A 141,459-nucleotide genomic window follows, 5' to 3' on the forward strand; every position below is an offset into this window, starting at 1 on the left:
TTTTATATAATAAAACACTTTTATTTTCTAAATGTAGAAGTGTTGCTGCAGGTTTGCAAACTAATCTTAAAGAAATGTTGCCTCTTTATCTGTTTGTTAATGCAGAAATCACTCTTGCTTGATTTAAATTAGCACATGCAACTTAATTTATACAATTTATCTGTATTTTCTGCATGCACGCTGAGGATTATAGCTGTGCATGATTACTGGAAGCCAAGCATGGAGACTTGTGCACCTAGTCAGCAAATATCCAGCGTAAAATGTTTTAATAGCATCATGTTCTCATGTGATTTCAATTATATTGTGTTCAGTTTTGAATTTTTGAGTACATGTTTTGTGGCACAAAACATTTATAACATTTCCTGAACTAAGATAAAATGCACTGAAATTAAAATGCATGCAGAGCTCTTCCACTTTGCTGTACTTACTTACATACATGTGACTAAGATCTGCTTTCTTTATCCCCAAATTTCTGTTACAGCAGCCAAAAACACAACCAATATGAAAACAGATTAGATATAGTTGCCCAATAAAATCAAGTATAACATTTAAAAATAGATGGGTAAGGAAAACATTACTTAACAGAAACTAGCTCAGATACACGAAAAACACCAAAAAAAAAAAAAGCTCAAAAAGCAAATGCAGTGAATAAATAATAATAAATCTAAAAAAAATACTGTAAAATACTACTACTACACAATAAAGTAAAACAGCTAAAACTGAAAATATGACTGTTTTGGTTAATGTATGACTTTATAAAGATTCAAACGGTGCGTAAAAACGTCAAAAAATGAGCAAATATCCATAAAGCCTTAATCACTGATGGAAGTGAAGGTGAGAAAGGACCAAAACACGACTCAGAGAAGTGGGCGGGACTATTGGCACTCTCCACCAATCAGATGCGCTTAAGGCACAAGCTCGTTCAATCACAGCTCACGCGGTGGATATGTTTGGTTGTATCCCGCTGAGGAGACGTTTTTTTCCGCTGTTGAGTCACCGGGAGGACCGTTACTCGACCGAAACCGCGGCGCTCTCACCGGGAACCGAGCTCCGCGATACCTCCGCAAGGTCTTCCAGTAGCTGCACCGCACAGGTAGTCTCCTCCACGGGGTTGAAATGTTACACTTTCGATCTACGGCAGTGCTCAAGGAGTTATTCCAGAGCCAGCTGAAGCGCCCGTTCACAGGTAGAGTCGGCGTTAAAACAGCACCCGCTCCCGCCGCCTGCTTCAGCACCCTGGGTCCCGATGGACGGTCACCGGTCAGAGGAAGGGCGTTTGCCGGCTGGAGAGCCTCTCAGCACTTCGCCAGGAAGCACGCATCGAGAGGCTTTTGTGCCAACGACTCTGCCGGCAAAGAGTCTTCAGGAGATAAGTGAGTAACGTTAATGGTAGGACGAACTCAATAGAAAGAAGTAGGATTTTTATGATGGCGGTAAAGTGTCGTAACACCATGGTGCCATTTACTTTTAAGCTTCTTGTTGTGAAACATAATTCCGTTTTACTTACAGAAAGTACCCCGAATTGAAGAACTCCTTCTAACTTCGCATTGTGGTTAAAAATTAATCCGTTTATATGTAATAGTTTATACAAAAAAATAGAGGTTACTTTAATTGAAGATTTTTACTGCGTAGTTTGGTGCGGAGGGGCTACACGCACATTACGCAAAGCGGCTAGCTGCTAGCTCGAATGCTCGTTTAGCTCAGGCTGCCAAAGGCTGGCAAGCACGTTTGAGTTTGCCGGGTAACCGTGACTGTCAGGGGCTGTAGTTGAGGGGAAAGGTGGGTGCAAGTGACCGGTGACGGTGCGCTCACCTGTGGTATCAGGTCAGTGGGCAGCTCCGGTAGCTAGCAATGGAGGTAGATGCAAGATCTATTATCGGACAAGTTTGATATGCTTAACGTGACTTAGTAGTTTTAGTATTAATCAGTAGCGTTTTTTTGTGGCATTAGCTGTAAGAGAGGATCATTTGATCGAACCTTTCTCCAGGAGAAAAAGGTAATAAATTTAAGACATTTCCGGTGTTGTGCCAAAAAGTGATTGCCAGAAAATGATTGCCCATATTTAAACTGTTGTAAATGACTTGCTGACCTATAATCTGTGAAAAATATGTCAAACATTTGTCTCGTGAACGATAGCAAGTCATTTTGAGTGAGAAACAACATTTCTGTCACAAGGTAGACGATGCAATCAGTTTTTGGCAGCAACTTTTATATATTCTTTATTTATCAGGGTAAAAACTGTGATTGGTCAGATTTTAAAGAGAAATCTGGCCAAGAGGGCAGCAGAAATCAGAACAAATATAACATTACACTCTATAAAGATATTTTAAGTGACCAAAGAGGACTGGATTTATTATAATGTACGTGCAATAATGCAGAGTTATAAACATACTTGAAAAACAGGTCATTATTTCATTTTATATTTAAGCCCTTCATAAATCCTATTGACTACACTCTATTCACCAATATAAGCAAAGACATTACACATAAAAGCACGTAGAAACATCGAAAATCACTTAATGGCAACCGATCACTTTTTGGCACAACACCGGAAATGGAAACATGCCGTGCAGCAAGCTGCCAGAGGCTGCAGCCTTCATTCACACTCAGTGAGACATCAGCCTGCACCCGTTTGTCCAGCCGGTGAAAATGTGAGGTTAACCAAAAAAACAAATGAAAACTGAGCCTGGTTAATTTTTGGATCTCCACTCAGTGATTCACTGAGCATCACCTCAATTCAAGGCCAGTGTTATCGGCTCTTAATGAGAGAAATAAATGACTGGAAATCTGAAAAAACCCTCAATATTCTTAGAAATTAAACAGCACAAAAAGTAAGGAAATTTGTGTTTAGTTGATTATTTGTTTATTGCAGCAATACCTCTCAGCAATAAATCTTATACAGTTGGAAAGCCTGTTTATTCCCCCTTAAATGGTGCCACATTTGTAAGGAAAATGCATTTGTGGGTTGAGCAGCAGTTAAGTATGTGGAAGAACCATACACATCCACAATAGCCTGGCACCTTCTCCTCATGCTGGTCACCAGCTTGGTCATATGCTGCTGAGGGATGGCATCCCATTCTTCAACCAGTATTTGTCACAAGTCAGTCAGTGTATTTGTGTTGGTCACTCTGGCTCCAACAGCATACCCAAGCAGATCCCACAAGTGTTCAGTGGGGTTGAGGTCAGGACTGCAGGCAGACCATCCCATCCTCTCCACTCCCAAATTTTGCAGGTAGTCTCTGATAACCTCACTCTGTGGACGCTACTGCATCTCATTTCGGTCCCAGACTGTGGAGATATGGGATTGCCGCTGGTTGCAGAAGCTCGCCTTGATATTTCTCTGCATTGAGATGACAATGATGACAAGCCTGATTGTCAGCACCTGGAGTACCAGAAGCTCAAACCAAGAGTCAATAGCAGAATAAGCTGTTTGGCATTGGTGGACTTGGCAAGATTTTCAACTCTGCTGCTCAACCCACAAATACGTTTCCTTACAAATGTGGAACCGTTTAAGGAGAAATAAACAGGCTTTCCAACTGTATAAGATTTATCGCTGAGCAGCATTGTTACAACAAAGAAATAATTGACCACAATTTTCGGTTTGTTTTTTTTTTGTGCTCTTTTTAAAAAAAATAAATAAATAAATGAGAAGGCTAATAGAAATGCCAATTAATTTCATAAAAGATATAATTTATAAATTAGACACACTCACCCAATCATTTGAATAGTTGAGTGTCCAAACTTTTGACTGGTACTGTAAATTATGTTATTACTATCTTCTGTTGTTGTTTACTTATATATTTTGTCCTCCACTGACCTCCACTGTCAGAATCATTTTTCTTTAATGGCATTAAACTCTGGTACACTGAAATTTTTGCGGGCGTGTCTCAAATAAATAAATACAAAAGCATAAAGGAAAACATGGACAGACTGTAGAATAATCTAGGAGATGAAAAGCAGTACAGAGATGAGGTGCCGCAGCTTCATGGAGCTGCATGTTAATTTTATTTTGTGTAATTTTTATTTAGATTTTGGTAGCATTGGTCTTCCATACAAATACAGTCGCACTAAAAATGAAAACAGGAGTGTGAAAATTTAGAATAAGTTAGTTGAAGTGTCTTTATTAGAGCCACAGTGGAGGGCTTTTAAATTAACTAGTTTGCACTAAAAAATTATTAAGAAAATAAAGATGCAGATAATTGTTGAAGAGCCCGTGTGATAACCAGCCAGCCGATCATTTCTTCCTCCCCTCAGAGCAGCTGTGACACCAGCCTGTCTCCTTAGAGAGTTTCCATAGTCATAAAATGCCTCATTGCCCCTGCAGGACAGAGTTGCCCCACTTGTTTTTGTTCACGGACAATTTGGCTGAAGCTACCGGCGGTGTTTAGGCAGTCAGTGTGCTCAGCTGACTGGTTGTCAGCAACCATCGTGCCTTCCCTGGAGGTTAATCTGAGTCTGAGCGAAGCCTCATTCTGTGAAGATCACAGTGTGAGATTTATCTGCAGCGTGAATCGCAGTGAGTAAGCAGGTCCAGCCTCTTCCTTCTGACCGCTGTTGAGGAACTCACTTTTCTTTATTAGGCAGCTTTTTAAAGGGGTGCTGTTTGTGTGAGGGGCCATGCACAGAGAGCACATTTGTCTACCGGATCATTTCCATCTGCAGTCTGTGGGCAGGTACACACCATATGCCCTCTAAAATACAAAAACTTAGAAAAGAGTGTGGCGTAATCAAATATGCATAAAAAGCCTAACGACCCTCCTGCCACACTCATACCCACAAAATAGACGATAAAACCTTCGCACACACACACACACATCTAATCTACGAAAAACCTCGGGCAAGTTTGATTCTCGGCGACCTTGACCTAAAGGTAAAACTCAGAGGTCAAGTTTATTTATTTTTTTTTTTTTTATGTAAACCCTCTTAACGCTAACATTTGCCATAACTTAGTCCCATTGAACTTCAAACACCACTCTGATTATGAGGCTCGTTAGTCTGTGCCTCAGCTAGTAAGGCATTACAAGTGTTTGATTCAGGGGAGCTCGCCCCTGCCTACGTCATCTCTTCAGTTTTATTTATTTTTTTTAAGCACTGCGAGCTGGCCCGCTGCCCAACAGATGTCAGGGCCTCCAGGAGCAGATGAGTCAGTCGCACAGATCGATTTGTGCAGCGCCGCCTCTCTCTCTCTGTCTCTCTCAGCGCTCCCAGACTAATGTCTGCCTCCACCCTCTCCAACCCTCCCTCCCCAACAACAATTTGTCATGGTGCCCGTGAGGTGGTGAAACCAGCGCCATCGATCAGATTTAATAAATACAGCAGACACTGACGGCTCAATCTACACACAGACCTCCGCTTGTCAATACGAGCACCTCAGGCACCAACTTCAAGAGAGTCGCGTCATCCGAGGTGGGCTTAGAGGGAGATCTGTGGGAACTGTATAATAATAGCTTGGTAATGATTTTTTTTTTTTCCCTCATAGATTTGTGAGTTGTTTCTTGCATAAATTTGCCAATTTTTTCTTGTGAAACCTGCCAGTTTTTTCCTTCTAGGTTTATAAACGCATTTTTGGCCTTTTAGCCTTTATCAGGCAATGAAGTACAGAGAGAGGTGACAGTGAGGACAAATCCACCAGATTGCTGTCTCAGTTCGATTAGATGCAGTTTCGATGACTCCTCTGGAAGCTCGTCTCCTCGATGGTGACGCAGCAGGCCTGCAGAGCCGTCATCTACAGTACGGGAGGGAGTTTTGTGGAGTGGCTGCTGCTGTTTCCAGCGTCTGTGCGTGTTGAGTCAAAGCTGACCTTTAAAAACAAACGCAGCGAGAGGAGGGGCGGGGAAAACGTGAGTGAGAGCACTAATGAGACCAGCTGTGGTGGGTTAATGAGGCCATCCAGATGTTCCGGTGTCCACCTCTGACCTGCCCGTGGTAATGATGCTCCCAGAGGTGAAATCAAAACAAGGAACCTCTTACTTCAGTACTATTTTGCTGCAGTATAATATTTATTTCAAGTGTTAGCTGGAGTGGTTGGATTTATTTAATGGGAATAAATTAACTTTCAGCTTTTTTCCTGTCAGTTTTTATATATTTTAAAGTTATTGTAGCATCTGAGAGTAAAATAGGTAAATAAGAATTTCTAAAGAAAAGAGTATTGCAAGCTAAAAGCGGCCATGTGGAAGAGTTCTTTAAACTTTTAATTACATTTGTAGAATGAAATACAGCTTTAAGGCTGTGAGGATGCTAACTGCTGTTTTAGCAGCAATTTCTGCTGGACAAAAAGAAAAAAAACACTCCCTTATCAAATGAAATGCTCCCTCAAGTCATATTAGGAATACTCTTGTTTCTGGACTACATGCTGATGTTTGTTATGTAGAAATGGTCACAGGAGAAAGACGCCCAGCACTTCAGATTTTCAGCTAAAGTTTGGAAGGTGTTTTGTCATTGGTCTTTGTGAGTTGTGGTGAGTGCGCTGTAGAGTGATTTGTTTCAAAACAATGCATCCTATCACAGTAAGAGTAACAATTTTTTTTTTTAAATAATCTCCATGCTCAGAGCGGATGATATCATTCAGGAATGCAGAGTGAAGGAGGAAAAAGAGAAATTTAAACTGTGTGAAAACACTGTAGATGATGTCAGAGCAGTGATGCAGTCACAGAGAGTCCAAAGCCTCGCAGGCTTTTTAAGCTTGGAATGATGTTTCTGGGATAAAGTGCGCCAGAGAGCCGAGGGTCCAAAGTAGGCTGGGTTTTTCCACTCTTTCACAGGATTCCTCATTCATTTCAATGGTGGGAAAAAAGTGTCGTGTTTTAGGAATTTTGGCAAACCGTAGAACTCACTACTACCATAAGTCATAGCAGACTACTCTTGATTGAGACCAGCAAACAAGTAGTGTGCCCTCTCTTTATTCTTTGTTACTGTGATTGTGAAATACTGCATTTAATGTCTAACAATTTGTCACAAATTCCGTTTATTTGTTGTCTTGAAAGGAGGATAATCTGAAGTTATGTGGATATATGTGTGCTTCTTATTGCTGTTTCTGTTTATTTCCACTAACTCAGTGTTATCCTTCTCCACTCTCTCTCCTTGTTGTTGATCTTCTTGATTTGCATTTGTAAGTATGTTTCTATTTTTTCTTTTTAGTTTTAGTCTCTTTTTAATTCAGATCTGTTTTCCAGTAGAAGCAGAGGTTTTCTGCAGAAAGCCGACAACTGCTTTTACTTTGAAATGACCTCACTTCCTCCCAGTGGCTGTGCTTGAATCCTGCCTATCCCTCCTCCATCATCCCTCCTGCCCTCCTTCTCTTCCTCACTCACACACTCTCTGATGTGTATTCCTTCCTCACCAGCAGCCTGCATTAATGTGGTCAGAGGTGGAGCACGCCAGCAAACGCTGACGGGGACGCAGCAGCACCGACGTGCGAACTCAGACAGCGTGTGAACTGTTTGCAGTATCGATGCTCTGCTCCACTCATGTCGGAAAGTCAGGGCTTCCTTTGAGGGCACAATTTAAAAGTCAGAATTTCGAGTATGAGGCGGTATTCCTCTGAGAGGTGCAGTGTAATGTAATCGATCTAAACAGACAGATTTTTAAAACATCACCTCCTCGCTGAGACTTTCTGACTTTTGACACTGAGTGGATCTTGGCACAGAAACTATAAATCTGTCAGTTAAATCCATAATTGACTCTGTTTGATTCTGACTCACTCGCCAGTTTTTCCTCTCTTGGTTCCTGCAGCAGTGGGGCTCGGGGAAAGCCTCGTCTCAGTTTAATTTGTGAGTTTAGTCCACATCGATGACATTCAGTGTTTCCCACAGATTTAGAGGGTATGTGTACATGTTAGGGATGCTCCAATCCAACTTTTTCCACTTCCGATACCAGTGTAAATAATAAGCTATGTTCCTTGCCCAAAGATTTTAAACTCTAATATATCCAAGAATATAAATTATTTTGAGGAAATCCTCATTACAGCCAGAAAAACAAAGGACTTCAGTTTGGAAGTGCAGTCATCACAAGGATAAAAGTGATGGCAAAGGTATTATTACTTAAAGGATAAATGTGTCTTATATGAACACAATAAACAAAATATATCTGTGCAGCTGAAACCTATTAAATATGCCATATCTTAAGAAGTAGCACAGAAGCTATAAATAGGCACACACTTGGTTAAACGAGACTATATAAGAGTAGCTCAAAAGTTTAAAGTAAGCTCAAACTGCAGAAGAATTCATTGTATGATAGAAGTACTGAATTGGTTATTGGTGAATGGCAACAGGAACAAAAAGGTTGATATGAAATCTGAACTATAAACTGTGAAGTGATGCTCTTTCCCTGCTCTCAGCCTCACTGTGAGTGCACCCTGTCGCACACAGAGTGGAGCAGACAGAGGCAGTTGTAGAGAAATGATATTGATGGAGCTGAGGACAACACGTTGTTACCATAAGCATAATAAAAGCTTCCCAGCAAGTATAACGAGAGTGAGCGAGAAGCTGAGAGTGAAGGCATTTAGTGGTGCTGACTCATTTGATGGGAGCTCTGTGGCCACTACACCATGCCTCAGCAAAGGGCAATAAGTTTGTAGCAGCGTAAAAATGCCTCCATCAGTCCCTCTTCTTTCAGCGTTCGGAAAAGTCTTTCACCTCAGTTCAAACTGTGGTCAACGTGAGTCGGCACGCTTTTCCTGTCCAGCTCTCTCTCATTATGTTCGGGAAGCTTCTGTTTCAGCTAGTGTAGCATCACGACTTGTTGTCAGCTGGATGAATATTATTTTTGCTTCTGCTTCTCTCTGTGTGAGAGGAAGTGCACTTTCCCTGCTCTGAGCGTCACTGTAAGTAGAAACTCTGGTGTCTGTGTGCCACAAAATAAACATTCCTAAAATGATTACTGAATGATATAGTTCACATGGTTTGAGTCTGCTAACATTTTATTTGCCACGTACTTTGTGACACACAAATAACGCATCTGCAGATTAACTCCGCCATCTTTGACTCCAGGTGGGGGTGGTAGTCCAAGACCGGGAAGTTTGAGTCTGGCTAGGATAAGATATTTACAGAAACCTGTTTTTACTACTGGGGGATTTTAATTTTTTAACTAAAAATTTCAAGTTGGTTATTTTGAAATTTAAACTTACTCAGATGTCTGAGTCAGTTAATCAGAATTTTGAGGTAATAACCCAAAATTTTGACTTGGTTCTGCCTGTCAAATGATTTTTTTATTAATTACCAGTGGTGGACGCAAACTTCCATAGATACTCACCAAAGAAATGGCTGAATGATATTGAGAACTGCCACATTTACAACGAGTGAGCCAGCCAGTAGGGAAAACACGTGTTGGCAGCAACTGAGCTTTCAAAATAAGAATGAGGGTATGCTCTCTCAGAAAGAAAAGAAAATGCTAAAATTAATCATTTAATGGCTGATGTTTTGAGTCATTTGCATATGCGTACACCTCTAAATGACCCAGTTTATTTCTAACACAGTGGCTGTTTTGTCCAAATTATGGACAAAGATGGTTTGAAATTGACTTCCAGCAAATTTGGGCTTTGTTGTCCATTTTCTGTACCAGATGTTATTCCCTGATGGCCGCTGCTGCATAAATCCAGAGGAAACTCTGCTGATGCTGAAATTATAATCTGGTAGATATTTGCGCTCATGTCTCCAAGGGAGCCAAACTTAGCTTTTTTTTTTCTCTCTCTCTCTCTTTATTTCTGGTTGGCTGCTGAGAGGAGCCACCTGCCAACTTGTACTTGACTTTCAGGCATCCTCTCCTAGCACGCAGGCCCCCCTTCCCCCCCATGATGCATTGCAGATCATCGTCAGCACCCAGAGCTTTGCACAAATCCAATTTGGTGTTTATGAATCATAGCAGAGAACCTGCTGTGAGCTGGTCGCCCCTTCTGCCTCCTGACATGCTACTAACTTTACTCCCAGAGACAACTTGCTGTGGAATCTCTGCTCAAAATACCAGCCAGGAAACAGTACTAGATAATGACATCCAAGTTTCCCTAAAGTGGGCCTTTTCTGTCATGTGCGTGATGTTTCAATGGTGGATGTTCATATGCATGCTCCCTGAGACTTCAGACTACTCTAAACACTCAAATTCAGGTAGTGTTTTCTAGTCTTGGCTCTCTATGATGTCATAGAGGGAGGATATCCCTAATATAGTCATTTGAAGCACAGAAGCCCCGCCCACACGCTGTCAGGGGCAGTCAGTCAGAAGAAAGTTGTCTTAAAAAGGGAGGAGCTAAAAGCAGCTTGTTTCAGATGGAGGATGAACTGAGGGGCTGCAGTATAAGGTAAAGGATTAAACTGAATCATGCAAAGCTGCTGTGGTAGAATAAAAACATGGAGCTGGAAATGAGCAGAAATGGTCCACTTTGATCTTCATAGGAAAGAAGGATTAGAGATTAGAGAAAATGGTGTGGATGGCTGCTGCCCATTAAACATGTTGGTGCTCCAAGACCCCAGGATTTTTGTTATGGTTGGGTGTTTAGTCTCAAAGGGGTTTTAAGCACAGGGAACCATGCATGCATTCTTTTTCGTAATGCCAACTGAGTTTAGCCTGCTTTGTTAGATGGTCTTCTGGAAACTTGGAAATAATACTCAGATATTTATGCATTCCTTTAAGTGTCAGTTACAAATTCCCAGACACTGCAAGTGATAGTTGTGAGACATTTTTGCAAATCTACTCAGTGGTTTTCATCTCCAAGTGTGAAACCTGCAGTTACCACTTTATGGGGGGTGTCCTGAATGAAATCGGAGACAAAAACAAAGCATTAAAAACTGATCGGCTCTGCAGAGCTTTTTTTTTTGGCTGCTAACTCAGCTCTGGAGGACAAAAATGGACCTGTGGTGACGCTGCAAGTGTGACGCAGTGTTTCAGCTGCCATACAGAGTGCTAAACCATCACTCAGTTGGATGCTGGTTGTGGTTGTTTTTTTTTGTTTTTTTTTCCTCTCCCCCCAAGCTTTCTTCCAACCACTGAACACCATCAGCATGCCAGAGACCTTGGCAAGTCTCCATGTCCAAGCTGCAACAGTTAAGACCCAGTCATCACAATCCAGTCTGTGTTTTTATCCAGCTGATTGCACTGACACTGCGGCCTCACACACAGCATGAATGAAGATGCCTGTAAGGCAGCATCATCTATTCTTTCACAGTCTTATTTGTCGTGGAAGTTTTTCTGCTGCAGTCCCCAAACTAAAACTGTAAGAAAGTTGGTGCCAAATTTCTTCTTTGGTTTGAGGCATTTCAAGTTAAACTGTGTAAACTGGGGTAAATTGTTTTGTTTGTTTGTGCACTAAAGAGCTTTTCAGACACATTCCTGGCTGGTATTCAAGCGAGGTACAATTAACAATTATCATATAGCAGCATATTAACCTCTGGAAAAGTATGTTATTGAAAGTATACTTTTCCACAGGTTTTAATGCTGAGGTAAGGTCATGTTTTCCTTCCTGTTATTACTCAGTGCTTCTCCCTGCAGTGAAAATGCTTTTTCTTCTCCCTCTGCTGCAGTACCCCCCCCCCCCCTCCTCTCTCTGTCCACATTTCCACCAAAGCTCTCGCTGTGGAGTTATTTTTCTCACTTCTCTGTTTATTTTTGTTTCCCGCAGGAGAAGAAAGGCAGGCATCCTTCCCAGCCTGGAGGACCTGCTCTTCTACACCATCGCAGAGGGCCAAGAAAAAATCCCTGCACACAAATTCACCACAGTGAGTTTTCACAGTGATCTGTATGAGAGTTTGATAGCTGTAGTATAGTAAGGTTTGTGGAGTAGAAAAATTACTAGAAATGATAAATTCTGTAACACAAAAAGCCCAAATCAGGGAAATACATTCTGGAAACATCCTGCAGTACATCAGTGATTTGTGGCAGAAACTGGTCTAAAACCAGCTCCAAAATGGATACTTTAAAGTAACTTGATCTAAATTAATGCACTATGAGAACTACTAATTACATCTTTTGGTCAGCAATTATTTAAAAAAAACAACACAACCTTGACAAATAGTCAAATAATACTGAAATTACTTATTTAAAAAATAATGTGCTAACAGCATTTAGAGCAACCAAATAAAAATGTGTTGCACATAAATTACCGACTTGTTGGCAGTGAATCAGCCCTGTTGCTTTCTGAATCATGAGCTCCTCCTGCCAGGCTCTGGAGGAGTCTCGGATCACGGCTTTATTGATTAGTTGTCAGGCCGTCTTAATCCTCGTGTTTCTCTCTCTCTCTCTCCTCTCTGCACAGGCTCTTAAAGCCACAGGGCTTCGCACAGGAGACCCCCGGCTGAAAGAATGTATGGAGATGCTGAAGGTGACCTTGAAGACGACCTCAGATGGAGCGCTGGACCGACACCTCTTCAAAAAGTATGCCTTCCTTTTTACTTTATTAAGGACAAGTGGATTGTGTTTGGGCAAACATGAGTTTTCTACACTCTCATTTACCAAATTTCAGTCTAATTTTGCCTTAAAATGTAGTAAATAAAATATCCAGATGTGCAGCTTGATTTATAGAGGTTTGACAGGATCCTCCAGAGTGCAATACAAAGAAATGCATTGGACATTTGCAGATATTCTTTAGAGATATTTAGTGTTTGTGAGCTGCAGCCTGTGTTTTAATATCCTGCCTGCTGTTCCACCTTCATCACCAACATCAGTGTTTCATCACAGGAATTATTAAAGCTGGTCAGAGTCCTCTGCTCGTCCCTGCAGCAGAACAGGGTCACTGCATGCCATTATTTATTCATCACTCCTCGGTTTGCACGTCAATGTCTTCTTAAGGTTTCACCCTCAGAGAACATCTGCTCAGGGAAAAATAGGACACTTGAATAACTGTGAAATGTAAACAGTTTATCTTAAAAGATCACTTATTCCAAGAGATTCATTAGCAAAGTTGCTGGTTAACTAACTTACCTGTACCTACTGCCCCATGTGGAGGTGAAAAAAAAAGAGTGCATGTGAGAAGTCAACAAATTTATCTCCTACTTCATTTTCCAAATGACTTTACCTCGATCTAAGGACTGAGGAAAAGAAAACTGCTGTGCTCAGAGAATCTGACTGCACTCAAACAAGGCTGCTTTATTATGTGACGGTGGGTGTTGCTGATGTGGGTCTGCTGTGGTGAAACTGGAAAATCCAGAAGACCTTTAAATGACCTTTAAATTCATGTTTCTTTGGGAATCACAACATTTTAGCCACACAAACCTGCTGTAAAAACAGCTGGAGAGGAAACAAAGATAGCCCCTCACCACCCCCCACCCCACCCCCTTGTGTGGTTGCATCACTGCCACCCCCCCCCCCCCCCCGTGCCTCCCAAAAGAGGAAAACAACACTGAGACAGAACTGGGTGACAGCTTGGTGAGATCGGGCATATGACGGCTCACCGGGGAGCTAAAATCCTCGTTAAACACACCCCAGAGTCGGCGCCCCTGGCTGGCGCCCATCACTTCCGCTGCCCGGGCTTATTTATAGACCCTCTTTTAGAAGGAAGCACGTGAGCGGGAGGTGGAGTGCAGCGTGTGTTTTCTCTGCAGGGATTAGACAGTTTGATGCAGTGAGATAGCAGAGCTGCAAATCTCTCTGCTAATGGAGAGCTTCTACCTCACCACCTTATTAAGTGGAGTCGTGTTTACTACAGTGTCTGCATCCTTATTGGCTCATATAAAAAGGCTCAGGACAAAATCCGGAAGTAGTAGACGAGGAAGACACAGCTGCTTTAAGGTTGGCCCAAAGTGTTGGAAAAGGAGTGGGTATTTTCTGTGGCTCCTTTTCTTGTTTTCATTCCGTGCTACAAGGGGGCGGGGATCTTTTCCTAAAACTACAGCGGCTGCAGTGAAAGGTCAACACAGTCGGCCGAGTTGATCTGAGGATGCAGCTCGCCCAGAACAGTTACTGGAAAGTTTTAGCCTAGAAATAGAAGCTTTGAACCAGAAAAAGCAAATATAGTCCGGCCATCTGTACACCAGCACCACAGTGTCAGCTCTAATTCAAGGGGTTTGAGGCCTGTTCTTTAAGCAGATAGAAGGTCTGGAATTGAACTGAATGTGTTGAATTTACATTTGTTGTGTTTTCAATATGAAACAGCAAAAACTTTAGGAGTGTCCAAATGAAGTCTGGTTCATTCTTAAAAAGGATTGAATGCACTGACCAGCTCAGCAACACCAAAAAGGCTGAAAGACCACACAAGACGATTAAAGGGCATGATGACAGAATTATTTCCATGGTTACAAAAGGCAACTTCACAACATCTAACCAAGTCAGAAACTCTCTGGAGGATGTAAACGTGTCATTGAACTTCAGACGCCTCCATTAATGGAAATACAGAGTTTATGATAATCACTGGGTACACTCAAGAACAGGAATGCCAGATGAAATTTTGCCAGAGGACATCTAAAAGAGTCTGCACTGGTCTGCAAACAGTCTTTGGACAGATGAAACCAAGATGAGATTTCACCAGAAATATGGAGGAGGAGAGAAATGGCTCATGATCTGAAGTATACCACATCATTTGTTAAACATGGTGGAGGCAGCACTACGGTATGGGCATGTGTGGCTGCCAGTGGAACTGGGTCACTAGTGTTTATTGATGATGTGACTGCTGATAGAAGCATCAGGATGAACTGTGGGGTGTACAGGGCTGTACTCTCTGCTCAGATTCAGACAGCTGCTGAAAAACGTTTTCACTGGAGTTTAGGTCTCAGCCAAGCTGAGCCAGTGAGTGCAGGCTCTCAGTATTTAGTCTTATCTCATGCTCAAGAACCAGAACATACAGTAATTATATCTGTTATATTTAGTAATACGTGACCTTAAAATATTTTTTGGCCATTAACAAGTTGTCATTAGACTCTGAGGATTTGAAGCAGTCATACAGTTGAGTAAGGACGTCCTGTTCTCAGCCTAAATACTTGCACTCTTTCCTGTCTCAGATGTGTCCAGAGCAACATTGTTCTGCTCACCCAGGCCTTCAGGAAGAAGTTTGTCATTCCAGACTTCCAGTCCTTCTGTGCCCACATCGATGACCTGTATGAAAATGCCAAAAACATGTCTGGAGGGCAGGTAAGTTGGGGCAAAGCTGTCTAGAAACATGGAGCATGTCCGTTTAACCATTCTGTGATCAGTTTGTCTGTTTGTCAAATACTGAGGCAGCTCACTTGTGCGTTCATGCTGTAGGTGGCAGACTACATTCCTCAGCTGGCCCGCTTCAGCCCAGACCTGTGGGGCGTCGCCCTGTGCACAGTCGATGGACAAAGGTACTGCTGTGTGTATTTCATTATGTACAGAATAACCTACAGAGGATAGTTTCTTCTCCAGAAGCTCGATTGTAAATACACTGCTCAAACAAATGAAAGGAACACTTTGAAAACACATCAGATTTCAAGGGTGGTGGTGGTGGGGGGGGCTGGATATCTACACTGAGTAATGTGTTAGGAATGAAAAGGTGCCACATTGTTTGATGAAAATGATCAACCTACAGAGGGCTGAATTCAAAGACACACCAAAAAGTGAAAAAATGATGCAGCAGGCGAGTCCATTTTGCTGAAATTTCATTGCAGGAACTCAAAATGGTACTTAATAGTTTCTATTCTATTCTATTCTATTCTATAACTCTGATTTGAAAAGTGTTTAATTTTTCTGAGCAGTGTATGTATTTCTCAAGTAGCAGTCAAAGAGAATTGGGGGAGTCACAGAAATCAGAGCATGAGAGTACAGGAAACCGGTAAAATAAGCAGACCTGTGATCATACAAAACATAAGATTTTGAAGCCAGCTTTTATTTATTTATTTTTTTAAGGGGGAAAAAAACTCTCTCAAAAGCTTTTTAAGGTTTCTGTCGGTAGCTTTTCAGAGATTTCTTCATGGGATGGCAGTGCAGTAGGACCACGAATAACAAATCTGTCTTTCTCAGACACACTGTCGGCGACACCAAGGTTCCCTTCTGTCTTCAGTCCTGCGTGAAGCCGCTGAAGTACGCCATCGCCGTTCATGACCACGGCACTGAATACGTGCACCGCTTCATCGGCAAAGAGCCCAGCGGACTGCGCTTCAACAAGCTGTTCCTGAACGAGGACGGTGAGGAAACAGTCGCTTCACACTTTCACACGACACACAGGTGCACGTACTCTCTGTAAGAGGATCCATCACGTGGCCTGGTTTCCATGGTGCTGTGATAAAATGTTAAGGAGCGTGGCTGGATAAAACAACATGGGCAGTGTGTAACGGAGACATAAACCTGAAAAACAACAAGCTCTTGGTATGTGGTTCCTTAAAAAGCAGGCAGAGCTGAGCAGCAGAGACACAGAGACGCTCTTTTAGTATCAGTCCTGTAGTGCAGGGGAATCCGAGCTGGTTTCCCAGTGTGAGGCCTGAGCCTTTGGCCCACACTGATAACTTATATATACACTCATCCCATTATTTGAAACATTAGCTATGTTTAATGTAGCGTTCTCTGCTGGAAAAGAAGATATGACAGGAAATAAGGAAGAGCAGAATTAGGTCCACTTTAAAAGAAATCTAAAAATCAGCTTCGGTCTTATCGATATAAATCTAAAGACCTCTCAGTAGATGTTTGCAGCAAGTGAGCCGTTTTTTGCTTCTTAACATGGATCTAACCTCTTCTCCCAGATTTAAAGCTGTGGCAGGCAATAATATTTTTCCATAATTGGGCAAAATTTTATACCAAGCTTTTTGGCTTATTGTTAATTAAGTGGCATGAAACTGGACTCCTCCTCTTTTGGCTTTGTTTTCAGGCTCTGGAAATCTTTTTTTTTTTTTTTGTTTTAATTACTTATTGCATTAAAGTAGGCTCATTCTGCTTTAATGTACATAATCTCTCATATATTCCTACAGTATGAATGCTCATATTAAATCTCTGATGAAGAAGTCAGTTTATGTACAAATAATCCCTGTGAGCCAAAGCAGCTCTAAATGCTCAGATTATTTCTATGCTTGTTATCTGTATGATGTCATAGAGAGGCATATCCCTAATAGCGTCATCTCGGGCATAAAAATCCCACCCACCTATTGTTCAAACCTTCTGTATGTGAGGAGAAGCCAATCAGAAGAAAGTTGCCTCAAAAGGGGGAGTGGCTACAGCAGCTTTTTTTCAGACAGTGGATGAAATGAGGGGCTGCACCAAGTCTCAGTGTAAGAAAAAGGAGGATTATTTTGCACCGTGACTCGTGCAAAGCTACTCTAGTGGAGCTGAGATTAAAAATATGGAGCTGGAAATGACACAAAAACAATAGCATGTATCTGTACATGTGATGTGTTTAGATACTCAGCTGGGAAGTGTTTAGGGAAGCCGGCTGTTGATGGTTGTGTGTGGTTTTTAAAATGATTTCATAATACGAGAATGTTCATAGTTTGTTTTAATTGCATGTTTTAAATCAGCGGTCTCAAACTGCCGCCCTCCTACTTCAGGCCCCGCCCCCTACTTCCGCTCGCAATTTAATGTAAAAAAATATAAGACAATTTGGACCTTTAAGTTACTTTTTTGACATTTTGCTAACTCTTCTTAATTAGAGGGGAAAGCGAAATCTCAAAAATGTAACTTAAAGGGTCAAATTGTCTTATATTTTTGACATCAAATCACGGGCCTGAAGTAGGGGGGCGGGGCCGGATGCAGCCCGCAGGTCGGGAGTTTGAGATTCTGTTTTAAGTACTCCAGTTTCTTCTTTTCTATTTGAAAAAATGTTAGTAGTTAAATGGCTTTTATGGCCTTCCCCTAGCTGTATATCTGAGAGAGAATTTTGGTTCTGTTTGCTCAAAAGGGTTTATGATGAATGTGTAATATAAAATAGACACTACTTTTTTTTTTTGCATTTAAACAGAAGTTTTCTGTCTCTGCTGACTCTGTTTTCTGTTTAGAGCTCTCCACTATGGACAGAAAAAAATTTCAACCTCTTGAAAAACAAAAATAAATGAATGTTGGGCACAAATACAGTTAGTACTTCTGGTTGAATGAGAGTACAGTTGACTTTTAGTGTGTCTGTAGCTTGAATTGTTTCCTGTTGGCAGATGTTTTTTTCAGATTTGTAAAGTAGTTGTTGTGTTAGTGGAGACTGGTGTGAGAAAGTTTCCGGGTTTCCTCTCTTTGTTATCTAACAGAGCAGAGAAGTCACTGGTGACACAAATATTCCAGCTGTTTATTTTTACTTCTTTTTTTTTTTTTTTTTTTCCCCAAAAACATTCCTCTGCCTGTTTCATAAGAAGATTAAAACCCAGAGAGCGAGTGCTGTAACACTGCGCTGTATTTCCACTCAGTGGATTGACCTGTGGCACAAAAATGATTTTTTTTTTTTTTGTTTTGTTTTGTTTTGGTGAATACTTTTTTTTTAGAAAGTTATTTTAAAATTAGCTTCTGTTCCTAAGATGTCTTTACAAAGGCTTGTACTACAAATCGGGTTCAAGATATCCAGGATATCTTTACATCATCTTGACCTTCACATCATCACTTTTTACTTTCACAGCCCCGTCATTACGACCCGGCAGCATCTATGATTTCACTTGCATATTCTAAAATGATTGAATGTTGCTTAGATGGTGCTCTTACAGCGTGTGAGATCATTTTAATAACCCTGAAAGCTGAGATTTGTCCTTAAAGTTATCTTGGTAAAGCCTGACCTGAATCCTGCTTCAGGTCTGCTGTTAACCTCCATTTCCCCTCCTGCAGATAAACCCCACAACCCCATGGTTAATGCTGGTGCCATCGTCTGCACCTCGCTCATTAAGGTAAGCTGCAGATACACACCCCATTATTATGATTGATATACGTATATATAGAAACTAATGTTCAATCACAAACCCATAAACCTGGCTTCAGAGCCATGTGACTAGCCTTACCTTTTAGTCCCTTTAAATGTGATTTTAAACTGATTGCTGGATGTCTGACTGCAGCAGGGAGTAAAAAGAGTTGGAGAGAAATTGAATGGAATAAAATTATAATCGTCTGCAGAACATGTTTCCACCAGATTAGCGTATACAGGGAGATTATGGTTATAGATGAGCGCGCTGAAAGGGGATTTGGTTGAAAGCAGTATCGCTTAGAGATCCTGCACACACACACACACACACTGCACAGAGTGGGTGGAGCTGGAGAGCAGCTTCTTCCAGGCAGGTCAGCTCCACCACATTTAATCATGTTACCAGAGTGTTTCATTAAATATCCTCCTCTGACCTTCACACAGACACACACAGGGAGAGCTGGGGTGAACACAAGAGCACCACCTACTGATTGAATCAAAATGAAAAACTCCTTCCTCATGTGGGTAGTGAGGATGAGTCCAGGAGGGCCTCTCAGAGTGCAGTTTAATTACATTTAATGAGAGCGAGAGAACACAGGTCAGCTTTTAGTGTTCAGAATCAAACAAGTTGGAACTTCTTCAGGGAAATCCTGGACATGAAGGTGTTGGAGTGCTCGTAGGAAATCTGACATGGATATAAAAATTCAAGGGCCTGATTTACTAGGCAGGGTAATCTAATAAGATAAGATGCACCTTAATTTTCACAAAAGCTGGGAATTTCAGTATTCCAGCAGCCAGAAAATGCCTAGGTCAATAAAATCAATAATGAATAGCTCCATTACATAGAAAATGGAAATAGACCGTGTCAGGACACAGCCTTTTTCTGGAGTAGAAAGCTTTGATGGTGATCTGCTTACAGTCCACTGGTTTATAAACAAAGATGTAGGACAAAAAGTAAGGAAATTTGTGATTGGTCGATTATTACCTCGCCCACTGAAAGGTGGAGGGAGGTTATGTTTTCAGTCGCGTTGGTCTGTCTGTTGGCAGGATAACTTGGAAAATTTATCAATGGATTTTCATGAAAATCTCTGGAGTTGTTGGGGTGGTACAAAAAACAACTGATTACATTTTGGTGTTGATCCGGATCATGATCTGGATCCAGGATTTTGTAGAAGGATTCTTTACCATTATGAATGCCCTTCTAGTTTCTTTATTGTAACAATGCTCCTTGGCATTAAATAGTATACTGTTGGAAAAGCCTGCTTATTTCCCCATAAATGTTGCCACATTCGTAAGAATAATACATTTGTGGGGGGAGATGCCACCCCCACACCATTATACTGCCTCCACCAAAAGCTGTTGACCTATCTGCAGCAACTAGCATCTTCTCCACACTTTAACCTTGTAATCAAAGTCTTGACTCCTGGCTGAACATGTGGCCAACACCAGCGCAAACTGGCCTGATGGTGAAAGGCAGTTGTTGGTCTCCTGGCAGCCCTATGAGACCGGAGCTTGGCTGTGCGCAGTCTGTTCTTGATTGTTTGGGTAGAGAGCAGTCAGCCATATCGTCCTGCAGGCCTTGACTGCAAATCTGTTGAAGACCGCCTACGGTTTCTAAGTGCTGACAGGGTGAGGAAATGGGCTCTTTTTTTTTTTTTCTTTTGGTGTGGCATTCACTTTGTCTCTGACATCCTCTGTTATGGAACTTGGCCTTCAATTTGGAGATGTATGCTCAACTTGGTTTTTTGTGGAACACCAGATTGAAATTGCTTTATCCAGATCAGTGAAACGTGGCATGCTTGGAGCAGACGCCAACTGTGCAACCCACATACTCAACTCTGCTGCTCAACCCACATACTCAACTCTGCTGCTCAACCCACAAATGCATTTTCCTTGCAAATGTGCCTCCATTTAAATAAACAGACTTTCCAATGGTATAAGATTTATTGCCAAGAAGCATTGTTCCAAGAAAGAAACAAACATATGCTTCCTTACTTTTTGTGCTAAGTTTAGTTTATTTCATTTAAAAAAAAAAAAAGTAATTTACAAAGATCATCATAAATTAGCAGGTCAAAACTGAGCAGATTGGATGAGGGTGCAAATAAAATACTAAATAAAGAATACAGGGTAAGTTCAGGTTTTATTTTGTAGTTTTAAGTCTGAGAGAGGCCAGTTATTCTATTTCAGATTTCTTTGTCCACATTTTTATCCATTCAGTTTTCAAATCTCCACCCTGCGGTGTCACTTTGATAAATGGCGCAGCTTTTCAATTCTTTAGAAGAAGCTTTTATGTCTATTTATCTGGCTGAGCAGCGCAGCACTAAGTGTTGTATGGGGATGATTGTTGGATGTTAAAATCCAGCTGAGTATTATCGGTTTTTGGTAGTGGACATGTATGTCGATAACAGGGAAATTAAAAACATTTGAGGTTAACTTCAGATCACATTTTTCCGGTTCATCCCCATCAGATGCGAAAACAGTTTCCCAGCCAGTGACTGTTTAAACTACTTTAAACACTCTCATTTGTGATGTACCTTTTCAAGGCTCGTTGTGTGGTTTTATGTGTTGTTGCATATTTTACAGCATTAGGATCTTTGGGAAATTATGACCACACAGCCTCAGGTCAATGACGTTGGTAATTTTTCCTTTTTAATTATTTTTCTCCCCTCTTTGGTCTGGATTTGTGCCAAGCTTTAGCCTTCTCATGGCTGTCTATGAATGTTTTAATGTTGCTTTTATACTTTTTCACCTGCATTCCTCCCCCCCAAAAAATCCAAACTGTTTATACACCTGGATTATAAACAGTGCAGCTCTGGCACAAACACTGTTTTTATACCATACTGCATTTTATCTCGAGAGGGAACTCTGTTTTGTTCGTATGTTTTCTTTTAAAGCAGTTTGCTTGTCTTTAGTAGACAGTACAAAAAGATAACTTGTATTAGGAGTGATGCTCTTAACTTCATGGGGATATTTTACTGTCTTTGTTCAATAGTGTGGTTCTTCAGTTTGAGAAACTGAAGCTCCATAAACATAAACACTGATTGTTTTGCAGCTGTAATTAGCACAATGGCTTTCAGTGCCTGATATATTAATATTTAACCTTATATAGTCATATTTAATGTGATGTGCTGAGTAGTCTGCTCCCAGAAACAGGGGATCAGGACCCCCTGATCCCACCTGTAATTTCTACCCATGGCTGACATCATATTAAACCCTGTGGATTAAGAATGGGATGTCACTCCCACTAGTTCATATGCGTGTGAAGGCAGACGAGCGAATACTTTTGGCAGTATAGTGTGTATAAGCTGGGGACGAGACACCCAAAAAAATGGGAGTGCAGCATTTCTCCAAGTGAACTTGACGCAGTCGGGGTGAAGTTGGAGCGCTGAAAAACTGCAGACAGCAGTAATTATAAATATCTGAGCTGCAGTTTTAACCAAGAGCAGTAGCGTTTTTAGGGAGAGCATTACACCACCTGAAAGTGAGAATTCTTGCTCATGCTGCTGAATAAAGGCAGTAACATCCCCCATACTTCAGGCTTTGTTGTTTTTGTCTGATTCAGGACAGTGAGCTCACACTGCGAGCCACATGACTGCGTCTGTGTACTGTGAGTGATGGCGTCACTCGTGGTTCCATCTGCCTTCAGTGCAGTATGGTAGTAATGATGGAGTTCTGCAGAGTTTAATAAAGTTTGAAGCCCAGGTTTTGCTTATAGGTTTAAATGCATTAATATTATATTTATAATTTGTTCTGTATTAACTACGTCACTATTTTCGGAAAGGTTTATAATTTTACTGTATGGATACTAAAAATGGCAATATTAATAATAATAATGATAATGATAATAATGATAATGATAATGATGATGTAAAAAAAAATAGAAATGGCTTGAGTTGCAATATAAAATAAAATTTAGAACCTAAAGGTGTAGCGGGAAAATAATTTAAATAAAAGCCCTCAAAAGAATCAGAGTTAAAACAATTTAAATGTAAAATAAATATTTCATTTTATACAAGCATCAACATATGATTGCAGTTTTCAGATTATATCAATAAACTCAAAGACGAACTGAAGCAGCAGAGATGCTTTCCTAGTAAGTTTGGCTCCTACATTTCCCACAGTGCATCACAGGGTCTCTTTGACTTTGAGGGTTAAAGGCTCCAGTTTTACAGGGCAGTTGCTTATTTTACAGACTGGGGTGATTGTTTTATACAGCACTCCTCTCTTTAATGGCTCTGTTTGTGTTTCTTATACTTGTACTGTTTCCTTTATCAAGGACAAATTTTAAATGTAATCTTTGTTAATCTTTAATTATGGTTCTTGATTGTTGTATACAAAATTACATTTATCTAGACAATCCTGTTACTACTTACAAAACCATTTCTTTCTTCTTTCAGTAAAAAATTAAGTTTATGCTCACGTACTGTAATACATAATTCAATCAATAATAAACACCAATAACTAGATGAACTCCACCAGGATGGAGGAGCAAGCTTTTTTCCCCCCTTAAGTATCTTTTGTTACTTTCATGCTTCTGTTTCAGAGTAAATGTGAACAAACATCTGGTTTGTGGAAATTCATTGATTTTAAACTGGAGGAAAAATACAATAAAATCAAACATGCATGTATTTCACACAGCTTCCTGTTATCATTGCCACACCAGTGGATCAATGACTTCAATGCCTCTGAAAAGCTGGTGAAGAAGCAGATCAATAAATTCATTCTAGGAAGCATTTTTATAATTAAAATGTCACAACAGCACAAATAAACACAGGGGGGGGGTATGACCTTAATTATGTGGCTCGCAGTGTGATTGTACCTTAAAGTCCAGCCACATACTCATACAGCGCGCACACACACACACACACCTGTAGTAATCAGTAGCTACACTCTGAAGTCAATTTAAATGAAACTTTTATTTAATACTTCATTCCTTTTTTTTTTTCTTTATTTCTTTTTTTAATACAAAAGCAGAAACCCCCGAGTGGATAACTTGTTTTTTTTCACCTGCTCCATCTCCAGCTAGTCTCCCACCTCTAATCTTAATTCATCTGACGTCATGCCTGAATGGCCTTTTTTGACTGGTCACATGAGTAGTGATGTAAACCTGTTTTCCTGTCGTAGCTTAATATCATAGAGACGTAGATCATACATGATAGTGCTCATGGCATCACATGGGTGACTCTTTTTGATGCTTTTCAAGGGAAGATTTTGTTTTATTAATACTGTGACTGCTTCCGTTTGTGTTTCAGCAAGGGGCGAGCAACGCCGAGAAGTTTGATTACGTGAGTACCCCAGAATGCTTCATGCACAGAACTACGGGAGTTGATCTTATTCGCAAAATTGAGCTTTATTCTAGAAGTTTCAGCTCCATTGTAAAAATTTTAACTTTATCCTCAAAATTTGCTTTATTTTCCAAATTGCAACTTTATTATTAAAACTGAATGATCAATAATTCTCAAACTTTTCACTTTATTTTGGATATTTTGACTTTTGTCAAAAAAATAAAATAAAATTAGACTTTAATCTTGAAATTCTGACTTTATCTTTCGGGGGTAATTGGAAGGTTGGTGGTTCGATCCCTGGCTGCTCCAGTCTGCATGCCAAAGTATTCTTGGGCAAGATACTGAACCCCAAGTTGCTCAATGTGTGTGAATGTTGCATAGAAAGCACTTTGAAGTAGAAAACAATGCTTGTATGAATGTGTGTGAAACAGGGAAATGCAGACGTGTTGTAATAAAGCACTTTGAGAGTGGAAAAGCGCTTTAAATGAACTAGTCCATTTACCATATCATTTGACATTTAAACTTGAAATCTTAAAAATTTGATTTAATTCTCAAAAAACATAACTTTATTCTCTAAACTGTGACTTCAGTCAGTACTGTTTGTATTGTGTATTCAGAGGAAAGCCATTTTTTAAAATTAGCATTTTCCAGTCTTTTTCTCTAAACCTGCTCTTCTGCTCTGCAGGTCATGAACTTCATGAACAAACTGGCAGGAAACGAGTACGTGGGCTTCAGCAACGCCACGTGAGTGCGGCAGATTTTGATAAAATAAAGCCAATTTTATGGATTTAGACGAGATAAAAACACTTTGATGGCTGATTTATCGTTTTAAGGACAGTTCTGTATCACTGAGGTGAATCTGAGGTCATGCAGCAACTTTCTGGTTCAGTTTGTGTTTATGTAACACGATGTGAGGCACTTTGCTCTCTGTGTGTGTGTCCCAGTTTTCAGTCGGAGCGCGAGTCCGGAGACAGGAACTTTGCCATCGGCTACTACTTGAAGGAGAAGAAGGTGAAACCTCAAAGATTTTCTTCTTTTTAAGTTTTTTTAAATTTATTTTTACATCAAAGTTTTAAAAAAAAAAAAAATTGTTAAACTTTGTTATTTTTACATATTTTTGTTTGTAGTTTGCAGATACAGCTGTGAACACTATAATTTAATGCTTAATGTTTGCAGTGTTAGCTTTCTTTCCATCTTTTATTTGCTGCGTAAATATTAGGATTGCTGCTCCAATAACTAACCTAATTATGACATCATTATCTAGTTTATCCTTTAAAGTGTTTTTTTTTTCCTTCTTGTGTGAAGAAAAGCAGCAGTTCTGTCAATAGTGTGTATCTATCTATATATATATTTTTTTTTAATTTAAATTTATTATTATTTTTTAAAAGGCTTTTTATCTTTCTTAGTGTTTTCCAGAGGGAACAGACATGACAGCCATCCTGGACTTTTACTTCCAGGTGAGCAGAGCTTGTCCCGATGCAGTGGAATCACCATTCCGGCAGGATTTTTAGTCAATAAAGACACGTCACCTATTTAAATGCTCCAACTGGATATTTATTTGACAAGCGCTGTGAAGCAGCTTCACTAATCTTGGTTTCTCTTCCTCAGTTGTGCTCCATCGAGGTGACCTGTGAGAGTGCCAGCGTCATGGCGGCAACTCTGGCCAACGGTGGTTTCTGTCCAATCACGGGCGAGCGCGTGCTGAGCCCAGAGGCGGTGCGAAACACCCTGAGTCTGATGCACTCCTGCGGCATGTACGACTTCTCCGGACAGTTCGCTTTCCACGTCAGTATCTCCTCCTCCTGCTCTCATGTTTAACCTGCTACAGTCTCCTTGTTTTCACTGAATTTACACCCAAGTGGTGAAACTTCAAACAGAAGAACTGTAGGGACTTCGTTTGAATGCTAACATCTTAAAACACCACCTAAGCTAAGACAGATGTGAGGCATCATGAGTCCACGCTTTTAACAGATTATCTCCAAGAAATAGCACGCCGCTTTCTTTCTGTTTCAGGTGGGGCTGCCGGCTAAGTCGGGTGTGGCCGGGGGGATCCTGCTGGTTGTTCCCAATGTGATGGGCATCATGTGTTGGTCTCCGCCGCTCGACAAGCTAGGCAACAGTGTCAGAGGCATCCAGTTCTGCACGGTAAACCTCAGCTGTAACATCTGGATCGCGAGTTTGAGACCCCTGTTTTAAACCAACATCATGTTTAATAAGAACATGAAGGAAGCTGAAACAGTTCAAGCTTTGCATCTGGCATGAAGTCCTGGGCCCAAAGATACTTGTATTTTCAAACTTTCACTTTGTTTTTTTTTTATTTGTTTGTTTGATTTTAATATTTGGGGCCTGTCTTCTCCTCTTAGGATTTGGTTTCTCTCTGTAACTTCCACAACTATGACAACCTGAGGCACTTTGCAAAGAAGCTGGACCCTCGCAGGGAGGGAGGAGATCAGAGGGTGAGTCCCGGCAGCATCAGCCATCACCCTCCTCTCTTTTTTTTCAGAAAGGCTGAAAAATGAACCCCGACTATTTTAACCTTACGTGCTGTAAATGTCCTCCTGCTAAAGCATGCTGTTAAAGTCCTGAATGTTTAATGCATATTTTGAGCTCTGAAGGCTGCCATTAGAAGTAAAAGCAGCAGCAAACTAAGAGCCTGGAGTGGACAGGGATTTAAAAAAACAAACAGGTTTAAACTCCTGCTAATAGAATAAGCTCTACATGTCTTCATAGTCTGGCTTCCTTTTAACACCCCAACACCTTTAATGTAATCATGTTGATTATTTTCTGCTTTTAATGAAGCAGTTTGTATTCATTGTGACTCTAAAGCGTCACTTTATCAGGCAGTAAAACAGATTTCAGTCCTTGTTTGTAGGAGCTTAATCCACAGCGCCATCTGCTGGAAAATGTCAACTTTACACAACTTGATTGTTGGTGTAGTTTGCGGCATCAGCCTCTTTATTACTAATATTATGTGATTTAAAACCTGAGTTAGACTATATTAATACGAATGCGTGCACAGCCTGTAAATATCAGGCCTTCACCCTCACTGCGTCGTCTTCTCGTGTTTCAGGTGAAGTCTGTGATCAACCTGCTGTTTGCTGCTTACACGGGAGACGTCTCAGCCCTCAGGAGGTACGCCAGCTGTCTGCTTTTCTTTCTGTACAGCAGCAACATGGTCAGGTTTACAATCACTGACACTCAGGAGGCCCAGCGGTGGATTTTGGTGCAGCACTCTCTTTGTAACCAGTTTCAACCAGCAATGAGTCAGGGAATACACATTTTTCTATAGTGACTGGTCTCAAGGTCTGTTTAAGCTGTTTAAAATGTGATGCTTTTTAAATTGGTTGGCAACCACTGCTTGAGGATTTGCAATAATAATAACAACTAGGATAGGAGCAACTTTGATAGCACTCTTAAGCTACCTTAAAGCAGCACTGAGGAACCAGTCAGCTCACTGTTTATGCCAGCATTACTGAAGTGCATTAGTCAGACTTTCAAAATAAAAGTATTTAAATACATTTCCATTGTTGAGTACATCCTATTTCTGCTGTGATTTCTTTAAACTGAGGGAAACAAAAGAATAAAAATTTTATCTTGCAAAGGCAGGAGTTATGAGCTACACAAACACTTTTCTGGCAAACGGCAGACGCAGCTTCTCCTCCTCTGTGGAGGTTTGTTATTAAAAACTCTCAAAGCAAGAAAGTTGTCAGCCACTAGATTTTTTTTTTTTTTCTTTCTTTTGTTTCCAGTTCAGGAGTGCTGTTTGCTTCACTATCATCTCATGTAGAGTAACAGAAATTGTCCAGAATAGATATTTTCAAACTTGATGAAACATGTGATTTAATCGAGTGAGGATAAACTAAATGCACTCACTCCTGGTTGTTTCCACGACGCTTCGTTGCTCTCACTCCTTCCTTCCTGTTTGGCATGTCTTTGTGCAGATTCGCGCTGTCCTCCATGGACATGGAGCAGAGGGACTACGATTCCAGGACAGCGTTGCACGTGGCAGCTGCTGAAGGTGAAACATGTACAGGCAGGTTGTTGGCATGGTAACGACTCTGTTCAGTCAGCTGATGGGATGCTTCTTATGTTTCAGGACACGCTGAGGTGGTGCGCTTCCTGCTGGAGGCCTGCAAGGTCAACCCAGTTCCCAAAGACAGGTAACAGAGACTAAACTCTAATTTCTTCATTTCTTATTTCTTATTTCATTAATGAATTGGTGAATGGCTTTGGACAGACTGACCCGGGGTGGCTGCCTGAACTCTCTCACAGGCTTCATCTCATAAATTCACTTTCCAGCCACTGAATGTATATAACATGGAGATGCAGGGGACCTTTTTGGAGCCAGATGTTGTTACTAAATTAATGTGAGAGTGGTGCAGGACATGTATGAGGACAGTGAGACAGCGGTGAGGTATGAAGAAGGAGTGACAGATGGGTTCAAGGTAGGCCGAGCTGGAGGTGGGAGAGCTGAAGCTGTTAAGATCTTCACTGGGAGTAGCCAGAATGGACAAAGTTAGAGAGGCTGAGATGGTTTACACATGTGCAGAGGAGGGATCGAGGATATATTGGACAAAGGATGTTGAAGATGGAGCTGCCAGGAAGGAGGAAACGAGGGAGACCTCAGAAGATTCATGGATGTAGTGAAGGAGGTCATGCAGAAGGTTGTTGTAACAGAGCAGGATGCTGGGATAGGGTGAGATGGAGGCAGATGGGGAAAAAAAAGGGTGCAGCCAAAAGAAGAGGAAGAGATGAGTGAAATTTTGGGACTTTATTAACCAAAAATGAAGTATAAACTTCTTAAATGGTCTGTTAATAACTTGAGAATCATTCAGCCAACACTTACCAAACTTCATGGGTAGCTAGGTTTGTTTTTTTTATGCCCACTTCATATTAAAGAAATGATTTTGAAGGATTTTGATGAACCTTGCATGATTTTTCTCCATATCAACACATTATGCAGAGATCAACTCCTGGAGGTCAGGGTCAAAAGTCAAGGTCACATAATTATTAAATCTTTTGTTTTTCATGTGACAACAAACGGGGTTAATACAGTGCGAAGGACGTATTTTGCCTTGTTAGACGGTGCTCTTGTTTGTGTTGTCTGAAAAACCTCCAAAAAATTACGTAGGCCATTATTTTAAGAGGGTGTTTGTTTATAAGGCTGTAGAGTTCTTGCAGTGGTCTGAAATGAAGGGCACTAAGTGAATACATGTCTGGTGCAGGTGGGGGAACACGCCGATGGACGAGGCGGTGCACTTTGGCCACCATGATGTCGTCACCATCCTCCGCGATTACCACAATCAGTACACCCATCAGGAAGGCAGCACCCCCAAGCAGAATGCAGAGAACCTGGATGGGATGCTGTGATGGAGAAGGCGCTGCTCAGGCCTGAGGACAGATGGACAGTTGCCGCTGAGGGGAAGAAATCAGGCAGCACTTGAGACAAAAACCGGAAAGTGCAAGTACAAACAATGCTAAAATAGGCGAAAATAAACCTTTACAGTATCTGTTAGAGCAGCAGCCGCCTCCCTCCGAGTGTATAAGCTCCTCGTCATGTTCTCATTAGGTGTTGTCGGGTCTTTGTATCGCTCTGTGTACTCTGAGTGAGGAAGCACTTTTATTTTCTGTATTTTATCGTTAGTTTTCCTGGGACGGGCTCCATGTTTTACATTGAAGGTTGTTTTTATTCTGAAAATCAGCAACAGGAAGCAGCAGCTGTATAAAACTTACATGGTGGAATGTATCCCCCCCCCCCCTCCCAAACACTTTTTGATGTGTGTGTGTGATAATCGATGTAAGATAAACTGTACATTACTGTAGTGTTTGTTTATATTAACTGAGGACGGTGAGTCGGTGTAAATAGGTGTAAAAATGTGTAGTCGATCAGTCTCATGTGGTGGTGGATTCAGATTTGATCATGATGTGCGTTTCACTCAAACTTCTGGAAAGTATTTGAACCATAAAATTAATTTTTTTTTTTTTTTTTTTTGGTTGACCGCTTTTTAAATGTGGAGACAGATTAGTTCAAATCTTTGTTTTACTCTTCAAAGATTTTTTTTTTTTTTTTTCCCCCACTAAAACTGGAACTTACCCTTATTCTGTTTTATGTTTTTGTAACGTGGCAATAATGTAAAAGAAGGCAGCCAAAGTTGAGTTCGTAAGTCGTCTCCTGACCATTGAAAGAGTTTCTACATATCAGATGTGACACTGCCAATGCTCATGACTGTAAACGTGCAAGATTTAAAAAATTTTTGTTTTTTTATCTTAGTTTAAAGAAATTACGGCAGAAATAGGATGTACTCAACAATGGAAATGTATTTAAATACTTTTATTTTGAAAGTCTTACTAATATATTTCTGTAACAGTGAGCTGACTGGTCCCTCGGTGCTGCTTTAAGCTAGCTGAAGAGTGCTGTTAAAGTTGCTCCTATCCTAGTTATTATGATTATTGCGAGTCTTCTCAAGCAGTGGTTGCCAACCAAGTTAAAAAGCATCACATTTTAAGGCCTCAGTGACACAAACCCAGAGACCGGTCGCTTAGGAAAAATGTGTATTTCCTGCTGGTTGAATCTGGTTGTAAAGGGGGTGCTGCACCAAAATCCACCTTGCAGTTTCTTTGGTAGCCAGCAGATTGCCGCAGTCACCCATAGTTTACTTTGAAGATGTCGACTTGCCTGCAAACGTTCATCATTTACTGACTGAGCTGAAACTCGCAGGCAAACCCCCCCCCCCCATTTGCACTTTCCAGTTTCACTACTGCTCAGTGAGCAGTTGGCAAGTGTTTGCAGACAAGTTGGCATCTTCCAGATAAACTACAGGTGATCGCAGCAACCTGCTAGCCACCAAAGCAATGGGAAGGAGTTTTTTGGTGCGCTACCCTCTTTGTGACTGATTTCAACCATTCACCAACCAGTTGGGGAATACACAATTTTCCCTAGCAACCTGTAGTTGTAGTTGCAGTCTCTAGGCCTAAGACACCACAGCAGCAGCAGTGCCCGACAGTTTCTTATTTTTCTTTTGGCTTTTAATTTTTCTTTCACTGTAGCGAGTTGCTAAAGGCCAAATAATCATACTGTATAACCATTCTGTCATTCATTGTTTTGCTGATGTGGTATTTTCAAGCCTCAGCATTTGTGTTTTGGCTGTTGCATCATGGTGGCGTTTTTTCCAGTTCCGAAAAAAAGAAGAAAAAAAAGTTCAGCACTAAGTTAGTTGCTAACATTAGCTAGTGCAGTTAGCTAGCTAATTCCATAAGCTGCACCATAATGCATGTTCTTGCTAATTAGTGCTCTGTAACGGACTAATACAGTGCTGTTATTGTTATTGCTGTTATTAATTCAAACTGGTTGAGTTAAGCGGTTTTAATTGATGGAAGTCAGGCTTAGCATCCACATGTTGTTCAGAGGGGCCACAGCCCTCACTTTGGTAAAATCCAAACAGTTGAGTTAGAACAAAACTCTCCACCTGTACATTTTTTTTACAAAGAGGTAACCTAACCACTGACATCAAAACCTTTTCTGTAGCCGGCTGTAAGCATGCTTATTTCTGCTGTACAGTTGGGCATTTTAACATTTTTGGCATTTTGATTGGATGCAGCCTCAAGTGGCCACTAGAGGAACTGCAGCTTGTGGAAGTTGCCAGCCTCAGAAGTTGCTGCTTTGTGCAGCAACAGCTGCTGTAGAGAAATGAGAGTTGTGACATTTGTGTCCCCTGGCCAGTCTTAGTGGTTTCTTATGGTTTCTATCATGTTTAGGGGAGTTGAGGGTCCAACAAGCAAAATGCCTTCAAGCTACTAAACAAGGGTTGATTTTGAAGAGTTTTAAAAAAAGATAAATATAAACTTTTATATTGATGACATAATAAAAAATAGCAGTGAATAAATGTGCAGCTTCTCTGACGAAACTGGCTCCAATATGAATACACTACCACATTCACTTTTATTAAAGAACATGCGCTTTTTTTCCTCTAGGATATTTAAGCGCACTTGAATGCATCGTATGTAGCCAGAGGAGCCTAAACCAGCCAATCAGATCAGCATGAGGACAGACGTTTAGTTTTACTCTTGCAGACCTTGGATAATTCTTAGAATTACCAACAAAGTTTTAAAACTTAACAGTAATTCTTAGAGGCTGTAGTTTATGGAGAGATGTTGTATAATCACCCCCAAAAATGTGCTTCAAAACTGCAAGGTTATTTAAGTCAAGTCTTAAAATAAACTTTTGTTTCTTTCCTGCTGTAGCGGGAAAAATGTGGGGAAATGTAAATGCCGGTTATTGTTCCCACATTGGTTCAAAATCTTATTAGTCTTAAATTCAATTTGATAAGTGAAAATTCAGGTCTGTGAACTCCCCCAGTTCATATGTAAATCCTCAGATCTACAGTTTATTTAATTCTGAATTTTAAGTTGCTCTGTTTGAACTCCTGAGGTCTTCAGCTCACTTAAATTTAGAGTGAAAAACGTTCAGCAATCTTATATAATAAAAGTCTGAAATGCCTCCTTTGTTGAGCATCTAATTTCTGCTGTTTAAACTTAAAGGCTTTTATTTTGAAGGAGCTTTACAATGCAGATTGTTGAATCAGTCATACTTGAAAAGCAGATCTGAGTGTTTGTGGCGTGTTTGACTTTTATTTCTGCACAGACAAACTGAACCAGGCAATCTGTGATAATAATCCACAACTTAGAAAATCCACAGAAACTTTTTGGTTTGGTTTAAGTCCTCAGATTTGGATCAGTTCATCCAGTTCAGATGTTTAAAAAAAAAAAAAAGCTTAAAGAAGCACAAAATGTCAGTATTTTCAACACTGGTAACAATAGACATTACATGATTGTAGGGTGAGGTGAACTGGTCCAAATTAAAGTCTGAAGTATTCTGAATGTAATGTGTTTGGTGTTGTTCTGTTTCTTCTTCATGTGTATTTAAAGCTGCTGTAGCTCACGGAGCATCTGCAGCCCAGATATTTATTCACAGATTTAAAACATGGAATTAAACAGGTGGGAAAACCAGCTGGGTGTTTTGAGTTTTTCTTTGGATGGATTTTATGAATGATTCAGGTTATTTCATGACGTTGATAAATTAAAACCATGACCCTCTTGGAAAGCTCTGAACCATTGGCATCGTCACGTTTTACCAACTTCTTGTGTGTGTGTTTGAAAGGACCACTCAGGATACGAGAGCTTTAATGTAATGATATAAAAAAAAATTTTTAAAAGGTGAAAAAATTACATTCACATTAGTGTAGAATATTCAGTTGTACACTCTTCTAGTTTGAGCACTCAAAACTTTGTGCCCACAGACATCCTGCTGGGAGGCAACCGCACCAACGTCTGCACACACGGTCAGGATAAGCGGTCACACAAACCCAGATTACAGAAAGATACGCTGGGTATGTTGAAGTCACTTTGTAGTACAGGACCTAGTTAAGAACCAGCTTAAAACAATCAGTGTAAAAACCTGTAACCTCTCCAGTGTGTTAGTTCAGTTTAATTTTATACTTTAACTCATACAGGATCAGCTCAGTGTTAACAGCTGCCTCAGGGCTTTTCCAATGAGCAGCACTTTGGGACGGTGGGGAGGAAGAACGGCCTTTTAACAGGAACACGAGCAGGGAGGGGCAACCATCTCCTGTGAGTGGGAGTGGGGATCTGTCTGTTCCTTAAAAACAAAGCATCACTGGAGTAATTTTAATAAAAACATTTATTTTCTCCCATGAACATAAATCCATACAATTATGATGTGCATTTCCTAAGCAAGCAGAATCACATTTTAAATGTTACAGTTTAAAGCCATCAGTAACCTCTACTGTAAGAGTTCACATTTAATTCAAAAGAAATACTTTCTATGTACAAAAAAAAGGGGGGGGGGGGAGGGAGGAAACCTCTTCTCCATTTCTGAAAGGTGACCGTGCTGACTTAAAGTCATAAAACGAGCGAGTGCACAATTTGATGAAGGTCAAAAGAAGATTGTTTCTCTTCAGTTTCCATCTGGAAAGTCTGCGCTCATCTGAAAAGAAAAAACAAAAAATTATAATTTAGCATCTTTTATTTAAGTGGAAAGAGGACATCCAGACACACATGCTGCTTTTCCACTAGTACGTACTTCACTCGGCTCTGCTCGGTTTTAAGGCTTTTCCATTAGGTGGTAGCACCAGGTACTTTTTTAGTACCTACTCAGCCGCGCTGAGTCGAGGCGAAAATGTGACGTCAAACAGTGTGCCACTGATTGCCCGGGGAGTGACATCACTAGATGAGTCATGAGAGCGACTCTTGCACAAGAATCAAACTCGCTGTTTTTGAAACCCGGCAACGAGGGGAACGGCTACACGCTAAACACAGACATTTCTGTGCTCGGCGGCTGAGGACAGAATCCAGGGGGGAGCTAGACGCGAGTGTTTGTGTCGCATACAAATGACATCACAGGACTTTTAGGCCACCCTGCTGCAACGACCCCACCCACGTTGAGGTGGCACTCAGTTGTAATGGAAAACAACCAATCAAGTCGACTCACTGCTAGTGGAAAAGAGGCTGAAGTGTGCTGGGAGCTGCAGTTAAATAGCACAAAGAGGTGGTGTTTGTTAGCGAGGGAGAGGAAACATGCTTTCATTATCCAGCTCTCACTGTTGTAACTTTAACACCATGAGGACAATTTAGACCAAAACATAGCTGAGAGATACTCTCAGGAACAATGAGGACTAACTCATTAGGACTTCCTACTACTGGATTTAGAAAATAAGAGCGTGGAGGATTGTTCAGAAGGAAATCAATTGTAGATGGCGTTCTTTCCTATGGATTAAAAAATAAATAAAGTTTTTAAGTGGCCCACCCAAGTGAAGATGATGTGCTGGAAACAGTATATATACACACACTGTATAACAGTATATATACGCAATACAAAATATAACAGTCTTCTGCAGGGCTTTCAAATTATGCCGGCGGCAGGCGCATTTTCCACCTACTCCACCGCTCTGCGCCGTCTTTTTAATTTTCCTAAAAAAAAATTTTTTTTTCCAATCTCCATTTCCAGCACCACGTTCTGTCAATCTGAGCCATTTGATTGGTTCACGACTGCCATGTGACTATTCATATCGTCTGCTTCGGTCTGGGTCATAAAGCGCCTGCTACTTTGGCCCGGCCCCCCCTGCTATTCCAAAACAATTTGAAAGCCCTGCTTCTGTGGAGGTCCTGATCTGATGTTTTTTGGGACTGAACACATTAAAACTGAGTTTTAACGTTAGTGTGGCAGCATGCAGCAGGTGTGTCAAAGCTACTCCGACTAAACTGCGAAACACAGCAGATGAAGCTGCATCTACCTGAACTTCAAACTCTTCGAGTTCCAGCAGATTGTTGGCCTGAAACCAAAGCAAGAACACAGACATTACAGAATGACGGACAGCAGGAAAGGCCTTTACAGTAAAAAAAGAAAACAAAAAAAAAGACGCTGACATCCTTGGTGTCTCAGATGACCATATAAGGATGTCCCCTCTCACTGACATCATGCAGAGTTTATACCACCATATTTGAATGCGAGAGCAAAGCATTTACTCTGGTGGGGTCCACAGTTTCTTTCTCTCAAATGCCATCGATAAGCCCCTCCTCCACTTCTGATTGGTGGTGGAGTGAGGGGAGTCAGAGCTGATAGGCTCTGGTCTTGTGCTGACACCTATTCATCCCTATTAACAGCATCCAGTGCAAATTTCCATTCATTTGCAAATATTTGTGTAGATTCTGTATATCTGCTGTAAGCCAGAGGACCCTGAAGATGGCAGCAACACTTGTTTAGGACAAGATCCTCAGGTTGGTCGTCCTGGTTGTGCACGCTGGCACCGCCCTTTTCTCCATATAAGGAAACACACCTGTGGTGCCGAGCTGTAAAGGGTCGTCCACACAGGAAGCAGCAACAGGGTCTACCACCACCGCCCAGCTGCTCTCTGAGCTGTAGGGAAACTGTGAAAAGTGCAACACAAACCAGAAATGGAGAAAGTTTGCCTTCAAATTAAAAGCTGGCTTCAACGCTGAGGCACAGCTTTTACTTTGAAGGTGAACCGTCACCATTTCTGGTTTGCGTCGCCCTTTCTCTAGCTGTGCTGCTGCTCAGGTAGTAGCTGCTGTTTGCAGACAAACATGAAAAACTACAGGTGCCAGGCACCCACCGGCAGTCTGCCACAAAGCTGATGAATCGCTTCCTGTGTGGACGCCCCCTCAAGTGACAGGTCTGCACCGCTGAAGCGGGTTTAGATTTGAGGTGCAGGTCTCCAGCAGAGACGGCTCAGGCAGGAACTCACCATAGCGTCGATGTCTCTGGGGCTCACGTAATGCTCCAGAGCTTTGAAGTCATCCGGAGACATGGGCATCATGTTGTCCTGCAGCCTGGATGGATGTCTGAACCACACAGACAAACTCTGGTTACACATGAAACATTTCTCCTTATTCCCCATCTGTTTCTCTCTTTCTCTGCTTACACTTCTGAAACCGATATGAGCTCCGTTTTCATGTAGCCCGTTTTCTCCGTGTTCTCCACGTCCATCGGCTCAGGAGCTGGAAGGTAAATGAAGCTCGGATGAAGCTCTGCAGAGGAGCGTTCAGAATTTTTCTGGATGAAATAAAACGTGGCAGCAGGTCTTACTCTCTGACGGTTTGGGGTAGTACTTCCCAAAGGCCTTGTCTTTGGGGATGTTGGGGTAGAGGAAGCGAAGCGGGTTCTCCGGGATGTTTTCCGCCGCCATCACCTTGTAGGTGCGGATGATGTCAGGGAGGGAGACGGCGGACAGCTCCTTCTTCGTGTACGGCTCCACGGAGTGGAAGACCGGCTTGTCTGCGTGGACAGAAGATGTTAAATCTCCCAAAATACAAAATATCTCATCAGTTATCTGGAAACACTGATTACATTAGATAAAAGAAGCTGAGGTAGAGAGCAGAAGCACCTGCACATAAAACAATCCCAACATTTTAACGTCTGTGAATCATAATTTGGATTTTCATGAACAATTCGGTGACGATTTGTAAGCTTCTGAGACGCTTCTGAAGAGGAGCCCCCCCCCCCCCCCATTGTCTCTCAGCAACTAGAAGCTGCTTTCTAAAACATTTAAAAATACTTAAATTTCCTTTTACACTAAAACTTGTTTACTGAAAATCCTAATAATTATAAAAACCAGCCAAAAAAATTAAGGTCTCACAAGAGCTTCATTATTCACGCCCTCTGGTCTTTACCGTGGACGTCGTGTTCGATCCAGGTGAAGGTGATGGCTCCCTCTCGGCTGCTCTCGCTGAACCTGAGCAGGAAGGTACCCGGACACTTGTCGCTCAGCAGAGACTTCTCCCTCTCCTTACTGATGAAGCCCATGATGCAGCTGCAGAAAGAAGAAAACAAAAAGCACACGTTTATAGCTTAAATCCTCCCCCCAGCAGACTCTCGCAGCTCCTTCAGAGCAGCACTCACCCGTCGTTCCAGAGGGCCAGCAGGTGTCTTTTGATCAGATCCAGGATCCCTTCGATCCACAGCCAGAAAGGGAACGCCTTCTCGTTGGCGCTCTGCTGCTGGACGAATGACAGAGTCTGGTTCAGCGCAGAACAAATAAAAGCTGCCTGCGCATTTTAAAAGTGACTTATTGACCATTTTTAACCCTGAGCGGAAACGCAAAAGTGAGTCGGCTCGGATCACGAGGAGGCTGCTGATTCCAAAGCCTCAACTCAGTTAGACTGAAAACCTTTTAAGACTCTTTTCATGCCATTTGGAGTTAAATTTAGTAGCAATGTAGCAGAACCTGAAGGTAAGAATACCCATGTTAGATGGAGTCACTGATATCAGGAATTAACTAGTTGTCCTTATAGGTTTTTTTACTTAGAAAAAAGATGTTGATATTTATGTTTCACCCTTTTAATCAAATTTAATATTTGCAACTGTTATGTGGCCTTTTGAGTGTCCTGCTGTTTAATTTAAATTAAATCATTATTAGCTGCATCAGAGAGGCTCAGGCTGCAGTGTGGAGTGGTGGTGGCTCACCTTGCAGAACTTGATCCAGGGGATGAGACCCTCTGGGTTCCTCTGAGCTTTGGGTCCTGCACACAAACACATTCAGGTTTCACTTTTTTAACTTCACAACATTACAGAGTACAAACATCTGCAGTTCTTTATTAAGACACATTCAGGTATCAGTGTCTAATCTTCTTTTTATTTATCTCTGGCAAAGAAAGTGAATCAGTCCCCGGTGGATGTACTGGTACATGTCCAGATAATTCGATTTTAGAACATTATTCCAGAGGTCCCGGTTTTTGTCCACGTTCTCTCTGGCAAACTTCAGTTGCACGCCTCCCACGTAAGTTAAACTTGATTGCAGAGGCGTGCGCTTTCACGTCAACAGTAGCAGGAGCCCGCTGTGGGCCCCGTTATGACACTTTGGCAGTTGTTTTGAATGTCCTCCACTTATAAACTATTTTTCAGACACTTCAGTGGCTGATTTTAGATTCTTTTGAGATCTTTTTAAATCCCTTACTGGTCTCATGGGCTGCTACACTTTTCTTTCTGACAGACAGCTCTTCTAATCTCTCTGTGGTAACAGTAACAGTCAGGAGCACACCAAACCAAATGTGTGAGGTTTGAATAACTCAGGCCTCCTTCAAAATGCTGAGTAACGATGTTCCGATCACGAGCGCCTGATCCTGTGTGTGAGTTTAGCCATTTTAATTGGGAATAAATGTGGGGGTGTCCTAATTTAATTGCATTTTTTTTTTTTTTTTTTTTAAGAATTACGTTTTAAAGTCTCTTCTTCAGTTTTCATTGTTTGGTTATATTACCTGAATCTCCCAGTATTGTTAAAATTGATGTTAAATACTCATATGTCCAAATATCTCATCATTAGGATCTTTGATTACACGTTTTAAGCCTGTTATGATTCAAATCAAGACTTTAAAAGACTTTTAGTGCCTTTAAATTAAAAAAAAAAAAAAAAAAGTATCCAGCTGTGACAGGCGACCGCTTCTATTGTGGATTTATTTTTGTGTGTCTGACCGAGCAGTTTGTCGGCGAGCATGTTGAGCTGCTCCTGGTTCAGGCCTCGCTTGGTGACGGAGGAGAACTGCCAGCTGAGCACCTCAGAGAGCTGAGACCACTTTGCCGCAGGAGGGGACAGGAAGAACTTCAGGTTCTGGAAAACACGATCGTCCGTTAGAGACAAAACACGAGGAGGCGCTGGATTGAAATCAAATCGGTCCTCACCTTGGGCTCCGTGGTCAGCATGTTGTACCAGAGGATGGAGGCCCAGCCGCTGGGCAGCTGACACACGTTGGAGATGACGACCACGGGCAGTGAAATGGCCTAAACCAAACACAATAGGAGGAAATCTCAGGATTTCATCTCCTCCATTGACCCGAGTTTATTTCTGAGTGTGAGCTGAGGGCGGACGGCGAGTCTCACCTCGAGTTTGATGTCGAGCCCGGACTGGTTAAGCTGCAGCTCCGACTCGAAGCTGAGCGAGTGAAGCTCCTCGGTGACGATCAGAGGACCCTGCACACCCGGACACACACTCAGCTTACTCGAAACACAGAGCTGCATCAGCGCTAATTTCTTTTAAAGCCTTTGAATTAGGACAAGGAATTCTGTACTTTTGCTATTGTGCATTACAACTAAATTAAAAATCATCACGATTGGGTCATGAAGGTACTGCAGGTGGACAATGTGATAACATTTACATCTAATACATGAAACATTGTAAGTTAGGTACCATTATTTATGATCACACATTTAATGTTTGAAAGCAAAGATCAGTTTGTCTTTATTCACAATTTAACCACCAGGTGGCACCAAAGTCAAGCTCTATATTACAGAACTGGCTCTTTTTATATTGCACACACCGGCGTAAGCACCGTTTCTTTCAGGTGACTTTTACTTGTTTGAGTTTAAATGAGCAGTTTGAAACCCGTCGCTAACTTCTGTGCAGCCCTTTTATAGAATATTTTTTATTTTATTTTATTTATTGGGGGGGGGGGGGGGGGGTAGTGTTTTCTGTGAGAAAAGTTAAGTTCAGTCCCAATTCACTCGTCTGAGAGCCGATGAAAAAGTAAACAAAGCTGTCATATCGATCTTTGGAGTGTATTCATTTGTGCAACAAGCTTTCGCTCGTTTGTGTGTGAAAACATAAGAACAGCCTGTTACCTTTAGGAGCAATAACTTGAACTAATCATTTCCTGTTATGACTTTATCAGTTTCTCGCATCACTCTGGAGGAGTTTTGGCCCAATTTCCTTTACAGCGTTGCACCAGTTCACTGAGGTTTGCAGGCTTTCATTTATGCACTGCACATTTTAATCTTGTGTGCTGTGACATGTTAATGACATATTTTATTCTTATTTATATATTCTTACCACTTACTATCGGCTGCAGGCGCAAAATACTTTTCACTGTTCATTGTACTGTGCATAACTGCATGTGACAAATAAAACTTCACCTAACAATCAGGATTAGGTCTGTTACGCCCCTCCTCGCAGTGGCTGTACAACAGTCTTTAGGTGCTGCCGGAGGTGTAAAGGCAGGCCTGAGGTCAGCCTGGGGAGGAGACACCACTTTCTTGCCTTCGTGCTCTCTTGGCTGTCATTTTTAAATAAATTTAAAATAAAATCAATGTTTCTACAAACTCATAACGTTTAGAGACTGTTCCTACCTAACTTGCCTTTTCTTACTTCCTTCTGTTTAATGAGGCTTTTAATCTGAAGCATTTGCAGGAGCATGTTGCGACCTGTCCTGCCCACTGGATAATCGGAAGTGGACGGATGGCTGGATGGATGACATTCAGCCTGGCCGGTTAATAATCTGTACTCAAGTGAATCAGTGCAGAGAGAGAGAGAGACCCTCCCGCAGGTGACGAAGAGGAAGAAAACACCTGCAGGTAGAGGTGTGTGGTGTTTTTAAAGGCCTCTATGATCACTATAAAACACTATCTGAAGATTATATGAAATAAAGTTATAAAGACTCTTACCTCATTTGTTCTGTTCCCGGCTACTTTCTGCTCTTTGAGTTGCTGCATGGAGAACAGGATTAAATTAGAAAAAACACATTATTATTATTATTATTACTATTATTATTGCCCACATCTGATTCTAATTTCCGGCTCTGTTTGCTGAGGAAAATCAGCACCCTCTGTCTGTTCGGGACCCCTAAGAAATCTTTTTTTGTTCTTCAATCCAGCCGTGAAATTAATGACCCACTAAATGATAAAAAGAATAGATAACCAGTGGAGCCAAATGCCCAGGGTTTAATTAAAAAAATAAATAAATAAAAAGGCATTCTGATTTTACCAAATGTCTGAACTCTGCTGCCAGGCTGCCGTTGGACTCCTCCATGTTCATGACTTTGGTGTTCGTCCCCAAAATGTTGAACTTCCTGAACCTGATCAATAGAAAGCCGTTAATCACTTATGGCTCACTGAAGAAGCTGTGCTGCTTTTATTGAACACGTTACATTTAAATGTGATTGGATTTGAGACGTACCCTTTCTTCTCTGTAACGTCCCTGAGGAGGGAGGGGGAGGGGAAAGTATGTTATATGTTTGGAAACACGCAGGTATGAAGATCTAAAGTGGCGAAAACAAAGGTCGCATCAGCTTACTTATCAAACAGGGCCTTGACTTTGAGCTGGTAGTTAAACTCCTGCAGCTTCACCAGAAACCTGAACAGAAAGGAAACGAGACTGAAACAGGAAGCCGGCGCACAGCGGCAGAGAAACATCGCCTGACTCGGTCTCCGCACTTCGCTTTTATTTGGCTGAAAGCAAAACGGGAAAACGCAACATTTAACTGAAGTGAATTTCTCACCGGAGTTTCACAGTAAACTGGACGCCCGTTTTCAGCACCATGGGTCTCTGCGGGTGGGTGGGCATGCAGGGCTGCCTCTCTACAACCAGAGAGCTTCACACAGATCAGAAACCAGGTTAACAGCCAATAATAACATAACCAGCATTAATAATAATAAAAGCGTGAAGGGTTTCTTACTTGGAGAGCAGGTTTTTGAGGAGCTCCAGAGCTCGGGCCTCGAGGTAAGCTTTCTTCACCGTGATGGGATCGTTCTCGTACGTGAACTTCTGCTCCAACTCCTGCAGCTTCTTGAGGTGCTGACGGACCTGCTGCAGACTCTCCGCTACTGCTGTGAACCTGCAGGAGGGCGAAGGCAGACGGTCATCCAACACGCTGACAGGACGCCATATAACAGGAAGATAAAAGTAGAAAAAGAAGAGGAGAACACGAAGGGGGCTAAAGAGGAAGCCATGAGGCGGAGAGGGTGCGTCACCAGTTCTGCAGCTGGTCCACGCAGGCGTTGGGCGGGCCGCCGATGCAGGCGATCTGCTGCCGCTGCTTCCACTCGGGCAGCTCCTCAGAGATCAAGTCTGACAGCAACGCCTGAGAGACGTTCAGCAGGTCGGTCAGCTGGATCACCACGTCCTAAATAAAGAACACGCAAACTGAAATCCACCGTCACATCAAACTTCCTGTGTTTGCAACCTAAAATAACTTTATTCTTACATCCCAGAGACCTCAAAGGGATGATATTTTTATTCAGAGTTCAGATTTTTCTCTTTGTCTGTCGTCACCTGACGTTTGGCTTTCAGCTCAAAGCACATCCTCCCAACCGTCATCTTCTCCTTCTCCAGCTCCTTCGCCGTCATGCCGTTCATTTCATTCTCTACAGAAGAAAAGGGAAAAAAGATCCCACACAATTAAAACCAGGAAGCAACTTTTCTTAGATTACATTTTAATAAATCTTCCTCTAGAAACTATAAACCACTCCCACAGAGAATGAAATTTATGCCAGTTTTGGCCTCCCCCTCTGCAAGAGCTCTCATTAACCTGACTGTGTTTGCAGCTGTTTACTTAAATACTGTGCTCAACAGCCGAGTCCAAACTAAGCGTGTGCCTACCACACGGAAAGATGCGGCGGTATTCCCGTCCGTACATGCAGTTATCCCAAAACTCTACATGAGTTCAGTCTGGTTGTCCTTCCGTCAGTCGTGATGAAAATAATTGAGAAACTGGTGACGTCAGAGTTTTAAGGCAAACTGAGCATGTGCTTCACCCCATGCAGTTTGTTTAGAGAGGAGCAGAAGATGCCACAGTGACCTCAGGTCAACTCTTGGAGGGAAAAGCTTATCGTGCTCATCTGCTGCTGGAGTTTTTAATCTGAAGGCTTTTAGAACCGGATTCTGGACCTTTTCAAACTAACAGGACCCACAGAGTCTGGATAAAGGTACTGACAGCTGCTCAGATTGTGGGAAGTGTTCAGTCTTCCTGAGTCCAAACTGAACTTTGGAGCAAACTGTGCAGAAAACAGATCACCACCATCTGCCGTGTTTGAGGAAGACGATGATTTGATTGTGCTTTTCCTGAGTCTGTTTTGTCGCTGTCCTTGGTGTCCTGTGGATATTTGTGTGTAAGGACCAGAAACACCATCAGTCTAATTGTTTGGTGGACTAACAGGCTGAACCGGCATGCCTGCACAAAAGAAAGTTACTGTGGTTGGCTGCTTTGGCTTTACTATAATAAGTTTCAGTTTCTCGTGAAAGTTGGACAAAGGTTTCGTTTTTGTTGTTTTGGATGACAGCTCAGTATGAAAACACCTTTGCGGTGCATGAGGAAGGATGAGTGATTCACCGCAGACAGAAATCTACCTGCAGGTACAAAAAAATGAGCTGAACCTGAGCCAGCTTTCTTCTACAAACCCCTGATTTCCTCACCTCTGTTCTTCAGCGTGTTGATCTTGAAGTCGTACTCGTCCTGCAGGTCTTCAACGTTCTTAATGTTCTGATCCACCACCTGAGAAGTCACAGCAGCATTTAAACAAAACAGAAACAGGACCTCCGGTAAAGACGTCCCAGCAGAGCCGAATTCACGCTGGGACCTACGTGCTGTGTTTACCTGCGCTCTGTCTTTGATCTCCTTCACTTTGTTGTCCAGCTTCTGCTTCTCCACCACCATGGCCGACACCGTCCCCTCACCCTCCTGCTGCGGAAACAAAAGGTCGCGCGCTTTAGTGTCACCTCATAAAAACTGTTTAAGATTCTTCTGGTTCACTCCCTTGAAGAGAAACACTGAACCGAAGTCAAAGGGGAGGTAAAGAGATTCAATGTTCATTGAACTTTTGTTAAAAAAAAAAAAAAAAAAACTCCAAAGAGTCACAATCTGAAGACCAAAGCTTGTATCATAGTTTCAACATGATACAACGTCTGTGACACAGAGGAACAGAAACAAACGTTGGTAACTTGAAGTTTGATCTTCTTTCTGGAGAAAACTTGATAAAGTGTATTTTGGGTCAACTTTCAAGGCAAAAGTCTCCTTTGAACCTACATGCTGGTACCAGGCTCATCTTCTAGCTGTGATTCCCTCTGTGTCAAAATCCTTTTTTAATACTAATAAAAAATTTTTAAATGTTTACCCATTTTTCCTTCAAGAAGGAAACAAAGACACAAAGAAGGGGAAAGAACCATAAACACACACAGTAGTAACAGAGGGTACTTTCTGCAGTCTTAAGATAGAAATGAAGGCTTTCACACATGTTTTGACTTATAGACATAACATTTGGCTCCTAGTTTTCTCAAGGAATGAGTCAATTTTATCCCCGAGTGTGTTCCTTCAACTACGTCCAGCCACTGATCTGTTCTTTGAGGATCAAATTTCAGCCAGTTTCTTGTTACGGCTTTTATTCATGCAACAGTAAATTATCCTCGCGTCAAACAACACCGTTAGGTTTCAGTTCCAAAAACATTACACTGGAAGCTTTAAGGATACCACAGCCAAATATACCCTCTAAAATGAAACGAACTTATTCCCAGAATAATTGTAGTTTTATCCATGTCCAGATGATTCTGAGGTTGTTTTGGTTGATTTTTTTCCCCCTTGCAGACCAAAAGCACACGTGTACATTTCCAGGTGGGCTACGATTCATAAAGGAAGCCTGCATGCAGATATATGTCCGCACACTGGGTCAGGATGATTTTTGGATATTCAAACTGCCATTAAGTTGTAAAAAGAAAAAAAAAAAAAAACGTATTATTTGTGCAACTATTTTTATTTTAAATACTTTTCTTTCACTTTAAGAGGCATCTGCTAAAATGCAGAATGCCTACTAGCACCAGACGGTGTAAATAATCTACCTATAAGCCGTTTGTGGATCCCACACACTCATAGATGAAACCCCTGATGTGGGCGGCTACAAGTGGGAAAAAAAATTCAAACCTTGATGTGGATTTAAAGCAAAAACCTGAATAATTAAATGTAAACTAACAAGAAGGAACGCAAAGAAACGTCTCCGCTCGTGCGCCACGCTGCAGGTTTTTACCTCGGTGCTCTTTGCGATCGCCAATATCTTCTGCTCCTCCTTCAGGTTTCTGGAGATGATCATGGCCATGTGAACGGGATCCTCCTGGAAGCGATCCTGCAGAGACAACCGCTCAAATGCTTACAAGCTGCACGAAGAATCTGAATGTGGCTCAGACGGGCGCGTTTCACAGCCACGCTCTGACCTGCAGGTTCCTCTTGATCTTGCGGATGTTGTGCTGCAGCAGGAAGTTGTTCTCCAGAGCGAAGCGGCTGTGCTGGTCATCCAGCTGAGCGAGGAGGTCGTGGAAGCGGACGGTGGCCAGCGAGTCCTGCATGGCCACCGTGTCCCTGAGGAGACCACATTAAGTCTTTAAGCAAAGCGCTGGCTACCTAAGCATTAAAAGCTTCCTTTAAACCGCTTTTCAACAAAAACGTTATCCAGTTAACTGAACTCGATGCACTATTTTAAAGAGAAAGTCCATAATCATCAGTATCGTTAGCTAGAACACTTATGGTGCAATAAAAACACAATAGTTGAGGAGAAACCTTTAATGAACAGTAAATGATTTCCTGGATTGTGAGGATTTTAATTAACTTTGTGCAGCTAAAGCACAGATTTGGGAAACAAAGACGACAATATCAGTTTGCAATCAGCAAATTTCTGCAATCACTCCCACTGCTGAGTCATTTCCACCAGTGTTCGGACATTCGGCGGCATGAATCTGCTGCAGCGCTCGCCAAGCACACACTCGTGAGAGTGGTGGCTGCTTTGTGGTTGCTTGGAGTTATGTTTTATCTTGCACGGGACTTTTGGCATGAATATTCTATAGCAGCAAAGCAACTGGTTCACACTGACACAAGCCCAGTCTTGTTATTTAATAGCCACTCCTTGTATATACAACATTTGACACTTCTATTAGAGCTTTGCTTATCAGGAAAATGCTCAACAAATGAAGAATCCAGCCGTGTGCATTATGTAGAGTTTGAAGAAGAGTCAGCTCTCCATTGATTTTGGTCTTGTAAGGAAGCAGCATTATTTTGGGATTAAAGCAGAAAAGTGGACCTCTGTTTACAGTTAACTATAATGTTTTGGTGTTTTAAGAGATGTTAAACATCATCATCATTATGATGGGAAAGCAGACATATCTAATTCATGAGAATGTAACTGGAAACAAAGGGCTGGAACTGATTACTTAATCACATCAGCAGCTTCCTGCACATTTCAAAGAGTCACTCCATAATAAGCTGCCCTCCATTTAAGAAACTTCTTTGCAGCAGTGACGTAAAAAATAAAGTGCTACTCTGTAACCGGTGCACCGTCTGACTCCTTACCAGTCGATGCTCTCGATCCACCTGCTCAGGTACTGCCTGATGTCCATGGGGAACGAGTCATCGTAGAGCTGGTCCACCTGCTCCAGGTACTTGCTGTCCAGCATCTGAAGCTGGCACCACTGTGCCATCTTTTGGGGAACAAGAGCAGCACTGTGAGGATGTTTTTGTACTACGATACGATATATAAAAGATGTTTTCAGCATTATTAGAGTCAGAAATGAGGTTTAACCAGTTTCATGGTGTGTTCGGGTAAAATCTGGACATCACAGTCAAACAATAACTGTTTTTCAAGAATATATATAAGCATTTTAAAACCGACGTCTTGAATATAAAGTGTTGGACAGGGTTTCTGCACTGTAATGTCACACATAACAGATTTTAAAGCTACTTTATGTGAATAACATCCTGTTTCAGTGCTGGATGCTGTACTATCAGACTGCTCTAAACACTCAGTTTCAGCCAGTTATTTCTTTTTTTCCACTCTTGGATGCGTATGATGTCATAGAGACCGGATATCTCTAATACGGTCATCTCAGGCACAGAAGCTCCATCCACCTTCTGTGCAAAAGTCTTGTTTGCGTGGGGCAGCCAATCAGAGGAAAGTCAGCTTTAAAGGTGAAGGAGCTGAAACAGCTTAGACAGAGGATGAACTGGAGGCCTGGTGTGAGATAAATAAGGATGATTTTGATCTGTGAATCATGCGAAACTGCTCTAGTAGAGTCCAAGAGTAAAAATATGGAGCTGGAAATGAGCAGAAAAGGTTCGATTTAACACTCTTTTCACGAAGATTAAAGAAAAACCATCAGGGTTAAAACAGTGACAAACACAGATCATGTGCATTCATTTATTGACATGTTTATCACATTTTGTGTGCAATTAACATGGGGTCATCAAACAAAAGTGACAGAAAACAGATTTTTTAAAAGCCCTTTCAACTGATTTAATGTTTAAGACTTTCAGAGAAGGGTTTATAGACTGTAAATTTCATGCCATGCATGCTAATAACAGTACAGATGTCTGTAATAATACTGAATAAATAAAGGTTCTTGAAGCTTAAAACATAAAAGTAAGAATAACAATAATCTGAAGCTCTAAACAGAATTTTTTTCTATCCATCCATCCATTCTCTTCCGCTTATCCGGGGCCGGGTCGCGGGGGCAGGAGCCTAAGCAGAGAAGCCCAGGCTTCCCTCTCCCCAGCCACCTCCTCCAGCTCATCCGGAGGGACCCCAAGGCGTTCCCAGGCCAGCCGAGAGATATAATCCCTCCAGCGTGTCCTGGGTCTACCACGGGGCCTCTTCCCGGTGGGACATGCCCGGAACACCTCACCTAAGAGGCGGCCAGGAGGCATCCTAAGAATTTTTTTCACTTTGCATATTTTTGTTTCTGACTCTCCTTCCATCGCTGCAGACAGAAGACAGACAGAGCTGTAGTTTTCTTACCAGCCAAACCAGCTACATGGTTACAGCCTGAGAAATTATGAAATCATTAGTGCCGACTACACAATCTTTTGAGCTACTCCACTTCCTTCCTGGCTCAGTTCTGCTTTGAGACAATCGGACTTCAAATCAGAAACTAAAACAAAGACAGGTCTAAAATGTGAGGATGAAAAAACAAACAAACAAAAAAAAAAAACAACAAAAAAAACAGGATTCATTCAACTAGCTCCACAGATTCATTCCCACGTGGTAATACAGGATTGTTTTACACCTAAAGATGAAAAATTAAGGCTACTGTTGTTTTAAATGTTTCTCTTTTATTTATCTGTATTTTTCTCATTCATAGCTGCCAAAGCTGAAGGTAGGAGAGTGTGTAAGGTCAGCATCGGTCTCCATACAACCTTATAACTGCTTTAAACATCATCAAACAGCCTCTCTGTCTCTCCCCTAGTGCAGGACTGTTGCCCTTTCTCTTTAACCAAACTCAGATCAGAAATGAGTCTTTTTAAGGATTTCGAGCAGAGCCCCTTCTAATAATGTTTAACAGAACGAGACTCAACACCTCCTCTAAATGTCGGTGCCTCAGCCGAGAGCTCGGCCTGTAAAATAATTCATCTGGTGTTACGCATGGAGTAAGAGCCCCACTTTTATATCAGGTGGTCAGGTAGTTATTTACGTTTCAGACCTCTAATGGTGGGCGGAGAAGGACATAAAAGTGTGAAAAGTTAAAATCTGATTTATATAACAGCTACGAACAGATACACAACTACAAACACACACACAAAGGAAATGTTGCATCGCACAAACTACCATCAGCGTTTCCAGAAGTCGGTTTTTTTTTTTTGTTTACTTTACCAATTAGCAAAGACAAGTTTAGCTAGCACTGTTTGCTGTCAATAAGGGTTAAAGAGACGGTATGGACTAAACAATGCCACCATTTGAAGACGTAACTCATTGAACTTACCTTTAATGTAAAGTCAGTGTGTACAAGCCTAATAGGAACTGGGGTGTATTTCCTAAAACGTTTAAATTCCCAAATCTGCCAGAAACCAGACAAGCAGTCCCCAACAGTTTTTTCCTGCGAAAGCAGCACGACTAAGGGCACGGATATGACTTTACCAATCACCGCTGAGAATTTATGACAGACCCGCCCCTTTCCCCGAGCCAACCAATCACAAAGAGGAAAAAGTGGCTGTTCTTGACATTTAACAAGAAGGCCAAAATTAACAACAATATAGAGGGTGTTTTTGCTTTAAAGTTGCCCGTGTAAGCATAAACCTAAGAATCAACATGTGATTTTTAATTTTATATACTCTGAGGGCGTGAGACTGTATACAAAAGGTGTTTTATTTTGTTTAAAGCAAAATGAAATCGGCTTTTCGGAGGGAGAAAAGTAGGTAAACAGAAGAGCCCACAGTGACCACGTGTTTTCAGAGAAAGAGAAAGCAAGAGAGACGCCTACAACTCTGAAACTGAAACTTATCATGCTATTAAGTTAAAGTGGTCCAAACTAAATGATAGAAATAATTTACAAAATATCCTAGAATAAGAAAATAATAATTAATTACAAGAAGATTTATTTAAAAAAAAAAGAATATTTTCGTTTTTTATGATCATTATTGTGGCCTAAATATCAAAAATTATAATTTTGCATCTACAATAAAAGGGTGGTAATAAGCTGTTTTAAAACATCTTGTTTACTATTTTCCCCATTCGATAATGATAACCAAAGGGCTTTAAAAGAAAAAGAAATAAATATTTTATTTCTACAATATTTTTTTTTTTAATAGTCTCACCTGTAATTTATAGTCTGGATCCAGGACAGTGATTTATTTTGAAAGGTCAAAACCAGGAAAACTGGAAAACACTAATTTAGTAAAATAAAATTAAAAAAAAGCCATTAGTCTGTAAATGGCATCAGTGATACTTGAACCTCACTGACACATTAAACTATGATAACTTCCATGCTGTTGCTCAGTAACATGGATCTAAATAATGTAACTGTGCCATAATGGCATTTGAAAAGTAAGGTAAGTTCTCATATGTTCCAGTGTAGAAAACTACTACTTGGATGTCTTGATCCATCCCTAATTTCTTCATATTTTGCTTCCAATTAGCCAGAACAACTAGCTGAAAACTTGGCATAACTCAGCATGGTGTGCAGTGTGTGCTTAAAAGAATTTGAGGAAACTGGACAAGTGGAGGACAAAAGAAGAAGTGTCAGTCCTACTGCCTCATCAGAAATGGTCTCAGTGGAAGGGTGTCTGTCAAGAAGCCATTCTTAATGAAGGGAAACAGGGAGGAAAGGCTGAGGTATGCCACATTACACAAGAACTGGACTGAAAACCAGTGGGAACAGGTCAGATGGAGGGATGGATCCACATTTGGACTTTTTTGATTCAAAGAAGAGCTTTTAATGTACCTTGAAGAAGCCTGGAGATCAATTGCTAAAGACTACTTAAAGAAATTAAACGTTTCAATAAATCGCTGCACCTATTTCCCATTTTCCTCCCAACATATAAAGAAATGAGGCATGGCTTGAGACTTTTGCACAATACTGTACAACTACTGAGCAGTACACTAATCCCACCAGCAGTGATGCCACCAGTGACAGCAAAGTGAATCTTCGTCTTTAGGACTCTTCGTCAAACATTGACTTTGATCTGTGTTTTTCATTATTTCACGGGCAGTCCAGCTGCCTGCTGGCCTGAAATGTCAAAATAACTACCTCCTCCTTATTTTGGTAACACCAACAATCTGCATCTCCTCTTTCACTACATCCACGAACCTTATCTGTGTTCTCCTCCTCCATTTTCAGCATCTTTTTCCCAGTATATCCTCACCACATGCCCAAACTATCTAACCATCCGAACGTTGCCTCTTTTACTTTGAATGTCTCTCTGATATTCTCCATCTCTGACATCTCTGACACCTCCAGCGCTGCTTTGTGCTATGTTAGGACCTTCTGAAGGCTACCATTAAGTTGCTGATGAAAGCAATACCTCTGATTATGGTGTTAGGTTAGAGCCCACATCACTACATGTTAAAATGAGCATGCCTAAAAGGGGCAACACTAACTAACGGACCTGAGACTGACCATCTTTAGTCTGAAGACACCATCTGCAATGAATGAACAACCTATAGGAACTCTGTAACAGGAACAGACTGAAGCAGAAACTTCATTTTTCCTCCATGGAGTTAAAGTTTAATTTGACTTTGAAGCAAAGAAAAGTGTTGAAATAATGGCATGGCTGCTAATTCCCACATCCTGCTTCTTCTTCCTCTGCGTCTGTGATTTTCTGCTTTTTGTAAAAGTCCTGATTTCACAACTTCTCATACTCACACCCATCTTTTTGTCTTTCGCTTTTGCCGCTGACCTGATTTGGCAAAGGGGAATTCACAAATGGCTCCATGATCTTTACAGAGACACCGACTGCCAGATAAACACAATTCAAATCAATTTTATTTGTATGGCGCCAAATCCACACAGCAGTCGCATCAAGGCAAAGACCCTACAATCAGACAACCCCCTATGAGCAGGCACTTGGCGATAGTGGAAAGAAAAAACTCCCTTTTAACAGGAAGTAACCAGGCACATCATTAACACGCTGACTTCCTGCTGCTTTTCTGCTTTTTCCATTTGCACCCAAACACTAGACATCAGGGGCAAGATCTGGGTCTTAATGCTGATGAAGGTGGAGCAGATTATGCTTCCCCACCACCTGCTGACCAATCAGGCCCAGGATATCTTTCCCTTATTGGCTTCTCTGACCGTAACATCAGCCATCAGGCATAACAGTCACAAAGGTGGTTAAGCCCCAGTTTGGCTAGGGTCTGACCAATCACAGGGTGGCTGATTTTAACAAAGGAAGACAAAACTGTGGCACTAGAAATAAATGAAGAGCTTAAAGGCATCACACAGCTGCTGCAGCAGTGTGAGTGTGCGTGAGTGGAAAAGCATTAAAACGCCGTATGAATGTGTGCGAGCTTTGGTGGGTGAGACTGAAAAAAGTCATATTATATTAATAACAATAAAGTTTTTTCTCTTTGAACCCAGGAATCAAAACCTACACGGTGGGTTAAAAAAAAAAGCAGCAGGCCTCCAGCACATGTTACCATGGTGATGAGCCCGACTTCTGCTTCGTATCCCGAAGGATCCGACAGATCTCAGCAAGCAGGCAGCAAAAGAGTCTTAAGTTCTTAGAGATCTAACGCACCTATCTGACAGTGACTGTTCTAGCTGTGAGGCATCAGGCGCAGGTTCAGTCAATAAGATAATAATGCAGAAAAAAACTCAAGCATGATAAAGAACAGAGTTCACACGGCATCATGTCGGATATCAAAAACTGTCATTTGTTTATCTGAGTGATGGCTGCTGCACGCTGGGACCATGAGGCTGTGCTCAGACGGAAGAAAGTGAAATGTGCTCTACAGTGGATGTGAGTCATCAAGTAAAATCTCAAGGATCTGACTGAGGATCTTCAATTGACAGGGAGCCGACGAGGACGAGCTCCTACAGCAGCCTGTCACAAAACCCTCATTCGTTCCAATTTTTTTTAGTTGAAGCTTTGAAAAATGTCAAAGATAAAACGGTCTGACAGACATAAAATAGTATTTTTTGCACCAACAAAGTGATTCCCAAAGAGCTTTGAGATGAAATCTCAGCATGGTGTGCAGTGTGTCCTTAAAGAAATTTGAGGAAACTGAACAAATGGAGCACAAAAAAAAGATGTGTTGGACCTAAAAAAAAAAAAAAAAAAAAAACTATCTACAGCAGATGAACAGTATCTGAAAATCCAGCAAAATCCTGACACAAGACCTGAGAGATTCATCTGGACCTTCAGCTGATCCATCTACTGTTCACTGAAGCCTCATCAGAAATGGTCTCAGTGGAAGGGTGGATGTCAAGAAGCCGTACTTAAGGAAGGGGCTTCCTTAAAAATGGCTGGCAAGCTTGCTAGATCTGTATGAACTTTGTTTTTGCCTTTCTTTCTGTTTTGTTTAAATGCTTCGTTGACTTGGATCAGAACATTAAGAACGTTGAACACGCTGAAGAACAGAGGTGAGGAAATCAGGGGGGTTGTAGAAGAAAGCTGGCTCAGGTTCAGCTCATTTGTTTTTTTTTTTTGTACCTGCAGGTAGATTTCTGTCCGCGGTGGGTGAGTCATCCTTCCTCATGCACAACAAAGGTGTTTTCATACTGAGCTGTTCTCCAAAACAACAAAAACAACAAAAGCGAAACCTTTGTCCAACCTTCGCGAGAAATTGAAACTTATTATTCAAAGTAAAGCCAAAGCAGCCAACCACAGTAACTTTCTTTTGTGCAGGCATGCCGGTTCAGCCTGTTAGTCCACCAAACAATCAGACTGATGGTGTTTCTGGTCCTTACACACAAATATCCACAACAGGACACCAAGGAGAGTGACAAAACAGACTCAGGAAAAGCACAATCAAATCAAATCATCGTCTTCCTCAAACACGGTAGATGGTGGTGATCTGTTTTCTGCACACAGCTTCACAGTTTGCTCCAAAGTTCAGTTTGGAATCAGGAAGACTGAACACTTCCCACCATCTGACCTTTAATGGCTGTTGTATTTTCTAAAATCAGCGGTCATATCATTTGTGTTGACCTGAAAATGAGACTCATCACATCTTTTAACAAAATCATCAAGGAGCGTGCCGTGGCTGGCTGACAACACCTGAGTCATCCACTCACTCGTACAGCGTTCCTGTTTGCATACCTGCTCTGATGCACATTTGTGTGCAGGGTAAATAATAATGGAGAGAGCAAACATCCCTGTGGGGAGCCGGCTGAGGAGCATCTGTCAGTACATTTATCCGGACTCTCTGGATCCTCAAGAATCAAGAATCAAGAATCAAGAATGCCTTTATTAGTCCCACAAATGGGGAAATTGCAGTTAACAGAACATCCATCCAAAACAAAAACATAACACAGACAGGGGGGGGGACAGATGTCTGAGGTCATGCAACCCTTTCTCAACGGCGCTACCTTTAGCAGAGAGACAGAAAGAGATACATTGGGATAGTTAGGTTCAAAAAATCATCTCATACTGTGTTCATAAAGAACACCTTACGAGGTTCCAAAAAACACCTCAGCAAAAAGCATATTGCACATATAAAGCCGGGATAGCAGTATGGTGGGTAGGGTCAGGGTCAGGAGGGGATGCAGACGGAGACGAGAGGGTGGGGGCATTGTGGAGCCCAGATGCCAGCTCCCAGCCAAACAGTTCGCTGATAGTGATGGAAGTTCATCAGCGGCCTTGGTACACCAGATCCAGCTTCACAAATCACAGAGAGGGCTGAGGGGGATAGCGGCCTTCACACATAGCTCTGGAGAGATATGATTGCCAGCCAAGGCCGGCTAGGGAGCCGAATTCTGATAATGCAGATGTTGTTTTGGAACAGGCTGCTTGTTTTTTCAACAGCCTTCAGTCTCACTGGGAAACCATTCAATAAATCCAATAATCCAAATTCATTAGTTACCGTCCTCACTGAGCAGAACCGTACCTTATCTCCAGATCGAACCCCTCTCACCTGCTACTCCCCAAGTCTACGGCTCAGGTTCATGAGGCTTTGAGTCTGAGTCTGTACCATTCTGGTCAGCCCATCCACCTGGGTCGGCAGCCTCTGCAGATGTCGAACTGCCGTCCAGGTTTTCTTGATTTCACGGTAAATCAGGTATCCTCCAAGCCCAAACAGAAAAGATACCGCTACCAGATAGCCAAATATGTAAGCGTCTTCCACGTCTTCCACCTCTAGGGCCGAGAAGCACACAGGTCTCCACGAGCTCCAAGAGTCGATGACGTATCCAACCGGGTCTGTTCCACTCGGACACGCAGGCTCCCCTTTCCCAGATCTCATAGTGGAAAAAATTCGATCCATGGTCTTGAAGGCCCAGTTTGCCAAATCCATATTGCTCTCAATCTTATTCTTATTCGAACAGTGTGCAAGAGACGCTCTCACAGCAAGCAGCAAGCAGGAAAGACAGGGAGGGCAGGGAGAGAGATAGAACGCGACCGTCCCCGTCAGAGGCTGGAGCAAGTTTAATCAGATCAAACGGTTCTAAAAGCCTTCAGATTCAAATATGAAACTCCAGCAGTAGATGAGCATGAGAAGTGGCATCTTCTGCTGCTCTGTGTGCTCTGAAAGTAAACTGCTTGGGGTGAAGCACATGCTCAGTTTGCCTTAAAATCTCTGACTTCACCAGTTTCTCAATTATTTTCATCGCGACTGACGTAAACACAACCAGACTGCACTATCAGACTGAACATTTAGAGTTTTGGGATAACTGGATGAAGGAACATTTTGTTCCTCGGAGACTGAACACTGCCCGGGATGACGAGCTTGGGGGACTCCGGGTGAGCCGCTGTTTTCTCAGGCGTAGCTTGACACCAGCTCGTTTGGCCTGATTCCTCCTCCCGTCCCCTGTTCCAGCAGCACCTGTGGCGTGGTACCTGATAGCTGAATTTCAACAGTGCATCTATGATCAGTGTTGCTGAGTGAAATTAAAGTGGTTGCAAGATCCCGATGAAGACCAGAAGGAGACATCCCTCAGAGGGTTGTGTCAGGAAGGGCGTCTGGTGTAAAAATTGGTGCCAAATCAATTAGGTGGATTCATCCCCCCGTGGATTAGGCAGCAACTGAAAGAAGTGTTTACTGTATTTTGCTTCTCATTAAAAAAAAAAAAATTAAAAATGGTCATAGACTTGGCTTATTTTAGTTTTTAGATGTTTTCAACTCTCTTTGGAGCTTCTGCAGCTCAGACTGAGACGCTTCCAGGTGGTGACAGCTGATGAGGTAATGCAGTCTCATGACATCACACCAGGAACAAAGGTGTGTAGTTTGAAACCCCTGGCCCTGCTCAGTGAGGGTGGACAGCATATCAGCTGGATTTTAAAAGTAATAAAGTTTATTAGCAATGAACATGGAGTGTTAAATCTATAAAAATTAATGTCAAAGTACAACAAACAAAGCTCTGGCTCTTACCTCAAATCAGTGATACAAGTTGCTGTTACCACCACCCAAACAGTACCAAGAAAGCTTGTTGTGGTCAGCTTGCACAAAGTGTATGATACAACCTTCATTCCACCTTAAATCGACAGTCAACATCTTAATTAGTGTGTCGTGTGTTGGGCTATTTTTAAAATTTTTATAGATAAACTGTCCAAATGGTTCTGGACGTCCTGAGCGGCTTTTCAGAAAGCTTCACCCCTCTTCAGTTTTCTCCCACATATCATGATGTCACCGCGCCTCCTAGCGGCGACATGCTGCGTCGTCTGATATTTGATGCCTTCAGGTACTCCTGTAAAATTCACCATCTTCCTTTCTTTTTTCATCTTTCCATCGACTTCTCATTTATTTCGTCTCTTTTTCTTTTAACAAGTTTTATATATTTGTTTTTCCTAGGGCCTTCTCTTTTATGGTGAAACTGTTTAACAGGCAAAGCAAGATTTTAAATTAGTTTAAAACAACTGCACCTCAACGCAGCACAAACTCACCAGATTTTTCTTGTCTGTAAATCTTCGCTCCAAATTAAACCAGAATCTCTCCCGCAGCTGCTGTTTGGTTTCTGACTCACAGAGGAAGCCACATTTAAAGACACAAACACTTAAAATACACTTTAAAGCTTCCTGCTGTAGAAAATCAACCTTCAGTATGAGCTCTTCTGAATTTCATCCTGCAATTTAATACTTTTAACCTAGTATCATCTTTACCAGGTGACCTAAAGTTAGTCCTGAGCTCTGTGTGTCAGATTGTTTTTAGCTAAAGGTTTAAGTTCACTGTTACAGTTCTGGATTCACTGAATCTTTGTTCCACATTTACCCTCCATGTTTTCAGCTCTCTGCTGTGCTGTACCTGTGGACTATTTAACTCTAAAACATTTTAACCACGAATGCCTTGTATTTGTTTTATTTTTATCACATGAGTCATACTTGGTTATTTATGTGTTCATACAATCTGTCAGCAACCACAAACAATGAAGAGACTTTTTATGTTTCTTTCTGAGTTGCAGCAATTAGTTGATTAGACAACTGTGAGAAAATGAATGAACAACTATTTTCACAAGTCATATTTGGGCAATAAAAAAATAATTTTGCTGCATTTCTGAGTTTTCTATTCAGATGCATTAAACATTTTCAATATGTTCAATATACTGCAATTTGGAAGAATTTAGTAAATAGTTGTGGGTATTTAAAAAAAAGATTTTTCATGGATATATGAATAAATAAGAAAATATGGTGTAGATTTATTGACAATTAAAGATGAGCATTAGTTGCAGATCCCACTTCATGTCACCACCTGCCACCAAATAACTTCAGTGCATGTTTTAAAGAACTATATGGGTTCTTAAGGTTCACCTGATTTTACAACTGCCTTGTGCATGCATGTGTCTGTGTTTTCTTGTAATACAATATGATAATGTTAAGTCCATAAAGACATTTATGATCTGTACAAAATATTGTTTCAGTATAACAGGATCATAATGGCCAGACAAAAATAACTTCTACACAAACCCTGAAAAATCACACACACTCTGTCAGATACAAAGTAATTATCTACAGTAACTGTGTATAACAATAAAAACACTAATATTTTGCAGCTCAGTCTGATACATGTCCCAATGTAGCCTAAAGGATTTGTGTGTTTGTGTGTATACAGAATAAATTTGCTTGTTAGCAGCCGCCTGGGTCTATTTCTATGTAGCAGCTCAACTAGAATAAAAAGAGACAACATGCAGCTGGTCTGATTTGATCATTTATTGCTCAAAAAAAAAAAGTGACAAACTACAGAAACAAAGGGTGTTTCTAAATCAAAGAAGAGAACTAAAGGTGGACTGACATTTTCTAAATGGCTTAAAAAATTACAAAAAAGCTAAACAAAATGAAAACAACTAATATCTTTAAGCCCAAAATACAAAAGGCAACTTGAATTCCCACTGAGTCTGACGAAAATCCGTGCATTTACATGAGGGTGCCTCAAAAAGTGTGTTTGCACATGGCACCTGTACAGAACATAGATGCAGCTTGCTAACCAAGCTAGCCAGCCTTAGCTTATAGCTTAGCACTCCACCCTCCCATCCAAATATGGTCACATCTGGCTCCAAAAACAATCACGTCTGCAGCCAAAATGCCACACTGGAAGTTCACAACCAGTGGCTGATGGGCTATGTCTATCTTCTCTATATACACAGTCTGATCCACATGTGCAACTGTGGGGCACATGTGTGCACCACTGGCTGAAGCATTTCTTTTTTATAATCTACAAAGGTGCTGACTCTCTTTCCTGAAGCTCACATAAAGACACGGATGAAACCTGAGTCCCAAACCTAAATGCAGGGAACACAGGTTCTTTGAAGGAGCACTGGAAACTGTGGAGGTGAGTCAGAGTGTCACCAGAGATGCTGTAGAAGGACAGAGTACCAGCAGGCCAGTCCAGATATACTGCAACTTTGAAGGACCAAGTGTTTGAGGGTGCTGGCACATGTTGTACATTATTATCATGCCAGGCAAGCCAACCTTGATTAGTGTGTTCCAGAATCCATGACAGATCATTTCCCCCAAGCCAGCAGTAGGGCCTATCTCCTTTCCTTTCAATTCCTCTGTACGTCACTGCTATCCCAAATGTTCCCCGACATTCAACCTCCCAGTAACAGCGACCAGTTATGCCATTTTTACACATCAGCTGTTTCCAGCAGTAGAATCTTTCTGGATGGTCAAGATATGGGTGTTCCTCTCTGTCCGTGGTCACCTGCCTGTTGTTGTTTGATAGCTTCAAGTTTTTGTGAGCTGAGTTTGGTTCCAGTGTGAGGTCACAAACATCTGATGGGGGGAATAAGATGTAACAATGAATACCTGACTTTGCTTTTCTAATTTTTTGTATAAATATAACCTAAAACATTGCCAGATTATCTCACAGATATTAAAGAGAGGCCAAATAAACAAATGAAATGCAACTATTACACTTGGATTAATAATCATAGATAATTTTATCATATCATAATTTATCATCAACCAACTGAAATGAATAGACTAACATTGGTGATCACACAGGAACCCAGGATAACTTCTTCTGTGTCTGTGGCTACTTTATGGGGCTACTAAAGTATATCTACATATCACCTAAATCACTCTCAACATTCCTATGTTGCTGTGGCTTACTAAACTAAGGTAAAAATGCACTTACACTTTTTCACACCAGGTTTCATCCTCCAGGCTCCACAGTGGTCCGCTCTAGAGGAAGACATCCATAAAGTCATTATGATATCCTTTGGGGGGTTGCCTCATACACCAGCATACTATTTCCACTTTTCTTTAATGAAAAAGGCTGAGATATTTGACTGATTGGCCAGAAATTTGATACCACTAAATGAGAAACCTGTCATGATGAATACTGGAGGAAGCAGCTAGCTAACTTATTGTTAAACTGTGACTGATAAACAGAGGGTAAAAGTTATCCTCTGAAGTTCAGAATTCAAAATGTTGTATAGCATAGGTAACTGGTGTTACAGCTGTACATTTACCAAACAGGTTCTTTTGGAGCAATCAGTCCATGGACAGGAAGATCAAAAAGTAATTTTCCTGCAATTCTCCTGTCTGATTTTTGCCTTGAACAAGCCTCAGTACCTGAGTTTGAGGCTTGGAACCTCAGAGAGAAGCTTTATTCCTTTCTCTCCTGGATGATTGAAGCTTAGGTCTAGCTCTCTCAGACTGGTGGAGTTGGACTTTAGAGCTGAAGCCAGAGAAGCACAGCCTTTCTCTGATACCAGGCAGCCAGATAAACTACAAAGTCAAGCAACAACCTATTTACATTAGATATTTATATTATAACTGACTTGAATTGCTGAGTTCATAAAAAATGTCTTTGAGAGACTGAGAAATTCTGACCTTAGAGTTTTCAGTTTGCAATGCGGACTCTGCAGTCCTTCAGAAAGCAGCTTCACTCCTGAATCCTGCAGGTCGTTGCCACTCAGGTCCAGCTCTCTCAGACTAGATGATGGAGAGCTAAGAACTGAGGCCAGAGCTTTACAGCTTCTGTGTGACAGATTACAGCCACTCAACCTGAAGAAAACAACAAGCAAGAGAAGGTTCATCTTTTCCCCCATTTGATGGCATATATATCAAAGGCTATTAACTTCTTTGAGAGCCCTAGAGACTTACACTGATTTCTTTGAAGCTTTGACCACTGGGAGCAGCTTCAGAAGAACATCCTCTGAAGCTGAGTATTTCTTCAGGTCAAACGCATCCATCTCTTTTCCTGATGACAGCAAGATGAAGACCACAGCTGACCACTGATCAGAAGAGAGTTTATCTGGAGAGAAGGTTGTGGAACTAACGTACTGTTGGATCTCTTCTACTACAGAGCTGTCCATCATTTCATTCAAGCAGTGAAGCAGATTAATGCTTCTGTCTGAAAAAGGATTCTCTCTGATCTTCTCCTTTAGGTACTGTACAGTATTTTCACTGGACTGTCCGCTGCTCTCTGTTTTTGTCAACAGATCCTTCAGGAGGCTCTGGTTGATTGGCAGTGAAAGACCCAGGAGAAACCGGAGGAACAGGTCCAGGTGTCCGTTTGGACTCTGTAAAGCCTTTTCCACAGCACTCTGGTAGAAGTTTACTTCAGAATAATATTTTCCTGTTTCATACTTCTTGGAGCTTCTTTGTCGTGCTTCCAGCAGATTGACTCGAGAGCTGATGAATGTCTCATGGACATGAAGAGCAGCCAGAAACTCCTGAACACTCAGATGGATGAAGCAGAACACCTTGTCCTGGTACAGCCCTCTCTCCTCTTTAAAGATCTGTGTGAACACTCCTGAGTACACCGAGGCTTCTTTGATATTGATGCCACACTCTGTCAGGTCTGATTCATAGAAGATCAGGTTGCCTTTCTGCATCTGCTCAAAAGCCAGTTTTCCCAGAGACTCAATCATCTTCCGGCTCTCTGGACTCCAGTGCTGATCTGCCTCAGCTCCTCCATCATACTTGACGTTCTTCACTTTGGCCTGAACCACAAGGAAATGGATGTACAACTCAGTTAGGCTTTTGGGAAGCTGTTCTCTCATTCCAGTTTGCATAACTTTAGCAGTGATCCAGCAGAAGACTGGGATGTGGCACATCATGTGGAGGCTTCGTGAAGTCTTGATGTGGGAGATGATCCTGTTGGCCTTCTCCTCATCTTCAAATCTCTTCCTGAAGTACTCCTCCTTCTGTGGGTCAGTGAACCCTCTGACCTCTGTCACCATGTCAACACATCGAGGAGGGATCTGATTGGCTGCTGCAGGCCGTGTGGTTATCCAGAGTCGAGCAGAGGGAAGCAGTTTCCCCCTGATGAGGTTTGTTAGCAACACATCCACTGAGGTGGACTCTGTAACATCAGTCAGGATCTCAGTGTTGTGGAAGTCCAGAGGAAGTCGACACTCATCCAGACCATCAAAGATGAACACAACCTGGAAGTCTTCAAAGCTGCAGATTCCTGCTTCTTTGGTTTCAGTGAAGAAGTGATGAACAAGTTCCACCAAATTGAACTTTTTCTCCTTCAGCACATTCAGCTCTCTGAAAGTGAATGGAAACATGAACTGGATGTCCTGGTTGGCTTTGCCTTCAGCCCAGTCCAGAGCGAACTTCTGTGTTAAGACTGTTTTCCCAATGCCAGCCACTCCCTTTGTCAGCACTGTTCTGATTGGTTCATCTCTTCCAGGTGAGGCTTTAAAGATGTCTTCTTGTCTGATTGTTGTTTCTGGTCTGTCTGGTTTTCGGGCTGCTATTTCAATCTGTTTGACCTCATGTTTATCATTGACTTCTGCAGTCCCTCCCTCTGTGAGGTAGAGTTCTGTGTAGATCTGATTCAGAAGGGTCGGCTTTCCTGGTTTAGCGATCCCCTCAAACACACACTGGAATTTCCTCTTCAACTTTGATTTGAATTTGGCAGCAAGTGATTCTAGTTGGGCAAATAAGAGTTGAAATTGGTGAGTGCATCTTTTTGTGTCATTGTATCACCTACTGATTTAACAACACACTTCTTTCTACACTCACTATTTTTACATTTACAACAGCTTAACATTTTACACATGCACACAGTTTTTCCCATTTGTCTTTGGATCTTTCCATCATATGCAATGATAAAATCTTACTGCACTGGAGAGAGTCAGCCAGTTTATTCTGCTTCATTCTCCTTAGAAAGTACACAGTGATCTTCATAACTGCCTCTCTGTTGCTCCTCCTTTCCTCTTCATTATCACCGCAAACTACCTCCTCGTGTTTTCTCTGATCCTTTTGGCCCATCACAATCTTCTTGAATGAGTTTAGTTCATTTGTCACCAAAGTGTGGATGTTCTCTTCAACTTGCTGGAACAAAGAGCAGGTCTATTAATAACAGAAGATACAATGGACCCAAAAACACAGGTCATTTTTTGTGTATTGTTTTTGTGCTGTGCTGGTATAAACTGTTAGTGCGCTGGTTAATGCAGGTTCTATTGACAACAAGTCAAGGGAAAGACTCCGCTGATGATTTAGAAAGGAGAAATGATGTGACATTTGGATTTATTGATCATTATTGTTTTTGTGTTGGTTTTTGCTTCAACCTAATTGAGTAGTTTCATTGTCTAGTGCTTACCAAGAATTTCTATTGCCTTACAGAGTCCTTTTGATTCAATTCAATTCAATTTTATTTATATAGCACCAAATCACAACAAAGAGTCACCTCAAGGCGCTTTATATTGTAAAGTAAAGACCCTACAATAATTATAGAGAAAACCCAACAGCCGAAACAACCCCCTATGAGCACTTGGCGACAGTGGAAAGGTAAAACTCCCTTTCAACAGGAAGAAACCTCCAGCAGAACCAGGCTCAGGTAGGGGGAGCCATCTGCTGCGACTGGTTCAGGGTGAGGGGACAGAGACAGGACAAAAGACATGCTTTTGACTGGTACTTTATATAAGCTAATCTTAATGTAAAATGTCATGAAGTTGAAGAAAAGACATGAAAGAGAACTCGTAAGAACTTAGATAACGAGGTGCTCAGAGCACAAAACATCAGTTACACAAAAGTACTTAATAACCAGACAGTGGACGCTGTTCATTTGGAACTGCGGTGTTAAAACTACACGGTCCTAAAGATGGACTACAAGCAAACTGTTCATGTCTTGTTGTTTTATGCTCTAGAAACTTGGTGAAAATTATCACTTCAGTACCAGGTTTTTTAAAAAAAAGATAGTTTACCATTCATAATGGCAGTATAAATGGAAGTATTAGTAAATATAAAAGTGATAATAAAGGAAGTATTTAGTATTTAGAGCTTTCCAACATTTAATTGTTCATTTAATTGGCATGAACTGAACCAGCAGCACTTTCATAGATACACATATAGATAATAATACAGTACAGCTGTTTTATGTGTCAGAGAAAATGCAACACTTGCTACTAGAACGTGCTACTAAATAACAAAATTTACATACAGACCTTAAATATGGAGTCCAGAGTTTGTTGTTGCAGTTGGGTTGACTGAACACTGTTGACCTCAAGACTCTTAGCAGTGGGAAAACTGTGCAGGAAGAATGAAGTCAGATACCAAACTAATTTTTCCCCCAGCTCCCATTTTGTCAAATTGTCATGGGATTTGTGATTTACCTACCTTAAACTGTAAAAACTAAAAATGTGGAGCTAAACCTTAGAAAAAATTTGCACTTTAATTCCTTTGTTTAGCAAAACACTGGTATTTCTTTTTTTTAAAAATATTGGATCTATAATGCAGTACTGTGCAAAAGTCTTAAGTTTCCCTTCCTCAAGAACCTTCCACTGAGACCATTTCAGATGAGGCTTCAGTGAACAGTAGATGGATCAGCTGATGATCCTGTGTCCTGAGAGGTGGTTGTTTACTATTAAGGACGTGACTTTCAGATGCTGCTCATCTGCTGTAGATAGTTTTTAGTTCTGAAGCTTCTTCTTTTGTCCTCCACTTGTCCAGTTTTCCTTTTTAAGGACACACACCATGCTGAGATATGCCAAGCTTTAAGCTAACAGCTCTTTGGGAATCACCTTGTTGGTGCAAAAATATTATTTTATGTCTGTCAGACTGTGTTATCTTTTTTTCATAGATTCAACTAAAGAAATAGGAACAAATTATGTGTTTTGTGACAGACTGCTAGTAAGAAAGTGCCTAAAGATACAGTTTAAAATTGGTTCTTTGCTAAGTTATCTGTTATTTTTAGGCACAACACTGCATCATCACTTGAGTTAGATGCCTTTTTTATGCTTGAATGATTCATAGGTCAGTGTTATGTGCCTTAAAAACATTTCTCTGAAAATGGTCAGGTACAAGAACTGGACTGAAAATAAGTGGAAAAAGCAGCCAATGCCCAAAGAAGAAGACCACTTTGAAAATTACAAGCAAGTCTGGCTGCTTGGAAAGAAAATATAAAGAAAAGGGAGGGTGGCTCAATATTTTTGCACAGTACTCTATAATGACAGCATATCAAAAATTAAATGTGGACTATACTATATATGCTTATCTTGATTCCATGCGTGACATCTACGCCATCTTACGGCCCACTTCTAGTACCTTCACAGCCCACCTGGGGCCACATAAAACACTTTGGGTATGATTGGTCTATAGCAGTAGATGTGTCACCTGACGTAAGAGATTTAGTATTTATCTATAACCTACTTCACAGTGACATAGTTTAATGTAAATGTATTTACTGCATAATACGCTCAAGATTCATACTGACTCTTTCCCACCTACAACCTGAATTTCCAAGATTAGTGTGTGAGCATTAAACTATGTACAGTAATGTTGGAATAAGCTTACTTTGGTTCAGTGGTAGAGTGACCTGTGTGGAAGTTTAGAAGGCCTTGTTTTGAGCTGTCACTCTTCATGGACACACAGCTGGGCTCAGGGCAACCTGACCTCTTGTGGTGGAGCCTAACGAGACACACATACACACTAAATGTGAAATCTTAACATACAGTTATGACTGCAGGAAGATGAGATGCTGAGTTAAATCAAGTTGTCAGAAAATGATAATCCCCAAATCAATATAGAGAAAACATCAACGTGTTAGCGCTCGTTAGTGTTAGTGCTCTAGAGTCCAGTGGTGGTGTGCTTTACACCACTGCATTCAGTGCTTTGCATTGTGCTTGGTGACGTAAGGCTTGGATGCAGCTGCTCGGCCATAGAAACCCATTCCATGAAGCTCTCTGTGCACTTTTCTTGAGCTAATCTGAAGGCCACATGAAGTTTGGAGGTCTGCAGAAGGCTGTCTGATTTTACACTGCCTACCACTTTGTGGCTGAGTTGCTGTTGTTGGCATCCTATCATGTTACCACACTGGAATTCTCTGAGCTCCTGAGAGCGACCCATTCTTTCACAAATGTTTGGAGAAACAGTCTGCATGCCTAGGTGTTTGGTTTATACACCTGTGGCATGAATTCAGTGATTTGGATGGGCGAGTGAATACTTTTGACAATACAGTGTACCTTGACCACCATAAAGATAAAGGAAAATGATGCACAGATTAAAATAGGGCTACCATAAATACAACAGGAGTTGCACAAAATTAAATAAAAACAGTCTGTCATAATATAGTGTTAGGTCTGGATCCAGACAACACGGTATACTCCGTGTACACTGAGCCACTTTAATGTCATCAACATTTGCTGTGCTGTTTTTTTGTTTTTTTTTTAAATTACATGTGCATTTCATTGTTTTATATGGTTTCCACAATTACTGTGTGAGCATTAAACTATATACAGTAATGTTGGAATAAGCTTACTTTGGTTCAGTGGTAGAGTGACCTGTGTGGAAGTTTAGAAGGCCTTCTCTGGAGCTTGAAAAAGGCGACTGGACTTCTTTTTGTTTCTTGAAGACGTTTCACCTCTCATCCGAAAGGCTTCTTCAGTTCTCAACCAAATGGTGGAGAGACCCAGGTATTTAAACCCCTGTGGGCGTAGTCCCCTGGAGGTGGTTATGACCCTCTATTGATCATGTGCATGAACACATGTGCCCAGGTGTGAAGAGGGCGTGGGTCATATTTAATCAGTGGTTTCAGTTGAAACCAATTTAGGACTCCGCTCCATTGTTTCCTGTGGCCTATTGAGGTCACTGGAACAAAGGTGTGAATGGGGGTTGAGACGTCTGGGAAGGGAGCTCAGGACAGCACTGTAAGCGGGGGAAAGTTGGTGACGTTTAGAAGGCCTTGTTTTGAGCTGTCACTCTTCATGGACACACAGCTGGGCTCAGGGCAACCTGACCTCTTGTGGTGGAGCCTAAAGAGACACACATACACACTAAATGTGAAATCTTAACATACAGTTATGACTGCAGGAAGATGAAATGATGAGTTAAATCAAGTTAAAAGAGGTCAGAAAACAATCAGCCCTAAATCCATTATAGAGAAAACATGAAAATATTACTGAAAGTGTCATACTGTCATATCACTATGACTTTATGACTTTACCACTTCAAGACTGTGTCTTAGTAAAAAAATTGGTATCAAAGTTCAGTCAGTAACATGCACAGTGTGGCATTTTATGATGATACTGGTTAAAGTTTAAAAATATATCAGCACTAAGGATCAGTCTAGCAGAAAATCATCTATGTTCTCATCTCAGTAGTTTCAGTTTTATTTGAACCCAACACAGTTCACAGCACTGTATACACCGCACACTGAGACACTTTAATGTCATTCACATTTGTTGTACTTTTTTGTGTTTTTGTTATTTTTTAAAATACTTTTCAGTGTGTTTTATGATTTTATTTACTTGATTAAGCTTTTTTACTTCACTGAGCCACATCTTGGTATTCAGATTGTTACATATTCACATTTTTAATAGTGGCATTGTTGGGTGGGGGTGGGATGCCACCCCTGGTACTCCCCTCTGGACATGCACCTATAAATAGTTTAGTAATTATTAAACCTAAAATGCACAAATGAAATATTTAGCTAAATATTCATAAACACTCTGTGGCTGTTTGGTTAAATGTTAAATATTGAGGTGAAATACAGCTTACGATTTTTCAGAGGGAAGCTGATCTTCCTTGATGTCAGTGTGCTCTCTGCTGGGCTCAGCGACCTCTGATCCCTCATTGTGTTTGCTATGCAGAGATTCACAGACACGGAGATGCATGAGAGATAATGTAAGAAATGCTAAAAGCGAGCGGGCTCAAGACAGTCGGACGTTTTAATTGCACTTTAGTCATTATAACTCACAACACATACACACTTACACCCTGATACACATAGGACCTTTGGGGCAGGCATGTTACTCAGAGGTTGATGAGATGGGCCGCTGAGGTGGCCCCACTCGGATCCTCGTCACTGTCTGTCTCCAAATTTTATTTGCACTTTAGACATGGAGGGTTTTGGGGGGGCAGTGTGGGCAAGCGCTGACGACCAACAGTTGGCGCTTGTGGCATAACTGTCCCCTCAATTTTAACTGCACCCTATACACCTCATTCACTCACAAACATTAACACATAGACCTACAAGTTGGGGAGGAGGAGGGGTGGATGGGTCATCTTACACCCCGATTTCTTGCGTCTCGCCCGGGGTGGGGGTCGGGTGGTTCCTTGGGGACCGGGCTGGTGGCGTCCTGGGGTCGCTGTTGGCCCTGGGGTGGTTTCCACTTGCCCCGCCTTCAGAGGGTGGGTAGCTATGGATGAATGTGTGTCTTTGTGTATTTGTCACCGTCTCCGTGAGTATGGGTGGGTGAGTGAATGTGTATGTATGGCATATCTGTGTGTGGGTAAGTATGTATGGGCATGTATGAGTATCTGTGTATAAATGTGTACACGGGTGTCTGGGTGTGTTTGTATGTATGGCTGGACCTGGGTCTGGGCCTTGTGCCTTGCCTCCTGGCCGCTCCTTGCTGGTTGCCTCCTCCCCCCTACCCCCCTGGGATGGGGGTGCCTCGGGGTTCCTGGGTGGGGCTGGGTGTTCTGGCGTGGGTACTGGCCTGCCCCCCTTGGGGGTGCGGTGCGGGGCTGCGTTGGCTTCTTCGGCGTGGGGGGGGGCTCTGTGGAGGGTCGGGCGGTCCTTGGGTGCCGTGGGCCCGGGAGCCCTGCCGCCGGCCAGTGCAGGGGGCTGGCCGCTGGGGGGGGGCTGGCTTCTCATCGCCTTGGGTTCCCTGGAGCCCTCGCTCCTCGACTGGGGGGGCTCCGTCTGAGACCACCCGCTCCCGTCTGCTGGGGTAGGTGTGCGGTTGTCTTTGGACTGAGTGGCCGGGGGTCTTCCTGGCCCTTGGTGGGCTGCTGGTGGCCTGGGGTTCTGGGGGCTTTCCGTACCTGCCTCTGGCTTCTGATGGGTGGAGCTGCAGCGTTTTGCCCTCATTGGTAAGTACGTTCCATGACACAGACACAAACATGACACAGACACAAACGCCCACTCAATCACAACTCAACAAAATTGTTGGTGTGCGTAACATGCTTTGTTAGTTTTGTTTTTCACACACAAATTTATTTTTGCAAGTATTGATAGTATTTTTTTTATATGTTAAAGTGATGAACTATCTGATTAATAGACTTGTGCTCTTTCCCCTTTTTTTTTTGCTCCCTTTCTCTCTCCCTTTTTCTTCTCTTTATTTTCCTCTTCTTCAGCCTGTCAGCTCTGGCTGTTACATAGTATGTGGAAAAATAACTCAGATAAATAAAATAAAGGGTTAAAACAACAACAAGAAGAGCCTATTGAGAACCTATAGAGCTCATCTTGAAATAGCAAATATGTTTGGCACAACAACGCATTCAGATCACAGTTCTGCTTGCAAGATCTACCAGACATGACAGGCTAAAAAAAAAAAAAAAAAAAAAAAAAAAAAAAAAAAAAAAAAAAAAAAAAAGACAGTCGGATGTTCTTGTGGAGACAATGTTTAAGAAAATGTTAAATAGTGGCACTGTAGCAATGACCAGGGTCATTAAAACATCATTTAAAAAAATAAATCTAGCAGTAAGTTAAGGTTGATAATGAGTTGTTGCAAAAAACTTTGATTACTGTACCTTTCCATTTTGTCGATATCTGACAGCCACTGTAATCAGAGACAACTAGAGAGAGAAGATGGTGGCATTAATGTAGCCATTATCACACATTTAAAAAATGGATACAATAAAAAAATCCAAAGATCAACAGATGGTAAAATCGTTCCCTAGACTGAAAAAGAATTATCTGTATTATCTGGAAATGTTACAATTATTCAGATCAGATCAAATCAGTAAAAACGTGATGAAGCTGTAATTGTGCTGCACGGATACAGAAACATTTTGCTTTTGATAAAGTGGAAATATTAAAATCTGATTAGGATTCAAACAGGATAATACTTACTCAAGTCATTCCATGTGTCTTTGCAGGTTTATCTCCAAATACTACAGGAAGCTTATTTACATGAAGCTGCTTAAAAAAAAAAAAAGATTATCATATAGGTAAAAATGTATGCTGCTTGTTCTCCTTCATCAGTTCTGTTAGTCTGAAGACTGATCTCACTTCCTTATAATTTCTGTATCACAAAAGGATAAAGGTGCAAACCAGATCTGAGGACAAAGGTCTAACAAAGTTATCAGGAGAACTTTGTACCCAACAAGAAGCATTCTGGGAGTGCAAACCTCCACCAAAGTGGCTCCCCCTGCTTTGAGGAGTTTGTAGTGCAGCACAAACAGGACAGCATGACAGGTACACAAACATTATGTAGGAGTAGGTGATGGATAATGGCTTTAGATTTGTATACAGCTGGTCGTGAATAACTTGAGCTTGTTATATAATATTATTCGAGTATATTTCTAACTAACTCCAAATAACTCAGCTCATTCTCTTTCTCTTGGCAATACTTTATTTAAAGGTCTAAAACACTTTGGGGTCAACTTGAAAAAAAATGCAGATGTGGAATGTTTAAGTGAGGTCAGAGGTCAAACGTGACATGATATTTGAAATCTTTATGCAGTACTTTCTGTCTTGTAAGAATTCAAACTGAGCATCAAAATTGGGAAAAAAGGTGATTTTAGTGACTTTGAACACGGCGTGGTTGTTGGTAGTAAGTATTTCAGAAACTGCTGATCTGCTGGGACACAACCCACACAATCACCTCCGGGGTTTACAGAGAACGGTCTAAAAAAAAAAAAGAGAGAAAATATCCAGTGAGCATCAGTTCTCTGAAAAAAAATGTGCCTTGTTGATGATGAAAAGGCAGCAGTAACTCAATTAACTACTTGTTACAAGGAAGACAAGAGAATCTCTGAAAGCACAATGTGTAGCAGATGAGCTGCAGCAGCAGAAGACCACACCGTGTGCCACTCCCGTCAGCTAAGAACTGGAAACTGGGGCTACAGTTTATCACCAAAACTGGACAATTGGAAAAATGTTGGCTGGTCTGATGAGTCTTGATTTATGCTGCAAGATTGATATGGTAGGGTCTGAATTTGGTGTAAACAAAATGAAACCATGGATCCATCCTGCCTTGTGTCAACTGTTCAGGATGCTGCTGGTGTAATGGTGTGACATTTTCTTGGCACACTTTTGGCCCCTTAGGAGCATAATTTAAAGAGTACAGCCTACCTGAGTATTGATGCTGACCATGTTCATCCTTTATGACCAACAGTGTACCCATCTTCTAATGGCTGCTTCCAGCAGGATAACACAGAACGTCGTAAAGCTCAGATCATCTCAAACTGGTTTCTTGAACATGACAATGAGTTCTCTGTGCTCAGATGACCGCCACAGTCAGCAGATCTCAATCCAACAGAGCGCCTTTGGGATGTGGTGGAACGGGAGATTCACATCATGGATGTGTTGCTGACAAATCTGCAGCAACTGTGTGATGCTGTCATGTCAACATGGACCAAAATCTCTGAGGAATGTTTGCAGAACCTTGTTGAATCTGTGCCATGAAGAATTAAAGCAGCTCTGAGGGCAAAAGGGGGTCCAACCCAGTACTAGCAAATATAGCAGCTGGTATGTTTACCCTCATGTGTAAAGGCTGCAGACAGTTGATAACGGGTCAAATGTACAAAAATAAACATGCTCTTTTTTTTTAAGTCTGTCAAATAACTCTTTATTGAATGAAATTATATGCAATGTTGAGAATAAAATGCCAGGCTAGAGTTATGGCCCAATAAAAAAGTAAATTTTATTAAATGTTACTCAGTTGTCTCAAAAACCTTTTGTTTTTATCAGTTTTACAATCATCAATGGATCATTTGCATTTCAGGAAAACAGTTTCATTCTGTACATGGGGGGGGGGGGGGGGGGGGGGGTGTTCACAGAGGGGGTACCGTAATCTTTGATGAACAAAGTAAACTCATAAAATTATTATTAGGCTTAATCTCCTAAGACGCTGCATCCAGAAATAGGGACGCTGTGCTGCACCTTATACTTCATTCTGCTCAATAATGTTTTAGGTCAGGTTGACTTTGATGTGTTATACTGTAAAATAAACCCATTGTTCCCATCTGAGGACATTTTTTCCGTAAACATATGTACATCTGAGCACTGAACAGGAGTGGCCCTCCAATATCGTTGTACATTCTGTATAATGACAATAAAGGCATTCTAATCTATTCTGTCAAAAAGAATGCTAATGATACAGCTCTCCTTTCATTGGATGCAGGGTCAAATGGCCCCATTTACCGCAAAGGTTGAGTTGTGGAAGTAACTTTATTAAATGGGTAAAAATATTATACAATAATCCAACAGCAGAAATTGTATTAAACAAAATACTTTTAAAGCCAATTAAAATCAAAAAGGGCTGTCGCCAATCTCTGTTTTGCTGATGATGTCATTTTATTTTTGACAGATCTAAAGAAGTCGATTCCGGCTGTAATGGAAGTGATCCATGAGTTTGGGAGAGTCTCAGGCTACAAAGTAAATAATGCTAAATCCTCTATTTTGTTATTAAACATAGATGAAAGGACTAATGCCATCAGGGAGGTTATGCAACTTAAAGTAGTGGGAAATTTTCACTATCTCAGTGTTCAGATTTTCCCAGAACTGGAACAGGTTGTCAAATCTAACTATGAACACCTAATGAAAACAATAACTGCTCCAATTAACAATTGGACAACCCTGCCTATATCCATATTGGGTAGAGCTAATGTCCTGAAAATGAGTATGCTATCAATACCTCTCTAAAAGTATTCCCCTATTGCCTCTTCCTGAACCATTTATTTGGCTTAAAAAAAGCATTTTAAGCTTTATGTGGAACAATGGAACGCTGAGGCTATGCCTCTCCTTATTTTATTTTCCTTTCTATAGGGGGGGGGTTAAAGTGTCCCAGCTTTAAATTATATTACTGGGCCACACAGTTAAGGACTATCATGTTCTATTTTGCAGACAAAGATAATCCACACTGGATAGAAATGGAGTCCCACAACTTAAAATTAGCCCTTCCTTTATTCATATACTGTGACACAGAAAAAAAAACAAAAAACATAAACAAGCCACAAATACTATCCTGAAAAACACGATTAAAGTCTGGCATGATGTTCGAAATTACCTCATGGAGCCAAACAGTTTGTCACAATTTAGTTTACAGTTTGCTGATCCTAAATTGTTCCTATTAGCTTTATACCCTGAGAAGCATAATTCTGATAAAAACAGAATGTTCTTTTATAGATATAAGCCTGTTATCTGCAAAAAAGTGTACAGCTTTGGCTTGGAAGAAAGTCAACAGACCTAGCGCCACCCAGTGGTTAAAGCAGACATCATCTAGTTTGTCACCGGAAAGAATAGTATATATTAGAAATCCAAACAATATCTTTTTTTGTTTTCTTTATTTTATCTTTTTGTTTCAAACAATATCTGTTTGAGAAGATTTGAGGTCCCTTCATAAACTTTATTAAGAACTTAGACTTAGGGCTTGTTGGACTCTTGATTTGCTGGAACGTGCAGTGCGTCATGCTGAAAAGACATCTACAATTGTATCCAATCTGTTTTATAATGGCAAATTACCCCTGTTGCTTTGAGAAAATGTGTTTTTTGTTCTCATTTTGGTTTATTAAACTTTTTACTTTGTTTTTCATTTCTCCGACTTAGTTTTAGCCCCAAAATGGGGCTTAAAGTTATATGTTAATGTCATGTAGTAATGATAAAAGAAGCCTGTTCAGACTGGTACATGATTGTGTTGTCAAAGTGAAAAATCACAATAAAATATTTTGGTAAAAAAAAAAAATAATGCATTGCAAACAGGAACTCAGGTTTCAGGAGGTTAAAGAGTTTTAATCTTACATAGCAATGTGCACAAAGATGTTATTCACAGATATATTTTTTCTCAAAATGGCATCAAAAAGAGACAAAAAAATCTTAGTGGCTTCTTAGTGAAATTTGTCAGATAAAAGACAACGCCTCTTAGTTCATGTGCCGCCTACAGTGACGCAAAAAGAAAGAAAAAAGAAAAGGAATATGCAGCCAAACCAGACCGTGCCCATAAGCTCCAGAGCATCTGCCGCACACAGACAGAAAGTGTAGCTGCTGCCTGCCCTTCATGTGAGTACACTACTTTATCTGCTTTTATTAGAATTATAGTTTAATTTAAGTTTATTTTAAGGAATGTTTTGGAAGTTTCTAAATTTTGCAGGGTTGGAGAGCCATGTTAAATTTTCTCTGGAATCAACTTTAAGTTTTAATTAAACCAACATTCAACAGCTGCCGCTAGGAGCAATCGCAAACACAGCAGTTTGTCATAATGTAGCTTAAAGTTTATACTTTTTCTTAGATGAGCAAACTTAAAACAACCACAAGAGAAACTAAATGATTATGCATGATCGTGTGTACATATATACAGGCTCCTATAAAGGTTAACATTGTTTAGAGGCGATGTGCTGCAAAGCCAATAATTACACAGGTATTCAGCCAAACCGGTTTACCTGAGGAGTGAATAAGCTCCACCCTGTTTTCTTTCATTTAGCACCATAAAAATCTGATCATCCTTCATAAAGACTGACGGTGACAAAGATGTTCAACAACAATTCAGGTAAGACACGCAGCTCATCTCTGGTTCACTGACTCTGTGCAGTGGGGCACAAATTAAATGTCTCATTGTTCATTCAAATGAGGTCAAAATATAACTAGCTGAAATCTACTGTCTTGTTTTGTGCAAAAAATTTGCTGACACAGCAGATTTAAAAAACAACAACATCAACAATTTTATCTTCTGATGCCAGGTGACCAGGGGTTTAATTTGGGCCCACAGCCAGGTCAACAGGGGTCTCAGTGGGGCCCACAGCCAGGTGGCCCACACCCAGGTGGGCAGGGGTCTCAGTGGGGCCCACAGCCAGGTGGCCCACAGCCATGTGGCCCACTGCCAGGTGGCCCGGGATGTAATTTGGGCCCACAGCCATGTGGCCCACTGCCAGGTGGCCCGGGATGTAATTTGGGCCCACTGCCAGGTGGCCCGGGATGTAATTTGGGCCCACAGCCATGTGGCCCACTGCCAGGTGGCCCGGGATGTAATTTGGGCCCACTGCCAGGTGGCCCGGGATATAATTTGGGCCCACAGCCAGGTGGCCCACTGCCAGGTGGCCAGGGGTCTCAGTGGGGTCCAGGGCCTGAGGGAGGCCAAGGAAAGGAGGGGCACTGCAAGGGAGATGGTCACCATGGAGGTTCTGACAGTCACAGGAGATGTGGCCCCGATCGCCACGGCAGCCCCGGTAGGAACAGCGGCAGCAGCGGCAGTGACAGCGATGGTGAGGGCGGTCATGGAAAACATGGGCACAAACACAGGCATCGTCGAGGGAGCGGTGGTGGAAGCCCCGGTCGTGGTCGCGGTCATGGCCGTGGTCGCGGTCACGGTCATGGTCATGGACACTGAACACAGGTGAGATACAAATACAACAGGACTCTGAAAAATGATTTCCTTCAGTTTCAGATTGTTTCAGTTCAGAACTTCCTGTTTTGGTGATTTCCTGTAGACTGCACATGAAAAGTCTTAACTGGTGTTGAATGATGTACAATCAAATATTAGCATTTCCTTCACTGAAAGTTAAGTTTGCAAAGTCATTTTATTTGACAGATAATTGCATTAAAATGTCATGGTGCTGGCTTTGTGGCCCAGTAAGCCTTTCAGATCAGAGGTTAAATGTCTTCAAGAAGCAAAAAGAGGTCCACTCGCACTTTTTTTAAGCTCCAGAGACTACTATGACCTGGATGACTGAGAATCTATAGAGACATGTTTTTGCTTGGTTCTTCCCACCTGTTTGAAGTGTGCAGGGTAAAAAACCTTCTAGAAGCAGATGTAAAACTCATTTGAGTACCCATTATAAAGAAATGTCTGAATTAACTTTCATTTAAATTTCAAATCTGTTTAAAAACAGCTCAAACGTTTGCTGTCGTTGCTTCAACATAATTGTTTTTTCCCCCTGAAAGTTACACTTCTACCACCATCTTCCTCCAGGAGATTTCTATTTAAGTTTCTCCGAATGCAGCACCTCTCTTATGAAACCTCTAGTGCTGCTCAGTATGAATATAATGTCAGGTTTCTGTGAACCAATCAGCATTTAGCAGCATTTGAACCTGAGGGCAACTGGCGGGTTGTTTAACTGTCAATCAAATCTGGACAAACATGTTTTTTTTTTTTGGAAACTAAACCTTCAACAAATAACTGCAAAAGATGTTTGTAACTCTTCATGACCCAATAATAAAGATCTGAAGCTTTAGAGCCGCTGAAGCTGGACTTTAAAAAGCCTCCTCAGATTTACTGCTGATATAAGGTGAAATATGGTGATGTGGGAAAGTTTATTTTCATTCTCAGACAGCAAAGAAACCTTAATAAGAGCTGGATGAAGAGGCTGAAAGGAGGTTATTCTTAAATTTTCTTGTAAATTTCGAGCTCTTTTTCTTTGTTGGATCTCCTTCCAATGAAACAGTCCAAGAAACAAAGAGTTGCTTCCATGATCACGAGCAAGCTGAGTCATTTTAATGCAACAGAGGCCAGAAAAACTCTTGCAAAAAAAGTTTTGAGAGGCGCCTTTTGACTCATTGTGTCCTGTTTAAACCTGTGCGCTTTGCTTAATCTTTATATTGTTGTTTTTTCTTTGTCACTCAGGCAGCACACCCAGTGATCAGCAGAGGGCTCTCATCTTTGAAAGAAGCCTAAATAGAGAAAGTATTTTGCTCTGTACTGACTCTGAGCTCCCACAGCCTCTGAAATCCAGCCGAACAAGCTGAGTGAGCGAAGGGCTGCAGGAATTTAACTGCCTCAAATCTTATTATGGTGATCTCTGCATTTACATGGAAAAGGGTTCTGAAAATAAAAGGGCTGATATATTAACATTTGAATGGCTTCTCCTTGTTTTGTTTTAAGTAAGATTGTAAGTTAAATGAAGTTTCCATCCAGGTTCTTTCCAGCTGTCTGGTAATTGTTGAATTTACTAAATATTCTTGTACAAAGTAAGAAAAAATGAATCATTTACGGTATTTCCATAAGTCCGTGGTGGATATTTTGAGGTACATTGGCACAAATGTTGATGCGTGCATGTGCAACTGAGCAGCTTGAGTGTAGTCCATGCATTAAATATAAGATAGGACTATGAATATATATATATATATAAACTTTTAAAATGTTTGAGAACCAGTTCTCATTTACAAACATGACCATATGTGTGAATGAAATAAACGATAGCAAATTTGAAAATTTAAACTAGTTTGTAAGTACACTGAGAGAAAACAAATAAATGAGCTAAATATTTATAAATACATATGTATGTGTATAATTTTTGCATATTCTTACATAAAAAAAAATTCCAAAAATAAAAGTACATCAAGAGTATGTTGATAAAATTGGGAGAAATAAAAAATAAAATAAAAATAATTCTGCATAAAAAAAAACAATGAAAAGACAAACCACCACAGAAATAACATTTTATTTTAAAAATTAGAATAAAATAAATGAAATTAAAATGTGACACTTTTCATATTAATAATGCTAAAAAAAAAGAAGCACAGATCCTTTCTTTATTAGTTCAGTTCATAAAGAAAAAAAAAAACACTAAAATGAAACACAGCATGAGGTCAACTCCATTTCAAATGTTCAATTAATTCCAATCATGTAAACAATACACAGAGAGACAAGAAATATTACACCAAATACAGCAAAAAAGACGCTCCAGTACTGCTCAGCTGTTCTCAATCAGGTTACAGATGGAAAAGGAGTGGCAAGAAATACACACCTATTTAATCCCATCCCTTTTCTGTATGAGTCAGTGAGTGGACTCACACTCACTCTCATGTCTTCAGCAGCAGGGAGCTCTTTGTGCCCTGGATGCCATCTCTCAGGCAGAAACAATTATTCTTCAGCACCTCTGGGTGGAGTCACCTTTGGGTGGAGTCACAATGTCAGTTAAGGTCACGGTTTAGCTCCTGGTAACAAGGTAAATAACAGTATATTTTCACTGTTATTTGTATCATTTGCAGTGACCTCTGTTTACACCTGGTGGAAAGGTGAGCACTAATTTATCAGTACCAGCAAATACTGAGAAATATCATCACATCTCTTTAACAATAAATTTAATAATGTGTTTATGATTAGAAGAAAAAAGAAGAACAGATCTGAGATATTTGTTTTGGGCCTGTAAATGTCCTCCATTTAAAGGTAGTTCTCTGTGTGTGTGTCCACAGTCCAGGCTGCTGATATGGAACAGTAACCTAACCTGCACTCAGGTTTCATGTCTACAAACACTCTGCAAAGCTGCACTGTAAACATGTCCAACGACAAGGTCGACCCCTGACACGAGTGCACAGAAATCAGCTTTTTGCAATCATGGGTGCATCACACGCTGTTTGTGGCTTCTTAGGTGAAATTTTTATCCCACATTTTACATGAAAGAGAACAAGAAAGAGGCAAGTTTTTCTCAAGCGATCAGAAAGATAAGTAAAAAGAGCATTAAAGTGTTAAAACTTTATAATTTCCTGGTTGTCTGCGTGTGTACACTCACACGAAGACAGAGTGTAAATGTAGCTTACTGCATCCCATATAAAACATAAGAAAATCATCACACCCCCCCGACTTGTAGTCCTCCTGCCCTTCATCAGGACATCAACATGCTCCTGGCCCCCAGCCTTCAAATCATCATTAATACCTGTCTGACCCCTGGGACTGCCCCTGCGTGTTTAAAGCGTGCTGCACTGCAGCCTTTGCTCAGAAAAAAACAAAACAAACAAACCTTGATGCAAAGTGTCCAGAAAAATCATCGTCCCATCTATAAATTACCTTTCATTTCTAAAATTATGGGGAAAAAGTCTGAAATGAGGGGTGGCCATAGTACCATATATGAGGTCAAAGCAAACGGATTACAGAGTTTTTATAAATACAGAAATACTCCACAGCTGCACAGCTGTGGTTAGCATGCTCCTGTCCCAGCCTAGTGTGAAATTATTAAAGAATAATGCATTTACTCGAGTACTGCACTGAGGTACGATGCTGATACACTCGTACTGTTTTTAGTTCCACACCACTGTAAACTGGAGGCAAACGCTTACAGCACCTTGCTGCATCGATCTCACAGCTTTTACCAAATATCTGGCAGATTCACGCTTTATATAAAATGATGTTTATGCACTTTTACTGAAGCAGGATTTAGACTATTAGACTATTTAGACTTAATATATTTATTATTTATATTTCTGTAATGGTTAATCCATCAGCATGTGCAAGCTCTTTAATCAAAATGATATTTTAAATGCTAAAATATAATTATTGTCATTATCCATGAAATTTTCAAATTTGCCTTTTTTTAATTATTAATATCCCAATTATTAGATACCAAATTTCTATCAATTATTTGCATTCCTGAACAGAAAAAAACACTTTCAGTGGCTGAATGTCACACTTTGACTATAAAAATGTGAATTCAGGTTCTTATTTACCTAATAAACAATATGATTTAAAACAAGTTTCTGATATATTTCTATAACATTTGTTTTCTTGTTTTTTATGATGTTTAAATGTAAGTTTGTAAATGTAGGTTTTCAATGCAAAATAACTTGAAGGCTTCTGCAGTGCCAGCAGAGCCTGAAGTTGTTTCCAGTGTTTTCAAAGCTCATTTGTTCCATCCTGTGTTCATTCCTGGCTGAATTCTCTGATTTTGATTGAGCTGGTTCTCCGGTTCTCCTGTGCCACCATGTTTCTCAATCCTGGGATTGACCCTGCCGTTTGTTGTCAAAACATACGGAGATTCTGAGGCAAGATTTGGTCCATCTGATCTTGAAATAACAAAACTTTTATAATAAAGAAAAAGGGAAAACAGAAAAGTTTGAATAATGAATAATATGCCTTTATTTTACTGCATGAATTATCTGTTAACATAAACACTTTTCATCACCAGCTTGAGCACCTGGATTGTAGTGGTCATAATCTAGTTTCCTTTTTTAGTCTTTGGTCATAACTTTCAAGATTTTATAAATGCCATTTCTTGTTCTGCACCACAAAGTTTTTACAATAAAATATGCCTCAGATTTCCGCTGTAGAAACTCTAAGAAATGAGCTTCACCCTTTTCACACAGTCCGGGCGGAGGTTCGAGTTCAAGCAGAAAAACGTCTGGGTTCATAAACATAATCCACGTCGCTGTCAATGAAAGGCAGCTCATCGTATCGGATCTCCACCTCCCAGCAGAGCTGCAGAGCCTGAGCGACGATGCCCTCTGACATCCTTTGAGCAAAGTCCAGCAGGGCTCTGCTGGCTGGAGGGGGATCCCGCGAGCTGCTGAAACATTTTGAGTCGTTTACATGCTTCAGAAACTCCTCAGCCTCCTCGGTGACCGCCCCCTTTGGTTTGTCAGAGTGGGCTTCAATCCGGCATCTCGACCCACCGCATCCCATCTCACAGCGGTCGACCCTTCAGCAGCGCGAGCGTCTAATGATGACTCTGATGTCTGCAGAAAGGATACAAAAAACGGAGACACTTCCAGAAGGTGTTTACTCTCAACAGGAACTGTCTATCCCCTCTGCAGGAAGATACCATCACCTGTTTATCCAAAAACAGCAAAATCAGAGACACCAGGCTCAACAAAACACTGGAGAAAACAAGCTAGAGGAACTGTAATACGCAGTGGCATTTAAAGCGCTTCATTTCGTCAGACTTTCCACTAAATAAGTCATTTACAGGGGGCCATAAAATTAAAAAAATGCACACAAACACACAGCTGATAAATCTTTTTTTTTTAAATGTCCCCCACACACGATTATAAATCTGAATCTTTTTTCATGTTACCCTGTGCTCTGTGCTGCAGTCCCTCTCCAGCCTCCATAGCTGCTGATAACCAGGCTGCTGAACCAGTTTCCATCTGCTGCTGGTTGATGGGAGGAGCGGCTCGCTGGACACCACCCAAAACAAACTTTTGTTTTGGGTGGTGTCCAGTGAAAGCCCTTAAAGTGGACCTATTCTGAACATTTCCAACTCCATTTTTTTTTGTACTCTGCTAGAATAGCTTTGCATGAATCACAGTTCAAAAATAATCCTTCTTTATCTTATCTTTATCTCCTCACTTCATCCTCTAACTGAAACCAGCCATTGGTTTTCTCCTTGAACTCTCCCGGTCTCTGTCTTACTGCTGAATCACGAACTTTGACCTTAACTGAAGCAAGTGAGGCCTGCAGTTCTTTAGATGTTGTTCTGGGTTCTTTTTTGACCTCCTGGATGAGTCGTTGTTGAGCTCTTGGAGTAATTTTGGTTGGCCAGCCACTCCTGGGAAGGTTCAGCACTGCTCCAAGTTTTCTCTATTTGTGGATAAAAGCTCTAACTGTGGAGTCCAAAAGCCTTAGAAACACTTTGTCACCTTTTCCAGATTGATAGAACAAGTGGTGAATTGGGCAGGTTGGAATAGCATTTTTCTCCTTAATCATAATTTTAAAATTTATCTCTGTCTAATATTAACATTTATTTGATGATCTGAAACATGTAAGTGTGACAATTATGCAAAAAACTAAGTAATCAGAAAGGGATCAAAGACTTTTCACAGCACTGTAGATCAGCTAATAAACAAACTATGCAAACCAACAGTTTTTTTCCAGTGAGTTTCTGTATCTGTGAGTCTGTCACTTACAGCTGCGTCACATACTTTTTCTAACATTTGGCTCACCTTTGCACCTGCAAACCTGTGTTTGGAAACTAAAGTGGGTCACCAGCAGGTGATGGTGCCTTCAGAGTCCTTCCGCAGAATAGGATTTTATGCGGCTCACAATGTGGACACAGAGTCAGCGGCGCCATCTGGTGGAGACAAATAGGAAACCGCCGGAGCTACCTTTCATTTCACTTTTTATGCCAGGTGTTGGTGTTCAGATGGTATGTGAAGGAGGAAAAGCGCTCATTTTGAGAGATCCAACTAGGTGACTGAGATGTTCAAAGGTGTTTGTATCTGGAAATGTGTCTGTCCGTTTAAGGTGTATCACACTGCAGCGTGGCATTGATTTGCCCTGCTTCGTCTATTCTAAAATTCACTATGAACCACTTTAACTCAAACATATCTGATTATTTAACATCTTAAAAGTCCTCCTACCTCTTTAAATGTCACTTCTAAAAAAATGCAGCCAATCATAAAGTCCTGGGGGGACAGTCTCATATCAGACAGCGTCACTGCGCTGACTTCTCTCCAGCATGCTCCTCTCGCTCTCTCTGACCGTCTTCTTCTTCCTCTCCTCTTCGGGTTTTGGCATGGAGATGAACCAGACTTCCAAGCTGCTGGGGGAGAGCGGAGAGCAGTGCTCGGCCTGCGACTTCCGGGAGCACAGCAAGCAGATGAGGCTCCACAGCATTAAATCTCAAATCCTCAGCATCTTGCGTCTGGAGCAGGCGCCCAACATCAGCCGCGACATGATCCGCCAGCTGCTCCCCAAAGCGCCTCCTCTGACGCAGCTCCTGGACCAGTACGACCCGCGGGTGGAAGACGAGGAGCACGCAACCACGGAGACCATCATCACAATGGCCACCAAGCGTAACTAAACAAACCAAAAAATGTTTTATACTTAAAAAAAAAAAAAAAAAAAATTCGCGCGTAAATCCTGTGCGTAAAGCAGGCGCGCATGAAACAAGAAACAGCTGAGCAACTTGAAACGGCGCTAATGTTTATATGAGCGCACGATTTTGGAGCTGCATCTGAGAGCTAGTGTACATTCGGATGTTGGGGTTAATATTTAAAGCTGAGCACGATCAGTGCAGTTAAAGAGTGCAGTGAACATCTGGATGTGCGGTGTATTCAGGTTGAGTTTTTGAGGGTGCATCCACAGCCTTCACATGGTCACATAGGCTGGTTAGTACCAAGTGTCTGTATTTGTAATTTGGACAACTTTCATTTTGTGCTAAAGACCATTACTGAAGGTAAAATGAATAATCATGTTAATACCACTCATATCTTGAATCAAAGTTTGACTGTTCTTTCTTTACAGCTTTTTTTTTTTTTTTTTACAGTTATTGTTACAGATTTCTTCAATTCTCTTCACTTAATTTGCAAACAAAGTAGACAAAGCAGAAAACTGACTGATAGCACTATTTCTGTTTTAAATTTCCATTGTGATAATATCATAAAGTGCTCAACAGCATTAATCTATAAAATCAGCAGTCTGCTGAAACTGAGTCGTGCTTATAACATTTTAATTTAGAGTCCAGAAGTGCATCCAGCCTTAATTTGGTGCTCACAGACCAAAAGGCATCGCATCAGTGATGTAAAAGAGGGTCAAATTTATCCTTGTCATAGCTCTACAGGAAAGGTCAGAGGGTCACCCAAATAATGCGCGGTTATGAATATCTGCATGCATATGTGACAGCCAAATGTTTATTTGTTTATTTAAATGTTTATTTCAAAGTGTTTTCAGTGCAATGACATAACTTTGTTTTATGTGATTCACGTCTTTCCAGACAATCCGATCGCCCAGGACGAGTTGTCGTGTTGTCTGTTCAGCCTCAGTCCAAAGATCCAGCCCAAAAACATCCTGAGCGCTCAGCTGTGGGTTCACCTGCGGCCCGCCGACGTGGTCACCACCGTCTTCCTGCAGGTCTCCCGGCTCAAACCTGGCAAAGAGGGAAACAACACCCGCGTCCGGGTTCGCTCCCTGAAGATCGACGCCGGCGCCGGCTCCTGGCAGAGCATCGACATCAAGTCTCTGCTGCAGGCTTGGCTGCGTCAGCCAGAAACCAACTACGGCATAGAAATCAACGCCTACGACTCCAGAGGAGAAGATCTGGCCGTCACCTCAACAGAACCTGGAGAGGAAGGACTGGTGAGTCTGATATTTACTCATCACACTGTTGAACCTTTATTATTTGGTTCATGCACTGCAAAAATAAGACAGGAGCTAAGAGCAATTATTGTTTCTTGGTTCAGTAATCAAGCTCACTGTCTCTGAATACTTTTTATAATGAAACAAACTGATTGACTTAAAATAGTGAGAAGAAAGCCAAATCAGATGCTGCTGCTTCCTTGTACTGACTTTATGCAACGTAATCTCACAGCAGCTGGTCAAATAGTTAGGACTTGTAATCATGTAATTGATTAGTTTGCGTTTCTGGACACGAACATTAAAGTGAATATTTTCCACTTTTAAAGAGCACAAAAGGCGAATGTTTGGAGGAAGACGAGGGCAGCTGGCCAAGTGGATCATTTTGCTGCTCACACAAGTGACCACAGTTTGAGAGCCACATGAGATAGATGAATGTTTTCTACACTTTCTTAGCTACTCTGTTAGATTTAGGCACCAAAACTACTTGGGTAGGTTTATAAGCTAATACACTGCTCAAAAAAAAAATAAAATAAACACAAATCAGATCTCAACGGGAAAAAAAATCATGCTGGATATCTGTACTGATATGGAATGAACATTATCAACCTACAGAGGGCTGAATTCAAAGACACCTCAAAAATCAAAGTGAAAAATGATGCAGTAGACTATCCCATTTTACTGAAATTTCATTGCAGCAACTCAAAATGGTACTCAGTAGTTTGTGTGGCCCCGTGTGCTTATATGCATGTGTAACGGGTACCGGTTCACAGCGCCCGTGAGCAGCTTTACCGATAGCTGGAATAATGGAAAACAATAAGATGACACAGGAGAAGCGGTTTGTCGTCTCTGATTCCTCCTCAGCTATATTTATTAACACATCACATATCATTAACTGTTAACACTGTCCATTTTAAATCAGCATCATCTTGCTGTACACACATATGTATAATGTCTCCTTAGACATGTTTCAGTGTCCATAAATCACACATATTCATCAGACATTAACTCTGTTACAATATCTCCTTTATGTCTCTTTCTCATATTACAGATTAACACTGGTTAGTACTGTATTTTAAATGTACCTTTAGAAAAATACCATGAGGTATTAATGGACTCCATATTAAACAGTAGTAAGTAAATAAACACAAACTTTTAAACATATTGATTAATTTATACATTTTACTCTTCTCAGTTTTAATCTACCTTTTAACTAGCACAAAGATATAAACATCAAATACATAGAGAAACTTGCCACTTAATACATGAAACAATGAGAATGAAAGTGCATCAGCTCACACAGGCTTTCAGTAGTTAGCTGCCTGCTAGCAAAATGGCCGCACTGCTGTCACTTTCACTCTCGGTGACGATCGATCTCATAAACAAAGGATAACGCATCTTACCGCTCATTAACACCATCGTTCTGAATTCGACTTTGTCTACAAACATTAACTAGCAGTTACACCCATTTTCCTTACAGTTTCAAACACAACATACCTGGAATAATGGAAAACAATAAGATGACACAGGAGAAGCGGTTTGTCGTCTCTGATTCCTCCTCAGCTATGAGGGGAATCCACGAGCGGCAGGCACACCACCATCTCACAGTGCCTCCTACTGGTGGGAGCGGAGTAACTGCATACACACTCAATATTTAACACAGTGTGTGAACCAAAAATTGACCCATATAAATACAAACAAAATATATCTGAAACACAGCATTATACACCTTATTCAAATGCTTATTTCTAATTACATCCACATGTGAACACACACTTGTGGGCTTCACACGCTCCCTGACAAAAATAAAAATGTCTCCTGACATTTACCAAATCATTTACCAACTTTTCAACTTAAAGGTTGCACCTATTATCGTTTATTACGAACAGATCTCTCTTCAAACGCACACCAGGGTGGGTGGCATGTATGGAGTTGGTGTATGTGGCATGTATGGTGTTTGGGTGTACAAAATGGGGTGTGTGCATGGTGTCCAAATGGTTGGAATGTATGGCAAAAGAGGCAGTGGTGGAGGTGTGTGAGATGCAACTATGACAGGTGAGTATGGTGCTGTGTGTGCAGAAACTGTATTTGCGCTAGTCTGTGATCGGACTGATGGTTCACCCAATGTGTTGTATGTGAGAAATTGTGTTGGTTTTGTTTCACGAGCAGACCTTCTAATCTCTGGCTGATCATGCTCAACAGGTGGGGTCTGGGATCGGATCTGGGATCGCTCTTGAACTCCATTGTCTGTCTCAGGTTCAATAAGAGCACGCTGGTCTTCATCCTGGTTTTGTTCAGCTCCACTTTCTGTAGGAGACAGGTTGTGCTCGGGCACCGTATGACCACTGCTGATCACAGGTTCGGGAGCAACTGAGTCTCTTACAGGGTTTTGACAAGGATCTCTCAGAGAAAAGGTAAGTTCCTCATGGTTGATGAGAGATCTTTCTTCAGTTCTTTCCGCAGGTACTCTGAGCCAGTAATGAGAGACACAGTCATCATCTGAGTCTGAGTTGTCGTTCTCATCCATTTCTTGTGCGTCTGTCTGTCTTTCTTTGTGTTTTGGTCTCTTGTCAGGGACATGTCTGGCACGGGGTGAAACAACTTCCACAGGCAAGTCATTTACTAGCAATAGGAGATTGCGGTGTAGTGTTCTGGTTTTCTTGTGGTCACCGCTCTCAGGACTGACAATGTACACTGGACTCTCAGCAAGCTGACTTTTGACGATATAGATAGTCTTCTCCCAATATGATCTTAACTTGCCTGGCCCTCCACGTTCACTGAGATTCCTTACCAGAACCCGGTCTCCAGGTTGCAACATGACTCCTTTTGTTTTCCTGTCATAGATTACTTTCCCTCTGTCACTGGACTTTTTGCTGTTCTCACTTGCAATCCGATAGGCTTCTGCCATTCTCTCAGCCCATTTTTCCGCATAACCCCTTGGCGAGTATGACTCCTTATCTCGAGTCAACCCAAACAGCAAGTCAATTGGGAGATGTGGATGACGGCCATAGAGGAGGAAAAAGGGTGAGTAGCCAGTGGATTCATGTCGAGTACAATTGTATGCGTGGATAATGTGTGGGAGGTGGTCCTTCCACCGCAGTTTCTCACTTTCTGTCAGTGTTCTCAACATCTGGAGTATGGTGCGGTTCAATCGCTCAGCTGGATTGCCCTGCGGATGGTATGGCGTTGTCCTTGAGTGACCTACTCCAGCCAGTTTCTGCAGCGTTTCGAACAGTTTGTTTTCAAATTCACGGCCTTGGTCGTGATGCAATTTGGCCGGATATCCAAATCGGGGTATGAAGTCACTGAAAATCCGCTCAGCAGCTGTTTTTCCACTCTTGTTCTTTGTGGGATAGGCCTGAGCAAATCGAGTGAAATGATCAAGCACCACCAGAATGTATTCGTAGCCTCCACAACTTGCTTCCAAATGCAAGTAATCAATACACACAAGTTCCAAAGGGAAGCTTGATGTGATGCTACCCATAGGAGCACGATCATGAGTGACAGGCTTCTTGGCTTTGACACATGGACATCTCCGAGTGACATAGTCCTCAATTTCTTTTGCCATAAACGGCCAGTAGAACCTTTCTCTAGCAAGGTGGGTCACTCTTTCTGTGCCGACATGGCCCATCTCATTGTGCAGATACTTAAGGGCTAATGTTCTGTATTTGGTAGGGAGGACCAACTGTTTCCGCCCATTTGTTTGTCGGTACAGGAGGTCATTTTCCAGGTATAACCTGCTCCATTCTTGCAGCATCCTCCGAGCAGCTCCACTTAGAGTTTTGCGTGTCTCATCTGTCACTTTGGTAGTTGATGCTTTCAGCTCTATTATCTGACTTATAGCTTGATCTTCTCTCTGTGCTTTCACCAGATTATCATGGCTTATGGTTGGCAGGTTAGGGTAAGGCTTTTGGTGTAGATCTGGGGAGGAGGTATTGAGTGCTGCAACCCAGGCCACATCTTTGCGCTCAGCTGCCTGGCTACCATGCCATGTTGCACAAACAACTTCATCAGAGAGCTTCTCTGTGCAAGTCATTTCATATTTCTCCATGTCCAAAGGAAGGCGAGACAGAGTGTCTGCATCCGCGTTTGACTTTCCAGGCCTGTACTTGATGTCAAACCGGAAATCAGAGAGTTCACCCACCCACCTATGGCCGACCGCATTTAACTTTGCTGTACTCATGATGTAAGTCAATGGGTTGTTGTCAGTATAGATGGTGAAGTGTGGAGAGTAGTACAAGTAATCATGAAATTTCTCACACACAGCCCATTTCAAAGCGAGAAACTCTAGTTTCCCACTGTGCAGGTGGTAATTGCGTTCGGACGGAGTGAGGGTCCTTGAGCCATATCCAATGACTCTCAGTTTTCCATTCTGGCGTTGATATAGGACAGCTCCTAAACCCTGGTCTGATGCATCAGTATGGAGGGTGAAAGGGAGGTTAAAGTCTGGATAGGCCAAAACAGGTGGGCTTGTCAGGAGAGTAACCAGTTGTTCAAGAGCTTGCTGATGTTCAGTGGTCCAGTTAACAAGCTCTCGGGAGGGCAACTGTGGATGTTTAGTGGTTTTGTTTTGTACTCTGGTCTGGGCTTTCCCTGACTTACTTTGAAGCAGCTCATAGATGGGTTTGGCGATTCGGGAGAAATCTTGAATGTATGAGCGGTAATAGCCCAGGAACCCAGTCAGTTTCCTTACATCTCCAACTGTTTGTGGCCTTTTGTTTGTTAGAGTTCGTACAGCTTCCAGATCACGTGGGTCAATTTTGACCCCTTCAGATGACACAAGGCGGCCCACATATCTGACTTCTTGCTTAAAAAGCTCACATTTCTCGGGCCTTAGTTTCACTCCATGATGCTGGAGAGCCTGGAGAACCTTTCGGAGTGCCTCAACATGCCCATCAAACGTTTTTGCATAGCAAAGCACATCATCGAGATATGGAATGCAGCATTCATCTCTGAGGGGACCTAGCATCTCCTCCATGCTCCGCTGGAAGGCTGCAGGGGCGTTCGAGAGTCCAAATGGGATCCGGATCCATTCATAGAGGCCCCATGGAGTGATGAAGGCGGTGAACTGCCGTGAACTCTCAGAGATAAAGCCCTGATGGTAGGCTTTGCCTTGGTCCAGGATGCTAAACCAGGTATTGCCACCAAGGGTGTCTGTCAGGTCCTGTATTCTGGGCAGTGGGTGACGGTCAGGAACGGTCTTTTTATTCAGGAGACGATAATCAATGCATAACCTCAGGCTGCCATCTTTCTTTCTCACACAGACCACCGGAGCAGCATACGGGGATTTGGATTTGACTATCCAGCCTCTCATCAGAAGTTCTTGTATGTATTCTTTTACCTCTTTGAAAAGTGGTTTAGGGACTGACGAATAAGTCCTCTGGACAGGGATCTCATCACGGAGGGTGATTGACATTTGTAAGCTTGGTATGCACCCAATATCATTGCTGTCACGTGCAAAAGCTCCAGCCTCTTCACAAAGCATTTTGTTAACCACAGCTCGTTTCTCCTCATCAAGATGACTGAGGTCAATATTAGGTTGCCATGAGGGTGAACTGGGGCTAGCAGGAGCTGGAGTGACACTGTTGACTGTCACTGTGGGCTCAGACATGTCAGATTGCTCTGGTAAGATGACTTTTTCAACACTGTGTATACTGCCCAGAGCAGTCTTTCTCGGTAATTTGATTGCGTGTTTTGTGTTGTTCCCAACAGGTACAGCAACATATGGCTTCCTTGGATTTTGCACCTCTAACAGGCCTTCTCCAAAATCCAACTCTGTCAGCTGCACATTGTTGATGTCTGGTTCAAACAGGAAGACTGAATCAGAACAATCCATGTTGGGTGGGACTTGGCACTTAACCCAGGTTACCTGTCCTGCTGGAATGACAGTGTCTTGTCTGCCAGTCCGTAGACGACCACTTTGCACAGGGGGTTTGCCAGCCTGGATGACATTTACAAGGAGCTCTGCATTCTCTGTAGATATTGACAGGGCATTACAGAGCAAAGTGGTAAGCATGGGAATTAACTTTTCAGGTTGTTCCTGCATCATCTCCTCCAGCACATTAAAGCCTAGCAGTGGTCTCTCAAGGGGCAGACTACTAACAAGAAAAGGCACAGTGATTGACAAATCTGGGTTTTCATTACCCATCAAATTCACAGTAAGTGGAACCCAGCCATCAAAGGGGATGACATCACCATTAACTGCAAAAACCTGTAGTTCTTCATCATCATGGATAATCTCCCTTAGTGATTTAACTGTATTGTCAGGTAAGTATTTGTTCTTCCAGTCTCTGTCTATCATGCTTACTTGAGCTCCTGTATCTAGCAAAGCAGCGACAGCTAGGCCATTCAGGTTACAGCGAACCAGGGCTTTGCTCCCAATAAGCTTTGCCAGACGTTCACTTTTACTGCTGGACAGGACATGGGAGGTGACACTTGATTTCTTTAGCACTCCCTGTCCTGTATTCTCTGTTACACTGTTTTGGTCTTTGATACTGACGGTTGCCAAGTTTTGCTTGTCAGGCTCATTGGTATGGCGTATGGCAGGTTGGGACTGTAGGGACCCGGTCACTGTCTGTCCCCTGGCAGGGACCGGCTCCAGTTTCCCTGACGTGTTGGCTTTCTCAGGCAACCCACTGCTCTGTGACCTTCTTCACCGCAGTAGAAGCAGTGTGTACAGTCAGAGCGATGCTGCTCAACACATTTGTCACAGCCAAACGGTCTCTCTCTTTTGTCATCTGTCCTTCCTTTCTTTAGGTTACTGACGTGCTCTGGTTTCTGTGTGTGCATTGACTGTTGCATGAGTTCAACAAGACTGGTCAGCTTTTCAACCTTCTCTGTTAGTTGCTGGATAATATCTGTCTTTTGTTTCTTCCCCACGTTCTCCTCCTTGGTACTGGGATACTGAGCAGCATTAGCTTCCACCTGGGCACTGTGTACATTTGTGGGTCTTTGACGGGTGACAGGACCTAAGCGCCTCTGTCTCTCATTTTCATCACTTAGTATCCTTTTCATGCGTTTCAGGATTGCCTCATCAGTCACACCAGCGTCCGCAAGCAGTGGTTTGAGCTCTCGGCGAACATCATCGTGTTTGTGCCCAAGGCCCTGGTATACAGTGTGGAGGAAAACATCTTGAACTGTGCTTGCACTGTATTTCACATCTGTGTCAGCATGCTTTGAGGCCAATAAAATCTTTTGCTTTAGCCCCATGACTCTGTACAGAAATTGTTGAGGAGTCTCACTGTCTTTTTGTTTGGTGCACATGAGCTCCTGGAAAAGCTCCATGTTGCTTCGCTCACCCAGGTGAGAGTGGAGGAAGCCTTTAAGCTCTTCAACAGTTAACTCATCCTTATTCATTAACATGTCCTTGAAAGGTCCAGGTTTTATAGTTCTGAGGACAGCTCTCACAATTTCTGCATCACTGAACTGCTCCTTTAATCCTTCTTCAATCTGACGGCAAACATTATTGTAGCTGATGTCTGACCCCTGGTCTGCAATCTGACCCCCATGTATCTTAAACTCCCGGCGATGGAGATAAGAAAGGTCCCTTAAGGAGACCACTTTGTCAGGTGTTGTCCCAGCTACAGGTTTGGTGTGTGCAAAGTCTCTATATTGTGGGATGGACTGCGGTCTTACTGGTAAGTGAGATGTAGAATGCAGAGTGGATGTGGGTATGTTCTGCATGATCTTCTTACCAAGTTCCTCATAAGTGGTTAGCATTTTGTGTATTTCTGTCTCATGTGTGCATGTCACTGTGGTGGCTGAATGGTGATTAGCACTGTCAACTTCTCTTGCATCATTAACAATGATATCAATAGCATCACCATTAGTTTGAGTCTCTTCACCACTTACATTAGCAACTTGTGAGTTTATGTCATCACCTTTTGCATGCATTTTGACATTTTCCTCAGACACACAACCCCTCATGGTCACATCAACTACATCTCTCAAATCTAACAAATGAGCCATACCTTCATCCTCTGACTCTAGTAGAGTATTACTGCACATGAAACTGTTGATGTACTCAAAACAATCATCCTCACGCCCCGACTCAAGTTGAGATTGGTTCATCTCAGGTACTGCCCTCAGCGACTTGGCAATCTGGAACAGCTGATCTGCAGAAAGAGTGAACAGGTCTTTCTTGATGGCCCACACCAAGCGGTTCCTCTCACTGTCTGCCATGGCTGCTTCCCTATTCCTCGTCCTTGGTCACGCAGTCCGATAACCGTACTCTGTCTTTGTTGTTGATGGGCTGTTATTTTCCTGAGGCACAGTCTTGACGCTTCATCAGATGTAGAGGCAGGTAGGGTTGATTGGCCACATCAGGTCCACGGTGTCAATATCACTGGATCAGCTTCCATTTTGGCAGAGGAAGTGATCCCGGACGAGCCCCCAGAAAAACTGTAACGGGTACCGGTTCACAGCGCCCGTGAGCAGCTTTACCGATAGCTGGAATAATGGAAAACAATAAGATGACACAGGAGAAGCGGTTTGTCGTCTCTGATTCCTCCTCAGCTATATTTATTAACACATCACATATCATTAACTGTTAACACTGTCCATTTTAAATCAGCATCATCTTGCTGTACACACATATGTATAATGTCTCCTTAGACATGTTTCAGTGTCCATAAATCACACATATTCATCAGACATTAACTCTGTTACAATATCTCCTTTATGTCTCTTTCTCATATTACAGATTAACACTGGTTAGTACTGTATTTTAAATGTACCTTTAGAAAAATACCATGAGGTATTAATGGACTCCATATTAAACAGTAGTAAGTAAATAAACACAAACTTTTAAACATATTGATTAATTTATACATTTTACTCTTCTCAGTTTTAATCTACCTTTTAACTAGCACAAAGATATAAACATCAAATACATAGAGAAACTTGCCACTTAATACATGAAACAATGAGAATGAAAGTGCATCAGCTCACACAGGCTTTCAGTAGTTAGCTGCCTGCTAGCAAAATGGCCGCACTGCTGTCACTTTCACTCTCGGTGACGATCGATCTCATAAACAAAGGATAACGCATCTTACCGCTCATTAACACCATCGTTCTGAATTCGACTTTGTCTACAAACATTAACTAGCAGTTACACCCATTTTCCTTACAGTTTCAAACACAACATACCTGGAATAATGGAAAACAATAAGATGACACAGGAGAAGCGGTTTGTCGTCTCTGATTCCTCCTCAGCTATGAGGGGAATCCACGAGCGGCAGGCACACCACCATCTCACAGTGCCTCCTACTGGTGGGAGCGGAGTAACTGCATACACACTCAATATTTAACACAGTGTGTGAACCAAAAATTGACCCATATAAATACAAACAAAATATATCTGAAACACAGCATTATACACCTTATTCAAATGCTTATTTCTAATTACATCCACATGTGAACACACACTTGTGGGCTTCACACATGCCTGACAACGTCAGGGCTCTTAATAAGACAACAGATCGTGTCCTGGGCATCACTGAGCTACTGGGCAGTCTTTGGTGCAACCTGATGGCGTTGGATGGACTGAAATATAAGTAATGTCTCAGAGGTGTTCTGTTGGCTTTAGGTCAGGTCAACATGGGGGCCAGTCAGTGGTATCACTTTCTTCATCCTCCAGGTACTACCTGACCTGCATACTCTTCCCACATGAAGCCGGGCACCAGTGCACCAGTGCAGGGTCTGACAGTGGGTCCAAGGATTTCATCCTGATACCTGATGACAGTCAGGGTGCCGTTGCCTAGCCTGTAGAGGTCTGTGCATCCCTCCATGGATATGCCTCCCCAGACCATCACTGACCCACCACCAAACTGGTCATGCTAAACGATGCTACAGGCAGGATGACGTTCTCCACGGCTTCTCCAGACCCTTTCACATCTGTCACATGTGCTCATGTTGAACCTGCTCTCATCTGTGAAAAGTACAGATCTACCAGTTCTGGTACACTGTAGCAAGGGAAAAATATGAGTGGCCTCCACCTGTAAAACCATTCCTGTTTTGGGGGTTGTATCATTGTTGCCCCTCTAGTGCACCTGTTGTTAATTTCATTAACACCAAAGCAGCTGAAACTGATCAACAACCCCCTCTGCTACTTAACTGACCAGATCAATATCCCAGACGTTTAATTGGCTTGATGCTACTGCAAGAGCGGTATCTGCTTTATTTATTTTCTGAGCAGTGTATTTTAGGCTCTATAAAGTACTTGGTCAGGTTTAGACATGGTTCCATCTTTGGTTCCATTGATCATCTAAATCTCGACGGCACTTGCAGAAACTTAAATTGCAAGTTTATGACACTCTTGAATAATTTTTTTTCTTATCTGAATATGATGACATTAATTATTATATATGTCAAAATATATTAAAGGAACTAATTTATTTTTTCTACTTAACATTAAAGTGCTGCTCTGTGTTAGACACACTAATAGTTGTTAAAATGTAAAGTTGGCTTTAGAAAGTTTTGGTATTGGTGTTTGAATTTTTATTCCTTTCCTTTCCAGCAACCATTCATTGAGGTAAAGATCCTCGACAATCTCAAGAGATCCCGTCGGGACTCAGGCCTCAACTGCGACGAGGAGTCTGCGGAGACACGCTGCTGTAGATACCCGCTCACCGTCGACTTCGAGGAGTTCGGCTGGGACTGGATTATCGCTCCCAAACGCTACCGGGCAAACTACTGCTCGGGGGAGTGTGAGTTCCTGCACCTGCAGCAGTATCCACACGCACACCTGGTGAACAAGGCCAACCCACGGGGCACTGCCGGGCCCTGCTGCACACCCACCAAGATGTCTCCCATAAACATGCTGTACTTCAACCGCAAGGAGCAGATCATCTACGGGAAGATCCCCTCCATGGTGGTCGACCACTGTGGCTGCTCCTGAGGGGACCAGGAATCCTGCAGGATGAAATTTCCAACAAAAGTGATGCAAAAATGTTGAATATTGCACAAATCTTTAATTTGACTTAGTAGTTTAAGAAAAAACAGCCAATAAACAGGTTCTGAAGATGTTAAAAAAAAAGTCATCCACAAAAAAAAGTTCTTGCAACAAATTCAAAGTTTACTCTTTAGTTTGGACATTATGTTTTGATTCAAACAGAAACTGTGAGACGTAAAACCAAACATGATCCAAAAAGGCATCAAAAACTGACCAAAATATCTTAAAACTCAACAGTGAGCCCAGAAATGCTAAAAGTCATACACATTATTGGAAATAACATTAGCTTACTTTTTGTATATGTAGCTGCTCAGCACTAAACCTGTAAATTTCAACAGCAAAACAAGCAAACAAAAAGCAATTAACACATCTTGTAGATGCAGAAAAAATATAATTTAATTTTAAGTTGAGTTTGAATGTAAAATAAGACAATACAAGAAAGGTTATTTGCAAAGTACATTTTAGCAGCAAGGCAATTAAGAGTGCTTTGCATAAATGGTCGCATTTAGACAGAAATCAAAAAATGAAAGCATTAAAAAAGCATTTAGACAGTAAAAGTTACAGTGTAGTGTTTGAAATGACTAATAGGCCCAGTATTTCCTCTCCTTTAGCTCTGTTTTTGGTCTCCTCCAGCTCACCAGAGGGGAGCTGTATTCTTAGCTGCTAAATGCTGCACTATGTTCTCTGACTATGCTCTCTGTGTGTGAGTCTGCTGTTTGCTGCTGGGCAGATGGCTTTTTAGAGCTTTTTTTTCCCTCTTAAAACTACTCCACAAAGTGCTAATTAAGCAATAAAGTTTTAAACCACAGCAGTTTTTGAGCAACCTTTACAAAATAGTAATTTAATCTTTTGTTATAACAGCCTTTTTGACTGTAAGTTATTGTTTTTAGTCTCCTTTTTAAGGCCTGGGATGTAATTGTTTTTATATTCATTTCCTCAGAAAAGTCCAAGAGATGCAGTTCTGCAGATGAACAGCAGGTGTCAATGTGTTTTGGTCGTGGAAAGTGCTTAAAGTGGATCGATTCTGCTCATTTCCAGCTCCATGTTTTCATTCTTGCGCTCTCCTAGACTAGCTTTACATGATTCACAGTTCAAAATAATCCTTCTTTATCTAATATGTGAGCCAATTGTGTCTGAAATGAGCAGTCTTAGCTCCTCCCTCTTTACTCCAACTTTCTTCTGATTGACTGACCCTCGTAGACAAGCTTCGAACAGTAAGTGGGAGGGGCTTATGTGCCTGAGTTGTCCAAACTTGAGAAAATGGTTAGATTTTTTTGATTCTGGTTCCTTTTGAATGTGCCCCTGTTCAGGCTTAAATATCAAACATCACCAAGTTAGAGTCTTAAAATAATTAAACTGCCTTTATTACCCTGTCATGATCGTGTATAACCTAAAAAAAACTCACAAAGAGTCAGAGACTTAAGAAAGATGTCATGAAGACAATGAATCTTTTCAAGTGGTGTTCAGCTTATAGAACTCACACTTGGACAAGGTGTAGGAATCTGAAGGGCATTAACAGAAAATAGTGTCTTTTTGTCGCTTGTGGCATTTTGATGTAATTGTTATTTACAGGAGAGAGAAGAGAGAGCTAGAAAAGACTATCTGAAAGTGGAGAGTTTGGCTCACGGGCATTATCTATCTACTAACTGCATTAATTAAAATGCTGGTCATGTGTAACATGAGCATTGACCGTTGGAACAGGACGTGTGTAACAGAAAATAAGGAAAAGGAGAACAGGTCGCCTTTGGAGAAAAGAAAAACTTGTTCTGCTGTTCAGTTGCACTGTTGTGCACAATAAGAAGTGTGCTTGATGTTAGCCTACATGTTTATAATCTTTATTAAATGCTCTTTATGCACATAAAAAATATTTTTAACTTAATTAGCACTTTTTACTTTTATGGAATCAATATGGGGGGTATAATGAATATCTGGAATTTTCTTCCATCCTAACTCAACCTTCACAGAAAACAAGACTTTGAGACTCAATAGATGGACTCCTGCTGCTTCCTGTCCCAGTTTATGAAATTGTGTCCTGATTTGAGCCTTGACAAGAGCAAACCCTACAGCAGGGTGTCTTCCATGTGCGCCTTTATTTTGAAAAACATGAACTGAATGACTCTGATTTGACACACTGATGCCCCCCGCCCAATCCCAGCGCTTGTTTGAGAGAGATAGAGATGCTTTTTTTTTTTGGACGTTTTTGCAGGTGGGTTGTTCACTGTTGTGGAATTTTATGCTGCGGTTGTATTTTTGTTGTGGTAGATTGTGTGCAGAGACAATCACTTTGTCATGTGTAAACTGGAGGCAGAAGAAAAAAGTCCATATGGGTGAATTTGGGGTAAAGTTTTATTATAAACAAATACAGTTCCTTTTATTCTGTTCTTGGGGCCTAAAGGTTGAATCACTGCCTCATAAAGCAATGTCACATTTTGTAAAATAATTTCCTTGTCCTGTCCTCTTTTCTGAGCAGCTCTACAACTTTCATGTTTACAGGATTGTGTTTTTAACAGCAGAATTAGCTTTAAGGAGAAACACAGAGAAGTCACAGTGTACTAATATAGTGCAGTGCTGTGCAAGAGTCTGAAATCACTCCTCATTTCTTTATATTTTGCTAGGAAATAGGTGCAGAGATTTATTGAAATGTACAAACATACATGGAAATACAGGATATAAGGCAAAAACAGAGTTTGTACAATTCTAACAAGTTTGAAAGTCAATATTTGGTGTGACCACCTTTATTCTTCAGCACAGTCTGAACTCTCTGAGGCAGCTTTCTCTCATGTCTTTAAGTAGTCTTCAGGAATAGTTCTCCAGGCTTCTTGAAGGACATTCAAAGCTCTTCTTTGGATGTTTCTGCCTTTTGTTCTGTTCTCTGTCAGGATGATCCCACACTGCTTCAGTAATGTTGAGGTCCGGGCTCTGGGGAGGCCGATCCATGACTGATAGTGTTCCACTGTGTGTCTTTCTGTCCAGGTTTGCTTTTACTGCATTGACAGTGTGTAATGTGGCATACCTCAGCCTTTCCTCCCTGTTTCCCTTCCTTAAGAATGGCGTCTTGACAGCCACCCTTCCACTGAGACCATTTCTGATGAAGCTTCTGTGAACAGTAGACGGATCAGCTCAAGGTGCAGATGCATCTCTCAGGTCCTGTGTCAGGTCTCTGGTGGAATTTTTCCTATTTCTGAAGGACATGACTTTCAGATACTGTTCATCTGCTGTAAATTGTTTTTTTAAGGCCTCACACTTCTTTTGTCTTCCACTTGTCCAGTTTCTTCTGTTTCTTTAAGGACACACTGCACACCATGCTGAGATATGCCAAGCTTTCAGAAAACAGCTCTTTGGGAATCGCGTTGGTGCAGAAATACTATTTTGGGCCTGTTGAACTGTGGTATCTTTGACATTTTTAATAGATTCAACAAAAGAAATGGAAACAAATGTGTTTTGTGACAGGCTGCTAGCAACAAAGTGCCTAAAGATACAATTTAAAATAGTTTCTTTGCTAAGTTGCCTGATATGTGTAGACACAACACGGGTTCATCCCTTGAGTTAGGAACCTTTTTTATGCTTTTAAGAAAAAACATTCCTCTGAAAATGATCAGATACAAGAACTGGACTGAAAATGAGTGAAAAAGCAGCCAGTGTCCAAAGAAGAGCTTTGAAAGATCTTCAGAAAGCCTGGAGAACTATTGCTCAAGACCACTTTTAAAATTAAGAAGAAAGTCTGGCTGCTTGGAAACTATATAAGAAATGGGGGTGGCTCAAGACTTTTGCACAGCACTGTACACCTCTACATCACTGCAGCAAGGTGAGAAGTGACCACACTCATGGTCAACAAAATAATGAATTTAAGGGTGTAAAGTATCCTGAAATGTGTAAAATATCCTGAGTTATGATGTTGTATCCCTCACATACAATCTATTCTGCTTATTGCCAACTCCATATATGCAGATATTACATTATTAGAAACAGAGTAGCTTTGCATGATTCACAGGTCAAAATAAACCTTGTCCTAAACGGAACCTCTTCAGTTCATCCTCTGTCCGAAACAAGCAGTTTTAGCTCCTCCCCCTGGGATGACCATATTAGGGATACCGCCTCTGTGACGTCACACAGAGCTAGTGTAGAAAAGGTAGTCTGAAACTGAGTGTTTTGAGAAGTCTGAAGTCTGACTTTTGGCTCACAGGGGTTACTTGTACATAGACTGACCTCATTATTTTAAACTTTGGCCATGCTTAGTATGAACATGCACCTTTGGAACAGTTTATATTTTACAATAAGCAGAAGAATAACCTTAAGCCTCCTTCCATGAAGGAAAATCACTGACTGGTCCAATAGTGTGTATACAATCAGAAAAGTTTGGCTCCACCAGCCAAAAATTACAGCGTGAGAGCCTCAGAGGGAGGTCTCAGCTCGATTTGAAGCCGAGTGCAGATGTCCTGACTGTTGTTGTGCTTCATGGGGGTTTCTGACCCAAACGTCTTTGTCCTGTTGTTAGAACAGAGCGTCCACGGGTAACCCGGCAGTGAACTGGAGTTAACTTATTGCATTTATTTAATCTTTTGCTGAAATTTTAGAGCTTTTTTTCCCCCTCTGTCCCACTCTGAGCTCTAAACATCAGGCTGTGGTGCTGCATTTGTGGGGCTGATAGAAAGGAAGCACAGCCCCAACATGAGAGCTGTCGGGTGATGCTAATTTCAAGAAGGAAATCCAACACAGAGTTAGGAGGTGACCTAGACTTTTTTTTAGGGTGGCATGGAGATCAGATGGAAGCTATTTCTTTACACATTTCCAGGTGTGGCAAGTCACTAATATGTCACATATATGGTTAAAATAAATTACGGTTCATATAAACACAGCCTATAACTTGTCAAAACTGATAGATTTATGAGCACGGAAAAGTGCCATCAGATTTTGATCCACTGTGAAATACTATCTGGAAAGAGTCTGACTGGCAGTGGCTTCATTTTTCAGCATGACAATGATCCCAAACACACTGCCAATGCAACACACACAGTGGAAGCAGTGTGGGATCATCCTGACAGAGAACAGAACAAAAGGCAGAAACATCCAAAGAAGAGCTTTGAATGTCCTTCAAGAAGCCTGGAGAACTATTCCTGAAGACTACTTAAAGAAATGAGAGAAAGCTGCCTCAGAGAGTTCAGACTGTGCTGAAGAATAAAGGTGGTCACACCAAATATTGACTTTCAAGCTTCCATATATGTTTGTACATGTTACAATAAATCTCTGCACCTATTTCCCATTTTCCTACCAATATATAAAGAAATGAGGGGTGGCCCAAGAGTTTTGGACAGTACTCACTGAGTCAGAAACCACATGTGGTGGTCAAACAGCAGCTTCACCTGCTAAAAAAGAGGAAACACTTCAGTCTGGGTTAAGTTGGCAATGTATATAAATATTTGTGGTGCATTTAGGTTCAATCAGATTGTTAAGGAAATGCCTGTTGCAATTTAATATTTCTAAAGCATATTTACAGCAGAAAGCAGAAGCTAAACCAAAACTATCTCATATTTCTTGTTTAATTTTTTCCCTCCTGAAGGTGAACACTTTAACTGGTCCTGCAGGCATTTCTTGTAGTGCAGTGATCACAAATAAACTGAACTGCATCAACCCTAGCTGAGTTTATTTTATGGATTTAGTGTTATTTTATTGTTTTGTCTTCAGCCTACAACTAAAAGGGATTCACAGCAGCTTTGAAGAAGAAGAGCTTTGATTAAAGCAAAAATAAAGAGCCTACTTTAAACCTTCACCGCCTTAATATTACACAATCTTTCTCATAATAAACAGGAAGGAAATCTAAAAAAAAAAAAAAAAAATACATAAACCAAAGAAAACTCGAAAGGAAGATTACGGAGCGAATGAATGCATCAAACGTGGCAGACGACGCAGCACGTCGCCACTAGGGGGCGCGGTGACATCATGAACAGGTGTAAGCCACAGGCGCAGACTCGAGGAGAGATGATGGAGGTCAGAGAGCCTCTGAAGAGGAGTGAAATTTTCTGAAAAGCCGCTCAGGTCGAGCAGAGGTTCGAGGCTTTTCTTATTAAATGTAGAAGGAGCGGCGCCATCACCTGTTGGAGAAACAGCAGTGCAGAGAAGCGCGTTTAAGGTGAGTCAAAGGTGGTGAAATGACAAAAGGAGGATTAAATTTTGAGTTTTCTTGGAGGAGGCAGCCTGTTTGCGTTTTGTACTACTACATAGTAGTAAAAATATATAATATTTTGCAGGGTTTTCAAGAGTTTTCAGAGTACACCTTTGTTAGGGTTGCCATATCATGAGTCTACACCACCACACCAGCTGTAACCACCTGGAAGAAGCAGGAGTTTGGGTTTAGTGGATGTGGTCTTCCAAAGAGGGTTAAAAAACAAATTCAGCCAGTCCATGAATATTTCTGTGGTTGGTTAAAATTATGCATACACAAAGAGTTTGGAGACAGCTGATCTGGAGCATAGAGATCATACACTTCTGTGTGTGTGTGTGTGTGTGTGTGTGTGTGTGTGTGTGTGTGTGTGTGTGTGTGTGTGTGTGTGTGTGTGTGTGTTTAGTGTTGTCCCATTCACCCAGACACTAAAAACAGCCAAAAACAGAAACTTCATTCATATCAACACTTTTTTGTTACTGGTTTTATTGCAGTAATACCACATTGTCAGATTAAAAATATCCTTGAGAGGTTTCATGCAACATGTAAGCTCTGACAATTTTATGACCTTACTGTAAAACTATAGACTGTATATAAAAGATGGCATCACCAATTGGGTTTGGATTCTGCATGTCTCAATGTTAGCGTTTAGATCACTGCTATGTATGTTTGTGTTTTTTAAGCCAGACGTGAGCATATTTGGATGAGAAGGTGAAGTGCTAAGTTATCAGCTAATGCTGCTAGCTAGATGGCTGCTAGCTAGCTTGGTTAGCAAGTTGCACCTGCAAACTGTACAAGTGCAACAAGTTTCATTTTTCAGAAGCTGAGACAATGACATTTGACATAATAAATCACTAATCATTATATTTTTGTGGTACCTATGAATGCATCTGACATAAATTTAAAGAATAAAGTGAATGCTCCATCTTTCTTCAGAGAGAGCTGGCGCTGATGGAGCTCGCTGAATCTGAGGTGTAATGCATGCCGTGGACGACAGAGATGACCTGAAGGTCTCAGCAGGGAGGATGAAGTGGTGGAGGGAAGTGGACAACTGGAGAGAGGAAGGGAAGGACAAGAAGGAAGACGAGGAGGAGGATGAAGAGCTGGTGGAGGTGCTGCTTCAAGGCAGAGCTCCCTGGGGCTTCACCCTAAGGGGAGGCACTGAACACAGAGAACCCCTGGTCATCACAAAGGTAACATACAGAACTTTGTGTTTATTGTACAGTGATATAAAAGAACATATTACCATTACTATAAAGGGCAGATTTAATTGCCCGTCTCTTGGTGTTAAAAGACTGCTGTCAGGATTTACTGAAGAGGCACCTGAAAGGCGTGGACACAGGTGCAAAACAGGCTGTCCTTAGTGCCAGTGTATTTGTTAGAAAATAGTGCTGGGAGGGTTGATTTTAATCAAATGATGGGAAGATGATGTTATCAGAGTGATTTGGTATTATAGGCAGTAAAGTTGATTCTTACAGTGGGTTTGGGGGTTTTTAATCACATTTCTACCCAGAAATCTGTCCATAAGGCAAACTGCAGAGAGAGGCTATTCGGCATCCAATATACTAGTTAGTTAAACTAATTATTCTTATTTTGTGGATGTGCAATGCCAATTAGTTGTTTATTCTGAGGGCAAAGGCAGCACGGGGGGTGCAGTGGTTCCCTGTTTGAACCCCCAGCTGGTTCCTTTCTGTGGGGCGTTTGCATGCTCTCTGTGGCCACTCTGACTTCATCCCACAGTCCAAAGTCATGTGTGTTACATTAATTGGAGATTATATTGGTTGTAGATGAAAGGGGCCTAAAGTGTGTAGAATGAAGTACTGAATGCATTCTTTGGACATTGGCTGCTTTTTCACTCATTTTCAGTCCAGTCCTCGTATTTGACCATTTTCACGGGAATGTGTTTGCTGGTTGAGCCACTTCACACTGACCTATGAATCATTCAAGCATAAAAAAGGCTCCTAACTCAAGGGATGAACCAGTGTAACAGGCAACTTAGCAAAGAATCAATTTTAAATTGTATCTTTTGGCACTTTGTTACTAGCAACCTGTCAGAAAAACACATCATTTGTTCCCATTTCTTTAGTTGAATTTATGAAAATGCCAAAGATAACACAGTTTGACAGACATAAATTGTGTTTTTGCACCAACAAGGTGATTCCCAAAGAGCTGTTAGCTGAAAAAGGTGGTTACACCCCAAATACTGAATTTCAAGCTCATTAGTATTGTGCAAACTCTGTTTTTGTCTTATTTACTGTATTTCCATGTACGTTTGCACGTTTCAATAAATCTCTGCGCCTATTTCCCATTTTTCTAGCAACATGTAAAGAAATGAGGGGCACTTTTTAAATCGGGCCTTTAGTTTTTAAATGTTGTTTTATCTGGCTGTAGATATTAAGCACATTAGAAAATCTGTGGAATTCTTAAACAGGCATCAGAGGATCTTTTTTTTGTAGTTTCCTTAGACTGCACTGAAATGTTAGATAAATATATATAAGAAGAATAGGTAATATCTATATAACATATAGGAAATCTAGGCAAGAGATATGGACTGGAAAGGATGGACAGATGAACAGGAAGCGCCTTCGTCTGTTTTGTTTCAGTTAGACCCCTGGTGCAGAATTTGAAGCCTCTCGATTTCTGAATCATTGGACTTTAATTAGAGCAGCTGAAAGCAGTGTGAGATGTTACACCTGAGGTTAAAATGTGCCTTCGCTGGTTGCAGAGTAACAACTTTGAATCACTTGGAAATTTAGGCAATTTGGACTTATATTCCTGAAAGTATTGAAGCTTTTGCAGCAGCCTGTTCCATCTGCGGTTGCACGGAGAGGCGCACCTCGAGCTATCTCAGATTACAGGTGGTGCAGGATTTAAATATTAATCAGACCACTCGGGTTGCAGCCAACACAGGTTCTCTTGGATAATGGAACAGTTTCCTGAGTGAAGCATCCACCTGAAAAATATGAATATAAGTTGTTGTTGCGCCTTATGTTTCTGGGATTTCTTTGGTGGCTTGATCAGCTGGTTTAATCATATGTGTCTTTCTGTTATTGCCTATGAAATATGAAGTCTGAAAGTGTGTAACAGTGCTGGCTCTCATTACACTGGAAACTGGCAACAAAGGTACACTTTATCCAGGGGATGGTGCCAAAGGTGCAGCAACCTTCAACCAAACCATAGATTGTATGTAAAAGATGGATGTAATCATGACATTTTAAAACCTCAGCCTGAGGCTGAGTGACGGAGCAGGTGAAGCTCTTATTTTTCTAATCTGGATAGCGTTCAGGTCTCGTTAAGTTGGCTGACAAATTTCACTGCTAGGGTCTCAGTCACATAGACCTGGAGACCTCTCAGTGACCCCTAACAGGTGCTTCCTGTCAGGAAATAAATGCTGGACCAGCTGGCGAGTGGCTGCTGGAGGTTGCTGGTTGTCACCAAGTGAACTCGGTCACAAAGAGGGTTCTGCACCAAAAACCTAGCAAATGCTTTGGTTGCTAGCAGGTTGTTGCCCATAGTTTTCATGGAAGATGCCAAACAGAGACTGTTCCCCTTCAAAATAAAAGTTGTGCATATTCGAAATCTTAGAAAAGCTGGAACTTTTACTTTGAAGGTAAACAGATTCCAGTTTGGGTCACACATTTCACAATTTTACTAACGGCGAATAGCTTGTGAGTGTTTGCAGACAAGTCGCTGTCTTCCATGTAAACTACTGGCGACTACAGCAACCCACTAGCAACCAAGGCAACTGCAAGGTGCCATGTCCTGGGTTGGTTACCCAGTGTTTTTTTAGTTCTGTAGACTTTTTGTGGTTTTGTTTACTTTACTGAGATCCCTGGTTTTGGTTTCTCGTCCTTGTTTCCATTTAAGTATTTAATTTAATCCCTCACGCTCTGTGTTCAGTTTTACTTCCTTGTCTCGTCTTGTGTGATTACATCCAGTAGTGCTCTCCACCTGTTGCCTGTTCCCTTGTTATCCCTTTGTGTATTTATTGCCTCAGTCTCCCCTTGTCTGTTGTCAGAGTCTTGCTGTATGTGGCAGTGTTTGTCCCCCGTGTGTCCAGTGTTGCCTAGCTCATCACTTCCCAGTTCAGGTTTAGTTTTAGTTACCTGCATTGTTTTGTTTGTTCATGTACTAAGCTGCAATAAAGGTTTACCTTTTGTTATTCCCCGTCTCCCTGCCTCTGAGTCCTGCGCTTGGGTCCTCACTCCTCACTTTATATACCTCTTTGTGTTTCACCCAAGCAACCTCCAGCAACCACTTACCAACTGCAACCAGGGGTTGCCAGATGGTAACTGATTGGACGCTAGACCTCTGTGACTGGGCTCTTAGATTGTCACTGTACTGAAAAAAATTAAACACAACTATAATATGTATGTTAGTAACAAACATATTGCTATACCATAATAATTTAAATATGCAAAATAACGAGTTACTATCCACCCATCCTTCCATTTTCTATTATATTATGCTGTCAGGTTAAGAACTTAATTTGAACTGTGTTTTTTAAGATTGCTGCTACGGGGTCCTGGTCTTATGTTTTTATGTAATGTAATCTAATAAAGACCATTAGAGGACGCTGCTGCTGCGCTGCACCAACCAAATTTTGTCTGTGACCTCAGACTCATTCTTTAAAGAGAAAACAGGCTACTGTTAGGAAACCATTTGTTAGTGAGGGTCCCCTTTAGGTGTCTTTTAAACTTGAACTCATGACTTGAATTGGTGGAAACACTGCCAGCCAACATTTTTTCTTTTTTTTTACCTGGTCTGGGCCACCAAGCCCTGAGTTGTTTAAATTTTGTTTTTGTACAGCTTTCACCATCTTCACCTCATATTTTGAGTGTAAAAAAAGAGACAAAACACACAAAAAAAGAGAGATAAAGGTTAATATAATTTACTCAGTTTCACGGTAATGTCATCAAAGTGAACTCTTCAGGCCACCAAAACCGTGCAGTGATATTGTGATGTTGTGGCAGCCCTAAAACACACACAGGGCGTTGGTTTGGTTCACAGAGTGGCCTGGAGCGCACTAACTCCAATGTGTGTTATACTCGTGTTGCCCAGGTGGAGGAGGGCAGCGTGGCAGCGGCGGTCCGTCTTCGGGCCGGTGATGAGATGGTGAGCGTGAACGCGGTTCCCCTCAGCGGCTCTCGGCAGGAGGCCATACGCCTGGTGAAGAACTCCCACAAGACCCTGACCATGGTGGTCCGAAGGTACCACACCAGCAAAAACACCATCACAGATACTTCTTTACATCCCAAGAGCGGAAGTTTTTGGGATTTTTTTTTTTTTTTTTTTTTTTGGTTTGATGCCAGCTTTTGTAATTTTATTGGGCTGAGTAGCAGCCAGCCGGTCAGCAGGAGGTTAAAGCCACAGCACCCTGACAATAGATGAACCTGAGTCTGAGAGGAAGTGAAAAAACAAAATGCAGACAGAGGTAGCATGTTGTCTCCTGAAAAATGCTAAAACCCTGCAATGTTTCTTCTACAAACATGAGCTTCTGTGATCCAGAGGAAGGTCGGCTGGAGCAGACCCAGCCTGACAGCCTCTTACGTTGGCCTCTCGCTGCTTGTTTGCTCCTGAGGCTTAAACAAAAGCCGGCATTGTGGAGACGGTAGAGCTCCGGCCAGTGCTGTTATTTCAGAGCACAGATAACGACTTGTAAATTAGACAGAGAGGACTTACCCCCCCTCCCCCGTCAAACTGGCGTGATGGGGAGATGGTAAGATAGCAGAGCAACCTGCAGGTCAGCACCTCGTGCAGATCAATGACAGCTTTCATCTTGAAGCAAGATTTATTTTGTCTGGCCTCTAAATGCAAATGTGATATAAGTTTCTCTTTTTCTGTCTCCTTAGCATAAACGGATCACTGTGTGGGCAAAAATGTGTTAATTATGTCAACAGATTTTGAACATTTAATGTAACAGAGATCAGTGTGGTGGTCAGTAAGCAGCCTGTGAAAAGGTGAAAAAGTGCTAATTAACTGACTAATAAAATACTGGCATTTTCCTTCATTAAAACAGTTTGTATCACACTGTGGGTCACACTATTAGTCAGATTATTTTAGTCCATAAAAATGTCCAAAAGACTCCAACTGTCACAGCACAGTGTGGTGTGTACAATTGTTGTTCGGACCCAAAGTGCAGTATGCAGGGGACAGAGCTGCCTAACACAGGGCAAAACCACAAAGACCAAATGGATTTCTTCTTCTTTCAGCTGTTTCTTTCAGGGGTCACCACAGCGTATCATCTGCCTCCATCTGCTGCTTTCTTTCCCATATCTTCATGGTATGGCTCATCAACTTTGTCCCTCTGTCATTGCTACAGTAATCATCACCTTTGTTCTTGAAAATCAGCACCAGTACAGTTCTTCTCTATTTTTCAGCCATGCTCTCACTCTCCAACATTTTAAACAATCCAGAAACATGAGAAACCAAGAGAACACAAAGAGCCAGGGGATACATCTAAAGACTGTAAACATTTTTGATGTAAAGTTGGAAATTTAAAACAGGAGTCTATGGGGACTAACTCACTGCTAGAGCCAGGCTTAAGTGGACATTAGAGGAACTGCAGGTTTTGCCCTGGAGGTTACTACTTGTTTTTTGTTTTTTTACCTGCAAATATGATCAAATAAGGAATTGTCAGCATCCATATTTAAAGATTGGATGTGCCCTGAAGCTCAAGTTTACTTATGCAGCAGGACAGTGATTCAAAACACACCAGCAAGTCCACCTGTGAATGACTAAAATAAACCAAAATGAAGGTTTTGGAGTGGCCGAGTCAAAGTCTGGACTTAAATCCGGTTGAGATGCTTTCATCTTAAATAGGTCGTTCAAGCTGGAAAACCCTCCAATGTGTCTGAATTAACAATTCGGTTTGGATAACTTTGTTCCCTTAATACATGAAATCATCATTTTTAAAAAATGCATTTTGTGTTTACTCAGATTATATTCGTCTAATATTTAAATCTGTTTCATGATCTGAAACATGCAAGGGTGGCAAATATGCCAAAAAATAAATAAATTAAGAAGTGGGCAAATACTTTTTCACAGCACTATAAAAGTTTTATTATCTGTCCACATTAGAAGAACCTCTGAAATTGCTTCTTAAACCCTTTTTTAATACATGTGTCACCATGTCCCGTCCTGTCAGAAGTACATGCTTGTCTCCTTTCTTGCAAATGGCAACAGAGTCTTAGAGCTTGAATCCAATTACTCCCTGCAAAGCCACAGCGTGGGCCCAGCTTTGCAGGGTGGGTTGAGTCAACAGGAGGGAAAGGTGGGCTGGTGGTGTTTCAACAAGCAGCTGACGGGACGACTTTTCATCTGAGTGGGTTTAGAGCGCAAACGGTGGGCTCAGAACAACAAGGGGACTTCTAAAGCTCGCTCTGAGACGTTGTCGCGTCACCATGGGAGCTCCTTCGGTGCAGGTTTCCTCCCCTGTTTGCAGGAAGAGTGGTACAGTCCGTGTTGCCTAGGTGAGTTGACACTGCTTAGTGGGATAGGCCGTATCAGCAGAGCCCATTGTTTTCAGGGGCTTTGGCTACTCGGGCAGAGTGGGCGCCCCTGTCTGTGTATGTTTCCACTCTCTGGACATGTTTGTCTTTTAGAAGATAAAGAGAAGATTTCCACTCCCAGGTACTTCCTCTTTTCCTCCCTCTGTGCCTGTCTTTTTACTTCATCATCTCCTCTGATTCAATCAGTTGGTTTCCTCTCAACTGGGATTAAATCAGGAAGCGATGAATAAGTTTGAGATAACGGCAGCTTTTCGCTGCCTAGGTGATATATATAAAGGTTGAGAAGCAGTGGCACATTTTCCCAAAGTCTGCCAAACTGCTTGAAGGGAGTTTTATTTGTTTCTATTTTCCTTTATTTTCTGAAGATTCCCACTGAGATGGAAAGGAGGTGGATGGCATTAATGCAGGTAAAACACGTCTGTGTGTAACTGAGTCTCGGCTTTAGCAGACACGCCTGGTGTGGATTTAAAAGGCAGGTTATGTGTGTGGAGTCTTAAACCTGTTGCTCTCTGACTGTTGTCATGTTCACAAAAGAAAGACGCACACGTTAGCCTCAGTTTACAGCAGCAGTAAGGAGGTGTGGTAGTCATCTCCATCCTCTGACATTTATGCAGTTCAAAGTTTAACTAACGTGTGTTTTAAAGGGTAATGTTTAGCTTTAAATGTTGGCTGTCCTCAGATTTGTGTCTGTTACACATTTCCAGGATTTTTGAAGCTGCACTTTTACTAAATGCCCCAAAATAGAGAGAGAAAAATCAAGTAAGTTACCAGCGCTTGTTTCCTTTGCTACTGGAAACAAGTTGTACATAAATTGTTAGGAGGCTGCTTTGCAGCTTTACAGCTGGAGTAATCACAGTCTGATGAAAGCCTCTGAAAGGTGTAACGCTGGGAAAATTAACCTGTGTGGATGCAAATGGATCTTTGTTCATGCCGTGGTGCAAGTTTTTCTTAAAAGATCTTTTTGCAGTTGCCAGTAATTACTGCACCACCTTTTACTTCATCTGTATTTATATCAGGCTTTTCAAAACAAAGTGCAGAGCGATAATAAAAGCAACAAATGTGAAAAATTCGAAATCGTAGAAAACCTCATTCTAAACTGCTAGAACTGACGAAGGCTTTTATAAAAGAGGCGAAACCTTTCTAAGAAACTGTTTGTTTTTTTTTCTTCAAGCTACAGAGATTTTCCAGATGTTGGTCATCCTTAAACAGAGTTTTTGTACGTTTCTCATTGCTGCATTGGATTCTTCTTCTCTCTTCTTTTTGTTTTTTATTTCTTTGTTTTCCGGGTTGGGGGGGGGGTCACCGATAAGCCCAGCTGTGATGACACCGGCACTTTCTTTTGTGTGGGTGGCGCTCAGAGCTCAGTGGAGGCCAGATCAGCCCCCACAGACGGCCGCTTGTTTGGGTTCCATCGCCAGCGAGCTGGTGAATCAGCAACATGTGTCACCACTGAGCTGGAGGTGAAAGGGCGAGGGAGCGATAGAGGAACTGCCCAGAGAGGGAGGCTGGTGATGTAATACAGTGGATAAATAATTTCTTGTATATGTCATTATCCTACTGTGGGCCAGCTAATTAGTTACAAGGACAAAAAACTGACACTTCTGGCTATGAAACAGTTCAGAAGTTTGAATTTATTTTGGATTTTCTCCACACAGGAACAAAAGTATACACACAGGCTCAAATATAAACATACACTCACTTAAATCTTTTAATAAGTGGTGCTGAAGATTCCCCAGTGTCTTTTTAACTTGACAAGGCCGAAGCCTGTTAAGTTCTCCTCAGTGATCATGATTGACTACAACTGGCAGCGTGTCTTTGCAGGAGGAACATGTTTGATATATGCAACCTTTCAAGCTGCGCCGCACTAAAACCACCGAATGAAGGCCAGCTGTGAAGTTACAGTGCAGTGCAAACTGTGCGTCACATGGATTTGCATGCATTCAGACGTCGATGCAGAACATGTGTAAATGTTTTCATACTTGATTCTAATCTGCAGCCAAGTGTGTTTTACACTTGCTGGGATTGCAGCTTGATCAGGCTATCAATACTCGTTCAATCAATAAAATGAATTTCACTTTGATCTGCCAACAAACTAAAGCAATTTCCACATCTCCTTTGTTAGACCGTGGGATGGTTGGATTTAATGTGAATATGGATCCAATTTAAAGTTTCACACACTCTCAGCGATAAAATAATTCACTTAAATTAAAATCTTTATTTTAACTGTGCTAAATCCCAAAATGAGTGATTTCTGCAGCTTTAATCTCATATTATTTGCAATTTTACTGTTATGTTTTTATGCTCTTTATAAATTTTTTAAAACAATTTTATCATCATCATCCTGTAACATCTCTGATCGGAGTAGGCGGCACTCGCGTGGATCATTTTGTGCAGAAGAGTCGTGTGATGCGTGAAATGTGAGCGCGCACAGAAACCGCCGTCGTGATGCTCGTCACCTCTGACCGGGGGTTTCAGGTTTTGCTGAGTCAGCTAAAGCAGAGGAAGCCTGGCTGTGCTGAACTTTGTTTACTTTTGTCTCATTATAATAATTGTCCCCAGTGTTGGTAATGTGGGCTGTGACAGTGAAGTGTCCTCATTGTTTACAGGGTTACAGCAACGTTACTGTAAAGAAGTTTGGTTGTCTCATTTTAAAGCACCCAGATAAAAGTTTCATTTACAGTTTTGGGTGAATTTGATAAAGATGGGTGAGTCGAACTGTAACGTCCCTTCACGTGATTTGTATTAAGCTGCTGCAGAGCTCGCAGCCTGTCCTCCCGCACAGTGGAGGAGTTATCTCAGGGTGAAGTAGTCCACTCGGCGTCTGCCCCCTCAGTCTGACATTTGCTGGTATCTCTCAAAACAGACCTGGACCTGGGCCAAACATTCCTGTGTGTAGTGTTTGCTGAGAAGGACGCTGAAGTAAACGGTCAGCAAGGGGGGGAAAAAAAATGGCCGTGGGGAAAATGGAAGTGTGATGGAATGAAGCGCCAACTGAGTGCGACGTATCAGGCTGATAACAGGACAAATAAAAAGGCAAATATTTAACCACTTTTATTTTTCAAGTCTTTCACAGAAAATGTGGAAGTTTGGAGGTTAAAATCAGAGAATGTTTATAAAAGATAACAGTCACCCGCAGGTTTCTGGACTCCACCTCAACTTTAGCTTTATGACCACCATGTTTTGTTTTGTTACTTGTTTGTTTTGAGCCAAAAGTGATCAGATTTTAATGACAATGCTATGAACAAATTAATTTCTGCTGTAAAGTCAGACATTTCAGCGTTTTAGAGTCAGCCTCAAGTGGCCACTAGAGGAACTGGAGTTTCTGGCACTTCTGCTCTGAAGTTTGCCTCTTGGTTAAAATGTAGATTAGATGAGGTTTAGTGGCATGTTTTCAAAGCACAAATATATCTATAACAAACTCGTTGTCCAGTAGTTTTGGCCACCAAAAAGTTAGCGTCACATTTCACGACCTGACCGTCTTCACTCCGTGTTAATTTACTTTCCCAGCAGCCTCAGTGGCTCTCTGCAGAGTCAGCTACTCACAGACCAAACATTAGATTACTGCAAGGACGCTGGACAGGACAATAACTCCTCCCATGTCAGATCCCCCCTTTATAATCCTTAAGAAAATCACCCAAGGGGGTGGGTGTGTGTGTGTGTGTGTGTGTGTGTGTTCGCGTTCAGACTGGGAGCAGCAGGAGGAGGAGGCAGTAGTAGCTCTTGAGTCATGGAGTTGTCAGATTCCTCAGGGTGCTCGTCTCCGCCTGGCTGGTGGGAGTAGTCATGTTTAAGTGTGTCTTTTTTTTTTTTGTCCTGAAGTCTTTTTTTAAAAACTAGCCAGCTGTGGAGGAATGGAGGGAAAGTGCGCTTTTTGAACCACAACTATCAGCTTACACACACACACACACAATCTGTTTCACATAGCTGGTAAGTTACCTTGTTTTGCGCCTTCTTTAATGTTATTTGTTTATTAAAGGCAGTCCTAATTTCTGCAAAGAAAACTGTGTCAGGCAGATCTGAAGACTCGCTGTTGTCTCTACTGGGTGTATTTTAGACAAATATTAGGCCCCTGTTATTAGTTTTTGACCTTTTAAGCCTGTTTCCACACATACCTGGGTATTTTGCTATGAGTTTTAATGATTCTGTCACATTTAGGCCATTGAAAACTGACCTCCTGCAAAAAAAAAAAATCCCTCCAGGGTACATAAACTTTTGGAAACAGGGACACAGATACCTGTGTCTGCTTCCTGATGTCTGTCCTTCTCTGGCTGTAACTAAGCAACAAACCGTCTCTCTGTATGTCACATGATACCATAGAGATTATTACTGTAACTCGTGGAAACGCTGCTCGTATTTCCGTCAGGACCACCTTTGCTTTGGTTCTGAAAGGGAGGTGGTGGTGGAGAGAGGACCCGGGGTGCAAAGGCAGGCAGAGTAGTAGAATTGGTATTAAATTAGTGGTGGGGATAATTTTGAGCAACCAGAAGAGTGGTAAGGATGTGTATCCACCATCTTGCACCACAAATTATGCCCATAGTGGGTTGCAAAGCAGCTTGCAGGGACAGCAGCAACAGATTTCAGGCTGGAGCAACTTAAAACTGTGAGATTTACCAACAGAATATGTAGAAGGGATTCAGCTGAGCCATAAGCAGATATGTACTGGCAATGAGATCGGCTGATGTGCCCTTCACTCTATGATAAAGATAAATACAAATTTCCAAGTTAAAGGCAGCTGCATCAGAGCCAAAGCAGCACCATTTAAAATAAATTTATCCATCCATCCATCCATCCATTCTCTTCCGCTTATCCTTTTCAGGGTTGCAGGGGGGCTTGAGCCTATCCCATCTGAAACAGAGCGAGAGGCAGGGTACACCCTGTACAGGTCTCCAGCCTGTCGCAGGGCCATTTATTTAATCATAAGATATTTTAAAAACAATAGAGAAAAATGTAAAAAAGAAAAAAAATAAGCTTAATATCATCGTATATGTGTATATTGTAACCGTCATTTTTCCTTAATATGAGCTCCTTCCAGATCCTTCCATATTGCCGCCTTCCTTGTGCTTTGCGAGATTCTCGATGACGGCTGAACTCGTTTCCATCTGGGTCAGCCGCCTTTCGTTTTCACGTTTAGTTCTTCCCGAATGAACACGGTGCGACTCGTGTTTCCTGGAAGCAAGCGGTGGGATATCTGTGACAGAGCAGTTGTGTGGCCTGACAATAGATCCTCAGCGCCTCAGGAAGCGGGACATTTGCATTTCCATTGTGCAGCAGCTTGTTTGGAGCCAATGTAACTCTCACTTTTTGTGTTGCATTGTGGGGAGGGAGTGAGGGCTTTTAAGTGTTGGTGTTTAAACACAGATAGCCACTTTGATAAAAACTCTTCTGCAAATTAGCCACCTTGACATTGAAGAAAAAAAAAAAAAAAGGTTTATTTGGAACATACAGGAGACGAGGAGCTGGTCTGTGGTTTATAACCAGAGAGAGGTAGGTTACAGTCTCTGGAATTGGACAACAGCAACAGCAGGTGGCTAATATTCAAAATAAATTCACCCATGCCCACCACTGATTGGATGCATCTCAGCTGTTTTAATTTTGATGGGATAGTCTTTGTTTTCTAATTTGTGTTAATTCCCAGCTGACTGCATGTGAATGTAACAATGCATAGAGTCTGCTCCGCTGTTCAACTTTACCGCACAACAAGCTCAGCAGTTTGCATGTATGAAATCTTTTCCTTCAGCACAGAATATACAGTATATCACACCAAGTGTCAGTGTGTCAGAAGTTGCCTGAGAGAGGACCCAAATGCTTGATGCTGAGAGTCAGGATGCACAAATGAACTTTATATTCTCAGAAACAACACAGCAAAAAAAGCACGAAAGACCATAATCCAAAACTTTAAATGACTCAAGTGAACCTATGAAAGTTTTTCTGCCACTGAAAGTAACATTTTTTGACTTATACATGGCAATAGATTTTTTTTTTTTTTTTCAGTGGTGGAAACAAGCTTTCATAATCGAACACTGGAACTTTTCATCTGGCTGAAATACTAACTCAAATTTCAGAGAACATAACTCAAAATCAAGAAGTTTTAGCTCTGCCTGTCATGCTTTCCATAATTCTTAGCCTTTCTTTAAATATTTTGATTTTTACAACGAGCACACTGGAGAGAAAAGATGTGTATTAAATACAGCTGGTGAGTGATTATTAACAACACACCAGCATCTGCAGCCAGAGTCAGAGCGTTAGAGAGGATTTATGCCATCACAGTGACTTGGAGGCACTCCAGACTCGTGGAAGATGGCCAGTATCGATGTCCAGCTTGAAGTGAGGGTTCCTCAGGGAGGGGAAATTCCTCCCTGCATTCCTTTGCTGAAAGAATGTGAATCCATTGCACCCTGGCAGGGTTAATGTTTTGTTCAGGGCAGGTAAAGTCTCATCTGGTCGAGATATTTCACCCTTGGGCAGCTCTGATAATGGCCTCCTCAAATTAACAGCGCTGTGAAATTTTAAAGAACTCAGTTCAATCTCAAACATGATGGTTCAACTTTTCACACAGCCTGTATATAAAAGACAGACTCCAGGATCCACTCAGGAAATACTCATCTTTCCCCAAACGACCGGTGGTTGCAGATGGTTGCAGACTGGTCTCTAGGCCTGTGACTGGGGCCTTATTCACTTGATCCTGCATTGTTATCATGAATGTCACACATCAAAAATGGCAAACATGTGGTTAGTGGTCACATGGCTGCACATAACTGCTCTCAAAATCTGTCCTGGAAAAAATGTATCCATGCTTCTGTTTTCTCCAGGCTGGATTATTGAACTGTTTTCTTTCTGGTATGAGTGAAGCGTCACTTTCTCGTATCCAGCTGGTTCACAGTGCAGCAGCGAGTCTTCTTACTCTCTCCACTGACTCCCAGTGTGTTTTAGAACTGATTTAAACATTTTACTGATCACTTTTAAAGTACTTCAGGGTCTGGAGCTACAGAGCTGAATGATGACACCTTATGAGCCAGTTCACAGCTTTTTCACACCAAATGCAAAGCTAAGTTTCACCTCTCATTTATCATGTAAATACAGTTGTGTTGGACCAGGAGCAGTGCAATCAATAACTGGAGTCATGTTACAGTCACACATGTTAACAACTTAATGTGAAGTCACATGATTTTTCTCACTTTTCCCCAAAAAGCAAAGTTGAACCACACAGCTGCTGCCTTTAAATGGCACCTGTAAGCTTGCTCTTCAGTTGAGTGCAGGTGGTGTCAAGAGTATCCCAGCAGATGCAGTGTGAAGCAGATTTTTCACCAAACTTGATATTGCAGTAGGCAGATGCGCCTGTATTTGCATCGTTGCATAGACTTTGTGTGTTTCCCTCCTGGCTTAAATCGAAAGGTGACCATGCTTTTGCCATGGCTCAGAAAAATCAGTGACTTCCTTTTTTATACATTTCTTTTGGTCTTTTTGTCCTGCTCTTATTTTCCTTCCATTCTCTCATGTATGGAAACTTGCTTTCTGCCATCCGTAAGTCGAAATCTTGAGTTATCTCAAACTTTCAACTTACTAACTCAAACTTCTGAGAAAATAACTAAAAATTGAGAAAATCACTTGAAATGTTGACTTAAAAACTTAACTTAAAACAATGCTTTTTTTTTTTCAGTGGCAGAAACAAGCGTCCATAATTATGGATTTTTCAAATTCTCATGTTGTGTTTTTCGAAGTATTGTGTTCCTCTGTCATTTCTTTAATTTTATCTGGTTTTACCTCTGGCCTTTAATTTCAATTCTGCTTTTGCTCGCCCGTCAGATGACTTTGAAAATGACTCATGAGCTTACGCCATACCATCCGTCCAACAAGTCTCCCGACTCTTCTCTTTTTATATCGTGGGCCACCAGCAGCCTATTTCGGTCTTAAGTAAGTTGGATCAGTGAAACTCGCCTTTCTGCCAGTGTAAAGATATTTAATGACACATTTAATCCCTGAGATATCTTAATAGAAGAAAAAGCAGTACAATTTCAACACTTCTCAACAGTTTTTCTGCATGTTAAATAAATGCTGCTGTAGTAAAGAAAGAAATCTGTCAGCAAGACTTAAATTGTTAGAAGTAAATGTGTAAAATTACAGAAGATGATTTTGTAGCTTTTTGCCCAGACTGGCCTGTAATTATAAAACAACATTTTTGTTAATTCATAGAAAATTCCACCACCACAAAAAAACACCCATAAACTTCTATAGTAGTAAATAAACAGGAACTTGTCCATCATTAAATTGTTTATCTATTACATAATTACTTTTTGTAGTTTGAATGGCCGTGGTGGAGGTCTTTATCTGTAGGAAGAGCTGGAAAAGTTATGAAAATACACTTAAAATTTTTGCCTTCCTTCACCTTTTCCAAAGCCGTCCAGTGGCCGGTCCGGAGTCTTTACTGGGCCAATTCTAGACCCCGGGACTTATGTTTAACACCCTTGTGAAACTTGCAGTGAATGAGCACCTGACTGTGCTCAAGGTCAAGGTCACAATTGTTGTATTACGGGCAGTAACATGAACTGTGGAGGACTGTGTGCTAGATGAGCTACAGCGCCACTGACATTCTGGATAAAAGGTGCTATTTAACCAAAATTATTCTTATATGCTGAAGTGAGTAATTAGCCAGCTGAAAACAAGTGTGACAGAATAATAGGAACATACAAGAACCATCCATCCATGCATCCATTTTCTTCTGCTTATCCAATTCAGGGTACGTATACGAACCAATGGTTACAGAATCAAACAGGATAATTTCAACCTAAGCATAACTATCCAAAACCATGCTAATGTGGGAAAACTGCCCTAGGCTCCCTCACTCTGTAACCTCAGTAAATGCTTTTCTGATGACTTCATGAGCTCAGTCACTCGTTTCAGATTTTACTGAAAAGAACGTGAGGTTTATTTTGTAAATTATGCTTCCTTGTAGAGTCAGAAAGGATTCTTCAGGGTCCAGATCTGGAGAAAACCCATGCAGACATACATCATCATCTTTTTTTCTAACCTTTGGCTTTTCCTCCTCTTATTTCTGCCTCTCTTCTTCACCCACTGCCCATCAGGGTTAAAATGGTAGATGTTGTGTCGCCACGCACAATGCCGTCAGAAACTGAGGTGCATGTGGCGAGGAGCTTTCTCACCAAGATTTTGCGAAGCTCCATGAGGTACCGTCCAGTTAGCTTGTGTCTGGCTGTGTTTGGTGGTAGTTTTTGGTGGAGCTACGTGGTGTCAGGTCATCGAGTTTTGTGCTTTGTGGTCCTTTGTAGTATTTTTTTTCTATGTATGGTTCAGTCTGTTCAGTCCGCATATCTTTAGTTATGACTTGCACATTTGTGACTGTAATCCATTTTGTGGTGTTTACCACCATTGTGGGATTTGTCATAATTACATGTGCAGCACATTAACTTGACTTGCTGCATTGTTTGTTTTTCTGGTTTAACATGTTGTGGAAAAATTAATCTGTGCGATCCTTTTCAACATGCTTTCCAGGAAGAACCGCTTCAAGGGGTACGTGCAAGTTTGGTGTGAGCAAAATGAAACTGTAAAGCTGTCAGTTTAGCTTTGTGGGGTTCTACCAAGGTACTGATGATTAATCAAATAGAGTTTGCAGATAGAGCAAACAGTAGAGGTATGAAAAACAAAGCTATTTATTTTTGTATTTTTAGTCACTAAAATAGCTTGGTCACTCAAGTGTTAAGTTTTCACCTGTTTTTGCCGTAGCCTGGTAAGAGGTAAAATGCTACTACTGCCAGGTGCTACTAATTCAACTAAAAGCTCATTGCCAGCCATCATTAAACAACAAAAAAAAAAGATCGGGCACCAGATCTGTAATGTATGTATGGTGCTGTGAGATTAGAGTCTGTGGATGACTTTAGCCATCAAAAAGTCTCTTTGAAAGAGGAACTTGTTCAAATGATAAACAAAAAGTAGGTCCAGAGCAAAATGCTGCCAGTTCACAAGTCTGCCACAACTATACTTATTCATTTGAGAGAGGTTTTGGGTAGAGTGGAATAGCTGTATAGTTCTCACTGAAAATAAAATGTCAGTGCAATAAATAAGATGTAAGAATGAAGTGTTTTTGTTTTTTTTTTAACTTTAATCCTTGCAGCTCTGTGGGCTTAGAGTAATACAAATATTTACACTATTTAAAGCACTTTATCACCCTGAAGTGACTGAATACATAGTGGTATCAGGGAGGAGATGGATAGTTGATGGATGACATTAACGCAAATGTTAAAGTGTAGAACTATGATATCCTACCGCCTGTCTCCTGTGAGAGAGTTTGAGAAAATGCTCAAGAAAGCATTTGCTGACCCTCTGCTTTGCAGGAAGAATGACCCAGGCTTGCGGCCCCATTCCTGGCACACCTCCAAGCTGACAGAGGAGGAGCCTCCCGAGAGAGAGGCAACCACAGCCCCAGTCTGGCAGCCAAAGCATGAAGCAAGGTGAGCTTTTTGGGTTTATCTTGATTTCATTAGACAGATCACCAAATTCAAGCATTATTTTTTTTTTCTAATCATGCCCTTCAGGCCCAAAGAGTCATCCACTCAAGGAGACCAGAGCATCCAGCACCAGTTAACCAGTCAGTTCAGCTCAGCGAACAACATGGAGAGACTCGAGCGTCACTACCCGTCAGGCCGTCTTTCCCCAAATAAATACGGCAGCAGTGCTGAGCCACACTGTGGACCAGGAGGCAAGAGGGACTCTGGGTTCAGCTGTTTCTCAAGTGGCTCCAGCCCCCCTATTCATGACCTTAGTGCAACTAGTAGAAAGGGAACCAGCACGGAAAGCATTTTCTTTAAGGGCCTTCAGAGTGAAGGACCTCAGCAGACTGAGCGGCCCAGGTACCTGCAGCCAACACTGGGGAATGGAAGCTGGAAGGAGCAGCCGGCATGTCGGGTTTCCATTGCTGGGAGATCCAACGTAGGCCCAGTGTGGCAGGTACCAGACAGGAAAAAGTCTCAGTCTCCTCCACCACCTCCTCCCCTGCGTAGTGACAGCTTTGCAGCCACAAAGGTGTTCCCTTACTGTGAAGGTCCAGCAAAGAGCCACGGCAAATCATTTGAAAATCTGACAGAAAGTAACCACCACAATGGCCTCAGATCCCACCAGGAGAAAACCTCAGAGACCAGACGTAGCTTCAACCCAATGCCCGCCAAAGACTTCCTCCACCCAAACACACCAGCTGATTACAACCACAAACAGCTCAACCCCAACAAACATTTCTCCTTGTCTAGCAGTGACGTCAGACAGTCTCATTACACCCAAATACCTGCCCACCAAAGGCAGTTCAGTGATGAAAGTCCCTTCTACTTCCTGCAGACTGGAAAGGCTCCTCCCACCAAGACTCAAAGTGTAGGAAGCTACTATCGCAGTCTCCAGGATCTGCCCACAAATGCTTTCACCCGAAAACAGCACTCCACAGCATCCATGGCAAATACTGCAGCAAACCCAATCATGGGGAGTGGGGGGCACAAGAGGTACTACAGTCTGGCAAGTAAGCATTCAGTCCAGACTGTGGAGTACAAGGCCAGGCAGGGCAAAACTGAAAGCCGGATGACAGAAACAGAGAAACACCACTGGATGAACCTCAATGAAGCAGGCTTCCCAAGTTCCTCGAAGACTAACACTAAGGCAAAATACACTCTTCCTCAGTCCCAGATGCCTTACGGTGAAAATAAGGAATGTCACAGCCATTCCCGTTTTGGGAATGGTCTTTACTACAATCACCAGACCTCTGAACTTTCTCTTCGAACCCCAGAGGATGCTGCAAAGAGAGGCGAAGGCCACTCTAATGACATGAAAAGACACTTTCCAGCACATCACGTCAATGATCACAAGGCTAATCTTCCAAGACACCAGGACCTGTGGGTGCCTCAAGAAGACCAACGAATAACTGCCCTGAAAACTCCACTCCTCCACTCTCTGACTCAAGAGAGCAGGAGCCTAGCAGCAACGACCACAAGTGTCCTGGCTACCCAGGATGCCAGTGACACCATGACTGCCAGCAGTGCAAAAGCAAATCGCCGTAGTGACCGCTACGCCACCACCCTCCGTAAAGAGATCCAGCAGAAGCGAGCCCAGCTGCAAAAGAGCCGCAGCGCTGCAACTCTGACTGGTGATGCAAAGGATGAGGATACAGAGGAGTGGAGATCCATGGAAGCTTCTACATCTTCTGGTGTTTCCTACTCAAATACTTACAAGGACCACCTGAAAGAGGCACAGGCCAGGGTCCTCCAGGCCACTTCCTTCCAGAGACGAGACCTAGAGCCCCAGGGACCAGAAGCCTCAATACTTAAAACCCCCAATGTACGCGTTAGAGGACGTAAGCGATGCCAGCTGGCGAAGAGGACACACTCTTTTTCAGAGCCTGACAAAATGGACAAAGTGGGAGTGGAAGGAGAATCCCAAACAGGCTCATTTGGGGAGCGGAGGAAGTTCTTTGAGGCCAAACCAGCCTTTTCCAGGCCTGTGCTGAAGTCAAGTCAGGGTGCAAATTTGAACACGGACCTGGATGAGTCAGGCAAACCCAAAAAAGGAGCTCCCTCTATAGGGTCTGTGGAGGCACAGCCATCCATGGACCCCAACCACCTCAGCCCTGGCCATAAGGTCTTATTGGAGCAGCAGAGGCTTGGTACGTTTGCTGAGTATCAGGCCACATGGAGCAAGCAGAAGAAGTCATCAGAAGCCAAGACGCAAGGGCGGTATCACTCAGCGGAGAACATCTTAGATGCGGGTGCAGAGGAGAAGGCCATCTGCATACATGAGAGGTCCAGATCTTCTCCTTCTGCAGACTTCTATACACAGGTGACCAGGATTAACAGGGGTAATATTGTAGATTCCAGAATGAGTACAAAAGTCAGTTGGAAGGTAACTTTAGGTTTAAGGCATACGCAACTTTGGCGTAGTCGGTTGTTGAATAGGTTTAGGCAACTAAAAGGTCCTGTTTAAGACCAGGGAAAACACTGAAAGAAACCCTTGTTACACCTCTCTTGACAAGCAAGTAAATATTTGAACAACAACCTGAAGTACAGATACTTTAAGTAAACTTCACCTTTCTATTGCAGAATATTCCTTCTCCTTGGCGAGACACTCAGGCCCAACAGAGCAGTTTAACCACCAGGTAATATTATAACTTTGAGTTTGTTTGTACTAGATTGTACATATGGCATTAGCATGTTGTATATTGTCTGTTGTTGTTGTTATTTTTAGCTGGGAGCAACCATATTTGGATTAAAGGGTCAAGTGTTAACAGCTTAATTTAGCAAACTGCATGGACGGACTGTTCAGGTGCATCACACAGACTGCATCCATGAGCGATCCAGATCTTCTCCCTCTGCATCTTTATCTGTATCTGCTAATTAGTGCTAATTAGTAGCATACCAATAATATGTTTGACTTTATGGCCCATCCAGATGATGGACACGGAGAAATACCACTGGGCTTCCATTCACTAAAACTGACACTGAGTTCTTGTATAGCTACAGTATTGAGCATAAGTCATGACCCAGCCCTCATTTTTTTATATGTTGCTCGTAAAATGGGAAATAGGTGCAGCGATTTATTGGAACATATGCAAACATACATGGAACTACAGTATTTAAGGCAAAAACCGAGTTTTTACAATTTTAACAAGCTTGAATGTAAATATTTGGTGTGACCGTCTTTATTCTTCAACACAGCCTGAACTGAAAATGTAAAGACAAGATATTTGCAAAGTATTGTACACTCCCTCTGTGTTCACCAACACGTATATGTGTCCGGAGGAATGCTCTTCAGTTACACTGAGATATCTGGCGAGAGGAAATCTCTATTTGGTTTCATATAAATGTGGAATCTATCCAGTCTGTGACATTTCAGAGCAGAAAGAGCAACTCTGTTTCTCCTTCCTCCTGAGCTGAAGTGATCATTTTCAGTCACACTAGATCCTTTTTTTTTTTTTTTTTTTTTTATCCTAACTTTATCTTCTGCTGTTGGAGCTCATGTTCAGGTGAACAGAATCTCCTCAGACTCCAGTCGTCAACTACACCCACATTTACAAAAGTCTCTGAGCAGCTACCGGTCATTTACAGTGGGTGGAGAGTGTATCAGTTTATCCGTAAGCTGCTGTTGACAAAGAACACTTATCTGCTGTGTACGTGATCAGTAATCCTCAGCATTGGCTCCTTTTTGTTGATGTGCTGCCTGGTGAGCAAAGTGAGACATAGACACCTTTTAGAAAAAAGGAAATTCAGCCTTATCTTTCAGCAGAACCTTAACTCAGCGGTGTAAATTCACAAAAATGGGCTGTTTTAGGCAGTTATCTAGCTGTCCAGAACATGACCTATAAATAGCAGAATAAACTGTGTTAAGTACTATTTTTTTTTTTTCGAGGTGTTCTGAAACAGCTGGAGTTGTTTTTCTGCTCAGACATGTGGTTCAGCCATCCAAAAAAATAACTTCTGACTCATGTCGATGCCTGCTTTCTTCCCAGAACCGACACAAAAAACGCACAGTACATATTTCAACATGACTGAAAGATCTGAACTGAAAAGGCCCGAATCATCTTGTTGGGAGATGAAATTAATTTGTGTTTTTTTTTTTTAGGCTGCGTGAGGTTTAATGTTGCCCAGGTGCTGATGCTGAGGTTTGTCTTTATTTTGACCTGTAGAGGGAAGTCAGAGAGCAGGCTTCAATACGAGCTTGACCACAGCCCACAGCTGGTTGAGGGCCTCTCTCCAGGCCTCCCTGACCACAGGACAAAGCCCGAAGCTGCCATTCCCGCCCACACCACGCTCTCCTCTGGCCCTCGCAGCCTCAGCCCCATCCCTGGCTCCGAGCACCCAGCCCAGCCGCCACAACCCCAGAGCCTTCTGCCGCCACCCAGGCTCCATTTAGGCCCAGAAACCACATCCTCCTCCCAGGAATTCCTCGCTGGTGCCCAGGCAGATCCGGCAGCAGTCCAGTCTCTGTCCATTTCTGTCTCTGTCACCCAGCACAATGCTGCTGCCGCTGCCATTGCCGCTGCTGCTCAGGTCTCCCCCGCTGGCCCCGCCTCGGCCATCTCCCCTCGCCTCACAGAGATGTCCTGTGCAGACGTGAACAAAGGAGCTGAAGAAAATGAGGAGAAGCAGCAGTCAGGGCCACCTTCTCCTTCCTCATCTCCACTCTCCTCCTCCTCCTCCTGCACAGCCCCTCTGTCTCTTCCTAGGACCGATCGAGCGCGGTCTCCTTCACCACAGTTTGCGCCGCTGAGGCTGACCGACAAACCGCCTGCCGCGTCCGTGCAGGATGACTCACTGCTCAGGTAAGCAGCTTAACCCGAGAGCTAAAGGTCTCCTCTCTGCCCCTTGTTACGTAAAGCTTCTCCTTCCCTGTTCCCAGAGAAGAGGCTTTGAGGAGCAGCTTTAGGTAAACAAGTCCAGGAGGGAACGTGAGATTTAAAACAGAACAACGGCGCACAAACAAAACACAGATCGAAGCAGTGACGTAGCTGCTCCGCCAGCAGCCGTAGATGCAGAAAGCGCTCACAGAGTCCAATCGAACCCGAGGCTGTAATTTTCTTAAAGCCACACGGCTGCTGCGACCTTTGATTTCCACTGAAGTGCAGCTGAGTGATTCTGCCTTCAATTAGAAACTTACTCTATATAAATCTCCTGTCTCATGTTTCATCCTCTTTGACTCAGTTGGAGTTTAATATTATTTGTTCTCATCCATCCTATTAAAAAAAGGGGACTTATTCAAATCACAGCTTTTACCAACCAGTTTATTCTAAATTCATGGATGTTAATGTGTTATATCATTGTAATTATCAGCATCTTTTTAAATATACTGATAATGATTTAAATGGTATATTCCGCACATTATGCACTAACTTGTGCTAAATGAAGCAGTTAAATACACCAGTCTTACAGTGAATACCAGAAACTTCAGTAGGAGCTACAGTCCTAGAATAATTTTAAGTCATGCATCTTTAAATTTTCCAGCTTTGGTCCTGGTGTGATTCTTTTCCAGGTTGGAAAGCGAATCAAAGCACCCTGAAGTGATGGACGTGAGCGGTCAGGTGAGGAAAGTCCCCGTGAGGATCGTCCACGCTGTGAGTAGCTCAGAGCGCCAGGGCCGGGCCTATCTGCCACAGAGCAGCGAGACCTGCAGCCTCGTTGAGCCACTGCCTCGCATCCCCTCCCTGGCCGCCACGGAGCATCCGTCCTCATCCCGGTTCAGCGCCTACAACCGCCAGGCTGCACAGGAGTCAGCATCTGAGCCCAGCTCAGCTGGCGCCCAACACTCAGAGGAAGACGCAAAGAGAGAGGAGCTGGTAAGGGACATTATGGGTAAAGACAAGTCCCTAGTGGACATCCTGGATCAGAGTGGCAGGAAGACCACCATGGACCTGATGGAGGGGCTCTTCCCACCAGAGGAGGAGATCCTGGAGGGAGCCCAGCAGCGCAGGAGGGCCTCAGCTGGATCCAGACTGCCCACATCATCCCCTGGGAGCACAGAAAGGTGGGAAACTGAAGCAGTTAACGGTTAAAGATCTCAGCGGGTCAAACGTTAATCTTTCAAATTGTTACTGCAGTAACAGTAAGTGGATAGAGAAGAGGATGATTTTACACCTGAGATAACTGTTTAGCTGTGTTTTAGACAGAGGATGAACTGGCCCACTGTAAGATAAATAAGGATTGTTTCTAACTATGAATCATGCAAAGCTACTCTAGTAGAGTCCAGGTATAAAAGTAAAGAGCTGGAGAATAATGGGTGAACTACAAGGCTGCTTTCCCGTTTTCCAGACCATCCTGCCCTCTGGTGGACAAATGTTGCAGTTTCATATGTTGTCCACTTTCTTCAACATAATCGCCTTTAGTAGACAGAAACATGTATCTCCCGACTGCTGCAGGCTACTCTTAAAGCTACTTGTGGTAATATTTCCAAAGGTCTTACTTATACTAATAACATAACTATATTTTTGCAGTTTGGAAACACCTCCTTTATTTATACAGATAAAAGCCTCAGTTCACATGATTAAAGAACCGAAAAGATCTGGTTTCAAATCATTGTATCCAGTGTTTCAGCTCCTTCTGTGCAGTATTTCAGGAAAAATTGGGCATCATACTGTAAAGCTTTATTCCTAATTCGGTCCTAAAATACCGAGAGAACAGAGGCTGTGAGGATTATGGTGTTTACACCTGTGTGTATGCAGATAAGAGAGATTTATAGATAAAAACCAACCAATAGGAGCACAGAGATGGCCACTTAGCATTAGCGTACAGAGAACTGTGATTTCCGCATTTTCCACAGCCAGTATTATAACGTAGAGCACAATGGTAGGAAGTATTTAACATCTGAATGTCCTGGCCAGGTGCATCCATAAAGCTCAAATCACTGTGAGAGAGAAGCAGGATTTATTCTTAAAGTAGAAAATATGGTAGGGATCTTGTTGTTGGAGATAATATATAAATATATTATTTTGGTGTCATCACCAAAATATTTTCAACTGAGGAGTTTGAAGATTTTGAGTACAAATACAGAACCTGCTAGTTCAGATGTGTTTGTCTGTGTGCACTTCAGAAGGGAGGAGGAGGAGGTATCGGTATCAGCAGCAGCCTCGCTGGTCCCCAGCTCCTCCTACTACAACACATCAGCTCCCAAAGCTGAGCTCCTCATCAAGATGAAGGACATGCAGGAGCAGTTGGAGGAGCAAGACTCAGAGGATGAGCTGGATGTTGATCTGGTCAGTAAAAAGGTAAAACACACCCAGTTTACGTTTTACTGCACATGCTGTCCTGCAGACCTGAATCAGTCAAATTAATGTTTTTGTGCGTGTAATTCATTACCTCCAGCAAGAGCTGATCTCCAGCCTAGCGAGGAAGCTGGAGGTGCTACGGGAAGCGAGGCAGAGCTTGCAGGAGGACGTGGAGGACAACGAGGCTTTGGGCCGTGAAGTGGAGGCCACCGTGCAGCGCCTCTGTCAGCCCAACCAGCTCGACAAGTTCCGCATGTTCGTGGGCGACCTGGACAAGGTTGTTAGCTTGCTGCTGTCGCTGTCGGGACGTCTCGCCCGGGTGGAGAACGCCCTCAACAGCCTGGAGGATGAAGCACCGCCTGAGGAGAAGGTAACCCTGGAGAAATCAGCAGCTTCCCTCTGGTTTATGGAAGTTTACAGGAATTTTTAGCTCATTGTTTAGCCCTTACTTTTATATCCTTTTTTGTGTGGACTTAACAGCATATTTAGTATTTGCCCCACATACTTTACTGGCTCTAGCTTACAAAATTGAACAAAAAAAAAGCTGAAGAAGCTGATCATCCCTACTGAAACCCTGTGATGATTTGCAGACAGAGCAGCAGCTGAAACAGTATGAACAGTAGTAGAGTTTTAACGCTGACACGAGGCAATAAACACAATCTTTACCTTCCTTTTATGCTTATAAAAATTGGAAATTGCATTCAAATAACACACAATATATGTCTGCAATACTGTACAAAAATCAGTGACAACAGGTCTGATGGAGCTATGAATCTAAATTTGACATTTTTGGTTCAAATTATTGTCAGCACGTACAGAGGAGGACAGCAGTGAGTGTCCACAGCCATCTGTAAAACACGGCAGAGGCTCTGTCATGGTTTGGGGCTGCATTTCAGCCACTGGTGTTGGAGGTCTTGTTAAAATTGATGCAGAAAATTACTGTCAGATTTCGATCCACCATCTGGAAAGCATCTGATTGTGTACTTTTGTATACTTACTCTGGATGGCAATACTTTGGCCTCCAGTAACACTGTGAGAAATGAAGGACATTGAGGGATATGTCCTTCAATGCACATATTAATCAAATATGTAGGACAGCTTTTTTGCATTTGCGCAAAATTTCTAAAATCAGAAATATCCTTTCTCAGAGTGATGCTGAAATGCATTTATTACTTCTAGGGTGGACTATTGTAATTCATTATTATCAGGCTGTCCTAAAAGCTTCCTGAAAAGCCTTCAGCTGATGCAAAATGCAGCAGCTAGAGTACTGACAGGGACTAGAAAGAGAGAGCAGATTTCTCCCATATTGGCTTCTCTTCATTGGCTCCCTGTTAAATCTAGAATAGAATTTAAAATCCTTCTCCTCACATACAAGGTCTTAAATAATCAGGCACCATCTTATCTCAAAGACCTCATAGTACCATATCACCCCAACAGAGCACTTCACTCTCAGACTGCTGGCTTACTTGTGGTTCCTAGGATACTTAAGAGTAGAATGGGAGGCAGAGCCTTCAGCTTTCAGGCCCCTCTTCTGTGGAACCAGCTTCCAGCTGATTCAGGAGACAGACACCCTCTCTATTTTTAAGATTAGGCTTAAAACTTTACTTTATGACAAAGTTTATAGTTAGGGCTGGATCAGGTGACCCTGAACCATCCCTTAGTTATGCTGCTATAGGCCTAGGCTGCTGGGGGTTCCCCATGATGCTTTTCATTCACCTCTTTTACTCTTTTACACCCCACTCTGCATTTAATCATTAGTTAATATTAATCTCTGGCTCTCTTTCACAGTGTGTGTTTTGCCCTGTCTCTCTTCCCTCAGCCCTCAGTCTGCTTCTGGAGTTTTTCCTCCCCACTGTCACCAAGTGCTTGCTCACAGGGTGTTGTTTTGCCTGTTGGGTTCTCTCTGTAATTATTGTAGGGTCTTTACCTTACAATATAAAGCACCTTGACACAACTTTTTGTTGTGATTTGGTGCTATATAAATAAAGCTGAATTGAATTGACTTGATTGGCAACAGCTTCATTTTTTAGCCGCAGTTGCTTAATAATTGCTTGACGTGTGTTTGCTAATAAGTCTTCCATTTCCTTGTTTATGCTGCCCCCAAGCAGGATTAATGTGATCAAATAATGCATAGAAGATCTAAATTAATAACTAAAGCCTGTCCTCCATCAGCGAACCCTGACGGAGAAACGAAAGCTGCTGATGCGGCAGCATGAAGACGCCAAAGAGCTGAAGGAGAACCTGGACCGTCGGGAGCATCTGGTGTCCAGCATCATGGAGGCCCACCTGGACATGGAGAGCCTGGACGATTACAGACATTTCGTCAAGATGAAGTCTGCCCTCATCATCGAGCAGCGCAAGCTGGAAGACAAGATTAAGCTGGGCGAGGAGCAGCTGAAGTGCCTGATGGACAGCCTGCCGCTGGAGCAGAGACCATTGCTCTGATTCAGTCAGAAGGACTGGACGCATTTCAAGTTGAAGCATATAATTTTTATATGAATATCATTAAACTGTGTGTGAGTTTGTGACCTCAGCCTGGCTTTGATGCCAGTGGAGGTGCTGTTTGTTAATCATGTGGTTTTAAACCAAACTGAGGAGCCTCAGGAACCAAATCAGACACCAAGATTTGTCAATTAGTCCTTTTACAGCTTAATGTGGATCAATGCTGCTCATTTCCAGCTCCTTATTGTAATTTTTGGATCCTCCAGAGCAGTTTTGCATGATTAACAGTTTAAAATAATCCTTTCTTTTTTCCGGGTGCTGGTGCCGCCTGTTTTCTTCTGATTGGTTGCCCCTTATAAACAGCGTGTCACTATGACATCATTTAGAGCCAAGAGCAGAAAAAACTGTCCAAATTTGGAACAGTCTGAACCTTGACCTTTTGGCCCAGGGGGACATACTCTGATCTCATTATTTAAAATTTTAGCCATGTTTATTATGAGCATCCACCACTGGAGCAGGAAACATATGGCAGAAAATCAGGAAAAACAGAGCAGGTCCACTTTAAAAACTGACAGTTTCTTTGAGGCCCAGTTTTTACTCATAAGGATTTGACAAGAACACAAACGTGTTGCCATTTGTAATTAATGGATTCATGACAAGGATGTTTGTCCACAACATACAGAGAGGGACAGGGAGGCACGATAGCTCTCTGTTTCAGTCTGTTGGGGGTTTTTTTTGTAATTTTTTGCTGCTTAACAGACTTTATTAAAGGAAGTGATGGAATAGACCATCATCGCCTATATTTGCAGTGATGGTCCTGAAGGTTTCTGTAGTCATAATGGGCTCGTATTCTTGATTTTTTTATTTATTTATTTTTTCTCATTACCCAGAGGTCAGTAAACACTGCTGATTTTCTGTCAATCTTGTGCACCTTGTGCAGTCTGCGTCACCATAAACCATAGACTGTACATAAAAGATGGATGGAGCCACCACGATGTCACCCATTGGTTAGTGAAGTCCCGTTATGGCGCCATAAGCTGAGCTTTTTTTTTTGTGTTGGTGTCTTTGTGTTTTGACACCAGACGTTAACTGAGGGGTGGCTCTGACTGAAAAACCGAGGATGCTGCACACTCATTGGCTAACAGGTCATGACTGACAAGTCGTTAACCAGTGATTCTAATGGTGTGTTTGCACTGAACTCGCATGAATACAGACAGGAAGAGGACTGGGACCAAGTTACAGACACATATTTCCAGAATTTAACATAATGGGGTGAATGGGGCTTTAGCAGCTGATTTCTCAGAGGACTGCCAGTAACTTCCAGCAGCCATTTGCAGCCGGTTGTGGAATATACATTTTTCCTATCCTTGCCAGATGGTTGCCAACTTGTCTCTAGGCCTGTATGACTGAGGGCTAAGCTAAAGGAGCAACAACACCACAAGCAAACACACATCAGCGCTCCAAGGCCAATGTATTTATTAAGTAATATTACAGCCAAGACAGACTTTTAATATATAAAGATTTATACATTGAGCAACCACTGGTTGCTAGGGAAAATGTGCTTTCTGTGATCAGTTGAAGGTTGCTGGCTGTTGCTAGCATGAAAGTGATTGCAAAGAAGTATATGGCTTGTTTTCAAATAGACTCGTATACAACTGGAAGACTTTTTACAGAGGCATCAACCCCAGGTGGCCTTTATAAAGAAGGCACTTCAGTGGTGGCTTCACTTTCCATCTTTTATATACAGTCTATGCCAGGAACTCAAATATGTTGCTTGTTTTTTCTTATTTTTTGCAGCAGAGCAGCGCCCCCTATCAGTTTTGTGACGTGAAGTGAACCAACTTTTTAATCACCTATTAGCATCCCAAAGACAAAATATTTCATGTAATATTGCAGTAAGGGCAAAGTTTAATACAAAAATATTTATACACTGAGTGTTATGTGCTAATAGTGCTAAAAGTAACAAGCTTTTGATTTCTGCTGAGCTGCTCGCTGTTTGAAGCCGTTTTAAAATGTCATGAAGTTGAACCTTTTTCGAGACACTTGTCAAGTTGACCGTTTAATACGTAGAACTGCTACCGCATATGAATTGTGATATTTTACTGATCCTTGTATGAAAGCTGCTTTTCTTTTGCACCTCAGAGAGGTGAAGCTCCTAAAACCAAATGATGCTGTTACCTTGCTCGTCTCATCACCCTGCAGTGTTTCTATTCCCTTCTAATGTTCACGTTTTAATTGTGTGTTTTTCTTGTTTTGGTTTTTTTTGAACTTGCTGAAAGTGGCTGGGTCACGTGTGTTTTAAGTTTTCAAGTAATTTTTCCTAGTAATTTATTGTATGGCTTTGGGTGGAAATGCATTTGAAGAAAAGAGAAGGGTTTTCCCTGTAATTACCCAGCAAACATTTCAGTTTCAATTACATGATGACTTAACATCTTTTCTCAACTTCTGGTTTCAAGGAAAAGTGAAAATTGTGTAATTTTTCTCATGGCTTACTCTGTGTTGTCTAATACAGTTAAAAAGAATGAGTTTGAATCCAAACGATCTGTTGAGGACGAGAATCTTCAATTACAAACTGTTGCTTTCTTTTGTGCAGTGTTCTCTAAGACCAGATGCTACTTTTACATGTGATAAATATCTCATTTTAGAGTGAAACTCTTCTTTTTTTATTTATTTGTGCCAGAATAAAGGGTGGATTTGATAATAACTAGACTATATTCTCATGAAACAGCATTAATGTCACTCCTGCTGGGTTTTCTTAAATACAGGCTGATTTTTCTCCTCGGAGTAAGAAGACTGAGACACAGCTGGTGTTTCTGCGGAGGCTGATATAAAAAGTTAGCACTTTACTCTCATACACTGCATATATGTTTATGTGAAAATGTGCCTACTGTAGCCTCACACCTCTGTGATCTCCACAGACTGTTGTACAGCCCACACTTCATGTCTGCAGAAGGCAATAAAGTGATTACGCTGAGAGACCTGGTGACCACAGTTGTTGTTTGTCTTTTATATAGACACAAAGTATTCCAGTTTCAGTGTTTTTATGAAGAGGTAGTCTAAAGCACTTGAAATATGGCAACTGGACTTCTTTTTAGTTTCTGAAAATGTTTCACGTCTCATCCAAGAACTCATGGAGAGCACCAGGCCCGTTCCCTTGGAGGCTGACAATCCCTGCCGTCATCTGGAGTTAAGGTCACATGGCCTGGGAAGAGGTCACAGGGCTGTGTCATCTGCTGATGCTGATAGCATCTGTTCGTCACTGCATGGTACTGATATAAATCTGAAGAATATCAGAAAATTCAACTGCTTAGTAGGTCAATGGGCATGAAAAGTAGGGAAAATCTAAATTAAAACCATTGGACTTAACTATAACCATGGTGATCAGTTAAATTCCACATTGTGCTAAAAAATACCTTAAACTTTGCCCTAGTGCCAGCAAATATAAATAAACAGGCATTTACATTATACTGTATTATGTTTATGAGTAATGGTGACTGTGCGCTCCTGAATACAGCAGAAGCAGCCGACTTACTTAAAGCAGCATCTGATCGCTGTGTCAGATTTCCTGATCATATCTGATCACATTTGAAGAACAAAGCACAATGACCTCAGTTTCTCTGAGCAGAATTGGGAAGAAAAAAAAAAAAAAAGGATGTTTGGTTTTGACCTTTGAAGCAGTCAGATGTGGTTTCTGTTTGTTTTGGTTGGGCTGAAGTGATGCAGAAAGAGGTGGAGGTGAACTTTGCCAGTCAGGAAATCAGAAATACGGGGCGGGGGGATTTCTCTTCTGGCTCTTATGGCAGTTTCCTAATGTTCGCAATCTGCGATAACGCATCTTCTTGTGTTGTTTACTCAGTGATTAAAATATTAAACATTATCCATTTTTATAGCTTTGCACCATCACATTTCATAGCCACTCCTGTCTTTTATTGTCCTCAAGGGATCAGGACTTTCTCCTCCTTTCCAGACCCCTTCACACAGCCTTTAAATGCCAAGGTAAAGACCCTACAATATGAGAGAGACACCCCAACAATCAGATGACCCCCAGCTGCCAGCAAGCACTCGGTGACAGCAGGGAGGAAGAGCTCCCTTTTAACAGAATAGAAGCAAGCACAGGGAGGGGCACCCTTTGAGAGGGCACCAACAAAAACACAGCACCAAACACTCACTACAGGAGAGAGCAGACAAAAGCTAATGACATGCAGTAACAGAGTAGAGGAAAAGCTCTCACTGTATCATGGGAAGTCCCCCAGCAGCCTGAGCGTATACCAGGAAAGCTAAGGGGTGGTTCAGGGTCAATAATGTTGCTTTAAGTGAGTCATAACTGTAGTCTAGCCTCGAGGTTTCTGTTTACTGTAAATCTTCTCCGTTGTTGCTCTCATCTCTTTCTTATCTGTCACGGGATTTACAATAAAAGCTTTTTTTTGGGGGGGGGGGGGGTGAAACAGTGCCACCACCACCCAAATGTGGTGTTGCACTCCCACATACCTGCAGGAGTCCAGAAGTTGAGTGATCGGCCAATCAGACGAGGTTAAAATCTTACCCAGCAGAGTTACCGATGCCCACTGCAACTAAAGCAGCAATTTAAAATTAAATCTCATAGCAAGGCAACACCAACACTCCAGCAAGTCTTCATATGGACAGGAAAAAAATAAGAATTTGGACTTTAAATGTGGAAAGTTGTGAAATTCAGAAGCCTGGGAAGAGGGCTTGGTGGGAAACTTGCGTGTGTGTGTGTGTGTGTAGTTTTTGTGTGTTTAACCATATTAGAGGGAAGAGAAGAATCATGTTTAAGTGATCAGTGTTCAATACTTTACTGTAATGCTGTTGTTTTAATAGACACAGTACTGCAAAGAAGTCTTGCGCTAGTTCTCATTTCTTTATATTTTTTGAGGAAAATGGAAAACAGGCGCAGAGATTTACTGAAACATTGAAGGACATTCAAAGCTCTTCTCCGATGTTGACTGCCGTTTGCTCGGTTCTCTGTCAAGATGATCCCACACTGCTGAAAAAGCAGCCAATGTCCAAAGAAAAACTTTGAAAGACCCTCAGGAGGCCTGGACATTGGAAGCAAAATATAAAGAAATGAGGGGTGGCTCAAGACTTTTGCACAGTGCTGTATATTTACATAATTTTTTTTTCAGAATCAAAACACATTTTATGTTTCATTTTAATAGTTACTCAAAAACAGCTGAGCTGAAACACAAACCTACGGAGAGTTCTCTGCTTATTCATCCTGAATAAGACAGGACATTTCTGGGAACAAAAACGCAGTAAAGTGAACTGAAAGGGCATAAAACCAAAAACGACTCCAGCAGTAACAACGTCTCCATCAAAGCTTTCATTCTGTCAATCATTTACAGCCTCACAGACATGACGAGAAGCTGTATCCAGGTTACAGGTGACACAATGAGGAAGTGCCACCAGGTGCCAGTGAATTAAAAAAAAAAAACCTTCCTGTTTGGTTTTATTAGTCCGGTTTTCGCTCCCTGAGGACGGCTTTGCAAGGTGCTCCTCGAAAGAACCACTCAGGTACGTAACAAAACAGGGAGTTTATCTTTAAATGCTGCAGTTTGTAACGGATTTAAATGACCAACTGTCTTTAAAACCTGCTATCATCTCACACCATGTATAATATGTATTCTGAGTAGGTGTCAGTATCATCACTGAGGCTAATTTGCAGGGGCTTTATCTGCTAAATGTATATTTGAGAGAAGAGTATGCACATATGGTGTGTGTTTTCTTATAAACGCAAGATACACATAATCTCTTTTGTGTGTTTGTAAAGGTTTAAGGTATTATTTAATACACTTCTAGTTGTTAAGATGTTTACAAGATGAGGAGAAACAGAAAAATGACCTGATAAAAACACAGTTCCTTTAAAAAGTGGAAGCTAAACAAAGAAAGAGATGACATATATCATATTGTACATTTGACTGTGTGTTTAGCTCCACTCTCTGATTCATTTATGAAAGTCAAACAACTGTGAATGACCATAAAACAGCATCTGGACACTATAAAAGTGCTTTCTCACTGTTTATGTTCATAAGACCATGAGGGATGCCATGTGCATATTTGCACAAGGTTAATAAGGTTACAGTGACCTTATATGGGGCCTAGTGAAATTTAAATAGTATAAATTCATAAATAAATAAATTAGTATAAATACATGTCTTCATGTTTAAGAATGAACTAAAGCTATCAAAAAAATGTGAAAAAACAACAAAAGTTTTGACTTTATGTACGAAACATCTCTGTCTTGTGTTGAAGAGATATCAGCTGAAGTTGAATTAGGGCCAGGCTGCACTTTCATATAATACCGCTTTGTACCACAAGGTTGTGCAATAAGTCAAGCTAGCCTTTATTTAAGCGGGAAAGCCATTAAGATGTTCTAATTTACAATGGGAGCTGGCAAACGACAAAATCTACTGATGGGATAGATTTTATTTTTTTAATAAATTAAAAATAAAAATCCATTAAAAGAGGAAAAAGCATCTCAGCACACCCACAGGTAAAATGCTGCCCCTGGTGGTGAAAATTTTAGTTAAAAGCAGAATAGAAGAAATTAACAAAACGTACCTTTAAACAAAATGTTTTATGTGTACAGAGGTGTGCAAGTCTTTCTGAATGACTTCCAAAGTTTGGACGTTGGCTGCTTTTTCACTCATTTTCAGTCCAGTCCTTGTACCTGACCATTTTCAGAGGAATTTTCCTTGTTTGTTTGTTTGTTTGTTTAGCCACTTAACTCTGATGTATGAATTATTCAAGCACAAAAACTCAAGGCATGAACCAGTGTTGTGTCTACACATACACAAAATTGTATTTTTGCACCAACAAGGTGATTCCCAAAGAGCTGTTAGCTGAAAACTTGGCATATCTCAGCATGGTATGCAGTGTGTCCTTGAAAAAAAAAAAAATAGAGGAAACAGGACAAGTGGGGGGCAAAAGAAGAAGTTTCAGGCCTAAAGAACTATCTACAGCAGATGAGCAGTATCCGAAAGTCACATCCTTAAGAAACAGGAAAAAATCCAGCAAAGACCTGACACAGGACCTGAGAGATCCATCTGGACCTTCAGTTGATGAATCCAAATTTGAAATTGACAGTATGTACAGAGGAGGTCAGGAGAGAGGTACAACAGTGAGTGTCTACAGCCATCTGTAAAACAGGGTGGAGGCTCTGTCATGGTTTGGGGCTGCATTTCAGTCAAGGGTGTTGGAGGTCTTTTTAAAATTGATGGAATTATGAAGTCAGAAAAGTGCCATCAGATTTTGATCCACCATGAAATACCATTTGAAAGACATCTGATTGACAACAAATTCATTTTTCAGCATGACAATGATCCCAAACACACTGCCGATGCAGTAAAAGCATACCTGGATAGAAAAACACACAGTGGAACACTATCAGTTATGGATTGTCCTCCCCATTATTATTGATTATTGAAGCAGTGTGGGATCATCCTGACAGAGAACAGAACAAAAGGCAGAAACATCCAAAGAAGAGCTTTGAATGTCCTTCAAGAATCCTGGAGAACTATTCCTGAAGACTACTTAAAAAAATGAGAAGAAAGCTGCCTCAGAGAGTTCAGACTGTGCTGAAGAATAAAGGTCACACCAATACTGACTTTCAAGCTTGTCCGAACTGTACAAACTCTGTGTTTGCCTTATTTGCTGTATTTCCATGTTTGTGCATGTTTCAGCAAAATCTCTGCATCTATTTAAAGAAACAAGGCTCAGGCCTTTGCACAGTCCTGTCCCAATGCATAATTATGACTAATGTTTTATGACTAATAAAAACAACAAAACTGCCAACTTGAGTTGCCAGCAGCTCACATGTCAAGATTTTTTTAGTATCGTTCAGGCAAATTCAACACTTTAGAACATTTTTATCAATTTAACAGTAAAGGATATAAATCTAACAGTTTAATATATAAAGATGACTCTATGAAGAACTTGCACATAGAACTATTACAGGAGAAGAGCTACAGGTTGATTAAAAAGGAAGTATCTGTAGTACCTATAGGAAGTATGACTGCACAGAGCTCATGAAGAGGAAGAGAAGCCCAAAAAAAATGCTGCCCTTTACTGTCTGTTGATAGTTTTTGTTGCTGCTCACTAACAGCTGCGTCTGTGTTTCTGTCCTCTCACAGGGAGCTGCAGGTGCTTGTTTGGCAGGTAACCCAGGAGATGAAGGAGGGGGGAAAAACACCGACCTGTGACTGCGAGAAAAGAAACAAGAGCAAGAACATACCGGACCTCAGATCTCAAAGTGCAAAATGATGGAGGTGTCACCTCCCATCTTCCACCTGGTTTTGATCTCCTGCTGACTCCTTCAGTAGCATCAGGACTTCCACTGCTATGACCTACCTGGCTCACACTGCCCACGCCCAGTTTGGCGCCCTCTGGCTGGCCTGCTTGGGCTGGATGCTCACCGGCGTGGCCCTTGGACTGATCCAGTGGAGGGTGTGGCATGTGTCGGACAGGGAGGTGATCAGCTCCGGTGTGGCGTGGGTCGGACTCTGGAGAGCCTGCTTCAACAGCTACACTGTGGTCAGTGAGGGCTTCAGGATTATGTACTGCAGGTACATCAGACTCACCGATTCCTTCACTCCACCTGAGATTGCTGCAGGTCAGGTCCTCATGCTCCTGTCTCTGCTGGTGGGGCTTTGCGGGAATGCTGGTGGTGTTTACTCCATGAGGAATGCCTACTTTGGGAAAGGTAAAATCTCTCTGATCCGCCCAGGGTTCATCTTCACAGGAGCTCTGTGCTTACTGGCTGCCGGGACATCTCTCGTGCCTCTCCTGTGGAATCTGAGCACAGTGGTGACCAATCAGACCATCAATTTCCCGCCTGAGTTTAAACTCCCCCCAGCACCTGAGTCGCAGCACGTGGGGGGCGGAATTGCAGTCGGGATTGTGGGATCAACCCTGATGATTGTGTCTGGGATTATTTTCTGCTCATATAGATTACCTCTGAGAGAGCAGTTGGCGCTGGAAAATGCCAGCGGAGGGCAGGATAACCCCACGTTTGAGTCTCAGGAACACCTGTGAGGTGTTTGTGTGGCTGCGAAATAGAAAAACTCACCAAAGAAACACCTCAAAATGATGAAATGGCAAAAAAAAAAAAAAAAAGGAAATTTTTGCACAGACTTCTACTTATTTAGTTCCTCGAGTGTTTACAGTGACTCATCAAGTTTTATAATCTGGAGGAGGGTGAACTGAATGACTCATCTCCTGACAGTAAACACCATTAACGCCCTCACCTTCATGCTTAGAGGCACAAAAATGAAGAAATCTCAACGCTTATGGTTTAATATTAGAGCCAAAACAGATGAATGGAAATAAAGCTTTTCACTGTACATACAAGTTTTTAAGCTACTTACTTAAGCTGTTGTGTAAATGTGACTCATCTTCTAAATAACTGAATGTTAATGTTACACAATCTGCTGTACATGCATGTGTTTTTTTTTTTTAAATGCCACTTCCTCATCAGATCACAGTTTTGATGTTTTCTTGCGCTTTGACTGAGGTAAATGTGAAAGTGAGAATACTGTGACCTCCCAGGGCTTTTAATCTGCAGTTCTCTGAAAACACCTCAGTTATGTATTAATGAGTCACAAGAAAGGCTGTAAGTCGCAGCATTCAGATGGATGGTTGTTAGTTTGTAACGAATAAGTAATTCCCACCACTTCTCTTCAGAGGTCTGGGAATGTAAAAGGGTTTGCTATTTTATTCCTGAGTGTAAATATAAATGATTTTTACTGGATTCCTGTGGCTCAGTCAATATCTGATTGAAAAAAAAAGACCCCCCCCTCCCTTTTTTTTTGTACTTCCCTTAAACTGGAGTGAAAGTGTAAACTTTAGTTCCTGGTTTTATTCTTTAACCAACTGAGATAAAAATATAAAAAGTAAAATACAGTATAAAATATTTTTTTCATTCAAAAGTATCAGGAGACAAAATAACGGAAAAGAAAATACATCAAATCCAAAATTATAAACTGACGATGTGTTAAAATAACATGCTGGGGAAAATATGCTAAATTACAATACATATATAAAATAAATGGAGAACTATAAAAAGTATGGCATAAAATGCAAAATTACTTTTTAAAAATAAAGAAAATTATAAAATTATTGTAACCCCTCAATTATTGGAAATTATGAAATTTAATGTACAAAATAAAATTTAAATTCATAAAATAAACTATGAAAAGAAAATTACAACAAATATATAAAATTATTTTTAAATGGTATAAATTAAAAAGATAATAAATGAAAAAGTATAAAATTAAAAATTATAATAAGACAATAATAATGACTTATTAGTTGAGGTTCAATCCACAGCTGTGAAAAAGTTTTACATTTAATCTGATATTTGCTCACCAACTGGCAAAATACAAAAATTCACATCTGATCTAAACATATTTGTTTTCCTATGCATATATCCCGCATGTTTCCAGCTCCATACTTCTATTCTCAGACTCTACTAGAATAGTTTTGCATGATCAACAGTTCAAAAATAACCGTTGTCCTATACTGGGCCTTTGTGCAGCCCCTCAATTCATCCTCTGTACTGCAGCTCAAGCTCCAGTTAATCATTTGGTTAACAGTACTTCAGTGGCTCTGCAGCAATCGTGTAACCAGCATGACTGAGGATGACTCTGGAGTGGGCCTGTGCAGGTCAGACTTTGGGATGTACCCCTCATGTCTCTGATGCTAATAAGAGGTTATGCACACCTGTTAAATGAATTCAGGTGTTCTCAGTCCCACTGCCACCGGTGTATAAAATTAAGCACTTAGCTGTGCAGTCTGCCCTTACAAACATCTGTGAAAGAACGGCTCGCACTGAAAAGCTCACCGAGTTTGAGTGCGGTTCTTAAAGCATGACCTCACTCAAAAACTGAACTACTAATGGAAATGTGCCGAGTGTGCGCTCACAGTCCGCTGCCGCAGTGTGTCGGGAGTTCACTGATCCCCTTCTGTTTGTAAAGCTGTTCAGCCCATTCAAACAGGATAAATGCTACAGGAAAAGCATCACAGGTCCACTTTAAATTAATGGAATACTACAATTACAGAAAGCAGACACACAATAAAATACACTACACACCAGTTTGTTTGTTTTTAAATATTTTATTCAAAAAAGCCAAAAGCTCATCTCCAGAATTTCAAACCATCTGTAATCAATGTTCCTCGAGCGGCGGACAGTCCCTTCACCTCACTGAGATCAGTGTTATGGCTCAAATCACAGCCCTATACGTCTAGGTGGAGTTTGGGTGGAGCAGATATCACTGATGCACAAAAAGGACAAATTTTCAGCAGCCGGTTGAGGAAATCTAATCGAGGCAGTTTTTTTTTTTTTTTAAATGCACACACCTCTGGGAAATGACAATCCACTGATAATTGGATAACTTTATTTAAAATTGCTTTCATTGATAAACTCTGAAGTGCGGCCTTAACCTTTAACCTGATGTTCTGAGTTTCTGTGACGATAAGCTGCACAAACAGCTGATTTAAATGCGACACAGAGTCCTGGGGCTGCGTTTAACCTTCTGGAGGAACTTCATACAGTACACAGATTAAGAGTTTCATTCCAAAAACCAGGAAAGAAAAGCTTTAATAAAAACAAGCACCGACACCACACCAGAAGACTTTTCTTTGCACAAATTGCTGGAGGACTTTTAAAAATCTCTGTGACTGTCAGCAAGGAAAAACGTGTCTATAACATGTTTATATTTTCATATATTATTACAGAATGAAACCCTTGAACATTATTAAAATAAAGACACTGGAAATATACATGGCATATCATTCAAACACACTAATACTGAATACAACATATACAAGTAAAGAGCAATTCCTTAAAAAATGAATTCAAATCTGAAGTAGTTTCATATCAGGTTGGTTATTATCATTTTACAACATGGTGCAGTGTGTGAAACATGGCACACGGGAGGCTGCAGATGATTCAAATCAACACAAACAAACCCCTCCTTTTGATGTGAGTTACAGACAGACTGTCCACTAATCCAGCTGTTTATGAGCCATGAATGTCACACAAAACATGTGGAATGAAGCCTCTAAAATGGTGAAAAATAATAACGTTTTTTCCCAGATGTAGATGAAAACTTAAAGGAACAGTTCATCCAGAAATCCCTGACTTTGTCACCACGTTTATACCTGGGATAAACATTTAATCTCAGCTACAATCGAAAATGAGAGACATCGCTGCCACATGTTCGAAGATCATCTAATGATGCCTCCACCTCAGCTCGAGCGAGGCCGACGAAAGGAAGCAGAAGTAACGCCGACCGAGCCTCGATAATTTGCATCGAGTCGACAGGAAGAAAATTTAAATAGCAAAAGTAAAGGCCCACAGGTGGGATGTCTGTGGGGCTGTGTAATTAATCAAAAATTTAATCGAATTATGGCATTCAATAATTATGACAACAGGATGAAACAAAGGCAACAAATTATTTTTATGCATTATTTTTTTTACATCTTCTGCAGGCTGTGGCAGGTTTAGTTCGGCTTGTTTCCCCTCAAGCTACTCCTCTGGCACTCCGAGTCATTTGGCTCCTCACTGTCGTGATGCTGTGAAAATCTGGGTGTCATTTTAGATAGTAGTTTTAAAATGGAGAAGCAAGTAAGTGCTGTTACCAAAATCAGTTTTTACCAACTCAGAGTTATTGCCAAGGTAAAACCTTATCTCCCGCAGCAGGACCTGGAAAAAGTTATTCATGCTTTTATTACTTCCCGCCTGGACTACTGTAATTCTCTGTACTTTGGCATAGATCAATCATCTGTGCGCCGCCTGCAGGTAGTCCAGAATGCGGCAGCTCGTCTTTTAACCGGTTTAAAAAAGCATGAACACATTACCCCAGTCCTGTCATCCCTTCACTGGCTCCCTGTCCGTTTTAGAATCGATTTTAAGATTTTATTGCTTACTTTTAAAGCCTTAAACGGACTGGCACCTTTGTATCTGTCTGAGCTGCTTCACTGTCACACCCCTGTAAGAGCTCTGAGGTCATCGAACCAGCTGCTCTTACAGAGGCCTAAAACTAGACTAAAACAGAGAGGTGATCGAGCTTTTGCAGCAGCAGCACCAAAGCTATGGAACGATCTACCTCTCCATATCCGCACAGCTCAGACGATACACACATTTAAATCTCTATTAAAAACACATTTCTTTTCCTTGGCATTTGGCTGCAGTGCTACCTCCTTTTAGATGATTGTTTTATGGTATTTTATGGTACTTGTTTTAAACGTTTTAATTTTTAATTTTCTTATGTTATTTATTGTTCTTAATGTTTTTATTTATTTATTTTTATTTTATTATTTTATTTATTTATTTATATATTTTTATTTTTATTTAGTATAGTCCTTGG

General features: G+C 41.6%; 8 protein-coding genes and 1 long non-coding RNA gene across 18 annotated transcripts in view; 5 read left to right on the plus strand and 4 right to left on the minus strand.

Annotated features, from left to right (window-relative positions):
• The first annotated feature begins 979 nt into the window (after window positions 1–979).
• glsa (glutaminase a) lies at window positions 980–31,211 on the plus strand. Of its 3 annotated transcripts, none has more exons than XM_030748408.1 (18): window positions 980–1,373; window positions 11,612–11,702; window positions 12,239–12,357; window positions 14,916–15,045; window positions 15,160–15,239; window positions 15,895–16,058; window positions 18,661–18,719; window positions 23,983–24,015; window positions 24,701–24,759; window positions 24,960–25,026; window positions 25,422–25,472; window positions 25,624–25,800; window positions 26,029–26,160; window positions 26,379–26,471; window positions 27,086–27,147; window positions 27,957–28,033; window positions 28,112–28,175; window positions 29,241–29,385. In XM_030748408.1, exons 1-18 carry the CDS (start codon window positions 1,117–1,119, stop codon window positions 29,383–29,385), a joined length of 1,860 nt encoding a protein of 619 aa, XP_030604268.1. In that variant the 5' UTR covers window positions 980–1,116. The 3 variants fall into 3 exon arrangements, with proteins under 3 accessions (XP_030604268.1, XP_030604259.1, XP_030604278.1); XM_030748399.1 differs by having other exon boundaries at window positions 1,117–1,373; window positions 11,606–11,702; window positions 29,241–31,211; XM_030748418.1 differs by lacking the exons at window positions 980–1,373; window positions 11,612–11,702; window positions 12,239–12,357; ... (1 more) ...; window positions 15,160–15,239; window positions 15,895–16,058 and adding an exon at window positions 21,314–21,365 and having other exon boundaries at window positions 18,660–18,719; window positions 29,241–31,211.
• Window positions 31,212–33,694: 2,483 nt separating this feature from the next.
• stat1a (signal transducer and activator of transcription 1a) lies at window positions 33,695–49,178 on the minus strand. 5 transcript variants are annotated; one of them, XM_030748368.1, is made up of 25 exons: window positions 49,044–49,178; window positions 46,642–46,769; window positions 45,513–45,657; window positions 45,329–45,424; window positions 43,909–43,992; window positions 43,728–43,806; window positions 42,588–42,679; window positions 42,287–42,438; window positions 41,992–42,150; window positions 41,815–41,907; window positions 41,610–41,669; window positions 41,493–41,513; window positions 41,301–41,391; window positions 40,982–41,023; window positions 39,425–39,514; window positions 39,227–39,325; window positions 39,020–39,155; window positions 38,015–38,070; window positions 37,451–37,548; window positions 37,222–37,361; window positions 36,638–36,826; window positions 36,474–36,549; window positions 36,297–36,393; window positions 35,325–35,363; window positions 33,695–34,018 (listed from the first exon to the last, which is right to left on the minus strand). In XM_030748368.1, exons 2-25 carry the CDS (start codon window positions 46,767–46,769, stop codon window positions 33,989–33,991), a joined length of 2,292 nt encoding a protein of 763 aa, XP_030604228.1. In that variant the 5' UTR covers window positions 49,044–49,178; the 3' UTR covers window positions 33,695–33,988. The 5 variants fall into 5 exon arrangements, with proteins under 5 accessions (XP_030604228.1, XP_030604220.1, XP_030604212.1 ...); XM_030748360.1 differs by having other exon boundaries at window positions 37,451–37,545; window positions 43,909–43,995; XM_030748352.1 differs by having other exon boundaries at window positions 43,909–43,995.
• Window positions 49,179–58,026: 8,848 nt separating this feature from the next.
• On the minus strand, window positions 58,027–65,994 carry LOC115797076 (NLR family CARD domain-containing protein 3-like). The gene is made up of 9 exons (XM_030753556.1): window positions 65,867–65,994; window positions 64,903–65,016; window positions 63,555–63,636; window positions 62,229–62,442; window positions 60,259–62,035; window positions 59,986–60,159; window positions 59,725–59,880; window positions 59,285–59,331; window positions 58,027–58,920 (listed from the first exon to the last, which is right to left on the minus strand). The coding sequence occupies exons 2-9, from the start codon at window positions 64,968–64,970 to the stop codon at window positions 58,361–58,363; spliced, it is 3,078 nt and encodes a 1,025-aa protein (XP_030609416.1). The 5' UTR covers window positions 64,971–65,016; window positions 65,867–65,994; the 3' UTR covers window positions 58,027–58,360.
• Window positions 65,995–71,893: 5,899 nt separating this feature from the next.
• LOC115798635 (uncharacterized) lies at window positions 71,894–76,336 on the plus strand. The gene is made up of 4 exons (XM_030755550.1): window positions 71,894–71,935; window positions 74,233–74,505; window positions 74,539–74,885; window positions 76,113–76,336. The coding sequence occupies exons 1-4, from the start codon at window positions 71,894–71,896 to the stop codon at window positions 76,126–76,128; spliced, it is 678 nt and encodes a 225-aa protein (XP_030611410.1). The 3' UTR covers window positions 76,129–76,336.
• Window positions 76,337–79,316: 2,980 nt separating this feature from the next.
• Window positions 79,317–80,351, minus strand: LOC115794187 (uncharacterized). The gene is made up of 2 exons (XR_004021166.1): window positions 80,275–80,351; window positions 79,317–80,028 (listed from the first exon to the last, which is right to left on the minus strand). It is a non-coding gene; the product is annotated as an uncharacterized LOC115794187 (long non-coding RNA).
• A 1,306-nt stretch (window positions 80,352–81,657) lies between these two features.
• Window positions 81,658–94,351, plus strand: LOC115794180 (growth/differentiation factor 8-like). The gene is made up of 3 exons (XM_030749531.1): window positions 81,658–81,994; window positions 82,915–83,276; window positions 93,790–94,351. The coding sequence occupies exons 1-3, from the start codon at window positions 81,658–81,660 to the stop codon at window positions 94,168–94,170; spliced, it is 1,080 nt and encodes a 359-aa protein (XP_030605391.1). The 3' UTR covers window positions 94,171–94,351.
• Window positions 94,352–107,885: 13,534 nt separating this feature from the next.
• LOC115791925 (protein Shroom2-like) lies at window positions 107,886–131,039 on the plus strand. 4 transcript variants are annotated; one of them, XM_030746227.1, is made up of 12 exons: window positions 107,886–108,013; window positions 115,696–115,803; window positions 116,973–117,074; window positions 117,400–117,417; window positions 118,239–118,355; window positions 118,440–120,717; window positions 120,978–121,033; window positions 122,561–123,196; window positions 123,904–124,395; window positions 125,458–125,632; window positions 125,730–126,002; window positions 127,805–131,039. In XM_030746227.1, exons 2-12 carry the CDS (start codon window positions 115,715–115,717, stop codon window positions 128,075–128,077), a joined length of 4,509 nt encoding a protein of 1,502 aa, XP_030602087.1. In that variant the 5' UTR covers window positions 107,886–108,013; window positions 115,696–115,714; the 3' UTR covers window positions 128,078–131,039. The 4 variants fall into 4 exon arrangements, with proteins under 4 accessions (XP_030602087.1, XP_030602112.1, XP_030602096.1 ...); XM_030746252.1 differs by lacking the exons at window positions 115,696–115,803; window positions 116,973–117,074 and adding an exon at window positions 108,258–108,299 and having other exon boundaries at window positions 107,888–108,013; XM_030746236.1 differs by lacking the exons at window positions 115,696–115,803; window positions 116,973–117,074 and having other exon boundaries at window positions 107,903–108,013.
• A 5,325-nt stretch (window positions 131,040–136,364) lies between these two features.
• LOC115790578 (claudin-34-like) lies at window positions 136,365–137,125 on the plus strand. The gene has a single exon (XM_030744400.1). It carries the CDS (start codon window positions 136,433–136,435, stop codon window positions 137,123–137,125), a length of 693 nt encoding a protein of 230 aa, XP_030600260.1. The 5' UTR covers window positions 136,365–136,432.
• Window positions 137,126–141,426: 4,301 nt separating this feature from the next.
• Window positions 141,427–141,459, minus strand: part of sumo1 (small ubiquitin like modifier 1) — a 7,772-nt gene continuing 7,739 nt past the window's right edge. Inside the window, exon 5 of the mRNA XM_030755389.1 lies at window positions 141,427–141,459. This exon is cut by the window's right edge and continues 1,824 nt beyond it. The gene's annotated coding sequence lies outside the window, so the exon portion shown is untranslated.

The sequence above is a fragment of the Archocentrus centrarchus genome, chromosome 2, assembly GCF_007364275.1.
Source record: "Archocentrus centrarchus isolate MPI-CPG fArcCen1 chromosome 2, fArcCen1, whole genome shotgun sequence".
Classification (NCBI taxonomy): Eukaryota; Metazoa; Chordata; class Actinopteri; order Cichliformes; family Cichlidae; genus Archocentrus; species Archocentrus centrarchus.

Excerpts from the sequence above, each read along its gene's own strand:
- LOC115791925 (XM_030746227.1), top strand. The coding sequence starts at position 115,715 with ATGAGCTTACGCCATACCATCCGTCCAACAAGTCTCCCGACTCTTCTC. Across the intron at positions 115,804-116,972 it reads GCAGCCTATTTCGGTCTTAA|GGTTAAAATGGTAGATGTTG; the intron begins GTAAGTTGGATC and ends ACTGCCCATCAG. Across the intron at positions 121,034-122,560 it reads CAGAGCAGTTTAACCACCAG|AGGGAAGTCAGAGAGCAGGC; the intron begins GTAATATTATAA and ends TTTGACCTGTAG.
- LOC115798635 (XM_030755550.1), top strand. The coding sequence starts at position 71,894 with ATGGAAGTGATCCATGAGTTTGGGAGAGTCTCAGGCTACAAA. Across the intron at positions 71,936-74,232 it reads GGAGAGTCTCAGGCTACAAA|GTGACCAGGGGTTTAATTTG; the intron begins GTAAATAATGCT and ends TTCTGATGCCAG. Across the intron at positions 74,506-74,538 it reads GCCATGTGGCCCACTGCCAG|GTGGCCCGGGATATAATTTG; the intron begins GTGGCCCGGGAT and ends GCCCACTGCCAG.
- LOC115797076 (XM_030753556.1), bottom strand. The coding sequence starts at position 64,970 with ATGAAGAGTGACAGCTCAAAACAAGGCCTTCTAAACTTCCACACAGGT. Across the intron at positions 62,443-63,554 it reads CTCTGGACTCCATATTTAAG|CAAGTTGAAGAGAACATCCA; the intron begins GTCTGTATGTAA and ends TCTTTGTTCCAG. Across the intron at positions 59,881-59,985 it reads TGCAAACTGAAAACTCTAAG|TTTATCTGGCTGCCTGGTAT; the intron begins GTCAGAATTTCT and ends TTGACTTTGTAG.
- glsa (XM_030748399.1), top strand. The coding sequence starts at position 1,117 with ATGTTACACTTTCGATCTACGGCAGTGCTCAAGGAGTTATTCCAGAGC. Across the intron at positions 11,703-12,238 it reads CTGCACACAAATTCACCACA|GCTCTTAAAGCCACAGGGCT; the intron begins GTGAGTTTTCAC and ends CTCTCTGCACAG. Across the intron at positions 27,148-27,956 it reads GACGTCTCAGCCCTCAGGAG|ATTCGCGCTGTCCTCCATGG; the intron begins GTACGCCAGCTG and ends GTCTTTGTGCAG.
- stat1a (XM_030748352.1), bottom strand. The coding sequence starts at position 46,769 with ATGGCACAGTGGTGCCAGCTTCAGATGCTGGACAGCAAGTACCTGGAG. Across the intron at positions 37,549-38,014 it reads CCTGGATCAAGTTCTGCAAG|CAGCAGAGCGCCAACGAGAA; the intron begins GTGAGCCACCAC and ends TCATTCGTCCAG. Across the intron at positions 35,364-36,296 it reads CCAGAGACATCGACGCTATG|GCCAACAATCTGCTGGAACT; the intron begins GTGAGTTCCTGC and ends CTTTGGTTTCAG.
- LOC115794180 (XM_030749531.1), top strand. The coding sequence starts at position 81,658 with ATGCTCCTCTCGCTCTCTCTGACCGTCTTCTTCTTCCTCTCCTCTTCG. Across the intron at positions 81,995-82,914 it reads CATCACAATGGCCACCAAGC|ACAATCCGATCGCCCAGGAC; the intron begins GTAACTAAACAA and ends ACGTCTTTCCAG. Across the intron at positions 83,277-93,789 it reads AACCTGGAGAGGAAGGACTG|CAACCATTCATTGAGGTAAA; the intron begins GTGAGTCTGATA and ends TTTCCTTTCCAG.
- LOC115790578 (XM_030744400.1), top strand. The coding sequence starts at position 136,433 with ATGACCTACCTGGCTCACACTGCCCACGCCCAGTTTGGCGCCCTCTGG.